The following is a 139,943-nucleotide window of genomic DNA, read 5'->3' on the forward strand; positions in this document are numbered from 1 at the left end:
ACCAGGGGCCAGTGGAGGGGTTGCAGTGCTGAGGCTCCGACCCGGTGGCGGGTCACCAGCAGTAACCATGGCAGGGGTGGGGTTAGCCGCTGTGTGCCGCCACTCGGTACCGTCTGACCAGCGTGCGAGCCAGGCCAGGTACTCAGCGGCTCTGTGAGGCAGGTCCGCTTCCTGCCCTGCGGGGCCCCAACCCAAGGCCACTCGGCCATCCGAGCCGGTGGTCACTGGCTGTCCCTGCACAGGCGTAACTGCCGTAGCCGCGGCTGCGAGCCTTGCCGGAGAATCGCGTTGGCACACACGGGGTCTGTTTCTGGACCGTCCTCTGTCCCTCTGATCTACTCATCCTCGGACGACGCGGTTGCTGCGTCCTCGTAACAGACGTAATTGGGTCACACGTGTAACACGCACCGTCCGGGTGGTAACGCCCAGTAAAGTGAGTCCTCCTACTCTGGCTGCCTCTTCCTGTCTGAGCTGAGCAGGGCCCAGCAGAAAGGAGAGGAGGCACGAGCGACCTCGGTGTGGGACCGGCAGGTTTCTGTGACTTCCTCTGTTGTCCCCACGCCCGCAGGCAAACAGGGAGCGCCGTGCAGCGGCCCCGGCCGTCCTGAGCCCCGGTGCCGAGTGCAGCGGCCCCGGCCGTCCTGAGCCCCGGTGCCGAGTGCAGCGAACCCCAGTGCCGAGTGCAGCGGCCCCGGCCGTCCTGAGCCCCGGGTGCCGAGCGCAGCGGCCCCGGCCGTCCTGAGCCCCGGGTGCCGAGTGCAGCGGCCCCGGCCGTCCTGAGCCCCGGTGCCGAGTGCAGCGAACCCCAGTGCCGAGTGCAGCGGCCCCGGCCGTCCTGAGCCCCGGTGCCGAGTGCAGCGAACCCCAGTGCCGAGTGCAGCGGCCCCGGCCGTCCTGAGCCCCGGTGCCGAGTGCAGCGGCCCCGGCCGTCCTGAACCCCGGTGCTGAGCGCAGAGGCCTCGGCCGTCCTGAACCCCGGTGCCGAGTGCAGCGGCCCCGGCCGTCCTGAGCCCCGGTGCTGAGCGCAGAGGCCTCAGCCGTCCTGAACCCCGGTGCCGAGTGCAGCGAACCCCAGTGCCGAGTGCAGCGGCCCCGGCCGTCCTGAGCCCCGGTGCCGAGTGCAGCGGCCTCGGCCGTCCTGAACCCCGGTGCCGAGCGCAGAGGCCTCGGCCGTCCTGAACCCCGGTGCCGAGTGCAGCGGCCCCGGCCGTCCTGAGCCCCGGTGCTGAGTGCAGCGGCCCCGGCCGTCCTGAACCCCGGTGCCGAGCGCAGAGGCCTCGGCCGTCCTGAACCCCGGTGCCGAGTGCAGCGGCCCCGGCCGTCCTGAACCCCAGTGCCGAGAGCAGCGGCCCTGGGCCTCCTGAACCCTGGTGCCCAGAGCAGCGGCCCCGGCCGTCCTGAACCCCGGTGCCCAGAGCACCGGCACGCCCACCGTTTCCTCTGTGGAGTCTGAACTGTGTAATAATAGCAGCAGCCGGCAGCACTGAACGTGTGTGTGCACTTGGCCCGTTACCCACACCAGCTCCCTGAAGCCTTCTGACAACCGCTGTGGTTTCGTCGGTTTCCTGAGCCGGCCGTAACCAAAGACCACAGTCTGGCGGCTCAAACACAGGAATTGATCCTCTGTCGGTCGGGAGGCTGGAGTCGGGAATCAGTGCGATGTTAAAATGCTCCTTCCGCGGGTGCTCGGGGTGGGTCCCTCCTGCCTCTCGCAGCTCCTGGGGGCTCCGGGTGTTTCTGGGTCTGTGGTGACATCACTCCAGTCTCTGCCTCTGTCCTCCTCCGTGTGTCTGTCTCTCATCTCGTGAGGACACCAGCCACTGGATGTGGGGCCCCCCCAGTCCATCCAGTAGGGCCTCATCTTAAGTAAAATGACACGTATTTCAAGTGAGGTCACATTCATCAGCAGGGAGAGTTTGGGCTTGGTCCCACCTTTTTGAGGGACACAATCCAACCCACTGTGGTGCTCTCTCTATTCTTATTCTATAGGTAGGTAAACTGAGGCACAGAAAGGTGAATCCGTTCGTCTGAGGTCACACAGGCCCAGGACGCCCAGCTCAACCATGTGTGATTGCACCGTCCTCAGGGGCTGGGCTCGGGTGGGGGAGGGATGAGCACCACGGGGCGGCACCGGAGCATCTGGGGAGTGGAGCGGATTTATTCTGCACTGGATTGTTGTAGTTACTCTGTGCCTAAGTATTTTGTCAAAACTCATAAGCCCTGGCCAGTTGGCTCAGTGGATAGAGTGGTCATCCTGGGTTCAATTCCCAATCAAGGCACACATCAGAAATGACCATCTGCTTTTTTACCCCTCCCCCCTCCCCATTTTCTCTCTCTTCTCCTCCCGCAGCCAGTGGCTCAATTGGTTCAGACGTCAGTCAGCCCCAGGTGCTAAGAATAGCTCAGTTGATTGGAGCATTGGCCCCAGACAGGGTTTGCCGGGTGGATCCCAATCGGGGTGCAGTGTAGCAGTCTGTCTCACTATCTCCCCTCCTCTCACTTAAAAAAAGAACAGCTCATAAGATTATAAACCAAAAGGCACATGCCATGTGCTTCCACTTGTACAGTGTTTTCCGATGGACAAATCTACAGTGACTGATCTCTGGTGAGAAAAATCAGAGCAGTGGTTGCCTTTGTTAGTGGGGTCCGAGACCGGCTGGAAAGTGGCCCTGGGGAACTCTGGGGGGAAAGAACATAAATTAACCGTCAGGAAATTGTCTTAAAAACCCCACAGGACACCGAAAGAAATATTGAGCCCCAATTAATGAGGCACACCGAGGTGTCAGGGGTCTGCTAATGTCTGTGACCTTGGGGGGGGAGGGTCTCTGAGATGCGAGGCGTGAGGGAAGGACGCTGTGGGTTGATACTGACTCTTCCATGTGTCTGAGCATGTTCGTGTCCAGTGTTGAAGTGGACACGCCCCCGGCAGGCTCTACTTGGGTGTGTCTGCTCGAGTCAAGCCTGCCAGCCCACAGAGGCACTCCCCTCCCTGAGTGCTGGGAACCACAGTGAGGCCACAAAGCAGGTGGGAGGGAGTTCCTCACGAGCCAGGGAAAGCAGGCTGGAGTGGGGAGGGGACCCCTGAGCCACCAGCAATGTGGAGCGCATGCTCAGGGGCTCCACGGGGCATCACCAGGTACCCTCACCTTCTCCCCTGGCACCTTCAGCCTGGGCCGTCACCTCCTCTGTGTCCTCAGCCTCCTGGTGGCTCTGAGGCCCGTTCATGCCCAAATCCTCCCTCTCTTTTTTTTTTTTTTTTACAAACAGAGAGAGAGAGAGGAATAGATAGGGATAGACAGACAGGAACGGAGAGAGATGAGAAGCATCAATCATTAGTTTTTCGTTGCAACACCTTAGTTCATTGATTGCTTTCTCATATGTGCCTTGATCATGGGCCTTCAGCAGACCGAGTAACCCCTTGCTCGAGCCAGTGACCTTGGGTCCAAGCTGGTGAGCTTTGCTCAAACCAGATGAGTCCGCACTCAAGCTGGGGACCTCGGGGTCTCGAACCTGGGTCCTCCGCATCCCAGTCCGATGCTCTATCCACTGCGCCAGCGCCTGGTCAGGCCTCCCTCTCTTGATGGGTCAATTCTTCCTCTTCTTGGCCCTGCCCAGCGAGGGTCATGCCCTGCACTCCCCTTGCGCTCACCTGGACAGGTCCAGAGGACGTGGTCCCATCCTGCGCTCTCCTCCTGAGCACAGTGACCAGGGTCTGCACAGCAGAAGGGCACCGGCCACGGGAGTCAGAATGCAGCGGAAGGAGGGGGTACACATGGGGGGGGCACGGAGAGGGAGAGGGGCGTAGAAAAGTCATCCTCAGCTGAGCTTGCAGCCTGGGATGACCCTCGGGTGCCGTGCTTGGGGAGTTGTGTCATCAGGGTCAGGGGGCGCCAGCTCCTGACGTCCTGGGCGGCATTCAGGAAGGAGCCTCTGCGCGTGGGGGTCCTGGGCTGTCTCTCCTGACGGCTAATGGTGAGAGAGGAGCGGTAAACCCTGGCTGGACGGTGAGAGCCCCGCACGGCGCCACGCTCAGACCCCGAAGGAGTCTTGGAACTAAACCCGTGTGAGGCCCAAAGGGGCAGAGCTCTCACCCCTGGGAATCCAAGTGGATGCGAAACTGGACTTGTCCTTGCACGCTGCCGGCCGCGCCGGGGGCAGGATGGGGGCCTAGCAGCTGGCGGGCGTTTCTGCCCCTCCCGACCTCTGCTTTCCGCTCCCAGTGCACCAGACGTCCACGCAGCGCCCTGCTCCAGACGTCCACGCAGCGTCCTGCTCCAGACGTCCACACAGCGCCCGTCCACACAGCGCCCTGCTCCAGACGTCCACACAGCGCCCTGCTCCAGACGTCCACGCAGCGCCCTGCTCCAGACGTCCACGCAGCGCCCTGCTCCAGACGTCCACGCAGCGTCCTGCTCCAGACGTCCACACAGCGCCCGTCCACACAGCGCCCTGCTCCAGACGTCCACACAGCGCCCTGCTCCAGACGTCCACACAGCGCCCTGCTCCAGACGGCAGCGCAGCGTCCTGCTCCAGACGTCCACACAGCGCCCGTCCACACAGCGCCCTGCTCCAGACGTCCACACAGCGCCCTGCTCCAGACGTCCGCGCAGCGTCCTGCTCCAGACGACCGCGCAGCGTCCTGCTCCAGACGTCCACGCAGCGCCCTGCTCCAGACGTCCGCGCAGCGCCCTGCTCCAGACGACCGCGCAGCGCCCTGCTCCAGACGTCCGCGCAGCGCCCTGCTCCAGACGTCCGCGCAGCGTCCTGCTCCAGCCGACCGCGCAGCGCCCTGCTCCAGACGTCCACACAGCGCCCGTCCACACAGCGCCCTGCTCCAGACGTCCACGCAGCGTCCTGCTCCAGACGTCCACACAGCGCCCTGCTCCAGACGTCCGCGCAGCGCCCTGCTCCAGACGTCCACACAGCGCCCGTCCACACAGCGCCCTGCTCCAGACGTCCACGCAGCGTCCTGCTCCAGACGTCCACACAGCGCCCTGCTCCAGACGTCCGCGCAGCGCCCTGCTCCAGACGACCGCGCAGCGTCCTGCTCCAGACGACCGCGCAGCGCCCTGCTCCAGACGTCCACGCAGCGTCCTGCTCCAGACGACCGCGCAGCGCCCTGCTCCAGACGTCCACACAGCGCCCGTCCACACAGCGCCCTGCTCCAGACGACCGCGCAGCGCCCTGCTCCAGACGTCCGCGCAGCGCCCTGCTCCAGACGTCCGCGCAGCGCCCTGCTCCAGACGACCGCGCAGCGCCCTGCTCCAGACGTCCACACAGCGCCCGTCCACACAGCGCCCTGTTCCAGACGTCCACGCAGCGCCCTGCTCCAGACGACCGCGCAGCGCCCTGCTCCGCGCATGACACCATCTCTGCACGTTCCTGGCGCTCCTCGAGTACCACAGCTCTCTTCAACCCCCTTAGAAGCTGAGGACAAGCCAACAATGATCGAGAGAGGCCGTGGGGACTCTGTGAGCCTCTTCTGGGAAGGTCAGACCCCTATTCCTGCCAAAAATGAGTGGAAGCCGTTTAGTTCACGATCACTTGCCCAGTCTCGGCACCATGTCAAGTTCACGGTCGGCCCAGGAAATGGAGCAGTTCACAGACTGGCTCTTTCCCACACGCTCAACCCGACCACTGCCACCCTTGCACTCGGGAGCCGCACTCCTCTCGGATGTGAAAGGTCTCATCCCTGTCAGAGCTAGGCAACCGAAACACTGCTCTAAATGCCATTACCTGGACCACACCTTCCCATCTGTGAGGAGGAAGAACCGGAGGCCAGGACGCTGACCCCTAAACCTGCGGAGGGGATGGTGCCAGCCCCGTGACCACGGGTCGTCATATTAACGTGACAGCAGTGATGCTTATAATAAATCATGTGAACTATTAATATCAGATTATCATAATAAGTCACTGTTATAAACTGACTTTTATATGATTATACAATTCAAAAACAATTATATTAAAACTAATATAAGATTATGATCAATAGTCTATGATCGTAAACTATTAGTAATATATTTCAATAACATTTTTAGAAATTTTTAAAATATTTTAAACAATTATAAATTACAAGAATTATGATATTTAAAATGTTAATTATGATAATATTGTAAGATTGATATTAATCAATATAGGTAATAAAGCAGCCACACCCAGAGGGTCTCAGACGTTATCCTGGGAGCCTTTCTAGCCTCTGCTTACTCCTTTTTTTTTCCATGTGAACCTGGCCCCAGGAATGGAAGCAAAGTTCCCTCACCTCCTCGGACAGGGTCCTGGCCCCTGGGTTCTCATGAGCACCTCTCACTGGTAGGGCAGTGCTGCGCCTCCAGCCCCCCAAAACCCCTCTCTACCCGTCATCCCCAGAACCAGCCCTGCGTGCTCACCTCCAGGAATCCCGCACACCAGGGCCAGCTCCCTGGACGCTAAAACCCGAAAGAACCAGCCTTCCTCCGGGCCCACCGACGGGGACTGTACATCACGAAGGTCACCTCCTAATCTGCGCTCATGTGCTGAGAGGGGTTTGGAGGGTCCCAGCCCCCGGTGGAAGATTGAACAGTGGACCTCAGAAAACATGTTCATGTCCAAAGCCCTGGACCTGTAACTGTGTCCTTATTTGGAAAAAAAAATTATACCCTTGCAGATATAATTAAGGATCTCGAGATAAGATTATCATTCATTATCTGGGAGGGCCCGAAACCCAGTGACAAGTGTCCTTCTAAGAGAGAAGAGACAGACACAGGACAGAAAGCCATGTGGAGACAGAGGCAGGGATGGGAGCTCTAGCCCAGATGATCTGAAGATGGCCGGAACCACCAGAGCTGGGAGAAGCAAGCACACCCCCTCCACGAGGGACTCTGGGGGTGCGCAGCCCTGCCAGCACCTCGACGTTGGACTTCCAGCCTCCAGCCTGGGAGGGGACCCGTTCCTGCGGCTGTGGACGCCTGGTCTGCGGCACACCCCACTCAGGCTCCCCCTGTGGCGTCCTGCTTCCTCTTCGTGCCTCTGGCCCCTTGGAGTTCCCCAAACATCACAGGAAACACAGCCTGCCTGCCGCTTAAAAGGATATTTGTGGCTTTTTATGAAGAATTTCCCAAAGATTGTTCAAAACATATCTGGCCCACCAGGCTATTTCCAGAAGTGAAAACCCACCCCGGAATTTTCGGGAGACTCCAACCAACTGTCAGCATCAAGTGCCCACGTCTCCAGTGACAGATTCTCTCCTGAGGTTGGCGGCAGTTTGTGCCTTACGTGTTGTGAGGAGCGGATGGGCTGTGGGGACCACCGGCCAGAAGCACACGTCCCCCCAAGGTCTCTGAGTCCTCATCCATCCCGTCTGAGAGCCACCCCTCCCCTGATTCCATGGGATGCTCTGGAGGGTGAGGGCAGAGGAGGGAGACGAAACTGACGTCCACTACGCCCATCGTCTGCATTTCCCATCGTCGAGTCCAAAGGGAGAACTGGGTCCTCAAAACCCAGAAAAGGGACCCTGGCCAGTTGGCTCAGTGGTAGAGTGTTGGCCTGGTGTGCAGAAGTCCCGGGTTCGATTCCCGGCCAGGGCACACAGGAGAAGCGCCCATCTGCTTCTCCACCCCTCCCCCTCTCCTTCCTCTGTGTCTCTCTCTTCCCCTCCCGAGCCAAGGCTCCATTGGAGCAAAGTTGGCCCGGGCACTGAGGATGGCTCCATGGCCTCCACCTCAGGTGCTAGAATGGCTCCAGCCACAACAGAGCAACGCCCCAGATGGGAAGAGCATCGCCCCCCTGGTGGGCATGCCGGGTGGATCCTGGTCGGGCGCATGCAGAAGTCTGACTGCCTACCCTCTTCTAACTTCAGAAAAATACAAAAAAAAACAAACAAACAAACCCAGAAAAGGTTTGCTGAGCTCCTAGATGCATTGCCGGGAGCCCCTGGCCCAGAAAAGTGGCATCTGGGTGGAGGGTGCCCAACCTGGGTTCCTCCCAAAACCAAATCCTAAAACAAGGATGTGGGTAGAAGGGTATATTGGGAGGGTGGTCCTTTGGGGGGTGGTCCTGGAAAGCAGGGCGAGAGCCTGGGGAGGATGAAACACTCAGGCCAGCCCAAGAGAGCGTCACGGGGCTGTGGGCAGCTGGGGTGGACCCCACCAGCACCTTCCGAGGACTACAGAGAGCCGCTCGGGTCTGTCTGCCCGAGCACTGACAGACGGAAGTCCTCGTCCCTGACTCCAGCCCCCCAGCGCTGGGGGTGCCCCGGGGTGTGGTAAGCCCGCCTTCGTACCAGGCCGCCCAGGTGTGCCATGCCGGTTCTGCCCTGCTGCTCACCTCCCGGTGTCAGAGCAGCCGCGGGGCAGACATCCAGGGGTGTGAGGCCGTCCCGTCCCACACAGAGTGACAAAACCTGCCGCCCCCAGCATCAGCCCTGAAGACAGGAGGTGGAGTAGAGAGGAGCCGGGGATAGTCCGCCCCCCCTGCTCAGCCCACTTGTATCCTGGGGGACATCCCGCCCGAGACTGAGCCTTCGTGGTACCAGCCGGCTGGCCGCCCCACAAGACGTAATTCGCAGGGACAGTGCCGCTCCCCACGGCCACGGCCGATGCTCGTCCTGTCCTCGGCCGCCACTCACTCTAGGTCTCCCCGGCCCTCCATCCAGCGGGTGGCCCAGACCTTCATCCTGGACGACTCTGAGCCCTCTTGGGCCACGGTGGCCGCAGCTGACCACTCACTGTCCTCCACCCTGGTCCTTGCAGGAGCCCGGCCACCAGTCCCATGGTCCTGTCGTTGGGGCCACCCTTGGTCTGGCCGTGGTGTGGCAGCAGCTGGCTTTATGCTGGACCAATGGATCCGCCTACCCATGAACAAAACCCGTCCACCCGCCTGTCTGCATCTCTGCCCCTAACAGTGGCTTAAAGTAGAGGCTTTGGTGGCGTGAAGGTCTGAGCCACCTTCTCCTAAAACGAATTCGACCCTGTGGACCCACTCAGGCCCCATCCCAGATGCTCCGTGTCCACTGTGGGTAGATTGCTCTTGTGCGGACAGACGGACGGACACTATGGCCTGGAGGGGCCAACACCCCTCGGCTCCGGGTGGGCAGGCAGCTGACACACCTGGGGTCAGTCCCATGGTCTCTACGAGGTCCTGGAGCACCGCCCCAAAGCCTCAGGGCTCTGCCCCGAATTTCCTGCCCAGCCTCGGCCCGATTCAACAGGGAAACGGGAAATTGCTGAGGCCAGACCCCTGGCTGTCCTTGTTTAGCTGTCCTGAGTGGCCAATGCGCCCATGAGCGTGCGTGTCCTATCTCCTCTCCCTCCCAGTACAGAAGGTTCCTGTCCTCACACCTCCCCTGCTGCCTGGACCTGACGTCTTGTTTCCAAAACGCATGCGGTGCCATGGTGGGTCACTGGGGTGGTAACTGGCGGTCACCAGGCCGCCGGGGACGCTGGGAACCTCTTTACACCCACTGACTGTTTGGTTTCCTTTTCCACGGATGCCTCGCGTATCTTGGCCCTTTTTCCCATTGAACGGCCTTTTTCCTTATGGATCCATAGGACTGCTTATCATCCTTTGATTTTAAGATATTACTTACTGATTTTTATGGGAGGGTTAGGGCGTGTGGGACAAGAAGTAGTTGCTTCACTCTAGCTCAGGGGTCGGGATCCTATGGCTCGCGAGCCAAATGTGGCTCTTTTGATGGCTGTATCTGGCTCGCAGACAAATCTTTAATAAAAAATAATAATAACGTTAAAAATATAAAACATTCTCATGTATTACAATCCATTCATCTCCTACCGCTCATGTTCATGGTTGCGGGTGGCTGGAGCCAATCACAGCTGTCCTCCAGGACAACACCACATTTTTATTGGATAATGCATAAGGTACACGGGTCGTTGTATGGCTCTCACGGAATTACATTTTAAAATATGTGGCATCCATGGCTCTCTCAGCCAAAAAGTTTCCTGACTCCTGCTCTAGCTGTTCACTGGTTGCTTGCCGTGCGTGCCTTGACCAGGCAAGCCCCGGGTCTCGAACCTGCTACCTCAGTGTTCCAGGTCGATGCTTTCTCCCCTGTGCCACCACAGCCTGGGCTATCATCCTCTGTTAATTATTTTATTAGACGTCTCTTCTCCCAGTCAGCAGCTTAACTTACTGTTTTTTTTAATAGTGGCTTTGGATACATAGAAGTGTTTTTTAATGTGGTTTGTGTTATTCATCATTTCCTATATTTTGCTATTTTTGTGGCTTGCCTGATCTCTTTCATATTGTGAGGCTACAAGGATAGTCTCCTTTATCTTCTAAAATATTTTAAGTTTTGCTCTTCACACCCGGGTCTGTGTGTAGCCAGCGTGTGAGCAGAGTGAGGTCCAGATCGAGGAGCTGGCCCAAGCAGGTCGCCAGGAGTCCCGCCACCGACCACTGAACCGGCCTTCCTCTGTGCCCCGATGGGCGGCAGCGCTATCCACATTTCTTTAGGTGAGGTTCTGCCCGCAGCCGTGCTGGCCACAAGCGTCGAGGGTCCGAAGGTTCTGGCCCTGCAGGTTAAGATGAGGTACCAGTGAAGGTACCAGATTAGGACAAGGACGTAATACCACAGCTGAGGCCTAGAATACACCCAAAAATGTCCCCACCTGTCACGCCCACAGCCACACCCAGGGGCACGGGGGGGGGGGGGGCTGGGCAAGAGTCACGTCCTGCCCTCCGTTCCTGTGTCCTGCTGCGCTGTGACAGCTGCCCCCCAGAAATGAGCGTCCTTCTCTGCTCATCAGTTCTGTCGTTTAGAGACAGAGCCCTGGAGCTGGACTGTCCCTGATTCAGGGCGTCTGGGGCCAGTTGGAAGGACTCCAGGCCTCAACGCTGACCCCACCGTGCAGAGAGGATGCTCAGCCACGGCTGAGAGAAGCGACCCTAGCTGGGGCTGGGGTCCCCTGGAAGCCCCCGTGCTCGCTCACCGGCTGCTGGGCTGGGACCGTCCCCCTGTGTGCCTGCAAGTGGCCCCTGCAGGTGGCGTGGGCTTCTGTGCAGCGTGGGGGCTCAGGGCAGCTGGACTGCCTGTGCAGGGGCCCAGGCTGCAGGGGCCAGCATCACAGAAAACAAGGAGGGATGCGGCCTTCTGTCACAGCCTCGTGGGTCCCAAGGCATCACAATGGCCATCTCTAGGGGTCAAAGCCTCCTGGATGCAGAGGGAGCCGGTCTCAGCCCGCCTCTTGGCAGGAGAGGAGTCAGAACCTTGCAGCGTGTTTTAAAACCACGTCGCCTCCACAGGGGCTCTTTGTCTGGGCGAACAGCGGACATTTGCAATGATTGGTGAACAGCAGACATTTGCAATGATTGAGGAAGGCTGTTTCTCTCAGGAAGCAGCCAGGCGACCACAGAGCGCCAGGGGGGTGGAGCCGGCTGCTCCTGGTCCCAGCAGAGAGCAGCTGCCTTCGCACCCCCCCCACCCCCATCCCCACTCCCCCCCTTGATGAACGGATAGAAGAGAGAGAGAAATGGAGGATGGCAGCCTGTTGTCCCTCGGGCTTCCAAGAAAATGGAGCCAGTGAATCAGACTTTTAGAGAGAAACTCTTCTTTTGCTATAAAGCAGACCTAACCGCGAGGAGCTCCCACACCTTGTGGTTCCGTGACCACAGAAGGGGAAGTGATGAGCCTCCTGTCTACTTCCGTGTGAGGTGACAGCACAGGGTGGCCCAGCTGAGAGGGCCGCGGGGCACGGGGCACGGGCGGGCGGGAGGCAGAACAGTGCCACACGCAGGGGAGTGACCACCACTGATGGGAGGGGGTCTCCCTGCCCCCACCACTGCCTCAAGCAATCCCGGCTCTCCCTGGAGGCCAGGGCGCCCCTGGGGAAGGGCCACTCCTTGCGCTCAGGGAGGTGACTGTAATTGTGACAGGCCCAGCCGTGGAGCCAGGAGAGCCAGGTGGTCCGCGCCAGGGAGCCCACGGCTCTGTTGACAGTCGTGGTGTCTGGTTCTCAGGTGTCACCCTCAGGACCGGTCGTGGGAAGATTCCAAGTGGGAGGGCCCTGGCCGGGTGGCTCGTTGGATAAAGCGTCACCCCAGCACACCAAGGTAGCCCGTTCCATCCCCGGTCAGGGCACATACGAGAAGCAATCAATGAGAGCATGACTAAATGGAACAGCTACATGAAGGAGCTGATGCTTCTCTCTCTCTGTCCCCCTTCCTCTCTCTCTCTCTCTCTCTCTTTCTCTCTCTCCCTCATCTTTCCCCCCACTCACTCTACCTTCCCCCCTCTCTCTCAAATCAATGGAAAAATTTACCAAAACAGAACCCAAGTGGGCACCCACATTGCTGGCGTCGCAGTAACCGAGTCTCCCGGCGATACGCTGCCCTAAGTCTGGTCGGTGAGGACGGGCGCGAGGTGGCCATGCAGCCCGGCCGCGTGGGAAAGAGGCCAGGCCCGTGGATGCACCGGTGACTGAGTTGTCCAGTAAGCAGCTGCTGTGGATGCATTCTCAAGACGACTTTTGGTTCAGCGTCCCAGGGAGCATTTGCAAAGTCGTGGAGCTGGGAGACGCTCTCAGAAGGTTCGATGGCTCTGTGTCCCTCGTCCTTTACAACGCAATGAAAAGAGGCCTGTGTCTACCGTGGGAGGCTGTGGGGTCTGGGGCCGCCTCTCACAGGTGGTGTCACCCACCAGCTGGCCGAGCACCGGCCTCTCGGGCCCGTCCCATCACCCATAACACAGGCAGGGGTCCCCAAACTTTTTACACAGAGGGCCAGTTCACTGTCCCTCAGACCGTTGGAGGGCCGCCACATACAGTGCTCCTCTCACTGACCACCAATGAAAGAGGTGGCCCTTCCGGAAGTGCGGTGGGGGGCCGGATAAATGGCCTCAGGGGGCTGCATGCGGCCCACGGGCCGTAGTTTGGGGACGCCTGACAGGGAATGGGTCCCACGCTGCCCTCCGTATGGCCGGCCATGTGAAACGCGGGCGTGACACTCACTCAAGGAGGTCGCCAAGATGTCCACTGCTTCCACTTTTACTCTGGACAAGTAACAGGCAGCATTGCTCCCTGAGTTCGGGTGGATTTTCCCTGGCTTTCCTGCAGCCGTGGCCAAGGCAGCGACGGTAAGTTAAGGGTCCCCAGGACCTTCTCTCCTGACTAGTTATTCTGAAAGTTTTCAAACCCACAGGAAAATTAAAAGAAGAGCACAGAGAACACCTGAACAGATCCTGTTCTAGGTGTGCTCATGGTTAGTTTTCTCTTCTCCCCCCTCCCCATTTTGTGGTAATTTGCACACATGGTGACGCTTCTCACAAACGCAAACACTTCCACGCAGGTCTCCTAACAACAAAAACGTCCTCCGCCACCCGCAGTGGATACGGTGCCCTCCTCCGGGCAGCTTTGCCTTGACCACGTTGTTTTACATTTCCCAGTGCTGGTTATATAATAAAACTCTGACTCACACCGAAGGCCACACAGAGCCATAGGTCAGGTGTGAAGAGCGGCGCAGTGGACGCCCACGCCCCTCCGCCCTCCCAGGGGAAGGGCCGTCGTCGCTAGCGTGAGGTCCTCCGGGCACAGGAGGGCCGGACCCTGGGTCAAGCTGCCCTGACTTCACAGCTGTGCTCTGGACTCCGCCTCTAAACGTGCATTATGCGGCTGGCCTTGGGTTCACATTCTGCCTAAATTGTGGCGTAACTGAACATTCGTATTCCTCCGAGGCTTGTCTTCTCTTTCGCTCGGTAGAGTGTTTCTGAAGTCCATCCTGCCGGCCCAGCCCAGCCACTCACCTCACTGCTGTCGGCTGCTCCGCTAAACGGTCTACCACAGCGCAAGACCCCAGCCCTGCCGTTAGCACTGAGACTTTTCAGATAGGGTTAATTTTTTTTTTCATTTTTTTGGTACTTTGTAAAATTTATTTTATTTATAAGTGATTCCCTGTTGCTTTTTATGATGACATATTTCAAGCACACAGAAAACCGTGTTTTCATGGATATCCATGTCCCCTTCCTCCCCTGGCTGAGTCCGACCTGCAATTTTTAAATAAATACCTGCTTCACACCCTTTTTTCCCAAGAAGTGCCGCCTTCCAGGCACCTGCGAGGTCCCCGCCCCGCGGTCCGGCAAGCCGCGTCCCACTGTGGTGTCTCATCATGAAACCCAATAAAGCACAAAAAAATAAAATCTCCCAGGAGAGGACGGGGAAGTCACTGAGGGTTCCATCACACAGGCGCGTTCTGTACTGCAGCGAAGACGGCTCTACCGCGGACGCACGCACCAGTGAAAAGGACGGAAAGCCTCCGGTTCGGCAGCGTGGCACTGAGCGGGGCCATCTTCACGCCTCCCTTACTGCGCACGCACGGGACATCGGCTCCGCCTAGGGGACGGGCTGGGAGGCTTGCAAAGGTGGTGGGCGGGGACCACAAGGCCTGTACCCGTCTGCTGGGGCGGCCGGACCTGGCCGCTCTTCTAGACATAAGAGATGAGCTGTGTGGTCAGCGAGGTGGCCGGGGACAGGGGGTCCCGGGACTGAGCAGACTGCATGTGCAGGAAGAGGGCTTTGTGCTATGGTCAGAACAGAAATGAGCACGCACACCTCCCCCCACGGAGGAGACGGAGGCCATGCTGAGCTCTGCCCAGGGAAGGGGCCCAGAGGAGCGGGCGCTGTCGTCACCCACCCAGGCTGGCTCTGGTCACCCTCCACCATAGTCCCCCCCCTGGGGGGGTCATGATAAGGAGCTATGAACATTGTTAAGTGATTGAACAAAATCTAGCTCCGTGCATGAAAATCACCTTTTGATTGATGCTTTTTTTTTTTTTTTTTTTTTACAGAGACAGAGAGAGAGTCAGAGAGAGGGATAGATTGGGACAGACAGACAAGAATGGAGAGAGATGAGAACCATCAATCATCAATTTTTTGTTGCGACACTTTAGCTGTTCACTGATTGATTTCTCATATGTGCCTTGACTGGGGGGGCTACAGCAGTCCGAATAACCCCTTGCTCTAGCCAGAGACCTTGGGTCCAAGCTGGTGAGCTTTACTCAAACCAGATGAGCCCGCGCTCAAGCTGGCGACCTCGGGGTCTGGAACCTGGGTCCTCCGCATCCCAGTCCGACACTTTATCCACTGCACCACCACCTGGTCAGGCACCTTTTGATGCTTTTTAAAAAATATCTGCAACCCCAGCCCCGGGGCTCATGGCGGACCAGGTCAGGAGGGGCTCCCGGGATCCCACGTTCTCAGAGGAGCCAGCCTGCAGGGAAGGGGTGGGCAGGGCACCGAGCTGTCCCCTGCCCCTGCGACACTCGCTGCCATTGGCTGCAGGAGGCGACACGGAGAAGCCTGGAGTAGTTCAGTCGGCCAACAAGCTCTTTCCTACAAACCCCTGGCCTCCGACCCGGGTCTGCCCCGGGGGGGGGGGGCATGGTCCGAGGGGTCACTCCTAGGCTGCTCCTCGCTCTCTCTGCACCGTCTTCCTTAAACCCCCCCCTCCAAGCTGCGTACATCTCCAGTGAGGGGTGGGCCCTTCGCCCCCTCCCTGCCCCCCCCCCCCCAGCCCGAACCCAGCCTCTCCTACCTGCATCCCTCCCAGCGTGCAGTCTGAATCTCCCCTCATTCTGCACGAGCTCACAGTGTCACCAGCCCCGGGGAACTGGCCCCTGCGTCCAGGGCAGAGCTGAGCACTGGCCTTTAACTGCAGAGGACTCAAGGACCAGAGCTGGCTGTTGTCCAGGCCTGAGCCCCGAACTGGCCAGGCAGCTGAGCGTCCAGGCTCCACCACCCAGGGACACCTCCCCGCCTGCCTGCAGCCTTCTGACCTCACGTGGCTGCAGCCCTCTGACCCCAGGAAAAGCCAGACCTCAACCCTGCTCCTGAGTCAGGGCGGCAGGGGAGGCAGCTCGGTGCAAGGAGGCCGCCCGGGACCAGAGCCAGTGCTCTCCCGAACCCCCTCCAGGACCCCAGGACCCCCTGGAGCTGTCCCTGCCAGGACAGCATTCCCGGGAACAGGACTGGCCTTGCCTGGGCTGCCAGGCTTCCCAGGAAGGGTGTGGGACCCCACCCCCGCCCGCTCCTGGGGGACCAGCAGGGAAGGCTGCTTGCTTGGGCCGCAGGCCTGTGTGTTTAGGGACGCCAGGCAGCCCAGCGTCGCGTGGTCCAGGGGCCGAGGGAGACGCCCTCCCTCCCCCGCTGACTTTTGGCTGCAAGTTTAAATGGCCATCTGTTCTCGCTGGGTGAGGCCAAGCTCGCTGCTCTGCTATGTACCTCAGAAGCTGGAAAAACACAACAAGAATATTCAGCCTGACACAGGACAACGTCTTCCGTGCCATGGCGTGGACTCAGGCCTGTCACTTCACCCCGGTCAAACATGGACATCTGAAACCGAGAGTCCGAGCAGAGAGAGAGAAGGCCAGGCACCGGGACCTTCACCAGCTCCTGCTCGTGGCTAGAACTTCCTGCCCCTGAAGGAAGCGAAACGGAAGCTACGAGCTCCACCTGGAGGTGTCAATACACCAACACCAGCCATGGGGGTCTCTGCCCAGCCCTGGCCTCCCGCCCCCCTCACGCCACAGCCCCCAGCCCCTCCTGGAGCCCGTGGGAGGAAGGGAGGGAGCCAGCATCAGGCCCACCCCAAACCAGTGTCTGAGAAGAAGCCAGGCCCCACCCCATCTCCCCAAGGCCGTGACCTGGGGGGAGGGGGCTGCCGCCTCCAGGCGGTGCCGGGTTCAGAGGGTGGTCTTCTCGCTCCTGTGGGGGCCTTTCTTTTCCTTTTTTTTTTAAATTGTTTTTATTATTTAAAATATTTCTATTGATTTTAGAGAGAGAGAGGGAGAGAGAGAAATAGCAATTTGTTCTACTTATTCATGCATTCACTGGTTGATTTTTTTTTTTTTTTTTTACAGAGACAGAGAGAGAGGCAAAGAGAGGGATAGACAGGGACAGACAGGAACTGAGAGATGAGAAGCATCAATCATCAGTTTTTCTTTGGGACTCCTTAGTTGTTCATTGATTGCTTTCTCATATGTGCCTTGACCGTGGGCCTTCAGCAGACCCAGTAACCCCTTGCTTGAGCCAGCGACCTTGGGTCCAAGCTGGTGAGCTTTGCTCAAACCAGATGAGCCCGTGATCAAGCTGGCAACCTCGGGGTCTTGAACCTGGGTCCTCCGCTTCTCAGTCCGACACTCTATCCACTGCGCCATCGCCTGGTCAGGCCTCCTGTGGGGACCTTGAGCAGATCTGGCCCCGGGTCTGAGGGCTGTGTTCCCAGCCACCTGGCAGAAGGAAGCGTGGTACAGACAGCACGTGATGGGGGAGGGGCCCGGCTTCGAGAACCACAGTCATCAGGCCACCGTGGGGGTGAGCGCAGCGATGGCCCCAGCATCCCCTCTGCCTGCAGGCCAGCGCCATCGTGGCTCTGCCCTGCCCTGCCGAGATCAGGGAGACTCTGCCCAGAGCTGGACGCCCCATGAGCTGTCCAGGTGCCGGCAGCCTCCTTGCCCTGGGCTAATTCCGTGGCCATCGGGAGTTTCAGGCAGGAGAGATGGTGATGCCACAGACCCAATCATCCTATCTCAGGACGAGACTGTGCTTGATCCAAAACGGGCGCCCCTTTGATATTTCCCCCATTTGATCATTTCTTTGTAGAGGACGAAACACAGGCAGAATTGGGGGCTCAGGCATGTGCTTCCGGAAGCCAGTGGGGCTGTTGGTATAGCTGGCCCAAGGCTGTGAGATCCCCCTCCCAGTGCCCCGCTCCTGCTCCAGGCTTCCCCGGGACCCCCGACCCCCTCCCCCTCCCCCAGGCCTGGTGACAGGCACTTTGCTCAGAGCTGCAGAAGTTCCGGCCTCCGCTAGTGCCCCCGCAGTAGAGGGCAGAGCACCCTGGGTGGGCAGAAAGGTCACAGGGGTGAGAGGGGGTTTACAGGGTTACAGTCCCGCCCACCCCTACAGCAGTGCCCCCTCCCCACGCGCAGCCTGGTCTCCGGGTCAGGCCCGCCCTGCAGGACCTGGACAGCACCCACAGCAGGTGACGGCCCTCCTGTAGCAGCCACGGAGGTGACTCTGCTGACCCCCGGTGACAAGGGCATCCGCTCATAGACGCAGATGGTCAGGAGCCCGGGTTGTGACCACTGCGGTCCCTGCAGCAAGCTGCTCGGCCGTCTCTGCGCGTCCTCCTCCCCAGCTGTCCAGCATGACAGCCAAAGGGGCACTGCGGGAAATGCTCTGAATCATGTCCCGCTCCTCGGAAACCAGCCCCACCAACACCCACGCCCGCCGGACGAGACGCCCACGGACCCAGTCTCAGAGAGGGACCGTTCCCTCCGACTTCTGCAGGGAAGGTAGTTCTGACTCATTGCCTCGGAGAAGGAGGGACATCCAGTCCCCACCGTGGTTGGACTTGTCCCCTCCGAGTCTGGCCCAGGCGGTGGGCCCTAAATCCATAGGCACCGCCATCCAGCCATCACCCCCCGGGGGCTGCGCCTGCACCCCCAGCATCGCGGCAGGTCTGGGTGAGGGACCCTGGGCGGCGGGAGCCCCGGGCCGCTCCACCTCTGCAGGGCACCTCAGAGCCCCGCCCGGGGACTCCCCTGCCCTCCAGGACATGACCGTCAACCTCAATTACTCAGTTTGGGGAAACAAGACTCGGAAGGGGAAGCGGCCTTGCAGCCCCCGGATATAAACTTCCTCCCAAACAAGGACGAACCCAGCAGAGAAACACAGGATTAATCACTCGGCCATCGCCCTCACCACGTGTATTCCTTCTGGAAATCCTTTCAGCAATGGGGGCGGGGACCCCACCTCACAGCTGAGAGACACTGAGGCTCGGAGGGTCCAGTGACCACTCAAGACCACCAGACAGGCCTTGGCCGGTTGGCTCAGCAGTAGAGCGTCGGCCTGGCGTGCGGGGGACCCGGGTTCGATTCCCGGCCAGGGCACATAGGAGAAGCGCTCATTTGCTTCTCCACCCCCACCCCTCCTTCCTCTCTGTCTCTCTCTTCCCCTCCCGCAGCCAAGGCTCCATTGGAGCAAAGATGGCCCGGGCGCTGGGGATGGCTCCTTGGCCTCTGCCCCAGGCGCTAGAGTGGCTCTGGTTGCGGCAGAGCAACGCCCCGGAGGAGCAGAGCATCGCCCCCTGGTGGGCAGAGCGTCGCCCCTGGTGGGCGTGCCGGGTGGATCCCGGTCGGGCGCATGCGGGAGTCTGTCTGACTGTCTCTCCCCGTTTCCAGCTTCAGAAAATAAATAAATTAAAAAAAAAAAAAAGACCGCCAGACAGCGGCACAGCCAAGGCCTGGACCCTCAGACCACGTTCCCTCCACATCCTTTTCAGGGAGTCCAGCCTCAGTGTCCTTGGGTTTGGGGAAGGGTCTCTCATTTCCCCCTAATCAGCCCCGTGGAGCAGGGCACCTTCTGTGAGCCCCAGAAACGCAGACCCCTGTAGGGCCGCCATGGAGACTGGGCCCAGCCCCACCCCTGGTCATGGCTGAGACAGCAAGTGTGTGGCTGGATGGGGGTGGGGTGCTCTCTGCCGGGATCCACCTGCTTACCGTCCCCTCCTGTGGCCCCAGACACCTCAGGACATTGCAGCTAAGGAGGATCGCCCCCAGCTGGACCCCAGGCCTGGGCCCCAGCGGCCAGCAGAGCCTGCAGACTCCGCCAGGCAAGCACAGTGTTGACCTCTCACCTCCCTGTGGGCTGGCACCCCTGACCTCACGTGGCTGCACCTCTTGTCTGTCCCCAGACAGGCATGAGGGACCCACCATGAACCCCTGGCCAGCTCCAGTCCCCAAAAAGTCACCCTGCATGGCTGAGGCCACACTGCTTCAAGGCAGCCCCTTCCTGGGACCTCACCGGGTCAGGGTGGGAAGGGAGGCAGCCCAGAGCCCAAGGGGGCCACCCCAGGACCAGAGCCAGTGGCCCCCCGAAACCCCTCCCAGGATGGCCCGGGGCCGAGTCGGGCCAGGGGAGTTCCCAGGAAACAGCTCCATCACTGCCTGGACAGCCGGGGTTCCCAGGAAGGGTGTGGGACCCCGCCAGGGGCCTACGGGGACAGCTGCTTGGGCCCCAGGCCTGTGTATCTTTAAGCACACAAGGCAGCCCCGTCGTGTGGTCCAGGAGTCAAGGGAGAGACCTACCTTCCCCCACGGATTTTGACTGGAATTTGTGAATTATGGTTTGTTTTTGTTGAATGAGGCTAAGCTCACTCCTCGGCTATTTAATTATCTCAGAAGTTGGAAAAAACACACTAAAAACGTTCCACCTAAAACATAATATCTGCTTGAATGTTATCTTCTTTTCATGACATGGTCCAGTATCTTCCCGGACACGGTCCTGGGGTGGGCGGGGCTGGCTGGGTGGGCGGGGCTTGTCCCCACGGTGACGGGCGGTGGGGTCCCCTCAAGCCGCCTGCTTCCCCACCATCCGCCACGTGTGCTGCTCGCCATGGGCTGAGCCGGCTCGCTTTCAGAAAGGTGCATTTACAGAAAATCCTAATTCTTCAGAACTCTTGACAGCCATTGGCATACAACAAAAGGAATAAAAGCCAACATAGGCCAAGTTTTGCTCCGCGTCGGGCCGGGATCAAACACCTTAACATGCACGACATCCCTCCGGTGAACCTCACAAGTGGGGAACAGGCTTGGGGAGAACCGGCCCCTAGCCCAGGACCCTCTGCCCTGCCGGTAACAGGCGGTGGCAGGCAGCCCCTGGGGAGGACAGCGCACGACCCCAACCTGGAATGAGGAGTGAGGGGGGCGGAGAGGCCAGCCTCAGTCCCGGTGCGCCCCCCCCCCCCCCCCCGCTGTCCACATCCTAGAGATGCAAGACCACTTTCAAACACAGGGCGACCCCTGCAGAGCCCCACCCCTCTGACTCCCTTATTGACCTTCTCTTCAGACGCAAGACCAAGACCGCTGTCTCTGCCCCAGACAACCAGGGACAGCCCGCCCCCCCACAGAGCCCCTGAAACTGCTCAAACCAGCCAACTGTACACCTGCTCACTGGCCTCACCCCTCCTTCCTTCCCTCGGAAACCGCAGGACGGGCCCCTGCCTCTGTCTCCGTCCCTGCCCGGGCTTCCCCTGCGGTGGTCCCCATGGCGTGCCGCTCCTCTGTCTGCCCTGTGGCAGTTGTCCTCGGATGTGTTGTTTGCCCATTTCTGATAATAGGAGAACATTAAAACACTCTCCAGGCCCTGGCCGGTCGGCTCAGTGGTAAAGTGTTGGCCCAGCATGTGGAAGTCCTGGGTTCGATTCAGGGCCAGGGCACACAGAAGCGCCCATCTACTTCTCCACCCCTCCCCCTCTCCTTCCTCTCTGTCTCTCTCTTCCCCTCCCGCAGCCGAGACTCCACTGGAGCAAAGATGGCCCGGGCGCTGGGGATGGCTCCTTGGCCTCTGCCCCAGGCCCTAGAGTGGCTCTGGTTGCAACAGAGCGACGCCCTGGAGGGGCAGAGCATCACCCCCTGGTGGGCAGAGCATCACCCCCTGGTGGGCAGAGCATCACCCCCTGGTGGGCGTGCCGGGTGGATCCCGGTCAGGCGCATGCGGGAGTCTGTCTGACTGTCTCTCCCTGTTTCCGGCTTCAGAAAAATACAGGAAAAAATAAATAAATAAATAAAAAACACACACTCTCCAATGAGCCCTCCATAGGCAGGCCAGCAGCAGGGGCGTGGCACTGGGACACCCCGCTGCTGGGAAGTGGGGCCACCCTCCGCTAGTCCCCACTCCTCATCTGCCCCTAGGGGGCCTGGGTAACTTCCTGTCCCCAGTTTGGGTCTCACAGTCCGGTCGATTTTGTCCTGAGGTTCGGATGGGACGATAGCGGGGGCGGAGCGGGGGGACCATGTGAACAGAAGGGATTCGTGACAGGCCCTCCTGCCTCCACTGTCCCACTCACATGTGCTCAGTTCCCCTCTCCGTGTGCGTGCTCCTCACTGAGTCCCCACACACACCCAATGTGTGACAAACTGCCGCCCAGGCCTGCAGGGCCCGAGAGGCACACGGACCTTCCCGAGGCCACAGAGCGGGGTTTGGGTTGAACTGGGTGAAACTGCCCGTCCGTAGGTCAAACGTGGCAGGATGCCAACCACTTCCTGTAGTGGGGCTTCCCTGTGACAGGCTGGGACACTGTCACCCAGCTCCCCAGGGCAGCTCGGACACCCAGCAGAGAAGGGAGCCCAGGAAGGATGCTCTGAACAGATGGCCAGGCCTGACCGGTCATCTCCCGCTGAGCTCTGCACAACCCGGCACAGGCCGGTCACTCTCCTGCACCTCAGTGTCCCCCTCGGCGAGCTCAGAGAGAGGGACATGCCCACGATGGCGCTGTGTCCGTGTCCTGGGGCGGCCGGCCGTAACAAAGGCCCACAGCCGCGGTGGCTCAGGACATGGACGTTTGTCCTCCCCCAGTGCTGGAGGCCACAGTCTGGAATCCGGGCATCACGGGGCTGTGCTCCCTGAGAGAGCTCCGGAGAGGGTCCTCCCTGCATCCTCCAGCCCCTGGGGCTCCCGGCGCCCTGGGCTTGTGGCCCTGTCACTCCAGCCTGTGCTTCCGCCCCCGTCATGTGGCCTCTCCCCGGTGACTCTCTCCTCTGCTTTCTCTGATGAGGACGCTGGTCACTGGATTTAGAGTCCACCTGGAAATCCCAGGGGCCTCATCTCAGAACCCTCCCTTCTCCCTGCAAAGACCCTCTCTCCCCATAGTGCCATACCCCAGTTCCAGGGCCTGGCCACGTGTGTGTCTTTGGGGCCCCGTTCAGCCCACGAGTCACATCACAGAGGGGTGTGCGGCGGTGGCTGTCACACCCTAGGGCAGGTGCTTCTCTCCGGGTTGCGCGCCGGACTCCCGAGCACGAGGCCCCGCCCACAGCGGGGAGGGGACAGAAAATGGGGGGCATGGAGGCCGGGCGGGTGCGGGGACGAGATCCGGAGGCGGTGGGGCCGGCGGGGTGACCCCTGGAGGAAAGGGGGTGTCCCCAGCACGCTGAGCGAAGGCCCCAGGACAGGGGGGCAGGGGGAGCGGCAGGCGGGGGCTGGGCCCTGCAGGACGAAGCGCTCACGGGGCCGCGCAGGATGCACAAACTGGGAGCCCCCTTAACCTAAGCGCGGAAATACCTGCGGCCTCAGCCTGGACCCTCGGGCTGCGCCCAAGGACACTCGCTTTATGCTGGTCACTTGTGTGAAATGACTTTTAAGCCCAGCTTGTCACCCAGTTCAAGGAGGACAAGCAAACCTCCTTCGGATATTTCTCCCGTGTCGCACTGAGCTCTGGGGGCCCCAGGAACCGCAGAACACACCCCCGGCCACGGGGTTCGTCGGCAGGGACGTCTCAGGGTATGTCGCTCTTCGGAACAACACTCAGAAAAGGGCTTCAACTCCAAAAGAGCCCTGGACAGTGGGACCCCAGGCCTGTGAGGCAGGTTGGCAGGTTGACGGTAAGGGCGGAGGAGTTCTCGAGAAGGGCGGGTGGACCTCTGCAGACCACCCACAGCAGCTCGGACCAGTGACCCATCATGAGAGCCAATCCCAGACCAGGCGTTGAGCTGTCTGTGAATGGTCAGTCCAAGGAGAAGGGGAAACTGAGGCCCAGAGGGGTCAGGGCTTGCTCTGGAGGCCACACAGCCAGAAAGGGTCGGGCTGTGCATACCCACATCCCCCAGCTCACAGGTACCTCCAGGACAAACCCAAGGGCCAGGAGCAGGGGCCACCACAGCAGGGCCACCTGGAAGGTGTGGCTCTGCCCCATGGACTGGGGGAGGGGGCAGTCCAGAGGGGAGGGCAGAGGAGAAAGGCAGGGACTGGCCCACACCGGGGACAGCTCCCTCTGAGCTCATTCCAAGAACAGGGAGCTCCCTCCGCCCACTTCCAGGGAACTGGTCCGGTGCCCACGGTCCAGTCAGCCGGGCCCCAGGGGACACGAGAGGATTTAGGGCCTGGTGGTGAGCGTTGCCTCCCCAGCTGGTCTGAGAGAAGAACCGGACAGCAGGCGAGAAGGCTCTGAGCCCCTCTGCCAGGCCCACCTGCTCCCAGGTCGGCTCTGGGAACCCCCGAGGTCAGTCTGGCTTCCGTGAGGAGGGACACTGCGGAGTGGGGAGGGAGTCGGGGGCGGCTGACTGAGGAGCAGGCTTTAGAGCCAGGGCTCTGGGGCCTCCTTTGGGTATAGGGGCTGATGCACCCATCTGAGAGCTCTGATGAGCACCCAGCCCACCCACCCCTCCCTCACCTTCTTCCAGGAGCGGAAGCTCCCTCCTCACCCTCCCCAGAACAACCCAGCAGTCTGCTCAGTTCCCTCCGTATACGAGGGAAACTGAGGCCCAGAGAGAGGAGGGTCAGCACAGTCACCCCATTGCACCAGAGGCCAACCTGGCTCACTGGACCTCCAAGAGAGGACTGCTATGGGCCCTGGCCGGTTGGCTCAGTGGTAGAGTTTCAGCCTGGCATGTGGAAGTCCTGGGTTCGATTCCCATCCAGGACACAGGAGAAGCGCCCATCTGCTTCTCCACCATTTCCACTCTCCTTCCTCTCTGTCTCTCTCTTCCCCTCCTGCAGCCAAGGCTCCATTGGAGCAAAGTAGGCCTGGGCGCTGAGGATGGCTCCACGGCCTCTGCCTCAGGTGCTAGAATGGCTCCAGTTGCAACAGAGCAATGCCCCAGATGGGCAGAGCATCACCCCCTGCTGGGCATGCCGGGTGGATCCCGGTCAGGTGCATGCGGGACTCTGTCTGACTGCCTCCCCGCTTCTAACTTAGGAAAAATACAAAAGAAAAAAAAATAGAGGACGGCTACGTGCCAGTCACAGGGCAAGGCCCAAAGTGGGAGGCAAAGGTGACACCCCCCCTGGGGACAAGGCCAGCCACAGAGACAGGAGCCAGTTGTTGAGGACACTTGGGGTGCGGGTGAGGCAGGGGTCTCAGAGCCGGATTGTGGAGGTTTCAGGGCCTCATGGGGGGGGGACCCAGGTAAGTGGGGAGGGGACAAGGGTGCTCGGTGGGGGGACAGCCCAGCAGAGGCGGCCAGCAGAGACCCAGGTGTGTATCAGGTGGGCTGTGTCTCTGTGTCTGCTCCTCCTGCTGTCTCTCCTCCATCTCTCCCTCTGTCTGTCTCTGTCTCTCTGCCTCGCTGTCTCTCCCCCCATGCCTCCCCCACCCCCACCCCCTCACCTCCGTGACCTCTGCAGCGGAGAACAAGGATCAGGATGGATTCTGGGAGAGGAGGGGGCACAGGAGAGGCAGGAGGCTGCCCTGAGCTGCCCCTACCTGACCTCCCCACAACCAGTGCTTTCTCACCTTGGGGAACGGGGCATCCCAGAGTGAGCCCGCCAGCCTGGACCAGAACAGGACTCTTGTCCCCTTGCTCCTGGAAACGGGCCAATAGCAACACTTGTGTTAGCTTTTCCTCCAGAGGACCCGGGGCCCTGTGACCTGTCACCAAAGTCCCTACACCCACAGGGTCCCTGATGTGGAGGAGGGAGGAGACCCCTACACGTGTGGTCCCCACGGGTGTCCCCTTGCCTGCCGAGACCTGTCCACCCATCGGCGACCTTTGCCTGCCGTTTTTCATTAACTGTGCGGCGCCCTGTGAATCTCTGGCTGGCTGTTGGGGGGGTGGGGGTGGAAGAGAGGGCCTGCCTCCCCAGTTACGGTCATCATCTATGCTGCATTAGGCACGGCTTACAGAATCCTCCCCTTACACGGGGGTCAGGGAGGCCGGAAGGCTGAGAATTCCCGGGGAAGGGTGGACCCGGAGCTGCAGCCATATCCCTCCGGCGGCACCCAGAGCGCGCCCTGTAGATCGGGGCGCCGGCCCCGCCTTCCCGGGCAGTGGAGGAATGATACTAGCAGCGGGGTGTGCCACCTCCTTCCAGGGTCCCGCGGGACGGCCACCCCGCCAGCCAGCATGTTCGGGCTCTGGAGGACCTTCACCAGCGTGGTGTTCTACCTGACCCTGGCCGTCGGCCTCGGGGGGCTGCTGGGGAACGGGCTGGTGCTCTGGCACCTGGGCCTCCGCATCAAGAAGGGCCCCTTCTCCGTCTACGTCCTGCACCTGGCCGCGGCCGACTCCCTGTTCCTCGGCTGCCAGGTGGTCTTCTCCATCGTCCAGACCGCCCTGGGCTCCGAGGACAGCCTCTACCTCGTGGTCACCTTCCTGGGCTTCGCCACGGGGCTGTGGCTGCTGGCGGCCTTCAGCCTGGAGCGCTGCGTGTCCGAGATCTTCCCCGACTGCTACGCGAGCTGCCGGCCCCGACACGCGTCCGGCGTGGTGTGCGGGCTGCTCTGGGCGCTGACCCTGCCGGCGGTGCTGCTGCCGGCCCACGCCTGCGGCCAGCTGCGGGCCCGCGCGCGCCCCCTGGCCTGCCTGCGCTTCCACGCGGCCAGCGTCGCCTGGCTGCTGGCGCTGGCCTGCGTGGCCGGCGTGGCCGCGCTCGTCCTCTTCCTCTGGGTGGCCTGCTGCTCGCGGCGCCCGCGGCCCAGGTTCTACGGCGCCGTGCTGGGCTCGGGGCTGCTGCTGCTCTTCTGCGGCCTGCCCTACCTCTTCTACTGGAGCCTGCGGCCGCTGCTGCACTTCCTGCTGCCCGTGTTCCCGCCGCTGGCCACCCTCCTGGCCTGCGTCCACGCCGCCTCCAAGCCGCTCATCTACTTCACGGCCGGCCGGCAGCCCGGCAAGCGCGAGCCTCTGCGGGCCGTCCTCCAGAGGGCCCTGGGGGACGGGGCCCAGCTGGGGGCCGCGGGGCTGTCCCTGCCCATGAGCCCCCTCTAGGGGGACGGGGCCCCGCCCAGCCCACCCCCACCTCGTCGCCAAGCCCTTCCAGGACCACGTGGGACCCCCCGCCTCTTCCCTGCTTACTTGCTCTGGGACCCCAGGGCTGAGAACAAGAGTGACAGCTGTGGTCCTGACCCACCCCCACCCCCCACGAAGGATGGGGGAGGATGAGAAGAGAGGTGACCCCACGGCACACGTGGGGAGGGGAGGTTTCCTTGAGGACTGTCCTTACATGGCACGCACTAAGATCATGCTGTAGATTCTTCCCCTTCTCTGCCTGGGGGCAGGTCCCAGAAACCCCCAGGTGGCCGCCCCCAGGGCCTGCCCAGCAGTCTTCTCCGTGGCCACCAGGTGGCGCTGCTTCCCTACAAAATACATCGCCAAGTCGTTTCACTGCAGAAGGGAGGGCGCGCCCCTTCCAGCCCCGCGATGGAAGGACGCCACGTGTCCTGGACACTCCGCTGCCTGGGGGGGTGCTCTCGCCCTAACGCCCACCTCCACCTTGCCCTTCTCTCCAGAATCCTTTGCTCACCCCTCCCCCCACCACTGCCCGCCCCTGCAGACCCTGCCCAGCCAGCGTTTGCCCTGGGGTTTTCCTTATGGAGACAGACAGCAAGAGATGTCTTTGCTTTCAAAGTGCAAATCATTTTATGTGGTTTCTGAAATTTCCTTTTTAAAAGAGTTCACGGTGCCCATCAAGACATCCAAGCCCTACGGATAACACTGAAACGCGAAATCAGCAAAACTCTTTGGACCCAGGAGGGGGAGACATTTTGAGAGGTAGCAGCTTCCTGACTTGTTTATATTTTTAACAGAGACCCACAGAAATTCCTACTTTTTACCCAAATGAAGACATTCTATACGTGCTACGTGACCAGAAAGCATTTTACACTCACAGGATAATTGTTTTATAAAGTTGTCTCTTTTCTTTTTTTTTTTTTTTCATTTAAAATGTAATGTGTTGCTTGACCAGGCGGTGGCGCAGTGGATAGAGCATCGGACTGGGATGCAGAGGACGCAGGTTCAAGATCCCAAGGTCGCCAGCTTGAGCGCGGGCTCATCTGGTTTGAGCAAAGCTCACCAGCTTGGACCCAAGGTCGCTGGCTCCAGCAAGGGGTTACTCAGTCTGCTGAAGGCCCGTGGTCAAGGCACATATGAGAAAGCAATTAATAAACAACTAAGGTGTAGCAAAGAAAAACTGATGATTGATGCTTCTCATCTCTCTTTGTTCCTGTCTGTCTGTCCCTGTCTATCCCTCTCTCTGACTCTTTCTCTGTCTCTGTTAAAAAAAAAAAAAAGCAATGTGTTGTTTTATGATGGGAATTTGGGGGCAGGGAGTGGACACTAAGAAGCAGGAAGAAACCCTGGCCGGGCAGCTCAGCTGGTTAGAACATCGTGCAGATACACCAAGGTCATGGGTTCGACCCTGAGTCAGGGCACAGGGCACAGACAAAAATCCACCAGTGAGTGCATCAATAAGTGGAACAACCAACTGATGTTTCTCTCTCTTTCTCTCCCTTACTCCTTCTTTCTAAAATCAGTAAATTTTAAAAATATATATTTTTAAAGTTTTTTTTAAAGAAAGAGTAAGAAGAAGATAAACTTCAGCCCAGAGACTCGCCCCCTTGCAGACTCTCTCCCTCTGTGGGGAGAGCCCGGTTCTGGCCACATCGAGTCCCCTGCCCCGCCTCCCGCTTGGTGCCCTTAGGACTGGGTGATTCCAGCAGAGGGAGGCCAGGGAATGGGGGACGGACCTGCCCCCACCGTACGTAGGGGAGGGGAGGGAGCCAGAGGGGCCTTCCGTTCCTGTCATGCTTTCTGCCGGACCTCGAGGTCAGAATGGGACAGTTTCCGAGGAGAGGAGCCCAGGGGTCAGCCCCATCCTCCCTGTCCCAGGAAATAGCTGCAGTGGCCCCTGTGGAGCCGGCAGAGACAGGTGGGCAGGCGGGCAGCTGACAGCATCTGGGCCGCGTGATAAACGGGACCCATCTGGACAGATGGGGAGTTTGGGGACCTCTGGCCTCACAACCCGCGGCTGGGGTGTAGGGATGCCGGTCTGAGCCCAAAGGAGCTGGCAGGTGTCCCTGGTCCCGGAGAAGTGCACGGTCAACTGGAGAGACAGGCTGGCCCGGGGCGGGGCTCCCATCCTGCCGGCCCCTTCTAGCTGGGCAGCCTCCAGCAGGTTTGCCGAAGGAGGTGAGCAGCGTGGCCTTCCCGGGTCTGGGAGGGACCGCGGGCAACCCGGCACTGTGGGTCAGTCCTGACCGGCAAGGCTGACAGTGACACCTCTCCAGGCTCGGGGCAGAGCTCCCTACGTCTGGCCGGCCCTGACTCGGCACGCCCAGGGAGCTGCCTGCTGGGGTCCTTCTCCTGACACCCCCTGCCCAGCCACCGGGTCTGTCCTTGTATCTGTCTGTCTGTCCCGTGCCGCCAGGGGCTTCCCGGTGGAGGGTGGGGGTGGGGGACATGGTCTCGACAACTCTGGTATACCATGATGTGGCCGGAATCGAACGCCACTGAAGGGAGTCTGACCAGGATGGTCCCGGACTCCGGAAGCTCCGTGGCCCGCCCAAGCCCTGACCACTGACCTGAAGCCTCAGCGGGAGGTCAGTAGGGGAGGACCCAGGGGGCTCACTGCACAGTGCAGCCACCCGGGGACCCACAGCTCCCTTGACCACACTCTCCCCTTCCGGCCAATAAACAGTGTGAGCGCCAAACCGTGCAGGGCAGACACTGGGCAGGAGATCAAGGAATGGACGCACCACGGGGTAGCCCTGTCCCCAAGGAGTCTGGACCTCGTGACCTCATCGCCCCCCAAAGGTCCCAGCTCCTAATGCCATCACACGGCGAGGTCAGGGCTTCCACACACGACTCCAGTCCATGCAGCTGGTTATGGCCAGGATAAAAGGGAGGCGATTGGGTCCCAGGACTTAGGGAAACCCGCTGGACTTGGCCATGGACTAAGCGTGGCTGTAGAGTCGGTCTCCTCGTCCCAAGGGCGCCTCAGATGAGCGCTCTCCATGTAGGAGAGGGGCCCCCGGACTGTCATCACCCCTCGGGCACCTGCCTCTGCCCCTGTGGGAGCTGACCCCACTGCACTCAGCTTTGGGCGTGGGCTGGCCCTGGATAAGGGCCGAGGGGTCCAAAGTGCACAGATGGACCTGGAACCCGGAGGAAAACTGCTCTGAGGTCCCAGGACGCCCCGTTCCTGTGTGTGATCGCCCTGTGGCAGCCCCGGGCGCCAGGGCGGGGGCTTTGAGAACAAACCCAGACCCTCCAGATGCCGCTTAGGGCCGTTAACAAACACGCTTCAGACTCTGGAGACCGCCCGGTATCTCTAGGGGGCAGCAGAGACCCTGTGTGGCCCGAGAGCCCACCGGGCAGCACCGGCCAGGCCCTTGGGGGGTCACCTCCTGGGCCAGAGGTCAGCACCTGGTTACTTGCAGCCTGCAGGTGGGGACCTTTCTGACGGCCACAGTAATTAACCCTTTTTCATTAGTTACCAGCACTTAATGACTGGGAGGTTTCACATCAAAACCCAGACTTCCGGCCCCTCCTGACTGTCAGATGCCCACAAGACTCACCACACGGTCACTTGGCCATGGGGGTGCGGGGGCGGGAGCGGGGGGCTGGGAAGTGAATAGGTCCTTTTACTCCCCCTTTTTCAGGGTGAAAAGCAGGGAAAAACAGACCCCGGGAGTCCCATGTTTCAAGAAAAATGGGAGAGCTCATTTCTCAGTGGACATGACGAGTGTTCCTTCACATTTCATGTGGCACTGATTAATTCCCCCACGAGAATTGATACTCACCCCGCCCTGACTGGGCCCCTTCATTCTGCAGGTGGAGAAACTGAGGCCCGGGCAGGGTGGGGGCTGCCCTCTCTGAGGGACGTGTGAGCACATCTGAAGTGCAGGCGGGGGTCACAGGCCCTGGGGCTTCCAGCGAGCAGGCCCCTGTCTCAGCCCGGACCCCCCACCTCCACGGCTGCTCCCAGACAAGCTGGCCCTCCTGGACAGCTTTCGGTGGGGGAGCCAGGCCCTGTCTGGCCAGAGAGCCCAGGGACCCGGCAGCAGACAGACAGACAGCCGGACAGGGCCCCCTGCCAAGGCTTCCTCCTCGTTAGCCTCTCGTTAGGAGGCTGCCGGGCATCTGCTGGTGGGCCGCGGGCCAACCCCTCCCCAGGCAGCCTTTGTGGGGGGCACTGAGGACTGGGTGACTGCCCGCTCAGAGTAACTCCTCCGATGCCCCCACAGGGACTCAAAGTCTTCACTAGCATCACACTGGGGGGGGGCACAGTCTCACTCACTAAACCAGAGCGGTAAGTGTGGCCTAGTGGGCATCAGTCCCCAGGCCTGGCTGCCAGAAGCCACGGCGTGGGGAGAGCAGCACTTCACGGTTAAACGCGGCCCTGGCTGCCACACAGCAGCAAGAGAGTGGGGGGGGGGCCCTGGGGGCGCTGGGAGAGCCCTGGTCGGCCATGCCTCCCATCTGCTGTGACATCAGGCACGGCACCCATCTCTGCTGTTCTGCTGTTCACACCATCATGACCATCACTGTCATCTCCCTCATCACCATTCCTCCTCCTTCCCAAAGTGTTCCCAGTGTCTAGCTGAAGATGGAGGAGGGAGGGAGGGAGGGTGGAAGGGAGCCACCTCACGCCCCCTCCACCTCCGTGGGCCTCAGTTCTTCTCCCCCCAGCTCCACAGTCCACGGATTTGACCCCAGCTGTGTCTGAGTCCCCGCCCAGCCTCCTGGGCAGGTCCGGGCACCTGTCTGCAGGCTCAGGGGAGCAGGGGGGTGGGGATCCGTGTTGCTAACCCAGCACTCCCCGTGCTGGGCCCAGGACTGTTAGGTGCTCAGTGAGGGCTGATTAGGGGAGATCGGGGCCCCATCTGCATGAGGGCATGAGGTCAGGTAAACTGAGGCACAGAGAGGCTGAGGGGCAGGGCCCAGGCTGTGGACCTGCAAGGTTTTCCACCTCCACCTCGATGATGTGATAAGTTGGGGCAAGGGAATAGCCAGAGGGTCAGGCTGGCAGGAAGAGCGCTCAGGGCCACCCAGGCCGCCCCTCTGGGCGCCCCCAGCCCTGAAGGCTGCAGTCTGGGGGCCCCTCCTGGCCAGTGGTGCATGGGAGCTCCTCTGGAAGAGGCAGAGGCGCCCCACCCCCCACACTGAGGCCGGAGCAGGTGGAGGCGAGCAGGGCTGGGCTGAGATGCTGGCTGGGCAGGGGAGGGTGGGCAGAGCAGGGGTGGGTAGGCCGGGAGGGAGCCGGGTCCCCAAGGCAGTGGGGAGTGACCCGGAAATAGAGGGGAGACCGGTTGAATCCGTGCGCCCCTGACTTGCGCTGTGATCTGTTGCCCACCCTCACTGAGCCAACTCCCCCCTGGAGAAAGGAAGAGGCCACGGGAGGTCAAGGGGGTGCCCGGCTGGGGGGGGGTCTTCCTGGTGTTTATTTCTCACTGTGACCCCCTAAGCCGACCTGTCAGAGGGAGGCGGGCGTCCGGGGGCAGTTAGGTAACAGCGCACGCGGCAGAGCGGCAGACCGCGGCTGCGGCTGGACCAGATCCGTCCGCTGCGCCCGGCAGGGAGGCGGCTGCAGCGCTGGTCCCGCCGGTGGCGGCTGGAGAGGATACTGCAGGCGCCGGTGGAGCGCACGGGTGGGGGCAGTTGTGAGTCCAGCTGGGATCCTGGTCTCCCTGACACCCCCGGGAACCGCCGCCCCTGCACCATCGCCCACTGCACCGCCCCGCAGCACTGGCGCGTGTCCCCGCCCCCTTGCGCCCCTCGGACACGCCCCTCGAACTTCCGCCAGCTCCGGAGCTTCAGGGTCGCTGCCAAGAATTGACTGGGCTCGGCCCTGGCTGCCCGGTCGGTGGCGTTGGCTGAGCAGAGACTCGGAGACTCGACTCGAGGAGGACCAGCCCGCCCGGAGGAGGGAGACAAGCCCGCACCCTCATGCCTTGCTGCACGGTGAGTGCCACCCGCCTGGGGAGGGGACTTCGCGCAGCCCTGGGAGGAAGGGCCACACTGCGGTCATGGTGGTGGGCGCAGTGATCGCTGGATTTGGACGTCTGGAAACTTGGTGGCAGGTGGCAGGTTGCAGGAGTCGGGTTTCTCACTGACTCCTCCCCGGGTCCCCAAAGGGTGGCTGAGTCTGCCCCCTGGGCCCCAACAGCGCCCGGCTGCAGAGTTGAGTGGGCAGCGGGCCCCCAGGGCAGCGCACAGAGCCCACAGGGGCCCGTGCTGCATTGCACCCACAGCCGGGCCAGCGCCACCCTTAGGGGACCAGCGAGCCCCCTCCCGGTGGGGAAGCCGGACAGGGCAGGAGCTCTCAGGGTCGGAGGCCCCTTCTCACCCTCGCCAGTGCCTGGACATCTGCATTCTTTGGCCTGCAACACTTTTCTTTAAAAAAAAACAGACTTGAGAGGGAATATTTATAATTTTGGACCTCATGGCCTTGGCAGAATGGAGGACAGAGCTGAGAGGTACTCTGGGCAGTGATTGGTGTACTCCAGAGCTCTGGGTGCAGACCAGCATCCCCAGCCCCAGAGGGCAGCCCCCCAGGCCTGAAATCTTGGGGGATCTGACCTTCGGCCTGGGGTCTGGGTTCCTGGAATCACTTGGGGCGGAGGGGGGGAGGCAGTGACAGTTAAATCATGGAATCATGGAGCCAGCCTGTGTTCACCAGGTGCTCCAGAAGGTCTGTGCCTTTGCCCTGAGGGAACCGCCCTCAGTTACACGCTCGCCACTGATGTTTATGTAACAAACTGGTTCAGGCACATGGTGAGGGAGGCTTTCATGGGGCAGCAGGGGCCAGCCCTGGACCCTTCATGGACCTGTGGGTCAGACAGGGCTAGCTGACCACGCCTGGGGCCTGCTCGGAGGTGGGTAACGGGACTAGGGTTATGTCAGGGGCCTGGACACGCATCCCTGTTCCTACCCTGGTGCGTGTTCTGGGCGAGTGCCGGCATTGTCTCCCTGCCTCACTTTCCCCATCCGTGAAATGGGACAATGGTATCGATCGTCGTGCTCACCCCGCCGTTTCTGTGAGAATTCTATGCGCTCCTGTGTGTGGGGTGTCCTGCAGGTGGGGGCACAACACTGTGTGTGTGTGTGTGTGTGTGTGTGTGTGTGTGTGTTGGCTGTTGTCAGCAGATATTTAATGGGACGTTCATTAATTTGATGTTGTGTTTTCCACTCATCTTCAAGAACTAACATATTGAAAGTCTCAGCTAAGCAGGGAGCTCTGAAAAGGCTGGCTGGCACAAGACACGGTGCCCACGGGCGAGGTGGGGAAGAGTCCCCGGGTTTGGGGCGTGAGGCCCCACAGTGCACAGTCAAGGGCTCTGCCGAGGCCGATGGCTTGGTGGGTGCCTGGCGTCTGTCTGGGCTCTGCCCCCGGGGCGGCTGTCCACATGGGCGGGCACCGCCAGACTCAGTAGCCACCAACCCTGGGTCCCAGCCTCTCACCCAGCAGGGAGGACGCTACCCTCCCAGGCCAGCAGGGGGCGCACCCAGACCTTTCCAGAGGAGCCCAGCCAAGGCAAAGGGACGTCAGATCTGCTGGGCACCCTGGTGCCCCTGTAGGAGCCCTGGGTTGGCCCACACCCTCCCTGAAGATGATGTCTTCCTCTGGTCCGGAGGCTGGACCCCAGCCGCTGCCCCACAGGGGACCCAGCTCCGTCCGGTTCCTCGACAGCCCGCAGCCGCTGGCCGGCTCCTCGGCTTGGCTGGCCGGTGGAGGTGAAGAGAGAAATACTAACTGGGCCAAGAGGGATGGCATCGGATTCGCAGGCTCTACTCCCGCAGCCAGGAAAGGAGGGGCAAGCAGCAGAGGGGGAAAGGCCCGGGGTCCCTCGGGGCTCCACCCAGCAGCCCCCAGGTGCTGGACCTCTCCCTGCAGGAGGACCCACAGAGGTCCGTGGGACAGGTCCTTCCAGAGCTTGGGTGCAAGCCTCTGTCTGGGGAGGGTTAGCTAGACTCGCTTCTCCTAAAGAGCAACCGTGGAGAGGGGGTGGGCACAGGGGCCTGGGAGCCAGCAGGACCCGGAGGGGGGGCGGGGGGAGCTGTGAGCCTGTATTAGATTCTTTGGGGTGCAGCAGGGCAGGTGGGGAGCCGGACTGATGTGTAGGCAGGATGAGGGGAGCTAGGCAGGCTCCTGGCTGAGGTCCTGTCTTCTTTCCCAAGGAGCCCCCACAGCCCCCTGCCCCCGGGCCCTGCGCCTGGACACCTGCCTGCCAAGTTCTAAGTCACTTCCCTTCCCTCAGCCCCCCGTCCCCTGCTCCCCCAGACCCTGTGGTCTCCCTTCCCTCAGCCCCCCGTCCCCTGCTCCCCCAGACCCTGTGGTCTCCCTCCCCTCAGCCCCCCGTCCCCTGCTCCCCCAGACCCTGTGGTCTCCCTCCCCTCAGCCCCCCGTCCCCTGCTCCCCCAGACCCTGCGGTCCCCCTCCCCTCAGCCCCCCATCCACTGCTCCCCCAGACCCTGTGGTCTCCCTCCCCTCAGCCCCCCGTCCCCTGCTCCCCCAGACCCTGTGGTCTCCCTCCCCTCAGCCCCCCGTCCCCTGCTCCCCCAGACCCTGTGGTCTCCCTCCCCTCAGCCCCCCCGTCCCCTGCTCCCCCAGACCCTGCGGTCCCCCTCCCCTCAGCCCCCCATCCCCTGCTCCCCCAGACCCTGTGGTCTCCCTTCCCTCAGCCCCCCGTCCCCTGCTCCCCCAGACCCTGTGGTCTCCCTCCCCTCAGCCCCCCGTCCCCTGCTCCCCCAGACCCTGGGTCCCCTTTCCCTCAGCCCCCCGTCCCCTGCTCCCCCAGACCCTGTGGTCTCCCTCCCCTCAGCCCCCCGTCCTCTGCTCCCCCAGACCCTGTGGTCTCCCTCTCCTCAGCCCCCCGTCCCCTGCTCCCCCAGACCCTGTGGTCTCCCTTCCCTCAGCCCCCCATCCCCTGCTCCCCCAGACCCTGCGGTCCCCCTTCCCTCAGCCCCCCTGTCCCCTGCTCCCCCAGACCCTGCGGTCCCCCTTCCCTCAGCCACCCATCCCCTGCTCCCCCAGACCCTGTGGTCCCCCTTCCCTCAGCCCCCCGTCCCCTGTCCCCTGCTCCCCCAGACCCTGTGGTCCCCCTTCCCTCAGCCCCCACCGTCCCCTGCTCCCCCAGACCCTGTGGTCCCCCTTCCCTCAGCCCCCCCGTCCCCTGCTCCCCCAGACCCTGTGGTCTCCCTCTCCTCAGCCCCCCGTCCCCTGCTCCCCCAGACCCTGCGGTCCCCCTTCCCTCAGCCCCCTGTCCCCTGCTCCCCCAGACCCTGCGGTCCCCCTTCCCTCAGCCCCCCATCCCCTGCTCCCCCAGACCCTGTGGTCCCCCTTCCCTCAGCCCCCCGTCCTCTGTCCCCTGCTCCCCCAGACCCTGCGGTCCCCCTTCCCTCAGCCCCCCCGTCCCCTGCTCCCCCAGACCCAGCGGTCCCCCTTCCCTCAGCCCCCCGTCCCCTGTCCCCTGCTCCCCCAGACCCTGTGGTCCCCCTTCCCTCAGCCCCCCATCCCCTGCTCCCCCAGACCCTGTGGTCCCCCTTCCCTCAGCCCCCCCGTCCCCTGCTCCCCCAGACCCTGTGGTCTCCCTCCCCTCAGCCCCCCGTCCCCTGCTCCCCCAGACCCTGTGGTCTCCCTTCCCTCAGCCCCCCGTCCCCTGCCCCCCCAGACCCTGTGCTCCCCCTTCCCTCAGCCCCCCGTCCACTGCTCCCCCAGACCCTGCGGTCTCCCTTCCCTCAGCCCCCCGTCCCCTGCTCCCCCAGACCCTGCGGTCCCCCTTCCCTCAGCCCCCCGTCCCCTGCTCCCCCAGACCCTGCGGTCCCCCTCCCCTCAGCCCCCCCGTCCCCTGCTCCCCCAGACCCTGCGGTCTCCCTCCCCTCAGCCCCCCGTCCCCTGCTCCCCCAGACCCTGCGGTCCCCCTTCCCTCAGCCCCCCCGTCCCCTGCTCCCCCAGACCCTGCGGTCTCCCTTCCCTCAGCCCCCCGTCCCCTGCTCCCCCAGACCCTGCGGTCCCCCTTCCCTCAGCCCCCCCCCGTCCCCTGCTCCCCCAGACCCTGCGGTCCCCCTTCCCTCAGCCCCCCATCCCCTGATCCCCCAGACCCTGTGGTCTCCCTTCCCTCAGCCCCCCGTCCCCTGCTCCCCCAGACCCTGCGGTCCCCCTTCCTTCAGCCCCCTGTCCCCTGCTCCCCCAGACCCTGCGGTCCCCCTTCCCTCAGCCCCCCATCCCCTGCTCCCCCAGACCCTGTGGTCCCCCTTCCCTCAGCCCCCCGTCCTCTGTCCCCTGCTCCCCCAGACCCTGCGGTCCCCCTTCCCTCAGCCCCCCTGTCCCCTGCTCCCCCAGACCCAGCGGTCCCCCTTCCCTCAGCCCCCCGTCCCCTGTCCCCTGCTCCCCCAGACCCTGTGGTCCCCCTTCCCTCAGCCCCCACCGTCCCCTGCTCCCCCAGACCCTGTGGTCCCCCTTCCCTCAGCCCCCCCGTCCCCTGCTCCCCCAGACCCTGTGGTCTCCCTCCCCTCAGCCCCCCGTCCCCTGCTCCCCCAGACCCTGTGGTCTCCCTTCCCTCAGCCCCCCGTCCCCTGCTCCCCCAGACCCTGTGGTCTCCCTTCCCTCAGCCCCCGTCCCCTGCTCCCCCAGACCCTGTGGTCTCCCTCCCCTCAGCCCCCCCCGTCCCCTGCTCCTCCAGACCCTGCGGTCCCCCTTCCCTCAGCCCCCCGTCCCCTGCTCCCCCAGACCCTGTGGTCCCCCTTCCCTCAGACCCCCCCCCGTCCCCTGCTCCCCCAGACCCTGTGGTCTCCCTTCCCTCAGCCCCCCGTCCCCTGCCCCCCCAGACCCTGTGCTCCCCCTTCCCTCAGCCCCCCGTCCCCTGCTCCCCCAGACCCTGTGGTCTCCCTCCCCTCAGCCCCCCGTCCCCTGCTCCCCCAGACCCTGTGGTCTCCCTCCCCTCAGCCCCCCGTCCCCTGCTCCCCCAGACCCTGCGGTCTCCCTCCCCTCAGCCCCCCGTCCCCTGCTCCCCCAGACCCTGCGGTCCCCCTTCCCTCAGCCCCCCGTCCCCTGCTCCCCCAGACCCTGCGGTCTCCCTTCCCTCAGCCCCCCGTCCCCTGCTCCCCCAGACCCTGCGGTCTCCCTTCCCTCAGCCCCCCGTCCCCTGCTCCCCCAGACCCTGCGGTCCCCCTTCCCTCAGCCCCCCGTCCCCTGCTCCCCCAGACCCTGCGGTCTCCCTCCCCTCAGCCCCCCGTCCCCTGCTCCCCCAGACCCTGCGGTCCCCCTTCCCTCAGCCCCCCGTCCCCTGCTCCCCCAGACCCTGCGGTCTCCCTCCCCTCAGCCCCCCGTCCCCTGCTCCCCCAGACCCTGCGGTCCCCCTTCCCTCAGCCCCCCGTCCCCTGCTCCCCCAGACCCTGCGGTCTCCCTTCCCTCAGCCCCCCGTCCCCTGCTCCCCCAGACCCTGCGGTCCCCCTTCCCTCAGCCCCCCGTCCCCTGCTCCCCCAGACCCTGTGGTCCCCCTCCCCTCAACTCTCCCCCCCCCCCCCCCCCCCCCCGTCTCCTGCTCCCCCAGACCCTGCTGCCTCCTGCCTCACCTGGTCCCCAAACCTGCCAGGGCTCACACGAGGCTCCCCCCTGCCCCCTGCCTCCTCACACTTTGGGGGGGGGCAGGGCCAAAGACGCCCCAATGCTGCCAGCCAGAGAAGCCTGCTCGTTGCCCAGCACCAGGGTGACCCAGGAAGTGTCCTGAGGCTCTTCTGAGCATTCACAGCTCCGCTAGCTGAGTCGTGAGCCAGCATGTTCCGGGTGGCAGTCCCTGGCTGGCACATAATTCACCCTTGTCACACCCATGTTGGTCTTCCAGACCCCTGGCCATCCCTGAGCCCATGGACCACAAGGGACTTCCTCCTCACATGCATATCCAGGACAACACATGGCTTCCCAGACAAGGGGCTGCTGGGAGACCCCGCTTCCTGGTCCTGGGTCCCCAGGGATCCAGGGAGCCATCAGCCGCTCCTGCTGCCCAGGTTTGGAGCTAGCAGGGAGGGGCTGCTCCGTTCCCTCTCGGGGTTGGCCTGCCCTTGAACGGCCCCGACTAGGGGGCCTGAGCCCCAGCAGCCCCCAACCCTGGCCAGGGAGGCCATGGCCACAGAGCTCAGAGCCTCCTGTCCGGGCCTGGGGCCACCCCATCTCTGTCGCTAGCCCCTGCTGCCCGCTGTAGCCACAGGCCTGGTCTTGGCGTCCTTGTCAGGTGTGTGAAGGAGAAAGCCAGGTTGCTCAGGCTCCTGGCACAGATGGGGCCTGTCAGCTGCTTTAAGTTGCAGCTGGCCTCCTCGTCGCAGGCGGGCTAGGCCTGTCTCTGTCTCCTCTGCCCAGACGCTCTCCCTGCCCTGCAGGTTGTCCGCAACGTCCAGAGGGCACAGGACAGGAGGGGCGGCTCCCATCAGAGAAAGTCCCCCCTCCTCTGAAGGCCCCGCCCCTGACTGAGCCTGCGGGCAAGTGTTGTGCCCAGAGCTACAGCAAGGAGGCCCAAGTGCCCAAACATCCAGGGAGCACTGGACACAGGCCGGGGTGGTGCCCGAGGGGCTCACGGCCCAGCCAGAACACCAGCACTGGACACAGGCCGGGGCCAGAACACCAGCACTGGACACAGGCCGGGGCGGTGCCCGAGGGACTCACGGTCCAGCCAGAACACCAGCACTGGACACAGGCCGGGGCCAGAACACCAGCACTGGACACAGGCCAGGGCGGTGCCCGAGGGGCTCACGGTCCAGCCAGAACACCAGCACTGGACACAGGCCGGGGCGGTGCCCGAGGGGCTCACGGTCCAGCCAGAACGCCAGCACTGGACACAGGCCGGGGCGGTGCCCGAGGGGCTCACGGCCCAGCCAGAACACCAGCACTGGACACAGGCCGGGGCGGTGCCCGAGGGGCTCACGGCCCAGCCAGAACACCAGCACTGGACACAGGCCGGGGCGGTGCCCGAGGGGCTCACGGCCCAGCCAGAACACCAGCACTGGACACAGGCCGGGGCGGTGCCCGAGGGGCTCACGGTCCAACCAGAACACCAGCACTGGACACAGGCCGGGGCGGTGCCCGAGGGGCTCACGGCCCAGCCAGAACACCAGCACTGGACACAGGCCGGGGCGGTGCCCGAGGGGCTCACGGTCCAGCCAGAACACCAGCACTGGACACAGGCCGGGGCGGTGCCCGAGGGACTCACGGTCCAGCCAGAACACCAGCACTGGACACAGGCCGGGGCCAGAACACCAGCACTGGACACAGGCCGGGGCAGTGCCCGAGGGACTCACGGTCCAGCCAGAACATCAGCACTGGACACAGGCCGGGGCCAGAACACCAGCACTGGACACAGGCCGGGGCGGTGCCCGAGGGGCTCACAGTCCAGCCAGAACACCAGCACTGGACAGAGGCCGGAGCGGTGCCCGAGGGGCTCACGGCCCAGCCAGAACACCAGCACTGGACACAGGCCGGGGCGGTGCCCGAGGGGCTCACGGCCCAGCCAGAACACCAGCACAGAGAGCTGGGTGAATGGGAAGCAGGGGCCAGACAGGAAGCTTCCAGGAGGCCTCCCTGGAGGAGGGGGAGAGACCCCGGGTCCCCAAGGCCAGGCTGGATCCCCAGCAGGTGAGCCCCCCACCCCTCCAGCCCCCTTTCTTTCCTGCACCCGAGACACCTTTCCCTGCCCCCGAGATGGAGAAGGGCCTCCTTTGGTTCGGGGAGTCACTGCCCAGCTTCAGTGCCCTGCAGATGCCTGCCCTCTGCCAGTCACCACCCAGGAGCCCACCTGAGACCCCCATCAGAGCCCTGGGGGGCCTCAGTCTCCCCACCTGCACAGGGGGTGTATCTGAGTTTCCTGGGGTGGCTGGAACCGAGCCCCACAGATGGGGGGAGGGGAGGCTTAAACAGCAGGCGTTGACTCTCTCACAGTCCGGAGGCTGGAAGTCTGAGACCAAGGTGTGGGCAGGGCTGGCTCCTCCTGAGGCCAGGAGGGAGGGAGAACAGAGTCTAGGCCCCTGTCCCAGCTTGCAGCGGGGTGCTGGCCATCTTTGCCATTCCTTGGCTTGTAGGGGCATCCCGGTAGCTCCAGCCAGCCGGACAGGTTCCAGCGAGGCTGCACTAGCCCCCAGAGGTCAGGAAACCTCCCTGCTTCCCCATTTCTGCCAGCGCAACTTCCTCTCTCGCCAGCAGGGGTCGCTGTGGGGTAAGGGTTTGCGGAAGGGCCCCTGGAGGATTTTGCCTGAACCCCATCCTTTTACGGACCCAGCAGGGAACAGGTGGGGTGGAGATGGGGAGCTGAGACCAGAGCCATGCCCAGCTGGGCCGCCGGAGCCAGAGGCTACCCATGTCCACAGTGTGCCCACCCATGGACAGGGAGCTGGGCAACTCTATGAGTTAACGAATTCTTGTGGATGGCTGAGAAGGACCAGGGCCACTCCCAGCAGTGGACCGCACCCACCCTGACCCCTGGGTGTCGGTGGAGCGCCCCCCTGAGCCAGGTACAGACGCTGCCGTGCGCAGGCCCTCTATCATTCCATCCTAAAGACCTGGGCAAGATGGTGTTATTAAAATCACTTCCCAGATGGGAGGCTGAGGTTCAGAAAGGTCACGCAGCCTGCCCTGCCGTGTGTTACTAGACGGGAGTCCCAGATATTTGGGTGACTCATGCCTACCTTTCTCCACCCCCTCCTCCCTCAACAGTTATCTTTGAGAGAGGACAGGATTACCATACGTTCTTGTATCATCAAGATGACTGCGGCTTTGTTTCCCGGTAACAGCACAAAGCTTCTTAATGGACGGCTCAAGGTGAACTACCGGCAACCACTCACACCCTAGCATAAATTAGCAGGGAGCACTGGTGTAACCTGTTCGCAGCAGAACAGGATGCGGAGCAGTGCGTATCCAGAGGCCACTGAGCACAGCAGCGACCTTCACCCTGGATTTGGGCCTCCAACAGATACCAAGGCACTCGGGGTCAGCTGTTGGAGGCGGGGCGACGATTCTGTTGGACGGAGCTGAGGGGCCTGTGGACGCGGGTGGTGCTCAGGCAGGACCTTCTCGGGAGTCCACCTCCCGCCCCAAGTGGGGCAAGGCAGAGACGGGAGCTGCGGGCCCAGCCTGGCCGTGCGTGCAGCCACGGTGGGAGGCCCAGCCCAGCTCTCCCCTCCCGAAAGCCGTTCTCAATACTCTGTGGGTCAAATAAGTTTGCAAATATGATGTATATGTTTGCTCGCTGATAGTTTGCATTGGGTGTGGGGGACGGGCTGTAAGCAGGCAGGGTTAGTTATATATATTATAGCCTAAAGCTTAAGACTAAGCCTTTCCCACCCTTTTAATACTTAGGGTCTTTTCAAAACTAAGCTTTTCCCCACACCCTGGACTGTTGCATGGTAGAGGGTGGTGCACTCTTATGAGGAATCCCATTTATGCTTCAGATAAATGACTTTGTATCAGAGACTCCCTGGTTTGTATATTGAATTAAAGGTTTTGATTGTTACACTATAAAATGGGGGCAGACCAGGAACCCGCTCTCTGGGTTCCTGAAAATAGCATTGAAGCAGGGCAGAAAAAGGCCACGTGGAGGAGAGGAGAGGCAGCCAAGATGGTGGAGTGCTGAAGGAGAAGCCAGTTTGTGCAGAGAGAAGGAGATGGGGGACAGAGGTGAATAAGGCTGGTGAGCTAGAAACCTTTGATTCTAGGAAACTCGGATGAGTCAGTGGCTTTGGGAGCCCTGAATGGAAAGGGAAGTAGTGTTTCACCACTGTGTGTATTTCTCACTTGCCGAGTGCAAGCTAGGATTAAAGCTAATGGCCCACCAGTTCTTGGCTCCATTGTTTCATTACCAACTGTCCAAATCAAATTCGAACCTGCATGGCTGGGCGGCTGTGATGGTGGCTGTGGCTACTGGCTTTACACCCTCTTTGTTTCTCTGCCTTTGGTGAATGGATGAGGGAGGACCCCCTTCCTTTCCCCCTGGACCCCCCCATGTCCACCACATGCCCCTTTTCTGTCGGGGCGGCAGTATGAGGGGTGAGCTGCAGCCTGCTGGCCTGTCCCAGGACACCCCGGGTCCCTGACAGCTCGAGAGAGCCATACCTGGGCTCAGCCGGACCCCAGGCTTCTGGCTGCGTGCACCTACAGCTTCGATGAGGTGCCGGCCCCCCAGACAGGAGCCGCCTGGTGGGGAGGAGGGGCTGGCCTGCCCTGTGCTCACTGCCTCACTCCTGCGGGCAGGGCCAGACCAAGGACTGCTTGGCACCCATGGAGATGAACACGTGGCATGTCTGCGTTGATCTGTTGCTATGGGCGACCACATGGTCTGGTTTTTTCAAATGCTGGACCAGCCTTGCATTCCTGTGATGAGCCCCCGCCTGGTCATGGCCTATGATCCCATGGACGTAGCGCTGGGTTTGGTCTGCTAATAGTTTGTTGAGGACCACTGCACCGATGTTTGTGACAGTGCGTGGTCTCCCAGAATGCGCATGTTGACATCGTAACCCCGGATGTGACGGTTTCCGAGGTGATCAGGTCGTGAGGCTGCAGCCCCCGAGGATGGGGTTAGTGCCCTTCCTTGTCAGAGGGACCCAGAGTGCTTGCCCGTCTTTCCACCATGTGAGGACACCACGAGCAGACGGCAGGGTTCCTGGGAAGAAGGCCCTCGCCTGAACCCCACCACGCCGGCACCCTGATCGGCCTGACTTCCCCGCCTGCAACACACCGGGGAACAAAAGTCTCTTGTTGATGAGCCACAGAGTCCGTGGGACTTTGTCACAGCAGTGCCCACGGACTAGGACAGCTTCCCTCCCCGTCCCAAAGGCCATAGCTTGAGTGGATATGTCAGCTCCGGTCACTTCCTAAATATGCCTGAGTATGGCCATTTCCCGACCTGCCTTTCTACCATCCTGAAACAAGCCTGGACAACCGTACCTAGTCCTCCGGCACGGGGCCTCACCCCACTGATAGCCAGAGAAATGTTTCTTTGTTTAAAAATACAAAAGCCCTGGCTGGTTTGCTCAGTGGTAGAGCGTCAGTTTGGCGTGCAGGAGTCCCAGGTTCGATTCCCAGCCAGGGCACACAGAAGAAGCGCCCATCTGCTTCTCCACCCCTCCCCCTCTCCTTCCTCTCTGTCTCTCTCTTCCCCTCCGCAGCCAAGGCTCCATTGGAGCAAAGATGGCCCGGGCGCTGGGGATGGCTCCTTGGCCTCTGCCCCAGGCGTTAGAATGGCTCTGGTCGCAACAGAGTGATGCCCCAGATGGGCAGAGCATCGCCCCCTGGTGGGCGTGCCAGGTGGGTCCCGGTTGGGCGCATGCTGGAGTCTGACTGTCTCCCCGTTTCCAACTTCAGAAAAATAAAATAAATAAATAAGACCATGATATTCACGTCTCAGACGCCTCCCCACACATACACACTTCAAGTGGCTTCATCCCCATCAAAATACAATCACACCCCTCACGCGTCCCAGGAAGCGCGCAGGAAGGGGCCCCTGCCAGGCTCCCCGGCTTTGCAGGTGCCCACCCCCTCACTCTGCCCCGCCATGCTGGCCTCCTGGCGTGACGTGAACACACCAGCCAGTCCCTCTGCCTGGAACGCGCACAGCCCCGAGATGCCAGGGTCTCCTTCACGTCACCCGGGTCCCCGCTCAGAGATCACAGTGCACAGTGGAGTTTTCCGGAGGCTGCGGGCATGGCACGGGGCAGCGGACCGAACACGGATGCCCGTGTGAGAACCAGGTGGCTTCCGTGGAGCCAGACGTGAAGAAGACTCTCAAAAAAAAAAAAAAAAAAATCCGACGATGCCACTCTTTCCACTGAGTGTCGTTGACTTTGGAAACCCTGGTTAGCTTTCAGAACCAGGTTCATGTAACAGGTTGGTCCCGTTGCTCCTGGCTGCCCAACGCCAAACCGGGAGGGCATCCCAGCAAAGGCCCCGTCGCCCACCATGCCCCTGAGGAAACCCTCACCACCCGCCCCAACCTCCAAAACGGAGGGCAGAGGGACAGGAGGGGGCAGAGCCCAGATCAGCTCTAGACTGTGGCTTTCAGGACCCTGAGGCCGTGTCCTCAAATGAAGACCCAGGACCCAAGCATTTAAAACGGGAAGTTCAACTTGCGAGGGCCTGGCTCTGACTCGGTGCTGCCAGCACCGCGGGTGTTCAAACGGGAAGCGAATGCATGAACCCCCAAGGTCACCCACTGTCCTGGGGAAGTGTGCCCACCTCCAAAGCCTCAGCACCTGTCCATGGGACCTTATTTGGACATAAGGTCTTCGCAAATGTAATTAAGTGAAGGCGTTCCAAATGAGATCATTCTGGATGCGTCCTTATACTACGAGAAAGGGAAGGGAGATTCAAGACACGGACACACGGAGGGGACAGGCCCAAGGGACAACGGAGGCAGCCACTGAAGGGACGTGTCCATGAGCCAAGAAACACCAAGGACGGCCGTCACCTCCTCCGGCTGAATCCCAGCTTCTGAGTCTGATGCTGCGGTGGCTGAGAAGAGGCAGCGGGTGGTCCAGCTAAGCTCCAGGTGGTCCCGCCGGAGCCGGGAGAAAGCGGCAGCTTCCTGACGAGCGACCCACCTGCTCCTCCAGGGAGTGGCCAGCGCATGGGACCTCCGGGCGCTTCTCCGTGACCGTGAAGGGTTTCCCAGGCACGCCGTGGCCCGCCCCGGCCCTGCTCCCTCCTCAGTGCCAAGTGCCGTGGGCACCCACCCCTGCCCAGGAGGGCCGGAGGCTGACCCCGATCTCAGCTCCGAGAACTGACCCTGTCACCGCACGCGCCGTCCGAGCCCAGCGCAGCGTGCGTCCAGGGGGACTCAGTACCACACGCTCCCCGGGGGCCAACACGCCCTGTCCACCTCCCGTAGGGTCCCACCATCCTGTCCCTCCAGGCCGGAGAGCAGGGACAGTCACTGAGAGAGGGGGGACGACCCACTTCATTATGTCGCTGGCACATCAGGAGTTAGCCCGAGTCAGGGGCGGAGACGTTAGTCTGTGCGTGTGGGAGAGCGAGACACAGACAGAGGGACAGAGACAGAGGGACAGCAAGACGGACAGAGCCAACGGGCGGGCAGCAGTCCTGCTCAGGAAGCCCGGGCACGGTGCCAGTGCCACCCAGAGGCCCCAAGGGAGATTCAGCAGCTGAGTTTCACAGGTTCCCCTGAGATCAGAACACGGCCATGACTCAGTGCTCACACCTGACTCGGTGACTCAGTCCATGAAGACATCGCCACACAGTGTCTCCCTGGGGGGAGGAGGGGGAGGTACATGTCGGGAGACACATCTGAGGACATGGTGCCTCTCTGCTCATCCCCACAGCCTTCGGCCTCTGCCCCATTGAGGGGGGGGGGGTTGAGGCCGTGGGGACCAGGCTGGAGGGCAGGGGCGTCCTGTCACGCCCAGCCCCCTCCTGCACCCGGGATACAGCCCCAGCTTGCAAGCTGGGCAGGCCTGGTGTTCGGTCCTGCCTGGCCTGGAGCTGGTCACTCAGCCTTGAGGGGGTGGGGAGAAGGGTGACCCGCCTCCACCATCCGTCATGCGTGGAAACTGGGGGACATGGTGCCGGGCACGTACCAGGCGATCGATAAATGCCAGAGCCATTCTCATGATTAGCCGCTGTTTTCCGTAGACCGTGTCCGGGCGTCCTGGGGGACAGCTCAGCCTCACAGCGCAGGTCCGGGGACTGGGATCAGCGAGGACATTTCCAGAGCTGCCCCGGAGTGTCCGGCAAATTCCACAGGCCTCACTGTCCCTGGGCTGAGTTTGCCCTTAGGGTGGCAGGGAGGGGAGTGGGGACCAGGCCCCCCACCCTAGCCATACCCCCGGGTCACCCCGCTGCTGCCCAGAGTAACCAGGCCAGTGTCCAGCTAGGAGTCAGGGGTCCAGCCTACGCTCAGCTGAACCCCTTACTACATACTTGGGCCTCAGTTCCCTAACCTGGGAAGTGGGGAGAAATAGTTATTGCTGCCTCCACTGGCTTGGAGAGGACCGAGGAGAGAACAGGTGTGAGAACACTGGCCACCACTCTTGGCTCAGGTCGTCATCGTCCCCTGCCCGCCCACCCCCCATGGCCCAAGCCCCCAGCAGGCATCCCTGGAGGTGCCTTCCCTGAAAGGGGCCCAGGTGTGTTCCCACCTGTCCTGGCTGCCCCAGCCTGTCCCGGGGAGGCAGGTGTAGTGGAAGGGGCGGGGCTTACAAGGTTCTATTCTGAACCCGAGCCTCATCGTTAATTAGACGGCAGAGCATGGAGAGATGCTCTCCTGGATGGTGAACCCTCACTGGCGGTGAGAGCCTGGTGGCTTCTTCCCTGCTCCGTGCCTCAGTTTCCCCACCTGTTAAATGGAGCCTAGTGTGACCTGCCTCAGAGGTTGTTGGGTACATTAACGGACTCGGTGTGTCTAGCGCCCCTCAGCGTGGCACCGGGGGGTCAGGCGGGGGATCCCACAATCCCCGCGGACCAACCACCCGGAACTATGAGGTGTGATCCTCAACGGTTGAGCATGTATTTCTCCTGGAGCGGGGTTCTCAGCCTCGGCAGTACTGACATCTGGGCCGGGTCATTCCTTCCCTTCCCCTTGTGCAAAAGGGCTGGGCTGTCCCGAGTGTTGATGGGGGTCTAGTGGCATCTCTGGTCTCTGCCCACCAGATGCCAGTAGCCCCCAACCCCCAGTCGTGACAACCAAGGGTGTCTCCAGACATCGTCCTCTGTCACCTCGAGAGGCGAGGTGACATCATCCTTAACTAAGAACTCCATTCTCTGGACATGAATGGAAGCCGTCCCGACTTTAAACGGGATGATGCTTGCTCAAGGGTCGGGTCCTCCATATGTGCAAAAGTGTGGTTTTTAAAAAAATTTCACGTCTCCTGGGCAGATCTGTCTGAGTTATCGGAAACTGGGAGCTGAGTAAGGCCATCTGGTGACCCAGCCCAGGGAGTGGGTGAAGCCTCACCCAGACTCCACCTCCCACCCAGCCTCTGCCATCCTCTGGGTCCTTCCTGCCCCCACACGACAGCAGGCCAGGTGCCCCCTTGACCTCTGCCCTCAGCAGTGCCATTTCACCAAACTAAGCTGGCCCCCAACAGCCTGCTCCATCTGTAACTGGAAACTCACTAGGCAGCCCGACAGCTCCGCCCAGGGGACAGGGGGCAGGGGCTGTTTATCCCCTCTGGACTGGCCCCCGCGGCCAGCCCTGGGCCAGGGTCCCACACAGGCAGCCCGAGAGCTCTGCCCAGGGGACAGGGGCTGCTTATCCCCTCTGGACTGGCCCCCGCGGCCAGCCCTGGGCCAGGGTCCCACGCAGGCAGCCACAGCCTAGCCTTGTGCCAGGCTCCATAGAGCCACACAGCCAGCCGGTCAGCGGTCAGCGTTGGCCCCACACTGCCCAGACCCCCTCCTGAGAGTGTGGAGGCCACTGCCCCAGGGCCCCACCCTGACCCCGGGCATCCTTTCTGAGCACTTCTGCATCCAGAGGCCTCAAGGTGACCATGGGGAGGGGGGACCCGGCTGTCCTGGTGGTGGTGGGAGCTCAGAACAGGCCGCAGCAGCACACCCACCTCCTTATGCCTTGCCCGCTGATGCACACCAGGGGCTGGTGCCCCCTGCCTGTGGGAGACCCAGCACCCGGCTTAACGCGTGTGTGGGTGGCGCTCAGGCTGGGGGCAGCAGCCGGAAGGAAGGCACAGGCAGGAGCCAGAGCAGGAGCTGGGCTGGCTGTTTGGGGCAGAGCTAAGGGAGGCACGCCTGCCCTGCTCTCCTCCAAGAAGCAGGGGCACCCCACCACTCCCGGGGCTGGGCTCTCCCAGGCTCCAGCCCCCACAGCCCTCCCTGCAGGTGTTAGGGACTGCCCTCTCAGCCCAACATAAAGCGAAAACATGGAAAGGCACCTGACCTCTGGCAGCTTCAGATGGTGGGAAGGACCTGTCTCCTGCCTTGAAAGGGGACAGAGGGGACAGACGGAAAGGTTGTCTGGAAAAAGCTCCCGCCTTCCTCCCTCAGCCCTGGGCATCCTACTTTATCTGCAGTGCCTGGACTTGCCGGGCTCCAGCTGGTCTGGCCTCTGGGGACAGATGCTGGGACAAGGCCCCGCAGGCTCTGAAGACCAGGCTGAGGTTCCGCACACAGCCAGGGAGGCTGGCGGTCACGATGCATCACCGGGGAGGGGAAGACCTCTCACCTGGCTTCTGTCTGGGGTTGTTCGGTCAAATTAGAGTGTCTCTTCTACACAGGAGGACTTCTGGGGTCTAGAAAGGTCTCTGGAGGCAGAAGGGGTGAGGGGGGACACACAGCAGGAAGTCACAGGGGGTGAGCTTTACACCAGAAAGTCCTGAGAAAAAGGTACAGTTAGAAACGTGCAGTGTGACTACGGGCCTTGAGCCCACATGTTGTAGGACAAGGGCCAGCTTTCCGGTCTCCCTCTTGTGTTCTGCTGGCTCCCGTGACTGGGGGGCCAATGCTGACAGTTTTCTTGAGCTCAGAAGGAGAGAGGGAAGCACCCCACACTCTGGCGAGCATGGGCAGCGCACACATCCCTGACCTTGGCACTCTCCCGCACCCCTAAGTGCAACGAACCCCTAAGGCTGACCCCCCTGGCCACCCCACCCGCCCCCTCCCATCCTCCTGCCCCTTTTCAGGGGAGTGTGCCCACCGACCTGTGGCCACCGCCTCCGAAGGCCCTGCCCAGTGAGCGTGCGCCCCGGCGTGGGCGCGCCCCAGGGAGAGGGAGGCGGGGGCGTGGCCAGGCCTGAGCGCGGCCAAGACTGGGGTCTCTAGCGCGCCCGCTCCGGCGTGGCCAATCCCGCCCGGGTTTTGCAGCTGCCGCGCCCTCTTCCCTCCTCTCCCCTCCCTCTCTCTCCTCCTCCTCCCGCCGGCCTGCTCCCTCCCTCCGCGAACGCGCTTGGATCAGTCTTCTGGCATTTCCTGCAGCCGGGCCGCGCTGCCAGCTGAGACCCCGCGCGCCCGGCCCCGCGCCCCGAGCTCTCCGCACGGTAGGAGCGGGCTGGGGAGGGGGCCGGGAGGGAACCAGGAAGGATCCCGGGGAAGGGTCCGGGGAGGCCGAGGAGCGGAGGGCCCGGAGCGTCCAGCGGGCCGCCAGCGTTCAGCTTCGGGGGTCTGGGGAACCTCGCGCCGCAGCGCTCCCAGACCGTGGGAAATGGGGCTCAGCCCCCTGAACCCCGACAGTGGCCGGCGCTGCGGAGACCCGCCCCGGCCCGTGGCGCTGGAGCTTGCTGGAGTGGCGCGGGGACAGGCGCGGGCGGGTTGGGACGCGGGTGGGGCCAGGGTGTGGGAGCGCGGCGCGAGGACCGGGAGGGAGGGAGGGAGGGGGCTGTGTCTGCCTGCCTCGAGTAGAGTAGCCCGGTCTGTGTCCTCAACTGAGTGACCCTGGGGTCCAAAAGGAGCGGTGTGTTCGGGGTGGGGTGTTGGGGGTTAAGGGGGGCGGGGACGCTGCGTCTGGCACCCCAGCTCTGGGCCCGGTTCCCAGGGCGGCTCTGTCTGGGTCCACAGGGTGAGGAGGTGAGCGGTCCAGGCATAGCCTCCACCTCTAGGCCACTGGCCCCTGAAGATACAGAGCTTCAGGAATTGCTGGGGCACAAGGAGGGTCCTGGGTATTAGGGGAGGGTGGGACATGGTGCTGGGGGCTGTCAGCAGCCCCCCCCACCGCTCACCCGCTGGGGCTCCTGGGGCAGTGCCCCCTCGGCTGGCTCCCCACCATCTGGCTGGCTGCTATCAGCAGCTGGCTGGAGTTAGGGTTTGAGTGGCTCCTGGGGGTGTGGACAGGTCCTTCCAGGAAGGAGCTGGGCTTCTCTGCCCCTTTGGCCAGGCCCTTCTTGGGCTGGACCATGCCATAGCCACTGGTTGGCATTCTGCTCCTTGTCATCTGGGGGTTTTACTCACTTGCTACTCAGTCTACCCAAGGAATAGTTTACATGTGTGTTGTCCATCTGCCTGAGACCCTCCAAGGTGCCTTTGGCTGGCGGACCTCAGTGATGGTCATCCCCCTGGGTATAACCACCAGGCCAGGGACCGGCCCAGGGTGTCACAGCCAGGGGTGTGGGCACAGCCCTCCCGGGAGTATACACCCTTGGATCTGTGTACACAGGGTGGGCCCCGCTCCCAGATGGCAGAAGCCTTGTCCTCACCAGAGGGCCGTGGGCGGTGGCTTCCTCTTTACCCCTGTGCCGCCGTAGCTGTGCAAGGCCTGGTGGCTCCCTGAACTTGGCAGGCCTCGCAGGGACGGGGGTGTCGTGCTCCCCTCCCAGCTTCCATCTCCAGATCGCCCGATCCTAGATCCTATTGTCTGCCTGCACGTGTGCGGGGCAGGGCCAGGATGCCAGGGAGGCAGGCACCGAGGGTCTGTCTGATCTGCCTCGCCAGGCTGTGCCTAGAAAAGGTGACAAAGGAGGTGGACCGGGCAAGGACCTTGTCACCTCACGGGGACACCACTGTGCAGGCGTTGAGCCCCTGGGCAGGGCCTCCTGGATGCCCAAGGGAGGCCCCTCCCTCCTGGGCCCTGAACGGGTCAGGTCCTTGCGTGCGTGTGTGCAGAAGGCCGGATGCAGCAACGCCCCCCCCCCCAGGTGGTGTGTGTCCCCTGAGCTGGGCGGTGCCGGACCAGTTTCTCTCCCCGAAACCTCTCTTCCTGGAAGCTTGCTCCCTAGCAGAGATAGTAATCCGACATGCTACGCTCGGGGAGGGAAGAAAAACTCCGTGACCAGACAGTGGTTTGAGGACCATTGTGTGTCCTTGTCAGCTGTTTGAGGGACTTGTGCTCTGCGTCCGCTCTGCGGTTCAGCCGGCGTGGGCGCACACGGGTGGGCACACGGACACACGCGGTGTGCAGGGGGCGGAGAGCCCACCCAAGGTGACAGGAGATTGCCCCACCCTATCCCCCTCATTGTTCAAGGGACGGGTGTCCTGGCCACAGCAGAGGACCCGTTCAGACCCAGCCTGACACTCTTGAAGTTGCCACTGGGGGGCTGGGGGCTGCAGAGAACCGAGGCACGGGGGTGCACCGTGTGCGCCGAGGGGCCCCGGTCATTCTGACATGAAGCAACTGTCAGGTGCTGCACAGGGACCACCTGTGGTCTCGTCGGGTGGATGTGACCGCCTGTGTCCACAGGGGTGGCGGGGGAGCCCGGTGGGCACCGTTGTGTGTTGGGGGCTGGGCATCAGGTGGTACAGGCCAGGCTGTGACCTCTCGAAGGCCAGCAGGTGTGCTGCCCCGGGAGGTTCCTATGCCACTCGCGGCCATCACAGGGGAACAGCTCTGGTGCCCGACTGCCCTGGGACCTGCGGGACCTCAGGTGGAGGACCCAGACCTTATGGGGGCGCACAGCCTTTGCGGCCAGCCTCGCCCCTCATGGCCTTCACCTGGCTGGCGGCTCACGGGGAGCTGTGTGAGCAGGCAGGGGTCCTTCTGCAGGGGACGGTGGTGTGGTCGGGGACAAAGAGCTCGGACTTTGGACCATGGTGTCCCCTTAGCATCACGGTTGTTCCGAGCAGCGCCCTTGGTAGTGTGCGCACAGGGTGTGACGTTGGCTTGTGCCTCTGCCTGTGCCAAGGGGAGCGATCCCCAGCTGTGTGCTCAGGACCCGCTTGATTGAAAAGCAAGGCTGGGGGGGAGGGGGGGAGCAGACACAGCAAGGGCTCCCCTAGCTTAGAGCCCTTGTCCAGCCAAGTGGCGGGGGATAAGCCATCCACGATAAGGAATGTTGCAGGACTAAGGTGGAGGGGGCAACCTGGAAAGGCTTTAGGGACCCCCAAGGAGGGATCTTCTGTAACCAGGATCACCGACCTGCGGGATGCGAGGAGGGGGTGGTCTCGGAACTGTCAGGCCAGACCGCTGGAGGGATGTGGGGTGGTCAGAGAAGTGCCAGGGTTATCTGGGTCATCGAGCTGGCGAGGGACAGTCCCCATTGCTCAGGGCACGAGCCTGGTTGGCCAGTTCCGACAGGGCGTGGAGTACCCCCAGGGCCTCTTGAAAATCTCAGAGCCAAGCCTCCTAAGCCCACCTCACCTCACACCCACTCGCCTCCTCCACTGCAGCCAGCATGAGCTTTAAAAACAAAAGCCCACATCACCTAGCTTACCTGCTCAGAGTCCTTCGGGATGCCACCGGGCTCAGTAATTCTAGACTGCTGTCCCTGCCCACCTCTGTCCCCGCTTTTCCTACCCCAGGGCCTTTACACTGGATGTATACCCTCTGCCCAGGGCGCTAATTCGGATCCTAACTCAGGTGTCACTTCCCCGAGAGACCCCTGTCCCCAACGAAAGCGCCTATTCTCAGGTGTGTTTTCCTAGCAGCATGGATACGTGTCTGAAACTACCCCCCCATCTGTGTCTGTGTAATGAAGTGACTCACAGTGGAGACAGCAACTGGACCAGAGCCGGGCCCACAGTGTTGGCTGTTAGCCCCTGTGGTCAGTCGCTGCCCACTTGTCGTCTGTCTGCTCAGGGCTCTCTTCCTGGGGCCTGGCACGTAGTAGGCGCTCTGTGCTCAGGGGAAGCAGAAGAACTGTCTTTGCCCCGGGGAGTCGGTGGCTGGGACCCTACAGATGCCCCTCCGTGTCTCCGCCCCAGTCTCTGCCTCCCCAGCTCCCCCCCCACCCAGCCTGCCTCCCTTCCCGGGGCCCCTCCTGTCCTTCCTGAATTAGGGCTGTGTGGAGTGGCTAGCCGGGGAAGAGGGCCTGACCTCTTTTATCTGGCAAATGGAGGTGGACTAAACTGCCCGGGGCCCTCTGACCCGAAAGGAATGAAGGGCCAAAGGGGAAACTGAGGCACCAGAGCTGAACAGCGTCCTGCCCGTCCGTGCAGATTTTTAGAACAAGGCGTAATGAGAACATGGGGACACCCCATCCCTACAGGCCACCGGCCAGGCTGCCCCTTGTGACCAGCACGGGGTGGAGGTGGGGGTCACTTTCCCTTGTCAAAAGCAAGGGGAGTTCAGAAACTGAGTGGAGGCCGTGCTCGGTGACAGGCAGGTCCCCAGGAAGGCAGAGGGAGGAGATGGGCCAGGCCCAGCGCCAGGAGGGAGTGAGGTTTCCCAGTCCTCCGCCCAGGGGGCAGGGGTGACGCCCTCGTCCCTTCCCTGGCCCACTGGGACAGCAGTCAGGAGCTGAATCTCAGCTGCTTCCATGCTGTGGCTCTGGGGAAGGATGGTCCCCACCGAGGGGGGGTGCCCACTTATTGGGGTGAATACGGCCCCCTGGAGAGGAGGAGGGAGGGGTGGGCAGCAGGGCAGGATTTCTTATGCCTGCCTATTGGGGTGAATATGTCCGAGGGGCCCTTCAACAAGCCCTGGCTCCTGTCCTGTTGCCTGTGTTGCAGCCGCAGCCGCAGCAGCGTGGGGATTGGCATGCTCATCTATTGGGATGAACACAGGGGATGGTCACTTAAAGGACCGAGGTCTTCTCCGCACTAGGGCTCCGTCTGGGGCTGCAGGGGCCGCTCTGGTGGCTGTGCGGTGTGCCTCCCCTCGTCATCATAGTGGGGGAGCCCCTTCCCCGGGAGGCCAGAGGAGGGAGGGAGGCAGGCCCCGGGGGTGAGCAGTGGGCGTCTGAGCAGCAGGGACAGCGAGGCCGGTCCCCGCCCACGCCCAGTCTGGAGCCCAGGCAGGCGCAGGCCGGAGAGGGGCTGAGGTCCACAGGCCCGCAGGACTTGACCCATCACCAAGGGAACCGGCGGGAGGCCGGTCCCCGCCCACGCCCAGTCTGGAGCCCAGGCGGGTGCAGGCCGGAGAGGGGCTGAGGTCCACAGGCCCGCGGGACTTGACCCATCACCAAGGGAACCGGCGGGACTTTCCGGGTTAGAGAGCGGGGGGAGAGGCCCTCGGGGGTTATTTGTTGCTGTGTCTGTGGAATGCTGCTCAGAGAAGGGAGAGAGCGAGCTTTGGCTCTCATTGGACTTGGCGGGATGGGGGTGGGGGGCACAGTGTCATGTTTTCTCGTTTGCCACCAGTTCTTAGTCACTCTTGGGGTGACGGCCAGGGGCCTGGGGGCCCTGGGCAGCCTGGTCCTCCCCTGGACCACGGTGTTGTGGGCTCTCCACCCCAACCCTGGGAGACAGGGCTAGGGGGAGCCCCACCCTCCCTGTTGGAGCCTAAAGGCCAGTGTGGCCAACCGTGGTGCAGGGCACTGAGGACAGGGCCAGGGAGGGCCATGGACAGAGCCCTCGTGCACTCAGAGGGCCTGTTTCCTCTTCCCTGCGATGTCCCTTGAACGAGGCCCTCCCAGAAGTCTCTCTCTCGCACTCGGCTGTCCCCTGAAGGAGCAGGACAGGCCCTCCTGCATAGCCCTGTCCCTGGAGGAGAGCCCTGGGCCCTGGCCAGCGGGGTCTGGGTGGAGCTGGGCAGTAAGGGGGCTGACCCAGGCCCCCAGTGCCCTGCACAGGCCTGGAGCTGTGGCACAGGGTGGGGGCGGTGGGTGGTGTCAGGGGTCCCGGTGGATCTGGAGGCCTGACCGAGGAAGACGGCTCAGGGACCCTTAACCCCGGGTGCCGGGGCCAGCAGTCTCTTTCCCTCCGAACTCTCCGGGTCCCTGTCTGCAGGTCCGCCCACAGCAGTCCCAGGGGAAGTCAGGGCCCTGTCTCACACGTATGCATTGGTGAGCACCAGCCATATGCTGGTGACCCGGGCATAGCTCCTCGTGGAGCTACCATACCTCCTTGCTTAGCCCAAGGCCGGGCACACAGTAGGGCCTCAGGGACGCTGGGAAGGGGAGGGGGAGCTGAGATTTTGCACTAAAGCCCCAATAGGAGCCACAAGTATAGAGAGGACCCCCTGCCCAGCCACGGCTCCCGGCTGACCCCGACACGCTGCCCAAGGCTGGGGTTCTGCAGAGCCCTCAGGTGCCCAGCGCCTGAAGATGCATGTCACGTTTTATATAGAAAGAAGGTTTCCACTGATTTTAAAAAGTTTGAAAGTGATTGGACACCTGGGCCCCCCTCCTCCCTCCCTCCATGTCTCAGGCTCCCACACGTGACCCTGACTGGTCTCCTTACGGTCACTGAAGCGACCTCCTCTGCCCGCCTGGCGTCCCACACGGGTGCAGCCGGAGAGAGCACCCCGTCCCCTCGCCCGCCTTCCTGTGGTCCCCAAGCGGGATGGGGAGGGGGTGCTCCGGACCCCAAAGGCAGGCCGCCCGCCTGCGCCAGTGCCTCGTCAACTGCATGCTGCCCCTCAGCGTCCTCCACCCCCTCGTCCTCGAGCCCTCTCAGGGCCCTGGCCACACTGGGTCTCTACTCCGGGCTCCTGCAAGGGAACGCAGGTAGCCCTGCCCCAGGGCCTTTGGGCAAAGAGCCCGTGTGCCAGGCCCTGACCACACTGGGTCTCTACTCCGGGCTCCTGCAAGGGAACGCAGGTAGCCCTGCCCCAGGGCCTTTGAGCAAGGAGCCCGTGTGCCAGGCCCTGGCCACACTGGGTCTCTACTCCGGGCTCCTGCAAGGGAACGCAGGTAGCCCTGCCCCAGGGCCTTTGAGCAAAGAGCCCGTGTGCCAGGCCCTGACCACACTGGGTCTCTACTCCGGGCTCCTGCAAGGGAACGCAGGTAGCCCTGCCCCAGGGCCTTTGGGCAAAGAGCCCGTGTGCCAGGCCTGAGGCCGGGCAGCCGCTGGGATCCCCAGAGCCTCCCTGCCAGAGGGTGCCCGACAGCACAGCCAGTGCCCGTCCTGCAGGAGAGCCTTCCAGCTGCCACTGGGCCTGCAGGTGACCAGAGCAGAGTGAGTCCCTCCATCCTGGCACACCCTCTGCTCTGCTCTGCCCTCCCCTGCCAGGTTGGGGGTGACCAGAGCAGAGTGAGTCCCTCCATCCTGGCACACCCTCCGCTCTGCTCTGCCCTCCCCTGCCAGGTTGGGGGTGACCAGAGCAGAGTGAGTCCCTCCATCCTGGCACACCCTCCTCTCTGCTCTGCTCTGCCCTCCCCTGCCAGGTTGGGGGTGACCAGAGCAGAGTGAGTCCCTCCATCCTGGCACACCCTCCGCTCTGCTCTGCCCTCCCCTGCCAGGTTGGGGGTGACCAGAGCAGAGTGAGTCCCTCCATCCTGGGACACCCTCCGCTCTGCTCTGCTCTGCCCTCCCCTGCCAGTTTGCGGGTGGCTCCCTCTGATAGGACCCTCAGGGTAGAAAGGGTAGGAGCCACCTTGGCGAGGCCGGCACCTGTCTGTCTGCCTTAGCATATGCTGTTCCATTGCCTGGAAGGCCCTGCCTCTGGGTCTGTCGGGTGCGCTGAGTCAGCGCCCATGGCAGGGGCGGCACGTAGTGGGTGTGCAAGGCGCCCGGGCCCTGGCTCCCCTCCGTCTCTGTGGACCTCGCACAAGCCCCCCTCGCCCTGCCCTCCCCTTCCCTTTCCCTTGTTCTGACGGGTGGGGTCTCCTGCTGCGGGCCCCAGCCCCTCTGATCTACATGTGGCTGAGCCCTGACCTCCCTGTCTGCTGGCTGGGGAAACATCACTTGTTTGTCCTGGCGGGCCAGTGTGCTGCTGCTCCTGTTTGTTTGGTTTGGGTGTTTTGTCTAGACAGAGGCAGGCGCTCATGAAGCCCGATGTCCTGGTCTGGACACAGGGCCCCCTGTCAGAGGGGCTCCTGACTTCCGTGGGGTTCCACACAGTGAGAGTCTGACCCCAAGGACATTGAGCGGTGGTGAGAACATGGGCCCAGCAGTCTGCAGACCACACAGGAGTCCCCCCAACTCAGACACTAGCCATTGGACCCTGGGCGCGTCCCTGACGCTTCTGGGCCTCGGTTTTCTCACCTGTGAAATGGACCCTGGCAGAGCCAGCCCTCGGGGAAGGCGGGATCCCAGGGGCCGGGGGCGGTCTGGTTCAGACTCTGCCAAGACACTTAGCTCTGAGAGCAGAGCGGGACCATGTCTTTATCACTAATTTAAAGTTTGATGAATAATTAATAACCGTGAAAGATCAAAATAAACACAGGAACCCCACGGAGGGACACAGCCCAGCCTGCTCTCTCCAAGTCCACACCTCCAGCTGTGCTGGCAAAAGTTCCGGCCCAGCGCACGCACCCCCCCCCCCCTGCAGCGCGCTCCTCCCCTCCGCCTCCTCGCCTCCCTTCCCCCTTGGAGCTCCGGCCAGCGTTCCCAGGCGTGTTTTTGTGGTTTTACTATATATGGATGAAGCCACAAACAAACACAGGCTCCCTGGCTTCGTGGCGGACGTGACGTGACTGCTGATGGCCCTCTGTGTGCCTTCGGATGCCTCATCGTCGCCCGAGGTGCAGAGAAGCTCAAAACCACTTGAACTTCTCTGAGCCGCGCGGGAGCGGTGCTGAGTTAATTGCCTGTTCCTCATTCATTTCTCTCGCTTTACGTAAATAACTCCCAGTTTGTGCCCGGACTCCCCGTAAGCACGTGCGGGGGCGTTCCCATTTGATCCCTGGAGCGCGTCTTTGTTCCGGAGCTCTTCTGGGGTGTCGGCCCAGAGTGGGGTCCCAGGGTGCACAACTGGATGTGGCCAGTGACTGCCGGTGACGCCCCAACACACGGGAGGGGCTGTCAAGAGTCGGGCTTTCCTCGAGCAGATGGGGGAGACACACAGTGAATTTGGAGCCTAAGTAACAAAGCTTCATCATGCACGGGGGTGGGGGGTGGGTGGGAGGGGTGGTGGTGGGAGTAGGGGGAGGGGGTGTGTGTGTGTGTTCTTCCTGGGACCCAAATCCAGGGTGGGTGGGCAGGGACTGAATCTCCCGGTCAAGGCAAGGGTCCTGGGCTCAAGGTGATGATGTCTGGGGGCAAAACACGAACTTTCTTAGCAAGTCTGTTGACGGTCCTGGCCTTGGGGGCCCCCTGCGGTGTCTGCCTGGTGGAAAGGTCACAGACTTCGCCTTCCCTGGAGGGAGAAATCTCTCATCTCAGGGCTGTGGTTGGAAGAGGGGCCCCCGAGGGGCCTCTTAGTGACGGGCACATTTTGTTAATTATAAACAGAGCGTAGCCCTGGCCTGGCGGCTCCGTGGATGGAGCGTTGTCCTGGTGCGCTGAGGCCGCGGGTTTGATCCCCGGTCAGGGAACCTGCAAAAGGCAACCAGCGAGTGCACAGCTAGACGGAGCAGCTGGGTGGGACAGCTGGTTGATGCTTCTCTCTCTTCCTTCTCCTCTTTCTCTCTAATCAATAGAAATTTTTTTAAAAGAGCACAGTGATCTCCTCTTCTTATAAGGACACCAGTCACATTGGCTGAAGACCCACCCTCGTGACCTCATTTTGCCTTAATTACCTCTGTAAGGACCCCCATCTCCAAATGCGGTCACATTCTGAGGTCTTAGGGTCAGTATATGAGTTTGGAGGACACAGTTCAGCCATCACAGTGGCTAAGGGAGTGGCCAGAGTAACGACAGGCCTCTTCCCGACAGGACGCTCCTCGGTGGAGTCCCGAACTGGGAATCCGTGAGGACAGACGTTCGCAGGACGTGAGATCTTGATGCGTTCAGAGCCTTGCGCACCCGTGAACGTGTGGAGATGTTTTCAGAATCCACTCCCTTGAACCTTGACCGTTTTACGCCTGCCCCGTTGCTCGTCTCAGCCAGTGTTTCCTACACCGAGGCCTTGGATGGAGCCCAGGGGCCCGACCCGGCGAGGCTCACACGGAACCACCGCAGGGCTGGTCCGGGTCTGAGCCCTTCCACCTGCGGGTGGAAAGTCAGTCCGACACGTATCCTTCCGCAGTTGCGTCCAGCGGCTCACCGCCGTCTCTCCGGCAGGGCTGTCATCTCTCAGTCCGGAGTCCCAGGCCCAGACCCGCTCCCGCATCAGCATTGCGCTCTGGCCCAGGCCAGCTAGCGCTCCCTCCGCGGAGGCTCTGGGGAACCTTTCAGGCTGGTGGACAGAGAGGACGCTGCCCGGTGGGCCGTTTGTTCAGTGCTCACAATGCCTTCTGTGCCAACAGCCATGTGCGAGTCCTCCCGCCCTCCCTGATTCTGGAATACCAGTGTGTGTGTGTGTGTGTGTGTGCGCGCGCGCACACACACACGGGGGTGGGGGGTGGGGGTGGGGTTTTCCCCAGGTGTCCCCAGACCCTCCCTGTTACCAGATCTGAGGCCGCCACTGTGGGCCGTCCTTGGCCAGGCAGTATGGGGCTCATGGAGACCTCCTTCTCGGGTCCTGTCCCCGGAGGAGGAGGAGGGCAGGGAGCAGGAAGAGACAGATCTGTTTTGGCTATAGGAAGAGAGGGACCTCAGGGTACTAGGCAGGCTGATGTTCTGTGGGTTCATACGTGGAGCCTCCACTATCCCCGGCACCCCGAGAACTCCAAGTGCAGCAAAAATGGTAGGAGGGGGATTTAGTCCATGCAGGGTGGACACCCGCCCCGCCCTCCTGGTGTGGCCTCAGGAGCGTCCCCTACGCGGGCCACCGCGGCCCTGCCGGGAGTCCCTGCCTGCTCCATGCTGCCGTCATCCGCTGGGTTTTAAGCCGCGGTTCCACAGAGGACGGGATGAGGACACACAGGCAAAGGACTGTCCTCCTGCCCAGCTCACTATTTTTAAACGGTGCCTGCTTTTCAGTTTGTTTTTAAATGACGAGAGCACAGGGAACACACTGTTTATCCGGGCGTGCCTGGTCTTCCCAGCGCAGCCATTCGTCACCTCCTGGCGGAGCCTGGACCCTCAAGCCACTGGCCTGTTCCCCTTCATAGAGCACGTGGCCCTGGGGGGGGCACTCTCTCAGGCCGCAGGGGGCTGTCCCACCAGGGCCACTTCCCCCGTGAAGCGCCAGGCCTCTGAGAACGTGACCAGGTTCGGTGAAATCTTTCTAAAACGCATTACCTACGACGCTGTCCCTGGCGGCCTTCAAGTATCAGCGATGAATAATTTAATACCCTTTTTCCTGGTGACTTGGGTCATTACAATTAATTTTAATAGCGACTAACGTTTTAGTAAGGCTTATATAAAATGATTTGTCTCCTCTAATCCTTGAAATATCCTTATATGGTAAGTTCTGTTATCACCTCCATTGCAGACAAGGTCCCTGAGCCTCAGGGAGGTGAAGAAACCGTGCCCGAGGTCACCCACCAGCATGTCACAGGGCTCATCACGAGGTCTCCGACTGATGACAACGCTGTGACACCTGGTGCCCTGAGGGGACGCTGCCCTCCGCTGAACTGTTTGTCCCTGTACTAAAACCGCTTTGCTTAAACTTCTTGCTGGACGGGTTTTTAGTTACTTCACTTCTTAAAAGACAAATGTGTTTCTGGGCCTTGGCCGGGGAGCTCAGTGGGTTAGAGTGTTGTTCCCAACATGCCGAGGTTGTGAGTTCCAGTCCCGGTCAGGGCACATACAAGAACCAACCAATGATGGCGTGAATGGGTGGGAATACAAATCGATGTTTCTCTCTCTGTCTCTCTCTCCCTTCCTCTCTCTCTAAAAGTCAATTTTTTAAAAAATGGTGTTTCTGGTCCTGGCCAGTTGGCTCAGTGGTAGAGTGACGGCCCAGCCTTTGGATATCTTGGGGTCGATTCCCAGTCAGGGCTCACAGGAGAAGCGACCATCTCTTCCTACCCCTCCCCCCCCCCTTCCTCTCCTGCAGCCATGACTCAAATTTTTTGAGCAAGTTGGCCCCGGGCGCTAAGGATGGCTCCATGACCTCTGCCTCAGGCTCTGAAATAGCTCGGTTGCCGAGCAATGGAACAACAGCTCCAGATGGGCAGAACATCACCCTGTAGGGGGCTTGCCAGGTGGTTCCAGGTCAAGGCGCATGTGGGAGTCTGTCTCTCTGCCTCCCAGCCTCCCCGCCTCTCACTTAATAAAGAAATAAAATGAAATGGTGTTTCTACTCTGGTCCACTTCTGTCTAGGAAACCAGGGGAGTGAGAGGGTTAGAAATGTGTACAAACCGAGAGTGAGCAGGTGCTGGAGCAGGACCCGCGACTTGTCAGGGAGCTGAGCAGAGCGCTGGTAGAGGTATCGTGTGATGGAGAATCTGACGGCACAGGGGCTCCGTTCTTCCTGTTTCTAACCGCGTTCTGCGCTCTCATGAGGAATCCAGGAGAAGTCCTCATGGATTCCTTAGCTGTTGCCCCCGGGTATCCAGGGCACAATTGAACCCAGACCCTTGTGTAAGGGTGTCTGCTCCACGCAAGCTCAGGACCAGCGGTGGGGCACCTGGTAGCGCGATTCTCGGGAGTGGAACAGGGCTCGGGGACAGGCCGGGCATTGCCCCCCCAGAACCCCCCCTCCACCCCACCGCTCATCCCAAAGCCCCTCCCAGGGATAGTCTGCCTGGAAATGGAAGGGACGCAGGGGCACACGTTTCCTGGTGGGTGGGACTCAGGCAGGGCCCTGGGATACAGCGTGGATGCAGAACCCACAGAGGAGGAGGAGGAGGAGGTGTGAGGATCAGGAACGGGGGTCAGGGGTCCGTCAGGGCCTGGGACGCACACCCAAGGGACCGCTGGGGTGGCTGGGCAGCTCCGGTTTCTGACCCGGGTGGTGGTCACAGAGTGTTTCTCTGGAAAGGCTCATGAGGCCGGAGGTCTGTGTGGTCTTCTGCAGTCCCATTTTCTTTTATAATAAAAGGAGTCTTTTAAAAGGAGCTGCTCGGAGTGGGACCTCGGCAGTGGGAACCCGTGACTGCCAAGGCCAGTCTCCTCTCTCAGGGTTGGGGAGCACAGGGCCTCCCGGCCAGGACAGGGCCACCTTAGGGCGCTCACAGACCATCTGTGCAGTCTTACTCCGCCCCACACCACCTATCTCTTCTGTTACTTTTACTGCAGTAAATTTGCTTCTGAGAGAAACTATACATTGTTGCTACAGTCAGAAAAGCACCACCACTTGTAACAAGTAGCAGGTAACTATAATAACATGCGCAGCTAGCAGGAAACGCCAGGGACTCAGTTGTAGCAAGGGGACTTTTGTCTGCGAAACCTCCGGGAAATAGTAACAATGGGGCTCAGAGGAGGACGACGCCCCAGCCTCTCCCTCCTTCACAGTCGGGAGGCTGGGACGAGAAATTAAAAGGGAGGCCGAGGGTGGTTCATGCTGCCCCGCGTCACCCAGTGGCGTCAGTCTGTGCCCGGGTGTCGGGAGACATGGGTGACCTGCGTAGTCGCAGCATGGCTCTGGAGGAAGGGGCTTCAGTGGCCGACTCCAGGGGCTTGGAGGGTGGCCCCTCTCCAGAAGCAGGCGGAATGGGACAGAGAACTGGTCTCACAGAGACAGGGAGGTGACCACAAAGATGCGGCCACCGGGGTGCCCGGGCAGTGTTGCTGCGTTGCCTGGAGACCCCTCCCCAGGGGACGAGCCAGCATGTGCTGAGCTCTGGGCCGTTCTCCGAGGAGTGGCCGTTTTCTCTGTTGGTTTGTGCTGGGATGTGTGCTCAGCTGCCCCCGGCCCCACACTCTGCCCCCGGACTTCCCGTAGGGGACAGGGCAGGGGACTGGGCAGGGGACAGGGCAGGGGACTGGGCAGGGGGCTGGGCAGGGGACAGGGCAGGGGACTGGGCAGGGGGCTGGGCAGGGGACAGGGCAGGGGACTGGGCAGGGGAATGGGCAGGGGACTGGGCAGGGGACTGGGCAGGAAGCTGGGCAGGGGACAGGGCAGGGGACTGGGCAGGGGACAGGGCAGGGGACTGGGCAGGGACTGGGCAGGGGACAGGGCAGGGGACAGGGCAGGGGACAGGGCAGGGGACTGGTTTGGATGCGCCCTCCTCCCAGCAGGGTCATTGCTGCGCCCTCGGCCCTGGTTCCTCGCTGGGCTGCGGGGCCCTGCCTGCCCTCCGTCCCCCGGGGAGGGACCTAGGCGGACAACATCTACGATTGCATCATGTGTGTTTACCTGGGAACCAGAAACATTCTTTAAAAAGAGCGCCTGAGGGAAGGAAAGAGGAAAAGGCTTCGTCTCTCTCCGGGCCGTGGGACTCGGGCTCCGGAGAGCACCTCGCCGCTGCCCGTCTGCTGGGAGCTGCCCGTCTGCTGGGAGCTGCCCGTCTGCTGGGAGCTGCCCTGGGTGCCCCTCCGCCGTCCCGAGGCCTCTCTCTGCCCAGACTCGGCACGGCTTGTGCCAGCACCTGGCACTCAGGGCACACTGGGTGTGCCCGTGCCCATTGACCAGGCTGGCCCTGTGCCCCAAGCGCCGAGCGCCCGGCCAGGGCAGTGACCGCCGGTGGACTCGTCAGCAGGAGGTGGGTTGTTCTGACGATCGAGGGGAAGGGAGGAGGGGGCAGCGGCCGTCCTCGCCTCGAGGGGCACCAGCGGGCGCTGAGCAGGGGCGTGGGGTTCCAGTGACCCGCTGGTGCTCACCGTCCTGGTGATGGGGCTGCCTCCTGGGAGGTCAGAGGATGGAAACTCGGAGCCTGGGCGAGGCTACCGGGCACCCCCACAAACATGGGTCAAAATGCCTGCTGCTGTTTGACCGTCGACTGTCCCCAAGGCCTGCAAGGGTGCGAGCTCGGGGACCGGCCGTGCTGCGGTCCGACGGGCGTGGAGGGCCCAGGAGCGAGTGCTGGCAGCGACCGTGACAGCGGGGGGGGGGGGGGGGGGGGGGGAGGGAGAGAATGAGGGGCCACACCTGCGCCAAGCACCCCTCTGTGCCCTCTTCCCAGGTGCCCGGCCCGGTAGGAACCTGGAAAAGGTGGTCTCCGAGAGGGTGACCCACAGCCCGCGCGCCTGTGGGAGCCGAAGGCAGCACCTGGGCAGCCCTGGCTCCACCCTGTGCCACATCCAGGCGTGGGCGCCTCTGGCAGGCAGGCACGGGGGACCTGCAGGGGCTGTCCTGAGTTGCATACGCCCTGGACAGCCGGGAGAGCCGCGTCGTAGGCTGAAAGACGCAGAGCTGGAGGGGCCCACGTGTGGCCCTGCAGCGACCAGGCCCAGCTGGGCGCCCGGCGGGGGGGGGGGGGTCTAGCTCGTGGGAGGCTGCAGCCCGCCCACCAAGGGGCCCGCCACGGGGACCCTTTGCTCCTCTGCCTCTTTCCCAGCGAGCCCGGGGTCTGGACCACCTTCCGTCTCCAGCCACCCCCGTCTCATGCGGTCTTCTGGCTTCTTGCTGCCTGAGATCGCGCTGGCGGCCACCTGGCCAGTGTCCTTGAGGACGCCTGGCTTCTCCTCAGCCTTTTAAACTCTGAGCCTTCGGGCATGAGGGGGACGGTGGTTTCTGCTGCTTTCATTTACGGTTTCTGTGCAGTTCTCAGGCCCTCAGGAGGGAGCGTTAGCCTCTCTTCTCTCTGTGTGTGTCATGGAAAATGTCAAACGTACACAAGCGCAGAGAGGACGTGGAACGGGGGCGCCGCAGCTCCCCGCTGTCGTCCGCGCCAAACCGCCAGCACGGCTGCCTCTCATCTCCTCGGCGCTGGTTTAAAGTAGACCCTCCTGCTCCCCTCTGTCCCCCCCGTTTCTTCCTCCTTCTGTTTGTCACTGCCGGCGGGGAGGCTTCCGGAGGTGAGAGCAGGGTCACATGACCGTCCACAGCCCTGGCCAGCGTGCCAGCCCTGGAGAGCAGAAGGCAGGGAGTGGAGAAGGTTCCGGAAGGTCGAACCCCAGCTGACACCCCTGTGGCCCTGAGGAGCTCCTGGTGGGGTGGAGCCCACTTTCCCAGGGACTCCAGGCGCTGTCTCCCCCCTGCCTGGCGTCCCGGCACCTGTGCCTGCCCACCAGGCGGCTGTGAGGGTCAGTCAGAGGGCGGGCGCGCCCTCCGTCAGCGCTGGCTGGTCACTGAGCACCTGCTGCATACACATCCCGGCAGTCTGTCGGACCCTCCAGGAGCGTTCATTGGCACCTACTGTTTGCTGAGTGCTGGCTGGGCACTGCATTGGCACCTACTGTTTGCTGGGTGCTGGCTGGGCACTGTATTGGCACCTACTGTTTGCTGGGTGCTGGCTGGGCACTGCATTGGCACCTACTGTTTGCTGGGTGCTGGCTGGGCACTGTATTGGCACCTACTGTTTGCTGGGTGCTGGCTGGGCACTGCATTGGCACCTACTGTTTGCTGGGTGCTGGCTGGGCACTGCGGGGGACAGGTTCTCTCCCTGCTCCCCCAGCCCCCGGGGCCACCTGCCCCTTGGAAGTCCATCTTGTCCCACCTTCCTGGGCTCGGGCAAGAGCTCCTCTGTCCCCCGCAGGGTACGGCACCCCTCACTCTTTACGACTTTCAGCACAGCGGTGCCTCTGGGGGTGCGTTTCCCAACAGTCAGAGGAGCGCATGGTCACGGTGGAGACCCAGGACCCACCAAGAAGGCCCCTGGCCGCGCACACAGCTCACACGCAGATGTTGACAGTGCTCATCAAGGTCGCTCTGTGCCGCGGCGGCACTTGGCCTTCGGCACCGCCAAGCGCCCTCGCCCTTTGCCAGGGCATGGCCAGCATGCCACTCCCACCCACCCATCGATGGGACTTTCCTGTGGGAAAACCACAGGGCGCATCCTCCCCCCCGGGGGGTCTCCACACACCTGTGGATTCAACGGCATTTTATTCCCGGGGAGTCAATTTCCAGAAGTCAGGTCATTGGCTTAAAGGACGCGTGTCCTGGGTGATGTGTTCACGTTCACGCACTGCCCCCTCCCCTCGTCCCTCCACGGGACCTGACTCCCAGCGGGGCCAGGGCAGGGCCGAGTGTTGACAGGAAGTCCGCCAGGCTGACCGGACAGCTCCAGGGAGCAGCCAGAGAGCAGGGCGTCCCCCTGACCGGCAGGCCTCCGGCTGTGTCTGCTCTGCCCGGCCAGCAGACAGGAGCTGGCTGTGTCCAGCCCCGCGCCAGGCCCCTTGGGGACGCAGAGTGTAAGACACATCCAACCTGAATGTCTTCTCCTCCCAGGGCCTCTGCCGGGCTCACCTGGGCCCCTCAGGACCCTCTGCAGTCCCAGCCCCAGGCAGGCTGCCCAAGGCTCAGCAGCCACAATGACACCCATGCCCGGTCCCCTTGGGACTGGGTGAGTCACACAGCTGGTCACATGTGCCCTTCGGCAGTGGCGCAAAAGTCTCCTTCTTCCCCGGGGCCTTCGGGTCTTCCTTCCGCTTTGGAGCTGGTAGGAAGAACTGAGCTCGGCAGGTCCGTCTCCCTGGTTTTGCCTTCGTTGGCTCTGTTGCTTTCAGGGAGGACAGCCTGGAGGAGGTGGTCATGTGGACTCAGGACACGGGACCCTCCTACACACCAGATGATCCAGGAGTCTGGCCCCATGTGGGACCCAGGAGCTCCCTTACCCTGGAGCTATTTCCCTGAAACAGAGGGGGGCATTTCAAGGCTGATAAGGTACCCAGGGGTGAACACTTGTGGGCAGGCCGGGTTTCCTGGAGGAGTTCCCAAAGGCGGGCACAGACAGAGGGGTGTCGGGGCCGCTGCTCAGAGCACACCTTGTGCCCCAGGGCCAGCCTCTCGTGGTGGCCACGTCTCTCGGTGACCCCATTGCCTTCGGTGTTGTTCGCCGTCACCTGCTGCTCACGAAGATGCCTGGGAACTTTTCATTTCGTAGCGTGACCAGTGTGTCGGGGAACAGACCCAAATTCAGGTCTTGGAGCTTTGACAGTGAGCCCTGTCCTCTGCCCTCTTCCTGGGCAGCCATCAGCCTGGCGGCTCCGGGGGGGGGGGGACCCTGGAGGTCTCCAGATTCTTGTCCATGTCTTTATTTTTTTTATTTTTCCAAAATGAGAAGCAGGGAGGCAGTCAGACAGACTCCCGCATGCACCCTACCAGGATTGACCCGGCATGCCCACCAGGGGGCGATGTTCTGCCCATCTGGGGTGTTGCTCTGTTGCAACCAGAGCCATTCTAGCACCTGAGGTGGAGGCCATGGAGCCGTCCTCAGTGCCTGGGCCAACTTTGCTCCAATGGAGCCTTGGCTGCGGGAGGGGAAGAGAGAGACAGAGAGGAAGGAGAGGGGGAGGGGTGGAGAAGCAGATGGATGCTTCTCCTGTGTGCCCTGGCCGGGAATCGAACCCGGGACTTCCACACGCCAGGCTGATGCTCTACCGCTGAGCCAACCAGCCAGGGCCTGATTCTCATTTCTTATTGGTCTCTTTGGGGACCCTCCTGTGTTCTGGGCGCAGCTGATGTCACACTGACTCTGTCTCACCAGGAAGCAGGGCATCCTCATATGCGGTTTGCTCGGCGCCAGGACAGTGGGTTCGAGGGTCCGATGAGCAAAGAGGAGCTGGTGGCCGGGCCTGGGGGCCTGCAGGCTTAGTCACCGCATCCTCAGTTCAGGTCACCTCCCTGGACCGTCCCCACCGTGCCAGGACATTGGGGGGGGGTGCTTGGCCCAGGGGCAGGCTGGTCCTGCCCGACTGGCAGGGCCGCTTTCTCCGCCAGACGCATGACTTCTGACAGAACCAGTTTCCCTGTTAAGCCCTAGGGAGGGGCCGGCAGAGGCTGCCGCCTACCGCCGGACAAGGGGTCATAGGGGTGTCTCCATGGCTGCTTGTCCCCGAAGGGTCCTGAAGGCAGGGCTCCTGCTCCTGCCCCAGCAGCTGCCCGCCCAGCTGGTCACTGGGTGAATAAGGCCCGCTGGCCCCACTGGGCCGGGAGCGGTACAGGCGGCCCTCACCTGGTGGGAGAGGACCTGCAGGACCAGGCCGCGGGAGGGGCGGCACACAGCCGTGCTCCGCGGCCGGTTCTAACAGCCCAGGGCTGCCCGACGTACTCCGCACAGGGTCTGGGGCTGGGGGACTGGGTGGCCCGTCCACCCAGAGGGGCCCTCGGCTCTTAGGAACTGGCCGGGCGGGCTGGGGGGTATATCAAGGAGGCAGTGAGCCTTGTGCCGGGGGGACCACAGCCCAGTCGATGTTCCTGTCCTGGCTCTGCAAACAGTCTCGGCAGGTGTGGGCCGCCCCCTCACTGTGGGGTGATGGGAGGGGCGGGGGTGGGGGGCAGGCACTAATCTGGGCCCAGGAGAGCCAGCTCGCTCTCCTGCCTCAGTTACTGCATCTGTAAAACGGAGAGAAGGCAAGGAACAGAGCACTTGAACGCTGGGGGTCTCTTCTGCTTCCAAGGTCTAGGACCTTTCAGCCCTTGACGGGTGGGAGGCGGACAGGAGGGGAGGAGGGGCGTCGCGTGCATGCCCCCCACCCTCCGCTGGCTGGGTCAGCGCCTGGCCGGGCGCTGCTGCTGCTGCTGCGTGAGAGCTGGGACCCCTGGAGCAAAGGGGGGCTCTTCAGTGTATACAAGGACCACCCACTCGCGACATCAGTGAAGCTGGGCCCCCATCCTGACCCCTCCGTGCGACTCAATTGTGATAAAACCCCGAAATCCACTTCCAGAAAGCCAAAATCTATTTCCAGAAAGCCTTGGTGTAAGAAGGAGTGGAAGCCCCGCTCCAAGGGGGACCCAGGGGGCTGGTGGGGCTACACCTCTGTGCCAGAGAGGGAAGGTGTCTGGGGTCCACGTCCTCCCCCCGGGTGGCCACCTAACAGCTGCCTGTCAGGCCTCACCACCAGGGAGGGAAGGTGTGTGTGGGGTCCACGTCCTCCCCCCGGGTGGCTACCTAACTGCTGCCTGTCAGGCCCCACCACCAGGGAGGGGAGGTGTCTGGGGTCCACGTCCTCCCCCCGGGTGGCCACCTAGCTGCTGCCTGTCAGGCCTCACCACCAGGGAGGGAAGGTGTCTGGGGTCCACGTCCTCCCCCCGGGTGGCCACCTAGCTGCTGCCTGTCAGGCCCCACCACCAGGGAGGGAAGGTGTCTGGGGTCCACGTCCTCCCCCCGGGTGGCCACCTAACTGCTGCCTGTCCGGCCCCACCACCAGGGAGGGAAGGTGTCTGGGGTCCACGTCCTCCCCCCGGGTGGCCACCTAACTGCTGCCTGTTAGGCCCCACCACCAGGGAGGGAAGGTGTCTGGGGTCCACGTCCTCCCCCCGGGTGGCCACCTAACTGCTGCCTGTCAGGCCCCACCACCAGGGAGGGGAGGTGTCTGGGGTCCACGTCCTCCCCCCGGGTGGCCACCTAGCTGCTGCCTGTCCAGCCCCACCACCAGGGAGGGGAGGTGTCTGGGGTCCACGTCCTCCCCCCGGGTGGCCACCTAGCTGCTGCCTGTCCGGCCCCACCACCAGGGAGGGAAGGTGTCTGGGGTCCACGTCCTCCCCCCGGGTGGCCACCTAACTGCTGCCTGTCAGGCCTCACCACCAGGGAGGGAAGGTGTCTGGGGTCCACGTCCTCCCCCCGGGTGGCCACCTAGCTGCTGCCTGTCAGGCCCCACCACCAGGGCAGCAGGCGCCAGCGGGGCAGTCTGTCTCCCAGGGTGGCACGTGGGCAGGAGCCCAGCGGGAGGGCTGGTGAGGAGGCGTCCGGGTGGCATTAGCACCCCTGGGAGGGTCCCCCAGCTGTGCCAAGGGCTTCAGAACAGAGGCCAGCCCCTGGCCCGGAGATGACCATCTCTTCTAGATGTGGCCATGAGGCCAGTGCTGCTCTGAGAGCCAGGCAGGGTCCCCGACCTCCTGGCTGGGCTCTTGACCTCGCCTCCCCATTGTCCCCTCCCCGTCCCCTCGTGGTCCTGCTGGGTCACACAGCCCCTGAGAGCAGCACTGCCAGGCTGCAGTTTGCACCCGAACATCAACCTCTCCTTCCCCTGGGGCCGGCCGGACAGCTGGGTGTGGGTGGGGCGCTGTGGGTCAGCGCTCAGCGGGGACCACATCTGACCCAGTCGCCTGGCTGGGGCTTCCTAGAACCGGGAGGGGAATGGTCAGCTGCAGAGGAAGTGGCCAGGGGGTGGTGCCCGGGGCGGCTGACCATGGCCCCGAGCTCGCTGTTGGCTCACGTTGGTCAGGAGGTCAGGTGGGTGGGTGCCAGGGGCGTGCCCGGACCCGCAGCTGCATGACCTGGCTGAGTCAGCCAGAGAACGTCAAGGTGTGGCTGTCACTGTCCCCTGAGCAGGGCAAGCCACTTCCTGCCACTCTCCCCGGGGCTGAGCCACTCAGCTGCCCTATCTGGGGAAATGTTTCTCTGGGGAAGCCCCACACCCCCACACACCCCCTCCCTCTGGGAGCTTGGCCCCCTGACCTTCAGCCATCTCCCCAGGGCAGAAGGCAGCTTGAAGCTGTGTCACCTCCAGAGGACCTGGGCTTGGCTTGAGCCACAAGACCTTAGGCTGGTCTTTTCCCCTCTTGAGTCCTTGCTTTCTGCATCTTTCTCATTTACTGTATATTTTATTGATTGATTTTTTTTTTTTTTTTTTTTTTTCATTTTTCTGAAGCTGGAAACAGGGAGAGCAGTCAGACAGACTCCCGCATGCGCCCGACCGGGATCCACCCGGCACACCCACCAGGGGGCGATGCTCTGCCCATCCTGGGCGTCGCCATGTTGCGACCAGAGCCACTCTAGCGCCTGGGGCAGAGGCCACAGAGCCATCCCCAGCGCCCGGGCCACCTTTGCTCCAATGGAGCCTTGGCTGCGGGAGGGGAAGAGAGAGACAGAGAGGAAAGCGCGGCGGAGGGGTGGAGAAGCAAATGGGCGCTTCTCCTGTGTGCCCTGGCCGGGAATCGAACCCGGGTCCTCCGCACGCTAGGCTGATGCTCTACCGCTGAGCCAACTGGCCAGGGCTGATTGATTTTTAAAGAGAGAGAGAGAAAAGTCGATTCGTTGTCCCACTGATGGACACACTCACTGGTGGAATCTCGTGTGTGCCCTGCCCGGGGGTAGAGCTCACCACCCTGGCCTATAGGTTCGGCGCTCTAACCATCTGGGCCACCCGGCCTGGACAGTTTCTGCATGTTTGAAACGGGGTGATGAGCTCTGCTCCTCCCCCCCTCACCTCTCCGGTGTCGTAGGATCAAATCAGATGGGAAAACTCACTCAAGGGTCTGGGGCACTTTGAGGGTCCATCAGCACGTAGGATGGAAAAAGACACACACCCCCTTGTCCCGCCCTGGGTCCGAAGTCCCGAACACTGGTCTGGACCCATCACGAATACGTCTGCACCCCCAAATGCATGCCGGGGCTCTTGGACGAAGCTGCTGTTTCCACGGGGGCTGCTCACGCCGCCCAGTTTGAGCCCCTATTGGGAGGTCTACGGCTAGTCTGGTGAGGTAGCTGGCGCTGGGCTCAGGTGGCTCTGGGGACTGGGCTGGTGTCTGCTCTCGGGGGCGGGGGCTGCTGGCAGGGGTCTGGATCCTGGGGCTGGTGTCTGCTCTCGGGGGCGGGGGTGGGGGCGGGGGCGGCTGTCGCTGGGCTCAGGTGGCTCTGGGGACCTGGGTGGTTTTCTTTGTCCTCAGGTTGGTCACTAGCACTAGGGTGAGTGTCTGCAGGGCAGGAGAGAGCCGCCAGTCCCTGTGCCCCCAGTGTGGTAGTGAGGCGGGGCTGCTGTCCTTCCCTGGGACCCCCTGATGAGCGCTCCGTGGGGTGTGCGGAGGGCGGAGAGCCGGGCAGGTGGGCTTATGCCACTCCGCCCCGGGCCAACCTGTGATTTTCCTGAATCCTGGTCAGACCCGCCTGATTCAGGCTGACATGTGTGCGTGCGGGCGCCTCTGGTGGTGGAGGCCGGACCGGACTGGACCGTGTGTGCCTGCCTCTGCTCCCACCAGTGGCAGTGACAAAGGCCCACGCCACACGCCCTGCCCGGGAGGAAGCCCTGTCCACTTCCCTGCAGCACAGCCGGGCCACCCCTCGCCCTGGGCGCTTGTGAGAAAGCCAGCCAGGCACCTGCGGGCACTGGGGGTGGTTCCCACATCGTTTGTTTTTTCTCTCTGTCTCTTTGGGGGGGGGGGAGCTTCTTCCAACTCTGCCGCCCCCTCACTTACAACTAGGGTCTCAGAGACGGGCATGGCTAGCTGAGACCACACAGCCATTAAGAGGCAGAGCTGGCCACCGTCCCCAGCTCTGTATGGTCCCCAGATGGGGGTGGCCGGTAGTAATGTGGTCAGCATCGTCCCCCCACCCCTGCAGGTGAGACGTGATTCCGTCTCAGCCCCGGGCCATCCTGTGGAGAGCTGGGACTTGGCGACTTCTGGCTCCGGCTGACGTGTGTCCGCCTGTGCGGCCTTGATAAGGCACAGTGACCTTTCTTTACAAGGATCCCATTATTCCGGCCTGAAGGTGGGCGTCCCGGTGGTGGGGGAGGGGACGGACTCAGAAGGCAGCTTCCTATGGGGGAGGGGCCGGCCCCTTGCCACCTGCCGCGGGACTGGGGTGGGCTTGGCGCCTCCCCTCCAGGCCTGGTTGTGGGCGCTGGACCAGAGAGCTTGTCACCTGCCCAGTGCTTGAACAAGCGCCAGTTCGGGGAATGAGGGTGGGCTGGGCCGGGCCAGAGCCTGCCCCGCACCCCTCTGCTCTGAGCCAGCGCCACGTGGACCCACCTCTCGGTGATGGTGCGCGGCTCACACAGCGTGAGAGGGCCAAGCTGGGGTCCCAGCTGACTCCCTCCTGTGCTCTGCCCTGTCCCCCCAGCCTGACAGGGTCCCAGCTGACTCCCTCCTGTGCTCTGCCCTGTCCCCCCAGCCTGACAGGGTCCCAGCTGACTCCCTCCTGTGCTCTGCCCTGTCCCCCCAGCCTGACAGGGTCTGCTGGCCCTCCTGTGCTCTGCCCCGTCCCCCCAGCCTGACAGGGTCTGCTGGCCCTCCTGTGCTCTGCCCTGTCCCCCCAGCCTGACAGGGTCCCAGCTGACTCCCTCCTGTGCTCTCCCCTGTCCCCCCAGCCTGACAGGGTCCCAGCTGACTCCCTCCTGTGCTCTCCCCTGTCCCCCCAGCCTGACAGGGTCCCAGCTGACTCCCTCCTGTGCTCTGCCCTGTCCCCCCAGCCTGACAGGGTCCCAGCTGACTCCCTCCTGTGCTCTGCCCTGTCCCCCCAGCCTGACAGGGTCTGCTGGCCCTCCTGTGCTCTGCCCTGTCCCCCCAGCCTGACAGGGTCCCAGCTGACTCCCTCCTGTGCTCTCCCCTGTCCCCCCAGCCTGACAGGGTCCCAGCTGACTCCCTCCTGTGCTCTGCCCCGTCCCCCCCAGCCTGACAGGGTCCCAGCTGACTCCCTCCTGTGCTCTGCCCTGTCCCCCCAGCCTGACAGGGTCCCAGCTGACTCCCTCCTGTGCTCTGCCCTGTCCCCCCAGCCTGACAGGGTCCCAGCTGACTCCCTCCTGTGCTCTGCCCTGTCCCCCCAGCCTGACAGGGTCCCAGCTGACTCCCTCCTGTGCTCTCCCCAGTCCCCCCAGCCTGACAGGGTCCCAGCTGACTCCCTCCTGTGCTCTGCCCTGTCCCCCCAGCCTGACAGGGTCCCAGCTGACTCCCTCCTGTGCTCTGCCCTGTCCCCCCAGCCTGACAGGGTCCCAGCTGACTCCCTCCTGTGCTCTGCCTCGTCCCCCCCAGCCCGACAGGGTCTGCTGGCCCTCTGGGTGCCAGACCTCCCACCTCTTGCCCGGGCCCCGAGGCCAGGGCCACATTCCACGGCTGCGCTGCCTGCACAGGGCCCTCCAATCTCTACGACAGCTAGCGTGGGGGTGCCAGGTGGCCAGACAGTGACCTCACCGGGGGCATGGGGGAAATCAGCCCCAAACTGACCCTGGCCACCTCTCGGAGGACCCTTCCTGACCCGCAGACAAGGAGGAAGGAAGCTCAGGTCTCCGCTCTGACACCCGCATGCACCCCGGGGCCCCTGGGGTTACGGAGCCATGCAGCCTGCTGATGCACGTCCCCTGCTCCCTGTGCCGGGGGGACGCAGTGGACAGACAGACAGACAGACACACAGGACATGCCCCCCCCCCCAGGGAGAACTTGCATCCTGTGGGGGAAGAGCTTACAGAACTAATGAACGTCAAGGGGAAGGCCGCAGGAATTTGCCGAGTTGTGGGGAATTCACATCGGGTGAGAGATCGGGAGGGGCCGCCCTCTGGGAAGTGACATTTAAGCTCAGTGTGGAATTCGAGAAGGACCCAGCCCCTGGAGATGTGGGCGAGGGCGTCCGTCCGGGGCGGGTACGGGCGGGGAGGGGGGGGCAGGGGCCCCTGCGGGTGGTGACCTTGGCATTGTCAGGGGACATGCAGGACCTCCAGTGTGCCCGGGCAGCAGGGGTGGTGGAGCCCAGAATACCGCAGGAGACTGAGGCCGGGCTGTGCTCTCCTGCAGCGAGGAGCACTGGGTGACGCTACCTGGATTTACCTCTGCAGTAAACAGGAGATCCCCCGCTTTGACCCCACCGAGATAACCCGTCCGGTGAGCGGGAGACGGCCCTCCACGGCAGCCAGCAGGGGTGGGCACTGGGGGCACCAGGGACGGGTGCCTTCAGGAGACCTGTGCAGACCCTGGGGCCACCCAGTAAGAGATGCCACCTTCCTGGTCTGAGCCGATGGCTTGCAGGGGCCCTGGTCTGGGGGCTGAGGGGGAGCCAGTGACAGGATGCAAAGGGGACACGCACTGTACACACAGCTCGTATTGCATTTGCATTGGTGGGTGTCAGTTCCATGCCACAGCTCAGTCATTTGAACATCACTTCTGATGTGTCTGATTATTGGGCAAATGGAAAGGAACCGGAACCGGGGGGGCGGGGGGGGTCGGAATCAGGTTTCTCCGGCAACTGGCTAGAAAGAGTCATGGAAGGAGGGAGGGCACAGAGGTTGGATGGGTAGATGGTGGATAGATGGAAGATAGCTGGATGGGCAGATACATTGCTGCTTGGATGCATGGATGGTGGACGCATGGATGGTGGACGCATGGGTGGTGGACGCATGGATGGATGGGTGGATTGATGGATGGATGGAAGGTAGATGGGTAAATGGATGGGTGGATGAGTGGATGGATGGATGGATGGATGGATGGAAAGTGGGTGGATGAGTGGATGGGTGGGTGGATAGACGATGGGTGGGTGAATGGGTGGTGGGTGGATGGGTGGATGGGTGGACAGATGAGTTCTGAGCAGGTGAATGGATGGGTAGAGAGATGAGTGGACTGCCTGGAGGTTGGGTAGGTGGATAGAAAGGCAAGCAGGGAGGTGGGTGATGAGTGGATCATGGATGGGTCCAGGGATGAGTAGATGGATGGTTTTGTCATCAGCCCAGCGTGGCTCGAGCCATAGGCATTGTCAGTTAGCTGTGTGACCTTGGGCCCAAATTCCAACCTCTTAGAAACCAGTTCTCCCACCTGTAAAATGGCAAAGGTGACCATCTCAGCCAGGTGACTAGGAAGAGAGGCCTGGCGGGGCTGGCCTGGCCCCCTGCGGCCTTGGAGCCCTCACTCTGCCCACTGGGCAGTGCGCACAAAGGAGGTTTGGGGCTGCTCACTCCCGAAGCCCCTCCCAGCTCACCAGCAGGAAAGGGTCGGTCTGTCCTCTCCCTGCCCAGGAAGGCCCAGGGCCATGGGAGAAAATGGAGCCATTGTCCTGAACTTGGCAAGAAGCCACTGGCCCACCCAGGGCGGCGGCAGGCGGCAGCCCTGGGCCTGGAGGAGAGGTCAGTCCTTGGACTTTCTGGAGCAGGGCCCTGGGAGGGGACAGACCACAGGATTAGGCGCCGAGTTCTGATCTTCCAACCCCCCTACCAGCCGGCGACCACAGGGCAAGGCCTTCAGCTCCTGGAGCCATGATTTTGCCATCTGTAAACTGGGCTGACGTCGGAAGGGACCGTGCCATCACCTGTCAGGTGCTGGCCCCAGCCTTACTGGGGGCGGGACTCTGAGGGGGACAGTGGAGGGAGGTGACTGCTCTTTCCTCAGTCCAGTCAGGGAGGAGGCACAGACCGGCCCCTGGGCCGCGGGCGTGGCCCGGGTGGGCTGCAGGGCCCCCTCGCGGCTGTTCCTGCTGTCGGGGCGGGAAGTGGGTGCCGGGAGGCAGGGAGGAATTTCATCTGGGAGCGGGGGGCCTCAAACTGAGGGGGGTTCCGGTGCACCTCGATTAAAGCACGCCTGTGCTTTCTCTGCGTGTGAGGACATTTGGGACACGCGCAAGCCGGCGGCAGGGAGGGCTGATCGTAGCCGTGCGGGTGGGCGGGCAGGGTCTCACGTAGGGGTCAGCCTCCTGCCAGCCACACCCTGGCGCTCTGGGTCGCTGGACGGTCCCGCCTGCCTGCGTCCCCTCTCTCTGGGCGGCTCCAGGCTGCCTCCCCCGCGTGTGACAGCGGCTGCCCCTCCCCCACAGTGACGCTCCATCACTGGGGAAGGAAAGTCTGACAGCCTGAGTCTCAGGGCCACGCTGCTGGGGCCAGGGTCCCCTCGAGCCCATTTGGTGCTGGGTTCTGGGGGCAGCTGGTTCTCAGGAGAAAGCCATCTGCCACGCTCGTGACAGGCTCTGCTTCTGACACGGCTGGGCTGTCACGGGCTCCCGCAGACCTGCCAGTCCCCGGGGCCCTGCTCTGCCTCTCGGAGACGTCCCCTGAGCGGGGTCCCGGGGGCAGGATGGGGCGGCCCCCGCCGCTCAGCCTGACTGTCTCTGGTGTCCCCGGTCCCCTCCCCGGGGTGGGTGGGAGGATGCCACCTCCGGCCCCAGCCTGCGGCCCCCGCGCTGCCCCTGGTCTGGTGCTGGGGTGTGACCCTCTGCTCTCCCCTCTTTCCTCCCAGAAACCGCCCAGCGCCCCCGCCATGAAGGAGGAGGCCTTCCTGCGCCGCCGCCCCTCCCTCGGCCCGCCCGCCTCCACCCCGCAGAGAGCTGACCCCCGGAGACTCACCGGGAGCCCGCTTTTCAGCAGAGAGAATGAGCTGGACCCCCTCAGCCCAGGTGAGTGCCCACGGCGTCCCGGCGAGCTGGGGCGCAGGGGGTGGGGGCCTCAGGCAGGTCCCTTCCTCTCGCTGTGCTGTCTGGGTCGGGGGCCTCAGGCAGGTCCCTTCCCCTCGCTGTGCTGTCTGGGTCGGGGGCCTCAGGCAGGTCCCTTCCCCTCGCTGTGCTGTCTGGGGCGGGGGCCTCAGGCAGGTCCCTTCCCCTCGCTGTGCTGTCTGGGGCGGGAGCCTCAGGCAGGTCCCTTCCCCTCGCTGTGCTGTCTGGGGCGGGGGCCTCAGGCAGGTCCCTTCCCCTCGCTGTGCTGTCTGGGGCGGGGGCCTCAGGCAGGTCCCTTCCCCTCGCTGTGCTGTCTGGGTCGGGGGGCCTCAGGCAGGTCCCTTCCCCTCGCTGTGCTGTCTGGGTCGGGGGCCTCAGGCAGGTCCCTTCCCCTGGCTGTGCTGTCTGGGGCGGGGGCCTCAGGCAGGTCCCTTCCCCTCGCTGTGCTGTCTGGGTCGGGGGGGCCTCAGGCAGGTCCCTTCCCCTCGCTGTGCTGTCTGGGTCGGGGGGGGCCTCAGGCAGGTCCCTTCCCCTCGCTGTGCTGTCTGGGTCGGTGAGGGCCGCAGCCCTGCTCGGCCCCTGCCCCCCACGCTGGGTGCCGTGTGGGATTCGGGGACAGAGGGTTTGCTGGGCAGTAAAGTGCCACGGTCCACGGGCCAGGGGACGCCCAGGTGGCCTTGGCAGTCGAGCAGGGGGCTCCCCAGTTCAGGCTCTGGGGATCAGTCAGCTTGTCATCCTGAGAGGCAGTGTGGTGCAGTGGTTCCACCCACGGCTCCAGGGACAGGTGAGTCCCAGCCCCAGCTCTCCTGGCGGGGGGGATGCGGGGCCTGCGGCAGGAGCTGTCTGGCCTCGGTTTCCTCCTCTGTAACACGGAGACAACACTGGTCCCTACTCCGCCTGACCAGTGGTAACGCGGCAGGTAGAGCATCCCAAGTTTAAAACCCTGAGGTCGCTGGCCTGAGCAAGGGGTCACTGGCTCGGCTGGAGCCCCTCCCCACGCCCGTCCAGGCACATATGAGAATCAATCAATGAACAACTAAAGCGCCGCACCTACGAGTTGATGCTTCTCATCTCTCTGTTCTTGTCCCTCTCTCTCAAAAAACAAACAAACAAACAAACAAACGTGGTGCCCAGTCCTAGCCACAAAGGGGCCCTGAGCTCCAGGAGGGGACAGTTCAGACCAGGCTGCGGTCCTGCAGCTTGCGGGGAAAGCACTGGTCCCACGGAACACAGGGCCACCTGTCTGTCCTGCTGATGTGGCCCCCTCACTGCATCCTCTGAAGCCCCACACAGCAGGGGGAGCAGGGACGGTGTGCCGGGGGAGCCCAGCCCTTGCTTCCCGGTGCCCCCTGTGGGGGCAGGAGCTGGGGCCCTGCCAGCCCTGGGAGCCCTTCCGCGGCCCGCTCCAGTGCCCCGGCCTAGCCTCCTCCTCCAGGCTGCCCACCCGCCCTGCCGCTTGCTTCGGGGCTGAGGCGGGAGGAGCTCCTTCCTAGCCACATTGGCCGCCCTGCCTCCGGGGGAAGACAGGGAACATCAAGCCCACCAGCTCTCGAGACTTGAGGAGCTTCTGGGGCCCATCCCAACCAGAGTCTCGCCAAGCATGCGGGGAAACTGAGGCCATGGGGAAGTCACACAGTGGGCTGGGGGTGCAGGACGCCTGGGCAGGTAAATCCAACATCACCCTCTGCTGCCTGCAGGAGGTGGGGGGAGGGGACGGGCCCCAGTTCCAGAGGGCTCTGGTCCCCACGCTGCTAGAGAGCTGGCACGCCTGCTTGGAGGGCCCCCACTCTTCCCAGCCCAGCGGCAGCACCACATGGGGGGGCCGCCGCATGCAAGGGCCCCTAGAAGTGGAGAGAGCCCGTGCGTACGCCCAGCAAGGGCTCTGGGTGGAGAGGTGGGATGTGACCACATTCCAGGGCCCTTCCTTCCCCCAGGAGGGGGCCACAGGTCCCCATCTGGCTTCTCTGCTCCCGGCCCCACCCCCAGGCCTCAGAGCAGTGGGTCTGCAGACCCCGCCCCGGCTGGTTCTGTGGTGTCCACCCGGATGGCTCCACCCCCCAGGGCTCCCACCTCCGCGTGTGTCTCCACTCGGGGACGGCGGGATAAACCGCCAGCCGCAGGAAGCGGGCAGGGGTGGCCGTCGGGCACCTCAGGCTCTGAGACCGTCCCCCTCTTCCTCCTGCCCGAAAGCCTTTGCTCTAGGAACCTGCTTTATAGCACATGAGACTGGGAAAGGGCAGTGGACACGTCATGTCCCCTCCTCAACCCAGCTGGAGAGGGACAGGGCACCTGCCAGGGTGTGTGGGGGAGGCCAGGGGCGGTCCGGGCCCCCTGGACCCGCCCATGCCGCCCAGCCTGGACGCTGCAGTCTCCGTCTTTACAGAGACGCACAAAGGGCACGCCACAGTGCCCACAGCGTCGGGCTCCTCCCTGCAGGAGCTCCCGGCCCCGCCCAGCACTGACACTCCCTCCCAGCGTTAACGGCGATGCCAACGGGTGATTAGATCTCTTGGGCAGCGTGCTACAGCCGCCAGGGCCTCAGACTGGCTTCCTGCCCCGCCCAGGCCGCCTGCCACACGAGGGCGGCCGGCCTGAGGGCTGCGAGCCATGCGTCTCACCTCAGTGCTCTCTTGCAGGGAACGACATGGAGCCCAACGGCCTGCTGCTGCCAAGGGATGAAGGGCCTCCGACCCCTGGTTCCACCACCAAGGTGCCACCGGTAAGAGCCTGCCTGGGGGGACAACAGGAAGCGGCCTGAGGAAGGGAGGAAGGGGGCAGCAGGGGCACCGGCCAGCCGTCATTGCCCGCCCAATGCGGGGACTCGCTCTGAGCCCCAGGCTGCGAGCCCAGGGGAGGCTGCTGCAGGGGGGGCAGGGGGTCACAGACACAGCGTGTTAGTCCTGTTCTGACAGCCACCTTCCTGGTGTAGCCCGGGCTGGCCGGTGGGCGGGGAGCCGGGGAAGGTGTGGGCTGCGAGGTGGCATTCAGGGACAGGAAGTCATGCTAGAAGGAGCCCTTTTGTCGTAGGGAAACCCTCTGAAGTATGAGCCTCTCCGCCCTCGACCTTTGCCATTTTCTCCGCCAGGTACCCCCTCTCTGGGGGATGCCGAGTTCTGGGAAAGTGTGCACACACATTCACACACAATCACACACACATACACACTCAATCACACACACAGTCACCCACAGCCACACACAGTCATGCACAATCATGCACACACACAGTTACAAATATACACCATCACACACACACTCACACAATCACACAGTCACACACACTAACACAATCACACACACTCAGTCACACTCATACAGCCATATATACAAAGTCACACACATAGTCACAGTCACACACAGTCATGCACAATCATGCACACAGTTATACATATACACCATCACACACACACACACACAATCACACAGTCACACACAACCACACACAGTCACACAAACACAATCACACATACAGTCACACACTCATACAGCCACATACACACAGTCACACACACAGTCACACACAGTCACACAATCACAGTCACACATGCACACAGGCCAGCCCTCTCAGCTCAGGCCCAGCTGTGGCTCTCCAGGCAGAACCTTCAGAGCGGGGAGGGTGACGAGGCCCAGACACCACCCTTCCTCCCCCCCAAACCCCCACACCCGGGGTCTCAGGCCGGGGGCGGGGGAGCCGGGTCCTCACACAGACACAGGGTGTGGTGGCTCTGGGTTCTGGCAATGGGGTGGGGGAACTCTCCCCCTGCCCCGGCCACCTGCAGCCCCCTGTGACCTAGAGAGATGGCCTTGCTGGTCTGGGACCCCGTGTCCTGGCCTGCAAACGCCAGGGAGCAGGCGGGGGGAGGTGGCCAGTGGTGGTTGCGATGGGCTGTCCCTGTCTCCGCCTCAGGAGAAGAGAAGCAGCAGCCAGACCTTTGGTGGGTACCCCCACCCAGCCTGTGTCCCCCACTTGCAGGCCCCAGGGCTCTGAGGTGCTGAGAGAGAACCTGCACTTACGTGTGTGTGCGTGTGCGTGTGTATGTGTGTGTGTAAGAGAGTGTGCATGTGTATGTGTGGGACTGTGTGTCTGCATGCATGCATGAGTATTGTGGGATGTTAATAAGTTTTTTAGAATTTTTCATTGCAGTCAACCAGAGATGACACAGTATTCTGCACCTTAACTGTCTTAAGTGTAGAGCCCGGCTGCATGAGGTCCATTCACAGTGACGTGCACCTGTCGGTCACCACTGTCCTCTCCAGGACTTGGCCATCTCCCCAAACTGACACTCGGTCCCCATTACACACTGACTCCCACCCCCTCCCCAGCCCTGGGCCCCCACCCTCCGACTTCCTGTCTGTGAGGCTGACTGCTTGGGGACCACCTGTGAGCGAGGTCCCACGGGATTTGTCTTTCTGTGTGTGACTTATTTCACTCGGCCGCCTGTCCTCCGGGCTCATGCGGCCCCCCGGTCCGAGTGCCCTTCTCTTCGAAGGCTGAGTAATATCCCAGAGTGTGGTGGACCAGATGGGCGTGTCCATTCAGTGGGTGGCCGTCTGGGCTGCCTCCGCTTGCCCGCGGTTGTGAATGATGCTGCCACAAACACGCGTGTGTACCTGTATTTGTTCGAGTCCCCGCGTCCGGCTCCTTGAACATGCTGGCGAAAGGGGACACGCATGGGTCTGAGCTCCTGGCTCCTGTCCCCCCCCAGCCCTCTGCAGCCCCCACCAACACCCCTTCTCCCCCCTCCCTGGGTCTCTCTTGCAGGCAGAGTACAGGCTGTGCAATGGGTCCGACAAGGAATGTGTGTCCCCGACGGCCAAGGTCACCAAGAAGGAAACTCTCAAGGTGGGCACCGGCCAGGGGAGGGGTCCAGGTGTGTCATTTGTTGGCCGCCACCCGCCAGCTTGCCGGAGGGAGGGGGACAGAGTGCGCCCCGGGCACCTCCATGCCCTCCCCTTCCTCTCCTCTCCCTGTCTTGGTCACCGCCCCCTCGCTGGACGCAGAGACCGCGGTGGGCGAGAGGAGCCCGGGTGGCAGCCGGGGGCCGGCCCCCTTGGTTCCCGCCCCTGGTGACCCGCCCACTGGGCGCCCCGCGCAGGCGCAGAAGGAGAACTACCGGCAGGAGAAGAAACGCGCCACGAAGCAGCTGCTCAGCGCCCTGACGGACCCCCGCGTGGTCATCATGGCCGACAGCCTGAAGGTGGGTGCCAGGGGCACGCGTGTTGTCCCCGTGCCAGCCCCGGCTCTCTCGGGGGGAGGGCGGCTCCCCCAGGGACGGTCAGTGCGGGGTCGCCCGCCGCTCAGGAGACCGTTGGGCGTATTTGCTCCTGAAAATCTGTGTCCGCGTCCTGGGGCTGCCCTAACAAATGACCACAGGCAGGTGGCTTCAGACAAGAGAGATGGATTCTCTCCCAGGTCCGGAGGCCACAGTCCAAAACGAAGGTGCTGGCAGGCGGTGTGCCCCCCCCCCCACACACACACACACAGGACTCCAGGGGAGGACCTTCCTGCCTCTCCCCGTTTCTGGGCTCCGGGGCCCCTGGGCTTGTGGCCGACCCCTCCAACCTCTGCCTCTGTCTTTCCACGGCCCCGCCCCGTGCCACTCTGTGTCCTGTTCTCGTGTAAGCAGGGGTCACTGGGTCAGAGCCCCCGAGCCTCCATACATCGGGGGTGGTGGGGGGAGGGTGCTTCCGTCAAGACCAGCCAGACAGGTATACCATATACCAGAGCCTGGTCGTCCGCAGAGCCCTGGGCCTGTGTGGCCTCCTTGTATGTGTTTGCACAAAACTAGCAGTAAAGGATTCCGTGCAAAAGTGAACACGTATGTAGAGCGAGAAAACAAATGACAAATATCAAACTTCACAAAGCGGACAGTTACAACAGTCACAGCTCACTGCTAGCTGCTCCCGGGACCCTGGGGGGTGGGGGCTGGTACCTGACTCTGAGCTTGAACTTGACTAACCTGAGCTTTGTGAACTCCCCAGTAAACCCGCCCCTGGTGCCGTGTGTGCCTGTGGGTTCACTATAATGTATAAGCTCCATTTTTTTTTTTTTTTGTATTTTTACGAAGCTAGAAGCCAGGAGGCAGTCAGACTCCCTCATGTGCCCGACCAGGATCTGCCCGGCACACCCACCAGGGGGCGACGCTCTGCCCAAATGGGGTGTTGGGCCAGAGCCATCCTAACGCCTGAGGCGGAGGCCATGGAGCCGTCCTCAGCACCCGGGCCAACTTTGCTCCTATGGAGCCTTGGCTGCAGGAGGGGAAGAGAGAGACAGAGAGGAAGGAGAGGGGGAGGGGTGGAGAAGCAGATGGGCGCTTCTCCTGTGTGCCCTGACCGGGAATTGAACCCAGGACTTCCACACACTGGGCTGGTGCTCTACCATTGAACCAACCGGCCAGGACATATAAGCTCCTTTTAAAAAGAGAGACCTCTGGCCTGACCAGGTGGTGGCGCAGTGGATAGATCATCAGACTGGATGCAGAGGACCCAGGTTCGAGACCCCGAGATCGCCAGCTTGAGCGTGGGCTCATCTGGTTTGAGCAAAGCTCACCAGCTTGGACCCAAGGTCACTGGCTCGAGCAAGGGGTTACTCAGTCTGCTGTAGCCCGACGGTCAAGGCACATATGAGAAAGCAACCAATGAACAACTAAGGAGTCACAACAAAAAACTAATAATTGATACTTCTCATCTCTCTCCGTTCCTGTCCCTATCTATCCCTCTCTCTGACTCTCTGTCTCTGTAAATAAAAAAGAAAGAGAGAGAGAGACCTCTGTCTGCGGCCCAGAGCCCCTCTCTGCTCTGCCCCGCCCCCGCCCCCAACAAGCCACCCAGATGCCCCTGGGGCATTGGTCTTCCAGGCACTGAGGCCACTGTCCCTCCCTGCAGATCCGAGGGACCCTGAAGAGCTGGACCAAACTGTGGTGTGTGCTGAAGCCGGGGGTCTTGCTCATCTACAAGACGCCCAAGGTGGGCCAGTGGGTGGGCACCGTCCTCCTGCACTGCTGTGAGCTCATCGAACGGCCCTCTAAGAAGGACGGCTTCTGCTTCAAGCTCTTCCACCCGCTGGACCAGTCTGTCTGGGCTGTGAAGGTGCCGTGGGGAGAGCCCAGGGCTCGGGGGGTGAGAAGGGCAGCCCTGGGACCTATGGGGAGCCGTGAAGAAGGGCACTGCTGGGTGGCCAGGAGGCTTGTCCCGGGGCCCGAGCTGCAGGGCGTCTAGGAGAGGGCTGTCTGCTCCACATGAACCTGGCACTTCCCTCAATGACTGGGTGATCAGCTGTGGTCCCTGACCCTCCGTGGGGAGCACACAGTGCGGCTCAAGGCCTAGTGACACCATGCGGTTGCGATCACACCTGTCCAGATGTGGGGGAACGAGGCTACATGAGTCCTCCCCCCTCCTCGGTGGGGCTGCCCAGCCCAGCACCTGCTGGGGTCAGGTTGCCAGGTCAACTCCAATATGCCCAGTGAAAGTTGAGTTTCAAGAGAGACAGCAAATAGATTTTTTAGAATAAGTATATCCCAAATGTGCATGGACTGCCTTGACACCTTAAAAAGGGAAAAGAATTTATTCTCTCCCCGAGGTTCTAATTTAACTGGGCAGCCTGGGTTGGCACATCCTGATTCTGGCCACCCTACGTGGGGAAGCTCAGAGCCGGATGCCACCGACAGACCACTGGCCATGAAAGGGGACAGAGAGCCCTTCCTCCGCCCGGGCTCCTCTCTTGCTGCTCACCGTGTGTGTGTGTGGCCGGATGCCTGACCCCACGTGGAGCTCCGGAGGCCCCCGAGGCGCCCGTGTGGGTCTGAGGGACGGCACCACCCGTGTTTCCACCTGTCCCCGGGTGTCCTTGGGGGCTGACCTTGCGTCTCTGTCCCTCCAGGGCCCCAAAGGCGAGAGTGTGGGCTCCATCACGCAGCCCCTGCCTAGCAGCTACCTGATCTTCAGGGCCGCCTCGGAGTCAGACGGTGAGCCCCCACCTGCTCTGCAGGTCTCCCCAGCGACCCCCACCCCCCAAAGCTGATCCCTGTTCAGGTGGTCTGTAGGCTGGGGACCCGGGGACCCGGGGCAGGCTTTGTCACCACCACCCCTCAAGAAGGAGGCAGCTTGCTCTTCACGGGACAAGCCTGGTGCAGGCAGGCCTGCCCCTTCCTGTACCTCTCTGAGCCTCAGTTTCCCCTTGGGCAGACTGTGAATAATAAAGAGCTCCTGTCTCTCAGGTGTTAGGATCATTTGATAACCTCAGTTATGAAGCAGCCAGGTTAATTCCCGAGCACCAATGACTCTATAGATTGTACTGTATCACCCACATTTGACACATGAGGAACAGGGGAAAATCCCAGCGGGAAGGTTTTGGGGTCCAGATAAGAGCCCGGCACGGTGTTGGAGCTCCCTCCAGTGGCTGCTTTGAGTAAAGCGGCGGTGTCCCCCACCCTCCAGTTCACCATGCTGAGCCCTAAGGGCGGGCACCTCCCGGCGGGTCGCGCAGTGAAGGCCTCCCATCCCACCAGCAGGTCAGGGCGGGAAGAGCCCTGCCCAAGGCAGCCTGGCCAGATCTGACCTGACCACTGGGGGGGTCTGGCCATCCGGCTGGGAGCCTTAGTACCAGCGAAGTACCTGCTGGTGTCACGGCGCCCCCTGGTGGTCAGATGCCGCATCCACAGTCCTTCCTGAGAATTCCACTCTGGTTTCCCAGGCCCCCTGTGTCCCGGGCCACGTGTGTCCCTGGGATGCACAAGGAAGCCCGTGCAGACTGAAGGCCTGGAGGGAGGAGGGGCATGCAGGTCTCAGGGACTGGGAGGGAGCAGGTGGAGAGCAGAGAGCAGAGCTGTGGGCGGCTCACACCCCCTGCCCCGCCCCACCCAGGCCGCTGCTGGCTGGACGCCCTGGAGCTGGCCCTGCGCTGCTCCAGCCTCCTGCGTCTCAGCACATGCCGGCAGGGTGGCGACCGGGAGCCCGGGTCCTCGCCTGACGCGTCGCCCTCCTCACTCTGTGGGCTGCCCCCCTCGGCCGCCATCCACGACCAGGACCTGTTCCCGTGAGTGGGGTCACAGCAAGGGGGGCTGTCCCCTCTCGGGAGACCCGGGCTCCTGCCTGCTGGGGACCCCTGGGGCCCTGGCTCTCACTGGCACTACCACCCGGGTGTCCTTGTACGGGGCGGGAGGTAAAGGCCACGAAGGCGAGCCGCCAGGCACCCAAACCTCCTCCGCTCCACCATGAACCTGGGCACCTGTTTCTTCAGCACTAGGCTGAGTGTCAAATGCTGGTTGCACAGGCAGTTAAACCCAGCGAGGGGTGCCTGGGGGGGGTGCCCCGGTGGGGGGTACCTGGGGGGGGTGCCCCGGTGGGGGGGGCAGGTGCCCAGAGGTCGCAGTGCCCCGGTGGGGGGGCAGGTGCCCAGAGGTCGCAGTGCCCCGGTGGGGGGGGGGCAGGTGCCCAGAGGTCGCAGTGCCCCGGTGGGGGGGGGGCAGGTGCCCAGAGGTCGCAGTGCCCCGGTGGGGGGGCAGGTGCCCAGAGGTCGCAGTGTCCCGGTGGGGGGGCAGGTGCCCAGAGGTCACAGTGTCCCGGTGGGGGGGCAGGTGCCCAGAGGTCGCAATGCCCCGGTGGGGGGGGGCAGGTGCCCAGAGGTCGCAGTGCCCCGGTGGGGGGGGGCAGGTGCCCAGAGGTCGCAGTGCCCCGGTGGGGGGGCAGGTGCCCAGAGGTCGCAGTGCCCCGGTGGGGGGGGGGGCAGGTGCCCAGAGGTCGCAGTGCCCCGGTGGGGGGGGGCAGGTGCCCAGAGGTCGCAGTGCCCCGGTAAGGGAGGGCAGGTGCCCTGAGGTCGCAGTGCCCCGGTGGGGGGGGGCAGGTGCCCAGAGGTCGCAGTGCCCCGGTAAGGGGGGGCAGGTGCCCAGAGGTCGCAGTGCCCCGGTGGGGGGGCAGGTGCCCAGAGGTCGCAGTGCCCGGCCTCCCCTGTGACCAGGGGCCTGCGGTGCCTTCCAGACTGAACGGGTCCTCCTTGGAAAACGACGCTTTCTCAGACAAGTCGGAGAGAGAGGTCGCCGAGGAGTCGGACAGCGAGACCCCAGACCACAGCCGGAAGACCAATGAGAGCGGGAGTGACCAGTCAGAGGCCCCCGGGGGGCCGGCACCGCGGGGGACCACATACGTGGAGCAGGCCCATGAGGAGGAGTTGGGGGAGGTGAGAGCCCGCGTCACCCTGTCCGCTGTCCCTGTCCCTAAACAGCCATGGCGTCTGGTGTCCCTGTGGGGAGAGCTCACAGGGTCTGCCGCGTCCCAGGAGCTAGGAGGACAGGCGGGTCGGGACAGCCAAGGGCCACGAGGGCTCCCCCGATGGTGGGTTCTGGCTGGGGACCCGCCGGGGTCCAGGTGAGGCTTTCGGGGGACCTCGCGGAAGAGGTAGACCCGGGGACCCCTAGGGAGGAGCTCTTGTCAGGAAGAAACCCTGGCACTTCGGAGCTGGTAGCGATAGGAAGGGAGAAGTGGGGGTTCAGGACACAACCGGAGGGTCCCAGGCGGACTCTGAGGAGGGCGCTCTGGGAGGAGCCGGGGGCTGGGGGTGGGGACAGGACTGTCCCGAGTGTGGACTGCCGGGGAAGATGCTATTGCACATGAGGGTCTGGGGCTCGGAGCACGGGCTGGACGTGAGGGCGGGGAGCGGGCAGCCCGAGGGGCCTGGGGCCGAGGCACCCCAGTCTCCAGAGGGTGAGCACAGAGGAGAAACCCAGGGAGGGGGGAGGGGGACCTGGAGAGGGAGAAACGTGCAGGGGTCGCAGGGACGGCTGTGCTGAGGGCTGGGGCAGGAGGGGGGTGACTGCACAGGGTAGAGGTGAGCCCCGGGGTGTCCTCGGTGGTGTGGAGGGGGCAGGGCTAACGCGAGTGGGTGGAGTGGAGGGGTGCAGGGTCTCAGCTGTGGCTGCCGCCACGTGAACCCTGAGGGGTCTGGAAATGGAGATCAGGGAGCTCCGCTCATGGGGGTCATGCGTGGCCCCCTCGTCCAGGGCCTCCCTGTCTCCTAGGTGCCCAGGTGTGCTGTGTTCAGATGAGTGCCCCTGGGCCTCAGGCACAACTGTGCAGGCACAGAGAGGCACAGCCGTTTGTCTGAGGCAGCCCAGCAAGGCAGTGACAGACCCCAGAGCAGGGCTGGCAGCTGGTACCTTGTTCTGCTGCTCCCCTGGGGGAGGGGGGGGATGGCTACCATCTGGGACAAAAACACAGGTGGCCCTGCGTCTGATCCCCTTGGGCAAGGCACCTGTCCCCTCGGTAAAGAGGGGTGAGCAGGGTTGTGCTTCGGGCTGCAGGGAGGAGGTGGAGGAAGAAGGAAGGGAGCCCCGCAGCCTGGGGCCTCCTGCCTCCCTGGAATCCTGCGCAGGCCCCCTGGGGGCTCAGGCCGGGGTCTCCTGCCTCCCTGGAATCCTGCGCAGGCCCCTTGGGGGCTCAGGCGGGGCCTCCTGCCTCCTCCCTGGAATCCTGCGCAGGCCCCCTGGGGGCTCGGGCCGGGGTCTCCTGCCTCCCTGGAATCCTGCGCAGGCCCCCTGGGGGCTCGGGCCAGGCTGTGGGCTGAGGGGAGCCTGGCTGAGGGCAGCAGTCCCAGGCTGTTGCTTGGAGCCTCACAGGCTCCCAGCAGGGGTGCCAGGAAGACTGAGACTCCCAGGAAGTGACATGGGTGTGGCATTGGCAGTTGGCTGTGATTTTCTCTCCTGGGAGCACCCCTGGCGAGGGCCCGCCTCAGGGACTCTTTCTGAGGTCGCCGGCCCCAAAGCAGCAAACAAGCAAGCCTGTGGCTTGCTGGCTGGGGTGTGGGGTCTGGGATGGGAGGCAGGGTCAGAGACAGCGTCTCAGGAAAGGTGGGTAAGGTTCAGGACAGCCCCGACCCCAAGCCATGTGACCCTGGACACGTGAGGGCCCCTTTCCAAAGAAGTGCAGGCCAGAGGCACCCCTGTCGCTCACGTCACCTGAGTCACCTGGGCTTCAGGACTCAGAGAATGGGGGGGGGGGGGGGCAGGTGGGCCAGGCTGGAGGGGGCAGGGCCCGGGGAGGCTGTGGGGGAGTGGACCTGGGCCAGCAGGGTGGAGACACTGCTGGGAAGGGCAGTGGTCAGGGCCAGGCGGGGCCAGGCCAGGGGGTACAGCCCCCCCTCCGGGCAGCCCTGGCTCCTGTGCGGTCCCACCAGGCCCTCCCCTGCCCAGCCCCACGGGCGGGCTGACCCGGGCCCTCTGCCGGCAGCTGGGCGAGGCGTCCCAGGTGGAGACGGTGTCCGAGGAGAACCGCAGCCTGATGTGGCTGCTGCTGAAGCAGTTGCGGCCGGGCATGGACCTGTCCCGCGTGGTGCTGCCCACCTTCGTCCTGGAGCCGCGCTCCTTCCTCGGCAAGCTCTCCGACTACTACTGCCACGCCGACCTGCTCTCCAGGTGGGCGGGGGGGCGCCGCACGGCCCGTGCGCCCTCTCCGGCCCCTCAGCCCTGCCCGCCCCTCCCAGGTGTCCAGAAGGGGCCCCGGGCTCGGGGCTGAGCCTCGTCCTCCGTCCCTGCGGGCTCAGCCTCCGGGGGACCCAGTCTCCCAGGACCCAGTCCCCAGGAGGAGCTGGTGGAGCGGGAGGGTGGGCAGCTCCTTCAGGGCCAGAGCCAGGAGCCGGCAAGGGAGAGCGTGGAGGAGGGCTCAGCGCCAAGCACCCTCTGTGCACCCCGAGACATGCAGGCTGCAGGGGTGCAAAGGGCCACGGGGGCTAGGAAACCCCAGCAGAGGGAGCTGGTGAGGGCGGGAGCACCCCCCGGTCTGGAGTGAGGGAGCTTCCCGCGGGTCTGTCCGTCCAGGGCCGCGCTGGAGGAGGACGCCTACAGCCGCATGAAGCTCGTCCTGCGCTGGTACCTGTCCGGCTTCTACAAGAAGCCCAAGGTGAGGAATGGGGGGGAGACAGTGGCCCAGCAAGGGGTCCACCCAGCCCGGTCCCCTGGCGCCCACCCCACGTCCCTGGGCCGTCCCGTACCCCACACGGCCCTGAAGGATCCCGATCACCCCCACAGTGGCCCCCGGCACTCAGAGATGGGGTGCAGGCCCTGGCTTGCTGCCGAGGGGCCCCCTGGCCTGGTCAGGACCCCGAGGAAACAGCTGCCGCACACAGTGGGGCAGCAAAGGGGCTTTCGATCCTGCACCTCAGGGTGCCCTTGGGACCCATGGCTCTTAGTCGTGGGACCCCGTTGACAGCCCCAAGCTGCAGCTCAGATGAGCACAGGGGGGCTCTGGTTGTAGTGACAGGAGGGGCCTGCGTCCCTGCCCGGGACCCCAACCCCACCGCAGAGCCCTGGGGTTCTCTGGTTTGAAAGCACAATTCTGGCTTCACACAATTCACTGTGCGGGTGGGGAAACTGAGGCTCCGGGAGGCAGAGGACAGTCCCAGAGTGACACAGCAGGCTGGGGGTGGAGACCGGTCTCCTGGCAATGCCTGGGGGCCCTTGGTGTGACACACCCTTAGCAGCACCGAGCACAGGGCAGAGGGGGCACTCCAGGAGGACTGCTCAGAGGAGGAGGCTCCATCCGTAAGGCTGTCTGAGACAGGACGGGGGTCAAAGCAGGGTCCGTTCAGAGGTGGACCTGTGAAGTGGCAGAAGAGGAGCTGGCAGGAGGCCGCAGGCGGGACCCGAAGGACATTCCACGGACAGTTGTCACTCCCGGATCCCCAGTCTGCAGGGTCTCCCGGCAGTGGGGCTGGACGTGGCCTGTTCGGGGCGGAGAAGGGTGACCAGGCTGGCTGAAGCAGAGGGAGGGGGTGGGGAGTGGTGGGCAGGGCCAGAGTCCTGGGAAAGGATGACCTGGCCAGGGTCTCAGTCCCCCCTGAGAACGAGAGGTGGACAGGCCACCTCGTAGACTGTCTGCCCAGAACATAAATAAACCATGGGCACAGCACAGTGTCCCCAGACGGCGAGCCAGGCCGTCCCTTCTGGAGCCCTCCGCAGGGCACAGGCCTCTGAGCCGTGAGCAGCCACGTGTGCCCCGGGTCCACTCCCACCCGGCCTGGCCGCTTCCCCGGTTCCTCACACGGGCTGTCCGCCTGTCGCCCACAGGGGATCAAGAAGCCCTACAACCCCATTCTGGGGGAGACCTTCCGCTGCAGCTGGCCCCACCCCCAGACCAGCAGCCTCACCTTCTACATCGCAGAGCAGGTAGGGTCCCCAGGCAGTGCTGGGCTCTGTGGGGGCCGGAGTGGACAGGGGCTCGGACCCCAGTGCAGGCTGCCCGGTGGCCCCATCTCCGCCCGCTGGGGGTGCTCCGGATCCTCCCAGGAGGTGCCTGTGGCAGCAGGGTGAGGGGGACCGGGCACCCCCTCCCCCTGGGGCGATCTGGGTGAGGGGGGCTGGGCACTCCCTTGGGGACCGGGCACCCCCTTCCCCCGGGGCCATCTGGGTGAGGGGGACCAGGCACCCCCTTCCCCTGGGGCGATCTGGCCGGTCAGGGGGTTGCAGTCTGCTCTGGGCCCCAGGACTCAGGCCTGGCTTCCCTGGCCGTCTGGAGTGTGGGGGCATGGGATGGAAGGGGGCAGGGAAGCGGGGTATTGCCTCCCTGAGGCTGCCTGCTGCTGGGGCCATTCCAGAAGCCACCTCTGTGCCCACAGGTGTCCCACCACCCGCCCGTGTCCGCCTTCCACGTCAGCAACCGGAAGGACGGCTTCTGTATAAACGGCAGCATCACAGCCAAGTCCCGGTTTTACGGTGAGGGGCCCCTGGGCTCGGCTGGCCCCGGGGCCTGAGGAAATGGGGCTGGGCTCCCGAATTCCGTGGTCACCATGTTCTCACATGGCGGTGGCCGCGTGCATGTCCCTCCTGCCTCCACGACTCAGGGGCCACGAGAGCGGGAAAGTGCTCAGTCAGGCAGGGTCTGAGTCTGAGTCCAGTTGGGTTCCGCTGGCCGCACGTGCTATTTAAATTGAGCAAATCAGCCTCACCCGGAGGTGGCATAGTGGATAGAGCGTCGGACTGGGATGCGGAGGACCCAGGTTCGAGACCCCGAGGTCGCCAGCTTGAGCGCGGGCTCATCTGGTTTGAGCAAAGCTCACCAGCTTGGACCCAAGGTCGCTGGCTCGAGCAAGGGGTGACTCGGTCTGCTGAAGGCCCGCGGTCAAGGCACATATGAGACAGCAATCAGTGAACAACTAAGGTGTCGCAACAAAAACTGATGATCGATGCTTCTCATCTCTCTCTGTTCCTGTCTGTCTCTCTCTGACTCTCTCTCTGTCTCTTATCTCTGTAATAAATAAATAAATAAAGCAAAATCAAACAAAATATACAGTGCAGCTGCTCACTTGTGACAGCCACGTGACTAGGGCTCAGACTCCATGTGGCCCGTGACCACCGTGTCCGACGGCACAGGTAGAAAATTATTGCCGTCACAGAAAGTTCTGGCAGGCACTGTCTCTCCAGAGCCTGGCACCGTGGGTGGTCAGAAACGTTCAATTTTGTTTTTCAATGTACTAATTTTTTTTAACCGTTTTCTTGGCGGGCAGGTGTGCTCAGCACCTCCTGGTGCCCAGCAGTTAGCAGAAGACACACCTGCACTGCCACCTCCCCATCCCTGCACGCCCGCCCGCCACTGACTGTGGCTGCGACCTCAGCCCAGAGTCCCACCCCTCCACTGAGAGGGGGGCTGAAATAGCAGGGGCGCAGGCTAGTTAGAAAGGTTCCCAGCCTCCACCCTGAGGCTCTCCACTTCCATGATGGAAATAGACATTGTTAACACGTGGCAAGTTAGCTGACTGCTCAGGACCCGTGATATGTGTGACCTGGGTGGGGCTTTCTCAGATTCCGAGGTTCAGAGAGGTTAAGTGACCCACCTGCAGCGACACAGCAGGGGACTGTGGGAAGGGAGCTCAGACCCTGTGATTTCAGGGGTGGGGCCCTGGGTTCAGAGGGAGGGTCCGTCTCCACTCACCGCCCCCCCCCCCCCCCCGCCCCATCTCTGTAGGGAACTCACTGTCAGCTCTGCTGGACGGCAAGGCCACGCTCACCTTCCTGAACCGGGCAGAGGACTACACCCTCACCATGCCCTACGCCCACTGCAAAGGTGAGAGTCCTCACGGTCCCCATCCCGGAGGGCAGAGCCCAGGCTGCCCCCGCAGGGAGGGCGTCTGGGCACTGAACACTCTGGCCCTGGTATGTCTGACAGTGTCTTACTTCATCCTGACCCCTCAGTGACTAATTGCGGGCAGATGGTCACCCTTCCCTCTTCTCCGGGCGCCCTTGCTCTGTGGCCTCCTGGCCTCCACTGTGGTGGATAGCAACAGGCTCCGCCCATGTGGATAGCAACAGGCTCCGCCCACGTGGTCACGACGTGCTCCTCCTCTAGAGCTGCTGGGAAGGTCTGTCCTCTTCCGTGCTTCTGCAGTCTCACTGCAGCCTGTCAGAGTCTGGACTTCTTCCTTTTTATTTTTTAAATAATGGACTTTATTTTTTCATAATCGCTTCATTTGTTTATTTATTTACTTATTTTATTTGGTGAGAGGAAGGGAGGCTGACAGACTCCCACATGCACCCGACCAGGATCCACCCGGCATGCCCACCAGGGGGCGATGCTCTGTTGCAACAGGAGTCATTCTAGCGCCTGAGGCAGAGGCCACTGAGCCATCCCCAGCGCCCAGGCCAACTTTGCTCCAATGGAGCCTCTGCTGCAGGAGGGAAAGAGAGAGACAGAGAGGAAGGAGAGGGGGAGGGTGGAGAAGCAGATGGGCGCCTTCTCCTGTGTGCCCTGGCCGGGAATTGAACCCAAGACATCCACATGCTGGGCCAACACTCTACCACTGAGCCAACAGGCCAGGGCTGGAATTGCTTTTTGAATTTTTTTTTACAGTTATGTAAATGAAAAATACCTCATTCCAAAGCCTAAACTGTAAGACTAGGCATAGTTTAGGTATAGTCAAAGAAATCTAGGGTCTCTCTCAGACCACCCGGCCCACCGCTGCCCTCACTCTCGCTCAGTGGACGCTAGAGACCCCCAGGCAGCAGGAAAGCCCCTCACGGGTGGTTCCGTTCTGGGCACAGAGAGACGTGGGGGGTCTTTCCAGCCCTTTGCTGTTTCAGTTTGTTTTTCTCTTCTGTGAAAGAGACACATTGTAACCACATTCCCGCTTGTCTCAGGGAGGCTCTGTCCCTTCTCTTTTAATCACAGTAGGTGCTCTGGGTGCCCGGGAATGGAAGGTGTATCCTCTCCTTCTTAATTAAATGATACGTGTGTCAGTTAAAGCAATGGTCTCCAACCCCCGGGCCGCAGACCAGTACTGGTCCGTGGGCCATTTGGTATCGGTCCGCAGAGAAAGAATAAATAACTTACATTATTTCCATTTTATTTATATTTAAGTCTGAACGATGTTTTATTTTTAAAAAATGACCAGATTCCCTCCGTTACATCCGTCTAAAACTCACTCTTGACGCTTGTCTCGGTCAAGTGATACATTTATCCATCCCACCCTAAAGGCCGGTCTGTGAAAATATTTTCTGACATTAAACCGGTCTGTGGCCCAAAAAAGGTTGGGGACCACTGAGTTAAAGAGTAACAAGCTGGGCTCATCCCGGGTGCAGCAGTGAGCGGGAGACGTCTGCGTCTGCCCGGAGGAGCCCAGGCTGGGCAGGACCCACAGTGCCCAGCGAAGGTGGCCCAGGAAAGGGCGTGAGGCGGGGTCGGGGCCTCTCCTGGGCAGAGCACCGAGTGGCGGAGACCCTGTTCCCCGGGGATAAGGACACTGAGGGGCCGGGCTCTGCCCCAGCCGCTCCTGTCCTCTGCCCCCCACTTCTTGCCCTCCGGAGTCATGCGGCCTCCCGCGGTCAGCGTCGTCGCTGGGTCAGGACGCTGCAGGGCCCTGGACGCTGACCCCCGACCCCGGCTGCGTTGCAGGAATCCTGTACGGCACCATGACCATGGAGCTGGGCGGCAGGGTGAACATCGAGTGCAAGAAGAACAACCTCCAAGCAGAGCTGGAGTTCAAGCTCAAGGTAGCGCTGGCCGCCGGGGCACCCGCCAGCCCACTCAGGGCCCCGGGGGACCGTGGGGGCCGTGGGGACCGTGGGGCCGGGGCTGCAGAGGGGTGAGGCCCAGAGGTGGTTTCCTGAGCCAGTGCACATGGGGCAGCACTCTTGGGATCCCCCATGGTACAGCCGGGGTCCAGAGAGGGGAAGGCACTGCCCATAGGCCACACAGCGGAGCCACGGCTGGCCCACAGCAGGGGCTTGTAGGCCGGGCCGGACCCCTGAATCCTGGAGCTCAGACCGAGTCATTGGCTGAGTGTGGCTGCCTCTAGCTTGGGCCCCTTCCCAGCTGGACTCCCGTGCCCTGGGGGTGACAGCCTGCACCCCTGTGAGGGTTCCCACTCATATCCCACAAGGACGCGCCCCGGGCAGGGGCCTCCTCCGCCCAGCCCCCCGAGGGGTGCAAGGGTCTGCGGAGAGGCCGCCCCTCACCTGCCTCCGTCTGGGGCCTGTCCCCTCAGCCTTTCTTTGGGGGCAGCACGAGCATCAACCAGATCTCGGGGAAGATCGCGTCGGGGGAGGAGGTCCTGGCGCACCTCTCTGGACACTGGGTGAGGGGCCGCCCTCGGGCCGCTGGGCATGGGGGCGGCCGTGGGGGGGAGGGGGCTGCACTCTGACCCCCGCCGGGCCGCCTGCGCAGGACAGGGAGGTGTTCATCCAGGAGGAGGGGCGCGGCGGCCCCGAGCTCTTCTGGAACCCGAGCGGGGAGGTGCGCGGGCGGAGGCTGAAGAGGCGCACGGTGCTTTTTGAGGAGCAGACGGAGCTGGAGTCGGAGAGGTGAGGCCGCCGGGCGCCCGAGAGAGCCCGCTGCCCTCAGCCTGGCACAGCCGGGCGGGCGGGCCGCTGCCCTCCGAGTGGGCAGGGCCTCGGGACTAGGAGCAAGTTCACAGGATGTTCCCAGCAGGGAGGATGGACCCCTTGCAGGACAGGGGAGGGGTGCAGCTGGAGGGACAAGGAGTGAGGCCGGGGGCAGCACCGGCTCTGGGGCCAGCACTGTCAGCAGTGACCAGCAGCCCCACAGGAAGGGCCCCCACTGGCAGGAAGTGTGAGCTCGGCCTAGGAAAGAACCCTCTGTGGCGATTAAACTGTCCCAGGAGACACGGTGCCCTGAGAGTGAGTGAGCTCCCTGTCACTGGGGGCAACCAAGTGGAGGTGGTTCTAAGCCTCCCCTGCAGTGCAGAGGGCGTGGCTGCCACGCCCCCCGGCTCAGCGGGTGCCGCCCGCAGGCTCTGGCAGCACGTCAGCAGGGCCATCCGGGAGGGTGACCAGCACAAGGCCACGCAGGAGAAGTTCTCCCTGGAGGAGGCGCAGCGGCAGCGGGCCCGGGAGCGCCAGCAGAGCCTCACGCCCTGGACGCCCCGGCTGTTCCACCTGGACCCCACGACCCAGGAGTGGCGCTACCGGTTCGAGGAGTGAGTGCGGGCAGGTGGCGGCCCAGGGGGCCCTGCGGTGGACTGGACCGGCCAGCTGCCCCCACCCCGTCCAGACCCCAGGCCCGAGAAACAGGAGGGGCTTCTGCTCCCCTTGAGGGGCGAGTGATGGAGTGGGGGTCACACAGGGGCTCCCCTGGCTGTGTGACCCCTGCACACAGGTGGCCCCTGCACACAGGTGTAGGCAGCAGTCACTGTGGGGAGAGCTGTGGCTGGGATGGAGTCCCTTCCCCCAAGGGTCACTGCCCCTGCCCACAGACACCCTCTTGCACCCCCAGCCGCAGCCCGTGGGACCCCCTGAAGGACGTTGCCCAGTATGAGCAGGATGGGGTCCTACACACCCTGCAGCGGGAGAGCCCGACCCACCAGACCCGCTCAGCAGGCGGCCCGGGGCCCCGGCACCAGGTCAGCACCCAGGGCCCCCGCCGGGGCGTCCTCAGTCATGGGAGGGACAGACAGGCTGCAGGTGTGGCCGCCACCACCAGCCTTGCTCCCACCTGCCTGGCCCTCCTTCCTCTCTGCTCCCTGCCCGCCACACTCTCAGGCCCCCCAGCAGGGCCCCCGGTGGCCCTCACCAGCACGGCTCCTGAGACCCCTGGAGTTGCTGGACAGTCCGTGTGCGGGGCACCGTGCAGGTGGGCTGGTCCTCGCCCGCTGCTCCCAGAGCCAGCCCGTGGTATTCGCACAGGATCCCATTCCACAGAGGCAGAGACTGAGGTTTAGGGCAGCGGGGACGTGCCTGGGCAGGAGGAGGCGGAGCCAGTGTCCAGGGGGGACAGGAGGCTCCTTCTGGGGGAAGCCAGGGGTGCCGTCCACGGTGCCCCTGTGCAGTGGCCAGTCCACCTGCCACAGCTTCCGCGTGCTGAGCGGCACAGGGACAGGCACAGGCTTGCTGCCCCACACCCCCTCTGTTGTGCGCAATGACCAGCGAGGGCGCTGAGGCCAGCAGGGGTGGGGCAGCGCCTGTGGCACCCCACACCCCCCTGTGCACCAGAGCCCCGCGGCCCACACCCCTCTGTGCGCCAGAGCCCCGCGGCCCACGCCCCCCTGTGCACCAGAGCCCCGCGGCCCACACCCCCCTGTGCGCCAGAGCCCCGCGGCCCACGCCCCCCTGTGCACCAGAGCCCCGCGGCCCACACCCCCCTGTGCGCCAGAGCCCCGCGGCCCACGCCCCCCTGTGCGCCAGAGCCCCGCGGCCCACGCCCCCCCCTGCGCGCCAGAGCCCCGCGGCCCACACACCCCTCTGTGCGCCAGAGCCCCGCGGCCCACACCCCCCCCTGTGCGCCAGAGCCCCGCGGCCCACACCCCCCCCCCCGTGCGCCAGAGCCCCGCGGCCCACACCCCCCCCCCGTGCGCCAGGGCCCCGCGGCCCACACACCCCTCTGTGCGCCAGAGCCCCGAGGCCCACGCCCCCCCCCGCGCGCCAGAGCCCCGCGGCCCACGCCCCCCTGTGCGCCAGGGCCCCGAGGCCCACGCCCCCCTGCGCGCCAGGGCCCCGAGGCCCACGCCCCCCCCCTGCGCGCCAGAGCCCCGCGGCCCACACCCCCCTGCGCGCCAGGGCCCCGCGGACCACGCCCCCCTGCGCGCCAGGGCCCCGCGGCCCACACCCCCCTGTGCACCAGAGCCCAGTAGCCCTCCTTTGCAAGCCGCCTCTTCTAGAGCTGTCCTGGGCAGCGACACCCATGTGTGGGCTCCCAGCCCAGCATCTCTGTCTCTCCACAGGGGCCTGGCCCAGACTGGCGGCTTCGCAAGGCCAGCGACCAGCCCTCCGGCCACAGCCAGGTCACCGAGAGCAGCGGCTCCACGCCCGAGTCCTGCCCTGAGCTCTCGGATGAAGATGGTGATGGAGACTTTGTCCCCGGTGAGCCCTCAGGCCCTCCTGCAGGGTGGGAAGGCCAGAGAAACACCCCCCCCACCCCGTGTCCAGGAGGAAGCTCCTCCCCTTCCTTGAGAGTCCTCCCAGGGGTCTTCCTCGGGGTCAGACTGGGCATGTGGGGAGGTGGTCGGGACTCCTCATCCCTGTGCTCAAAGGTGAAGGCTCCTCCCTTGGCTGGTGAGTGGTCTGAGGGTCAGGGCTGTGCAGTGTCCATCTGCTGTGACCCCTGCCTCTCGCCACCACTGCCCTCACAGGTGGGAGGGCCTTTGTCTCCCAGCTCTGTCCCCGCCTCTGCAGTGGACGAGCCACAGGTGGCTCCCTCTGTCTCCCAGGGCTTGTTAGGAACCAGCTCAGCTGGTTAGAGCACCATCCCAATACACCCAGGTTGTGGGTTCGATCCTCAGTCAGGGCACGCACGAGGCCAGCTGAGCCCAGGGTCCCTCTGAAATGTCCCTCGGTCCTTTCCCTGTCTCTTGGTATCATTAGCTCCCATAAGACAGGGCAGAAAATTGATCTGGGCTCACCCAGGGACCCCACGTACTGGCCCCCGACATCCCAGTTCATGCTCTGTTCTCCCCTGCCCTCCTGTGCCCCCTGGTCCCCTGGTCCTGCCACTGGCCGCCGGCCGTCCAGGCTGCGGGAGCCCCTGCCCACGGTGCGGGAAGGAAGCCAGGCGGCTGCAGGCGCTGCACGAGGCCATCCTCTCCATCCGGGAGGCCCAGCAGGAGCTCCACAGGTATCCTCTCTGGGGCCGCGGGGCTGGGGTCAGAGGGCACAGGACCAGACGGCCAGCGTGCTGTGGGGCGGGGCCCAGGGAGCTGCAGCCGTCCTGCTGACAGCCTGGGGTTCGGCCTGAGCTGCTGGGCAGCGAGCTGGGCAGGGCAAGGAGGTCAGAGGAGCATGCGGGTGGCCGTGGGCTTGGAAGAGCCTGGGGAATTGGAGCGTGCGCCCGGGTCAGTGGTAGCGTGGAGCCGGGCAGGCGCTGGGACGGGCTGCCCCTGGGCATCGCCGGATTCACAGCTGTGTTTTCTACACCCTTCGCAGTGCATCCTTGGCAGGGGAGTGAGTGTGTGTGAACAGGGAAAGCCTGTGAGGCAGGCTCTGGCCCCGGCCTGTCCGGTCATCCTGGCCACGTGGGCCCTTCCATGAGCAGACACACCAGGGGCGGGGCAGAGCCGCAATTCCCTGCTCTGCTCCAAAGCTGGGCTCCTGGCTCAGTCCAGGGCCGCAGGACTCCCTAGCTGTGGGACCTTAAGCTGTCTGTGCCTCAGTTTCCCTCTCTGTAAAATGGGTTGTTTGGTAGCGCTGTCCCTGGGCGGAATGAAGGTGGTGCAGGGGGCTGAGCTCAGCCCAGCATGTAGCTACCACTCGGTAGCTGTTAGCTCCGGGCTGTTCAGGACGTAGGATTGAGCAGGATTGAGGCGTTTAGGAATTGAGGGACTCAAAGTCTAGCTCTCCCCTGTGACTTTCCCTTACTCAGAATATCACTGTAACAATAGACTGCTCTGTTTTGACGCTGTGGGAGGCACCAAGAGAAAGGGAGGCCAAGTCCCTTGAAAGAATGGGAAAGGAATGCCACCTGTGTGGTCAGGGAGGGCTTCCTGGGAGAGGATGCAGGTGGGCGTGGAGGGAGCTGGAAGAGGGAAAACAGAAGTCAGTACTGAGAGTGGTGCTGAGAAGGGGTGAGCCCATGAGTCAGGGCAGGGTGAGAGTGTCCTATGGCCATGTAACGAAGTCCCACAAGTGGCAGCTTAAACTGCAGACACTTACTGTCCCCGTCCTGGAGGCTGCTGGTCAGAGACCCTGGTGTCAGCGGGGCTGGTTCCTCCTGAGGCCTCTGTCCTGGGCGTGTAGACGGCCGTCCTCACTCTGTGTCCCCACACGGTCTTCCCTGTGTGTGTCCGTGTCCTGGTCCCCTCTTCTTACGAGGACACCAGTCACACTGGACTAAGACCACACCAAGGACATCACTTTGCCTTCATCACCACGTTAAAGGCCCTGTCTCCAAATCCTGTCACATTCTGAGGTCCTGGGGGGTCAGGGCTGCAACATGAGTTTGGGGGTGGGGCACAGCTCAACCTCAGAGCAGGGGTGAGAGCTGTTAGGTTGGGGTCCAGGGTTCCTTTAAACTCAAAGTCCCTTTAAAACTCAAACTCGCCTCACCCAGCCTCCCACTAGAACTGCTTCTCCACTAAGCACCCCCCTCCCCCAACCTCCCCATCCCCTTACACAACTCCCCCCACCCCGGAAGGTTCCGGAAGTGTCCTTGGGACAGGGCCATCGGGAGGAGGCTGAGGGGTTGGGAAAGGGAGACAGTCTGTGACCAAGGCCACAAACCTGGATGCTGATCTGAGCATGTCCAGGTGCACCAACCCCGTGCCAGCAAATGCTTGCAGCAACCCCCCATCAGACACCCCCTCCTGCAGCTCTGAGCTGACGTTACAGGGTGTCAGCCCCTCTGTTTCACAGATGCAAGAACAAACTTCTTATAAAATGCATCAGACCTGTGAGTCCTCCCTCAGCCGGCCTAACAGGAGCGAGTCCAGCTTCCCAGCCCTGACCCCTCCCCCTGGACTGTGTGCCCCGGAAGCCAGTGCAGCCGCTGTGCCCTGGGGTGCCCTCCCCCAGTCACCTCCCTCCCTGCCCCTGCGTCCCTGGAGGATGGGATGTGCCATCCTGTCTGGCTGAGCTGCTGCCCCTGTCCTCACAGGTGTTAGTCGCAATTTAACAAGATGAGAAGACAAAACACCTCAGCCACGCAATCTTAATAACTTCTGCAGAAGGGCAAGTGGCCCCTAGTGAAACCCGGCCAGCAGCCCTGGCCAGTTGGCTCAGCGGTAGATCGTCGGCCGGCATGTGGAAGTCCCGGGTTTGGTTCCCGGCCAGGGCACACAGGAGAAGCACCCATCTGCTTCTCCACCCCTCCCCCTCTCCTTCCTCTCTGTCTCTTCCCCTCCCACAGCCAAGGCTCCATTGGAGCAGAGTTGGCCCGGGCGCTGAGGATGGCTCCATGGCCTCTGCCTCAGGTGCTAGAATGGCTCTGGCTGCAACGGAGCAATGCCCCAGATGGGCAGAGCATCACCCCCTGGTGGGCATGCCAGGTGGATCCCGGTCAGGCGCATGCGGGAGTCTGTCTCTCTGCCTCCCTGCTTCTCACTTCACAAAAATACAAAAAAATTTAAAAAAAAAATAGAAAGCCAGCCAGCAAGCTCGGGGGCAGGGGGTGGGTTCAGTGTTTGTCTCTGACGCAGGCCCTAAGCTAGGTGTTGCCTCATTGGCCGGGATGGTGACCGGACCACCGGGAGGAAGAGGTGGGGAAGGGTTAACTTCATGGAACTGGACAAACAGGGTTGGGGACTCGGGGAGTCGTGGCCTGAAACCAGATGAAGGGTGTTGGGGAAATTCCTGCTGAAGGAACGAACTTGAGGGAAATGAATCCTTTTTCCTTCTCAGGCACCTCTCGGCCATGCTGAGCTCCACAGCGCGGGCCCGGCAGGCGGCGGCCCCCGGCCTCCTGCAGAGCCCCCGGGCCTGGTGCCTGCTCTGCGTGTTCCTGGCCTGTCAGCTGCTCATCAACCACATCCTCACCTAAGAGTCCTCGGGGTGCCGTGGCCGTGGCTGCAGAACTGGCCCCCCTCACCCTCCCTGCAGCACCCAGCACTTTAAACCAGCCCCGGGGAGGCGGAGAGACTACGAGCTCGGCCACTCTGGACAGAGGGACCGGGCGGCAGAAGGATGGCAGGAAGGACCTGGGGCCGCCCGGCTCCTCTAGGGGAGGCGGAGAGATGCTACGAGCTCGGCCACCCTGGGCAGAGGGACCGGGCGGCAGAAGGACAGCGGGAAGGACCTGGGGCCGCCCGGCTCTTCTAGGGGAGGCAGAGAGACTACGGGCTCGGCCACCCTGGGCAGAGGGACCGGGCGGCAGAAGGACGGCAGGAAGGACCTGGGGCTGCCCGGCTCCTCTAGGGGAGGCGGAGAGACTACGAGCTCGGCCACCCTGGGCAGAGGGACCGGGCGGCAGAAGGACGGCAGGAAGGACCTGGGGCCGCCTGGCTCCTCTAGGGGAGGCGGAGAGACTACGAGCTCGGCCACCCTGGGCAGAGGGACCGGGCGGCAGAAGGACGGCAGGAAGGACCTGGGTGCCGCCCGGCTCTTCTAGGGGAGGCGCTGGCCTCTCTGAAGGGTCCTGGCCCAGCACTGGCCTTGACGCTCAAGCCAAATGCCACTTTCATCATGTGCTGCGCTCCCTGCAGCTGCCACGTGCCACGCGGGGTGTGGACTTGATGGGGGCGGGGAGGAGGAGGCCCCAGGGTTGGACAGTCCCTGCCCAGCAGGGGTGCAAGAAGAAGCCGGGGGTCCTAAGGGCCTCCGTGGTCCTGATGCACCTGCTGTCCCTCCTGACACCCTTCCTGTGTCGCCTCGGGCGGGACCCTGGGAGCCCTGAGAGGGGTCCTGGGGTTTTATTCTGCCTTCCTGTTGTGTGGACAGAAGCCCAGTTAGAAGTGAAGAACCCACCACACCTCGACATGCAAGTGGGGTGGGCAGCTGTGAGCGGAGGTGTGACTCAGCTGGCCCCACAGCCCTGGGCCGGGGAGGGCCACCTGTTTCCAACGTGGCTCCGACTGATGCGTGGTCTTCCCATCCTACACTTTTTTTTTTTTTTTTGTATTTTTCCAAAGTTGAAAACGGGGAGGCAGGCAGACAGACTCCCGCATGCGCCTGACCGGGATCCACCCGGCATGCCCACCAGGGGGCGATGCTCTGCCCCTCTGGGGCGTTGCTCTGTCGCATCCAGAGCCATTCTAGCACCTGAGGCAGAGGCCATGGAGCTATCCTCAGTGCCCCGGCCATCTTTGCTCCAATGGAGCTTTGGCTGCGGGAGGAGAAGAGAGAGAGAGAGAGGAAGGAGAGGGGGAGGGGTGGAGAAGCAGATGGGCGCTTCTTCTGTGTGTCCTGGCCGGGAATCGAACCCAGGACTCCTGCACGCCAGGCCAACGCTCTACCACTGAGCCAACCGGCCAGGGCCCCATCCTACACTTTTTAAATAAACACAGTTGCAATATTTTAGGCAGTGAGCGGCATCTGGCCTCTGTCCCTGTGTCCAGTGCCACACGGGTATGTGCGTGTGTGAGCACCTGCCCGTGTAGGTCCACGGAGCCTTAAACTATGCTGTGGGCATGCCCTCTGAGCTCATTGCCTCGTTTCCCCGTTTTCTGTATCCACGTTCTTGTCCTGCCCCGGCCCCCCGTGTGGGGACGGGTCTGTGCTCCATTCCTTGAAATAAAGGAACATGTATGTTACGTATTGTTTTCTTAGGGGGAGTTCTGGACACAAGGGAGGGGAGGGTCCTCCTGGGAAACAGCTCCATGCTAGCAGGGTGTTGCCTGGGGCTGGGAGGGCCAGGGGAGGGGTCCAAGGCCTTAAAGAGGGAGGGGGCCCAGGAGAGGATGGGGAGGAGGAGCTTGCAGGGAGCAGTGAGAAGCGGGCTCACTCTTCCTGGGACACACAGGCAGGCGTGAGGGGCCCATCAACTGTCCAGTGAGCCAGCTGAGAACACGGGAGCGGCACTGCCCACCAGGACCTACTCCAGGGAGTGCTGGGGTTGTGGGAGGCTCCGAGGCCCATCTGACCTGCCTCTTCCCACCCCACCCCCAACACTGCCTTCCCTCTTCCCTGCCCTGCTCGCCCCCAGCCGGGCCCTTGCTTCGGTTCTACGGTGGCCACTGTTCCCGGTACTCAAATCACCCATACCGGGGCCACAGTGGGCCTGCCTGTGCTGGGACCCCCCAGGAGGCCAGTGGAGAAGGTGTAGGAGCAGCTGACCAGAGAGCTACAGACCACACAGCAAAGGCAGACGGGCCCAGTCCTTACGGCACATGAAGGACGAGAGACCAGAGGGAACCGGGGCGAATGGCACAGGAAGGAGCCTTCGGGCACCTGCAGCGCCAGGGCTCGACCAGACCCCCCCAAGGCCCCAGGACAGGGCGGGGCAGGGACTGGGCCCAGGAGGGGCAGACTGGACTGCACCCCGGAGAGCAGAGCCGGAGAAGGGGGCCCTCCAGGTGGGAGTCTGCATGGGGATACCTGAGCAGGCTGCTCTGCACAGCACGCCTGAGGCCCTTTCAGACTGGCGTGGTCCATGCCCCCCACCAATGCAGGCTGGCCCAGGAGCCACCCCACCCCAGAGCCTGCAACCCTCTCCAGAACGCTCACATCCTTCGTACGGGTTTGGTTTGTGGAGAGACATCACGGAGAGCTAGGGGAGGTAAAACAAGGGGCTTGATTAACACGTCTGGGTACAAATGGCCTGAGAGCCGAAAAAGTGTCCACCCCATCGGAGGGTGTAAGGCCCGCAGCCACCACCGGCACGGCCAGGCAGGTTTCCACTGGATCCGGGCAGATGGTAAAGGAACAGCGGGGCCAGAACATGGCGGGACGTCCCGTTTATTAAAGTCTTGTACCGGCGGACGAGCAAACAGGCGGGGAAGCCTGCTTCCCTCTCGCTCAGAGCTCTCAGAGCCCTGACGCATCCTCCGGCTCCTCCTGGAATCGGAGGCCCCCCGCAGCCTCAGCGGAGCTCCCCAGGCCCCTCAGCTCCAGTTCCACCTCTGCACTCCTTCTGCCAAATGGGCTGGGGCCAAAAACCCCTTCTCCAGCCAGCGTTAGCAAAGCAACGGCCCCTCCCAAGCAGGAAGGTAACCTCAGTCTGCAATCCCCCGTCCTGAGGGCACGCAGCCTTGCAGAGATGCAGCACACATGGGGAATGCAGCCCAGGCCAGTGCAAAATATAACCAAGCAAACCTGAAAAACCTTTGTTAAAACTTATTTGCCCAACAGAGGGAGTCCGAGGATTTGACAGGCTTTGCAAGTTTCTGCTGAGCTTGCCTGTTGCTAGGAAACTGGGAAAACTTCATCTGCTCCTGGGAATTCCGGTGGGCCAGTCTGCACTTGGTCACTTCCTGGTCACTTCCTGGACCCCGGGGCTGGTGGTGACAGAAAGTTTTAGGTCTCTCGACCCTGTTCATGCCTCTTAAGATGACCCAACATTTCTACAACGAAAAGGAGGACAAAAATAAATTGAAGAAAACAATATAAAGGAAACATTTTTTATTCATTGCCACAATAATACACTATTAATTTTTAATGATCATTGTAAGAAAAAAGTCCTCATTTCGATGCAAATACGTCACATCGCAAGCAATGGATCAACTAACTCTGCTTGGATGGAATACGGACATTTACAGACGAGTCTTCCAATATTAAAAAGGAGGACGTGTAGGAGGACACTTTTCAAGGGAGGACGGAACTTACAATAGAAGGACTGTCCACCTTAAAGAAGTGTGGACAAGACTTTAAAAAATAAAAGAGTGTGGACAAGGCCCACCGGGGGTGAGGACAACGGAGACGCAGAGACCCGACCCCAGGGCCCAGGTTCAGTGACGCAGACCCACTTCACTCAGGAAGTAAGCTAGCTTATACACACAGGTTCAGCCTGTAGTGTGTTACAGCGTGTTCTTCAGAGCCAATGGCTGAGAAGGTCAGGGAGCTGCCTGGTTAGCGCCGAGTCACTTCCTTACTCAAAGTGGGCGAGCTCCCTTCTGGGTGTGGCTGGGAGGGTTTCAGGTGCTGGAGTGTTCTCACAGCATCGCATCAGCCACAGCTGCTAGAAGTGCGCTCTGCGCTCCTCCCACAGAGGAGGACGATGGGTCACCTCAATGACTCTTGACTCTTGAAAATATAAATAACCCATTTCAGCAAAAACAGTCAAAAAACTGGAATGCCCCCCCCCCCCCGAGGAACAACAAGGGCGGCAAATACAAGCAATGACAAAGAGATTAGCAGAACAATTATACACAAACCAGGAGATAACAGACCTTATGTTACCCTTGAAGTAAAATTCCCAAATAGTGGTAAAAAATTTCAAACACAATTCCTCAGAGATACAGGTTCTCCAGTCTCCTTATTCAGGGGAATATATAATTCAAAAAGATTAATTGGAATTGAAGGAATAACAGGAAATTCATAAATAGCAACAGCAAGAGATGGAATTATATATTAAAGAGAATTAACAAAGGAAGTAACCTTTTATGTAAACCCAAATTTTCAAAATATTATACGAATGGATATATTACCATATTTATTTGAGCTAAAAATATATACACCAAGATTACATAAATTTCAAACAAATTTAGCACAGTTGCAAATAAAACCCATATTTTTTACCAGAAGCTTTAAAAGTCTCATTTACCCAGCAATGCCCACTAAAAGGTGGACATCAAGAGGTGACAGAGGCCATAAATAAATTAATAGATGAAGACATAGCTGAGTCAGGAAGATCACATATAATATATAGAATAGTCCAGTGTGGCCAGTAGAAAAGCCAATGGAACCTATAGAATTACCATAGACTCTAGAAACATCCACACAAATTCCCCTGGTATAGATGGAACCTTACCTGATGCACAAGAAGTAATTAACATCTTACCAAAAAAAATCCAAAATGTATGGCAGCAATTGATCTCTCGGATATGTTCTTTGCAAAACCCATTCATGCCTGACCAAGCAGTGGCACAGTGGATAGAGCGTTGAACTGGGATGCAGAGGATCCAGGTTCGAGACCCTGAGGTCGCCAGCTTGAACGCGGGCTCATCTAGTTTGAGCAAAGCTCACCAGCTTGGACCCAAGGTCCCTGGCTCGAGCAAGGGGTTATTCAGTCTGCTGAAGGCCCACGGTCAAGGCACATATGAGAAAGCAATCAATGAACAAATAAGGTGCCACAACGAAAAACTAGTGATTGATGCTTCTCATCTCTCTCTGTTCCTGTCTGTCTGTCCCTATCTATCCCTCTCTCTGACTCTCTCTCTGTCCCTGTAAAACAAAACAAAACAAAACAAAAAAAACCAACAAAACAAAACAAAAAAAATCCATTCATGAGGATTCCAGACCAATTACAACCTTCACGTGAAAGGGAAAGCAGTATCAATTTAAAAGGCTGCCACAGGGAAACAAAAATTCACCAGCAATTGCACATAATTTATTAGCATCCAGCATAAATCCAAAGGATTACCAATCCAAAATTACTACATATATGGACGATGTAATAATATACAGTGAGAACAAAGAAAACCTCCAGAAAGACTTAAACAAACTGGTAGAACAATTGAAAGGAGCAGGATGGACAATAAATCCGGAAAAAATACAACCCCCAGGCACAGAAGTAAAATTTTCAGGACTTCGATGGAGCTCAGATGGTAGGAAAATACCGGAAAAGTAGTAAACAAAATACTTAGCATTAAAGCCCCCAGCAATAAAAAGGAAGCCTGCCAGGGTCCAGCCCCGGGGGGGATCCAGGGGTCCCACAGGAGGAGACGGCGTCAGCGAAAATCGAGTGAGAGAGCCGAATTCTTTTTTTTCTCTTTATTCTCTAGTTAGCATCTACTGTCAGGCATCTCTCCCAAATGCTAGTACAGCTCCTTTTTTATACACACACACCAAGTTACAATTACATGGTATTAATCATTGCTTCTGTTTCACTATGTTTACATGTATCCAGATAACAGTTAATTTATATTTATAAACTACAAATCAGGTGGCAAATCATTCAAAGTACAATTAAAAAATAACTTGAATAGCGATAACATTGGTAAAAGCTTTTAAAGGATTAGTACTAACTAATAACTCAACTTTACTGTTGTGTGAGTCAAGGGGCAGAGAGAGATTAACAGACAAAATCATTAGGGAGTAGCAAAGGACCACCGCTTGCTCAGGCAAATGGCCTTGAGTTTATGCAGTGTCCTAACTTTTCTCACAAGACTTCAAAAGGCTTGCTTATTAAGAAATTGTCATAACATCAAGAGTAACTTTTACTTAAAGATATATAGAGTGCACCTGCAAGATAGCTAGTAGCAACATAATTTCAGAAGACATTAATTGCTATTGCTGCTATGAATGCCCTTCCATACCTCTCATTATCTGAAGAAAGAAATTTTTGGGGAGGTATACAAACCTCATGAGAGTGTCTCACTGAGAAAGCCCAGCAACTGCCTTCAGTCATAAAACAATTCTCTTAGCAAAACATTCTTTTCTTGCTGACTGCGTTTCCATCCCAGGCCACGCAACGGACCATTCCATAACACCTTACCTAAGATTCTATGTCTAGTTAAACTTTATTTATTTACTATATTCACACACTAGTTAAGTTTTAACTATATTCTTCTTAGAGTGTTCCACTATTTGCAGATTAAATAAGCAAAAAGAAAGGAAAGTTTCGCTACTCTATCACATGAAAAGGCTAGGGAGGAAAAATGATGAATTAAGTGAAGGCCGAAAGGTGCTTTGTGCACAGCCACTGCCTTCTACCCATCCACAAGTCACAATCTATTCTTTCTAACATGATTAAGAAGAAATTCTCCTACAAACTTAACCCTTTACGAGGGATATCATAGCCAGCCTCTTATATCTATGAGCCCAGTTCAAGGGGCTTACAGGCTTTTCTGTGGAACTTACACCTTCTGTCTCATTTCCAAAGAAATTATTACAAATCTACAGGGAAAGCATGGTACTATTATTCCTGTGCCATAAATAATAGCACACACCCAGAAAAGGGGGGAATATAAGGCCAGATTAATTCAAAAGATTAAAGGGGGAAGTATCGTTGTGCCTTTCCTTGCGGTGACTTTGTCAACCCGCAGCTGTTGGTCTTTACTGCGGTGACTCTATCTTCTTTTGCTGTGACTTTGTCAACCAGCAGTTGTGGATCTTCTCCTGCTGTGACCTAGTTAGCCAGCATTAGTGGATCGGCTCCCGACATCTCCCCCTTTTTTATTATTTAAATAAAGCTTTTGTATTTTCACCGTTGTTTTTCTGTGATTGTTGTTTAAGAGTCGGAACATGACTGGAAGGACAAGAAGAGTGATAATTGCCACAGCTATTATTATGCCTATATCAGTAGCCAGAGAGGTCAGGCTATGCATAGAAAACATACTTTTAATGTTTTCAACAAGTTGATCAGCTACTTCTGAGGCAGAGACTAAAGAGCCTGAATGTCCTAAGTTTTGTATCTGCTGATGTAATTTTCTCAAATCTAAACTAATATCACTATTATTCCATACACCTAACAAATGATTCTGTACATTATTCCATGCTATGATAGACTGATTGTATTCTAAAGGAGTCACACATATCCACTTGAATCCTGCATGGCATTTAAGAGTCATTCTAGCTTTCATAGCTAACAGCTCATTACATATGTGAATAAAAGCCTCCTCTAAAGCATTCACTTTCATTTCTAACTTCCTATTTATAGTCTCCTGTATTGCTAACGCAAGAGATATATTACGAGATAAACTATTCACATGATTTGCAGTGTGAACTGATTGAGCTAAAGCAGTGGTGGAAGCAGTTACAGATTCTATAATAGCAATAAGAGCAGTAATTTCCAAAATTAATTCGGCAACAAATCGCTTTCCTCGATGGGGAGCAAGCGCTTCAGAAGCAGCCTGTAGTGTATGTAACCCTGGGTCATCATACCAAGGCTGAGACAGACTAACAGGTAACATCACATAAGGTGGCTGCCGCAAAATAAACATAACTTGAGCTTTGGTGTCAATAGATTGACAGTTTGTTAAAACACAGCGAGAGCAGGAAATGCTAAACATAGAATTATAAGTATTAACAGAAAGATTACTGTCCATTGTAGCAATCAAGAGTATATAAGGAACCTGTATGCAAGCCTGAACAAAAATATTCTGAACAGGATAAGGTTAAGGCCTAACCAAATATGCCGGTGCAGCAGCTGCAATTAGCTGCCAAAGCTTTGTTTGATACCTGGTGGTTAATTCATCCTGATAAGTCAGCTGTGCAGGTATCCATCCAGCAGACTGCCAACGTGTGATGATTTTATTTAAAGAATTATATTTATTTGACTAACTGTAATCGTCTCTCATTTCCTGCATTAATTTTCTATAATCATATTCAAAATAAGGTCTAGACCAATCTTGTATAGTGAAATTAACAGCATATGCAGTATAATTCATATAATTGTAATATGTACATTCTTGCCATGGGGGAAAACCAAATCTATTCTCCACAGACCACCAGTAAGGCTCTTGAGTTGCCTTTTTTGGAGGATAAAGTTTACATGGGTGAAATCCCTTAGGAGGCAATGTAACAGGATTATACTCATGGGTGTCAGGGCCTCCAGGCATTAAAATTGTGAGAGACCATAAGTCTCTTGTAATGTGTCCAGGTTTATTACTTTTAGGAGAGTCAGTCAAAATAGTCTTAAGTGTAGTAGAAAAACATTCAGAAATTTTGTGAGTATTATTAAACATAAAACATATAGGTATCTTATCCGTTTTTCCACGAAATGAGAAATTTGAATCAGTTTTATGTATAATAAAAGAACTACATGATTCTCCCAAAAACTTAGTATGATTATTAAACACAGGTCTATCATCTCCTCCCCAAGTAACAGGCTTAACTAATGGTGGATTTGGAATATAAGCCCAATAAGATTTGTTTTGTCCAGTAGCCTCAACATTAAGTACCTGAATTGAAAGTATAGCAAGCATAGCAATAAACATATTAACAGGGTTACGATGTATGTTTTGTCGATGACAAATTAAATTAGCCCTCTTAGTCAATGCCTTCAACTGGTCCCAGGTTGGTGGGTTGACAATCCGAGTAGAGTGAATCATTCGTTGACTATGATAGGGAGGTCGTCTAGCTTCCTGTAGTGACAATTGTTGCATTTCTCGAGTAACAGGATTATATAGAGAGTTCCTTGATGACTTTTGCTGGAAAGTCACTGGTGATGCGGGTGGCACAGAAGTCTCCTTCTGTCTGGGATCGGGTAGCAGATTTCTAGAAGTCTTAGTGGGATAAATTACTGATTGTCTTTTTAGAAATTGCAGCAGTGGGTGAGCAGGAAGATGAAATAAAACCTGCCCTGTAAAATTACTAAAAGCAATTTGCCATATTCGCCTATATAAATCACTTCCGTATATTTGGAGCTATTTGGAAAAAGACAAAACAGCGTTATTAGTTGGATTAAACAAAAGAGAGTAAAAGTTTGCAGGAGAAACAGGTTCAGTTTTTCCTGTAGGATTCCAGCGTCTCTCAGCTGTTGAATAATCCTGTATATCAGCATTTAAAAGAAATTTTTTAAAGTAAGAAGCATGATAAAGAAGATTTGCAGGAGTTTCAGTATATGAGTTTTCTATATTCATAAAAATATTTCTACTCCATTAATTAACAAGCAAATTAAAGAACACATTAAAGCTGGAAAATTCTAGTGTGACTTTTATTTATTTTTCTATATTAAAAAAAATCTACACCTTTGTTAGGCAAACCTACTCTGCTTCATGCTCTGCAGTGGCAGCAAGCAGCCTGAAGCTTGAAGCAGTTTAGTTAAAATCAACAAGTCTTTAGGATTCATATTTCATTCTATTTAAATTTAAGTGAGCACGCTTTACTTGTTTCAATTAAAATTATAAATTTGTAGGGATGGTATTTTTATAATAGTAGAGCCGGCATATTCAATTTTTGCATGCAAGAACTTAAAAAATCACATTTAGACAACATTAAACAAAGACCAAACACAAACAAGAATCAGACAAAGTAGACAAATCAGACAAATTAGAGAGAAACCCGGGATTTTAGAGATTAGAATATGGCCTGCTTGATTTTTACACAGGGCTATTTTGATTGGAACATATTGGATAGAAACTAAACAGAACTCTCTCTTGAAAAGTTTCAAGAATGGCCGTTTATGAGATTCTGTTTAGCCATATCCAAACAGGTGCTCCCTTTACCCTCTTTTCAGGCATAGAACAGGAAAGAAATAAAATGAGTTGAGAGAAAGAAGAGAATAAAAAAAAAACTGTAATTTTTCCAAACTCTTAAGTCCTTCTATTTACTAAAGAAAATCAGATAATAACACAATTTTAAAACTCATCTCAGTTTTCTAATCATTCTTGACTTCTAATAGCTGCTACAACCTGCAGCCGAAATTCCTCCATTTCAACCCCCACAAGAGGCTTGCTTCCCATATTTTGCATGGAGGCATGGGTGGTTCAGTGGTAGAATTCTCGCCTGCCACGTGGGAGGCCCGGGTGAGGTCTGAGACAGACCGGAGTTGACAAATGGATTCAGGCTGGCCCCAATTGTTATTGGGGCCTGAGGCTGGCCCCCTTGCCAGTTTCCCTGATTGCTACTTTGATTACTTGTCAGATTTGGATTATGTGGGGGCTGCCATTCTATTCCTAACTTTGGTCCTAATGGCTGTCCGTTTTTGTGAAATTTAGAACGGCACTGCTTTGCCCAATGATATCCTTTTTGACAGCGTGGACACAAAGTCTTAGGCAATGGGACATTATTATTAGCATTATTAATTATGGGAGCTGTCCCTTGCACTCCTGGGCCTGCTTGCCCACTCTTGTTAGGGCATTGTCGGCTAAAGTGGCCCATTTTATTACAAGTAAAGCAAGTAAGACTTCCCTTAGAGGAAGCTTCATTGACAGAAGGCTTTTTTCCATGATACATGGTCTTAATAAATTGAGGATATGTTTCTCCTTTTAAAGCTGCAGCAATAGTTACTCCCTGAACAAAAGCAGGATTTACATCCTGACAGGCTTTGATGAAATCCCCTATCGTTCCTTCTCTCCTCACTGACCGCAACATGGCCTGGCAAGTGGAATTAGCATTTTCATAAGCCAACTGTTTAATTATAATATCTCCTGCCGCCTCATTTGAAATAACTCTTCTTAATGCTTGAATCAACCGAGCAACAAACTCCTCATAAGGTTCATCACCTTTCTGTTTTACTCCTACCACAGTAACATCTCCACCAGACGAAGCCGGCAACTTTCTCCAAGCTGATATAGCACAACCATTCACTTGTATCAAAGCTGGTTTAGAAAGTTTTAACTGTTCACTAACATCAGCAAATTCTCCTTCTCCCGTAATCATTTCTCTAATCACAGGATTATGAATCCTCCTATTCCTAACTGCCTGTTGTTTAGCTTGCTCCTCATATTCAGCTCTCCAAAGGAGATAATTTTCTCCAGATAAACAAGCTTTAGCTACTTGTTTCCAATCATAAGGAGTCATCCAATTATGAGAAACTGTTTCTATCAAAGACATAGTATAAGGAGAGGTGGGTCCATATTGACTGCAAGCCATTTTCAACTCTTTCAATAATTTATAAGGAAGCGGCTCCCATGTAGGATTCTCCTCATCATCAAATTCACCAGCCACAGCCACAGGAAAACATAATGCCAAATCAGTTTCCCCTTGGTCGCAAGAAGCTTGAATTGCCTTCTGCAACCCTGTTAATTTTGATGATTTTTTCTTTTCATTAACATCTGGTGATTGTACTGGTAGAGGCAAAGACATTTTAACAGCCTTATTTTCATCCTTTTTGTCAGTCTTGGAGGAATATAATATGGGCAAGACTGTTTTTGACTTCCAATCCTCATTATCCCTATTATTTTTAGCTGCCTCATCTTCTAATTCAGCCTCATCTGTTGGAGATAAATGATTTTCACTATCATCCTGATGTTTACTTAATTTTAAAGAGGCCATAGCATGATTTGTATTATCTTGAGACTGCCTTCTATTTCTAATTAACGGAGTCTCTTCTTTTGGAGGAGCAGTTGCCTTAGAAAGTTTATGCATCTCATGTTCTGGATTTAAGGCATCTTTAATCAAGCTCCATAAAGCAAATGTATCAACTGGGACCTTTTCTGGTCCATGTAGCTCATAATAAAGTTTTAAATCTTCTCCAACTTTAACCCATTTCTCGAAACTAAGTGTTCCCTCATCTGGAAACCATGGAGAACATTTTTGTACGAATTTCATAAAACGAGCTACTTGTTTAGAGGAGACCTTAACTCCTTTTTGGGAAAGTGTATACTTAATGACTTTTATAAAGAGTCTTCTTTCTTTAGACTCAGTATGGCCCATGACTTCTCAAAATCTTAAGTTCTGAAATTCTCCACCTATCCTCACCCTGTCTTTCTTACAGGGGGGTCTGCAGCATCCTGAGTGGAGTCCTAGCCGTCCCGAGACAACGAGGGGGGATTACCTGTGAGTCCCTGTTCGGGCGCCAAATGCCGGGGTCCAGCCCCGGGGGGGATCCAGGGGTCCCACAGGAGGAGACGGCGTCAGCGAAAATCGAGTGAGAGAGCCGAATTCTTTTTTTTCTCTTTATTCTCTAGTTAGCATCTACTGCCAGGCATCTCTCCCAAATGCTAGTACAGCTCCTTTTTTATACACACACACCAAGTTACAATTACATGGTATTAATCATTGCTTCTGTTTCACTATGTTTACATGTATCCAGATAACAGTTAATTTATATTTATAAACTACAAATCAGGTGGCAAATCATTCAAAGTACAATTAAAAAATAACTTGAATAGCGATAACATTGGTAAAAGCTTTTAAAGGATTAATACTAACTAATAACTCAACTTTACTGTTGTGTGAGTCAAGGGGCAGAGAGAGATTAACAGACAAAATCATTAGGGAGTAGCAAAGGACCATCGCTTGCTCAGGCAAATGGCCTTGAGTTTATGCAGTGTCCTAACTTTTCTCACAAGACTTCAAAAGGCTTGCTTATTAAGAAATTGTCATAACATCAAGAGTAACTTTTACTTAAAGATATATAGAGTGCACCTGCAAGATAGCTAGTAGCAACATAATTTCAGAAGACATTAATTGCTATTGCTTCTATGAATGCCCTTCCATACCTCTCATTATCTGAAGAAAAAAATTTTTGAGGAGGTATACAAACCTCATGAGAGTGTCTCACTGAGAAAGCCCAGCAACTGCCTTCAGTCATAAAACAATTCTCTTAGCAAAACATTCTTTTCTTGCTGACTGCGTTTCCATCCCAGGCCACGCAACGGACCATTCCATAACACCTTACCTAAGATTCTATGTCTAGTTAAACTTTATTTATTTACTATATTCACACACTAGTTAAGTTTTAACTATATTCTTCTTAGAGTGTTCCACTATTTGCAGATTAAATAAGCAAAAAGAAAGGAAAGTTTCGCTACTCTATCACATGAAAAGGCTAGGGAGGAAAAATGATGAATTAAGTGAAGGCCGAAAGGTGCTTTGCACACAGCCACTGCCTTCTACCCATTCACAAGTCACAATCTATTCTTTCTAACATGATTAAGAAGAAATTCTCCTACAAACTTAACCCTTTACGAGGGATATCATAGCCAGCCTCTTATGTTTATGAGCCCAGTTCAAGAGGCTTACAGGCTTTTCTGTGGAACTTACACCTTCTGTCTCATTTCCAAAGAAATTACTACAAATCTACAGGGAAAGCATGGTACTATTATTCCTGTGCCATAAATAATAGCACACACCCAGAAAAGGGGGGAATATAAGGCCAGATTAATTCAAAAAATTAAAGGGGAAAGTATCGTTGTGCCTTTCCTTGCGGTGACTTTGTCAACCCGCAGCTGTTGGTCTTTACTGCGGTGACTCTATCTTCTTTTGCTGTGACTTTGTCAACCAGCAGTTGTGAATCTTCTCCTGCTGTGACCTAGTTAGCCAGCATTAGTGAATTGGCTCCTGACAGAAGCCCAAGAGTTAATGGGATTATTTGCATACTGGAGAAATCACATCCCATTCTTATCAGTATTAGCAGAGCCAATATACAAAGTAACTAGGAAGGCAATAGATGTTACATGGGGGAAGAGCAACAAGAAGCCTTGGAACAATTAAAAGAATATTTAGAGCACCATCAAAAATTAGCAGCAACAAAACCAGGAGACACATTCACATTAGATATAACATTCACTGGAACTCACGATGTTGGGACCTATATAAAAAACAAACAAACCAAGTGATAAATAGGGAATACCAGGAGGTTTTTGGTCCCAAAGATTCCCATACTGCCACAATAAATGTTCACCCTATGAGAAACATATATGGGTACTATATGCAGCGCTTCTCCATACAGAGCCACTAACAGGACAAAAACCAGTAATAGTCAGATCCTTACTACCCCTCAAAACATGGCTTAAAATGTTGGCCAAAGAATTGGCAGGTATGCAAATTGAGGAGAAAGTGCTGGCATGGAAATGGCACATAAACTCCAGAGAAATAACAAGCACTGGCTAACCAGCCCTTCTCACAGAGGAGGTCTCCAAACTGGAGACAGACCCCCCCCAAGACAGATTGTCGAGAACTGAAGGGTTCCCGAGAATCTAGGGGTGGTGGGGCCTAAATATAGACCTCACTGAAAAATGCCTGGTTTACAGACAGATCAGCCTCCGTAGCCGGTGACTCGACCAAATGGAGAGCAGCAGCTTTCAATCCGGTGACAAACACAGCCCTCACGAGGGAAGGAAAGACTGACTCGGCTCAACGTGCAGAGCCAATAGGAGTCCTTCTGGCGGTGGGATAGCTATGGAGAGGGGACTGCCCAAAGTATGTGTTTTTACTGATTCAACAGCAGTATATAAGGCAATAACAGAATGGTCAGGAAAATGGAAACAAAATAATTAACAAATTAATGGAAGAGACCTCTGGTCCAGAGAACACTGGGAGAAACTAGATGAATTACCATCACACATAAAGCTCTATGTAACCCATATATCAGCTCATGCCACAGATAATTCTCCAACCACACTAGGGAATCAAATAGCAGATAAGCTAGCAAGAGGGATAAGGTAGGTAAAGAAATTAATAGTAGGGATACAACAAAAACGTATGGGATAAAGTTAAGGTTAGGAAAAGATGAAGATACAGGAGAATATCAAATACCCCCAATACCTACAATCAAGTTAAAAAGGGAAGGGGATAAATATAAAAAACAAGAGGAATACTTAGATTTCCCGCCAGGGTTTATAAAAGGAAATTCATATCCAATTAGGACATCCAGGACAAACAGCAATGATAGGATGGTTTAGAACCAGAAATTTAAAGGCAAAAATAGAAGACATAAAGAGAGGCATTAATAGATGTACAGCCTGTAAAAATGTATATCCATTCCAGACAACAGAGCCACCAGGGTTAGATAGACCCCAAATACTAAATTTTCAAGCCCAAGTTGACTTTATTGGACCCTTGCCATGGCCTTTCCAACAAAAGTGTGCGGTACGATGGTTGATGTATGTACAGGAATAATGTTCGCCTTGGCAGCAAAACACCCATCAGCTGCCACTGCAATTAAGGCATTAAAGATGGGAAAATGTTCTTCAGAACTCCTATTATCATAGATTCAGATCAAGGAACCCATTTTGCAGCCAGCTGAATACAATCTTCTGCTGCTATAAATAATATAGATTGGAATTCTCATACGCCATATAACCCAACAGCATCAAGAATAATAGAGAGCCTGACCAGGCGGTGGCGCAGTGGATAGAGCATTGGACTGGGATGCAGAGGACCCAGGTTTGAGACCCTGAGGTCGCCAGCTTGAGCAAGGGCTCATTTGGTTTGAGCAAGACTCACCAGCTTGAGCCCAAGGTCGCTGGCTCAAGCAAGAGGTCACTCAGTGTGCTGTAGCCCCCCCTCCCCACTGTCAAGGCATATGTGAGAAAGCAATCAATGAACAACTAAAGTCCCACACAAAAAACTGATGATTGATGCTTCTTATCTCTCTCCGTTCCTGTCTGTCTGTCCCTATCTATCCCTTTCTCTCTGATTCTCGCTCTGTCTCTTTTAAAAAAAAAAAAAAAAAAAAAAAAAAACAGAAGAAGAAGAAGAATAGGGAGACATAATGGGCTATTAAAAGCCAAATGTCGTGCTCGCTTCGGCAGCACATATACTAAAAGCCAAATGTCATACATTATTAATAGATAGAAAATTTAACAATTTACAAACACTTCTTAACGAAGCATGCTTTGCCCTAAATCAGTGGTTCTTAATGTGTGCACCCTAGAAGATTTCCAGGTGCACCCTATGGTATTCCAGAGAAATAGGTGCCTGTTGGGGACCAAAAAACCAACAGGGTTTTTGGAGTTTAGATTTTTGGGGAACAGAGGTGTGGGGAATTGGCTGTAAGCTGATAGTCTGCCCAGCCCTCCACCTAACTTGCCTGACTAGGTTGCAAAAGGTGGTTAAGCTGTGGTGCTGAATTGTTTACACTAACCTACATGTTTCCGGAAAGACTGAAGGCAAGTTTCTTCTATCCTTTGTTTGATGTAAAGTTAAGATGATATGTATGGTGGGGGCTTTCTGCACTCAACACAATTAAGAGTAAAAAGAGAGGAATTCTTCAATGTATTGACGAGGAAATGAGAGTTTGCCTTTCAAATATCTGCCCAAACATTGAAGAAATCACTAGGACACATCAGGCTCATGTTTCTCATAAACACAAGAATGAAAAAATTTAACACATTCGCGAAGGGAGCTGCTGAATTTATTAAATCTTACTAAGAATGTATCTATATATATAAAAAGAAAACTTTTTTGTCATTTTTAAATTATTAACCCTTATCTTTTACAAATTCTAAAAAACCCAAAAAAATTTAACATAAAAATGTTTTTTAATGTCAGAATAAATTTAATTTTGTTATATTTATTTCATTTAATTACCATAAAAGCACGCTTGGACTTTATATTTTTTTCTTTAATATTTGACTTAATTATTATAACATATTTCTCAAAAATGTGTATATCGTGTGCCTACAATAGGATTTTAAATGTGCCCTGACTTCAAAAAATTTGAGAACCACTGCCCTAAATACTAGACCAAGAGTAAAGAGAAGTTCTCCCCTGGAAGAACTGGTTAAACCCCATTTAGGACAAGCAGAAATTAAAATGGGAAGTGTACCTAAAAGTTAGAAAATCCACCCTATAAAATAATAGTAAAATCCCCTAAGGATGCATCTCTCTCTCTCCCAACAGGAAATAATCTGCAATGCAGGATACAACACCGTGTGGACAGTAAATAAACAGGGATTTTTATACATACAGTACTACCTGGGTTTAGCTAAAACAGCCATTTATAACCCACATAGACAGCCAAATTACAGAGATTTAGAAAATCCACCCAAGGAATTCCCCAGATACCTTAGCATTTTTAAACTCTGAGGATTAACACAGTTACAAACAAGAGCCTTGGGAAAGCATGACTCCATGTAATACAGAGGAAGCGGCTTCGGAGCCAGAGGAAAGGGAAATACTAGAACACCTGTATAGATTGCCCCGGAGATAACACAGGAACTGGCCGAACCACAGTGAAATCATCCAATATGATAACGAGGTGGTTCATCCTGCTTGTCAATGGAATATTAAGGTGTAATGCTAATAATTCTATCAATTATAACAATGTTATTACTGCTACTGCTATTGTGACTACCTTTAAATTTCCTAATGTACTACCCACACAGCAGTTAGTCATAAAGTTAATTTTTTTTTTATTTTGGCTGACATTGATAAAACTGTCTTCCGTCACCTTCTAACTGGTTCTCTTTGTGCTCCTCCCCTCCACCAGCCCCCTCTTTCTCCCCCCCCCCACCCTGTAACCCCAACACTGTTGTCCATGTCTCTGAGTCTCATTTTTATGTCCCACCTATGTATGGAATCATATAGTTCTTAGTTTTTTCTGATTTACTTATTTTGCTCAGTATAATGTTATCAAGGTCCATCCATGTTGTTGTAAAAGATCCTATATCATCATTTCTTATGGCTGAGTAGTATTCCATAGTATGTATGTACCAAAGCTTTTTAATCCACTCATCCTCTGACAGACACTTGGGCTTGTTTCCAGATCTTCACTATTGTGAACAATACTGCCATAAACATGGGGGTGCATTTCTTCTTTTCAAACAGTGCTATGGTGTTCTTGGGGTATATTCCTAACACTGGTATAGCTGGGTCAAAAGGCAGTTCGATTTTTAATTTCTTGAGGAGTCTCCATACTGTTTTCCACAGTGGCTGCACCAGTCTGCATTCCCACCAGCAGTGCAGGAGGATTCCCTTTTCTCCACATCCTTGCCAGCACTTATTCTGTGTTGTTTTATTGATGAGCGCCATTCTGACTGGTGTGAGGTGATATCTCATTGTGGTTTTAATTAGCATTTCTCTAACGATTAGTGATGTTGAGCATTTTTTTCATATGCCTATTGGCCATCTGTGTGTCTTCTTTGGAGAAGTGTCTATTCATTTCTTTTGCCCATTTTTGGATTGGATTGTTTGTCTTCCTGGTATTAAGTTTTACAAGTTCTTTATAAATTTTGGTTATTAACCCCTTATCAGACACATTGTCAAATATATTCTCCCATTGTGTAGTTTGTCTTTTTATTCTGTTCTTATTGTCTTTAGCTGTGCAGAAGCTTTTTAGTTTGATAAAGTCCCATTTGTTTACCCTATCTTTTATTTCACTTGCCTGTGGAGACAAATCAGCAAATATATAGCTGCGAGAGATGTCAGAGAGCTTACTGCCTATGTTTTCTTCTAAGATGCTTATGGTTTTACGGCTTACATTTAAGTCTTTTATCCATTTTGAGTTTATTTTTGTGAATGGTGTAAGTTGGTGGTCTAGTTTCATTTTTTTGCAGGTAGCTGTCCAATTTTCCCAACACCATTTGTTGAAGAGCCTGTCTTTACTCCAATGTATGCTCTTACCTCCTTTGTCAAATATCAGTTGTCCATAATAGCGTGGGTTTATTTCTGGGTTCTCAGTTGTGTTCCATTGATCTATGTGCCTGTTCTTATGCCAGTACCAGGCTGTTTTGAGTACAATGGCCTTGTAATATAACTTGATATCCGGAAGTATGATACCTCCCACTTTATTCTTCCTTTTCAAGATTGCTGAGGCTATTTGTGTTCTCTTTTGATTCCATATAAATTTTTGGAATATGTGTTCTATATCTTTGAAGTAAGTCATTGGTATTTTAATTGGTATTGCATTGAATTTATAAATTGCTTTGGGTAATATAGACATTTTAATGATGTTTATTCTTCCTAACCATGAGCACAGTATATGCTTCCACTTGTTTGTATCTTCCCTGATTTCTTTTATCAATGTTTTATAATTTTCCTAGTACAAGTCTTTAATCTCCCTGGTTAAATTCATTCCTAGGTACTTTATTTTTTTGGTTGCAATGGTAAAGGAGATTGATTCCTTAATTTCTCTGACAGTTCATTGTTAGTGTATAAAAATGCCTCTGATTTCTGAGTATTAATTTTATATCCTGCCACCTTGCTGAATTCATTTATCAGGTCTAGTAGTTTTTTGACTGCGACTTTAGAAGTTAATTTTTTAAGATTTTATTTATTCATGGTTTTTTTTTTTGTTTTTGTTTTTGTTTTAGAGAGGAGAGAGAGAGAGAAAAAAAAAAGGAAGGAAGAGCAGGAAGCATTAACTTCCACATGTGCCTTGACCGGGCAAGCCCGGGGTTTCGATCTGGTGACCTCAGCGTTCCAGGTCCACGCCTTATCCACTGCACCACCACAGGTCAGGTTAGACATATACTTTTTTAACCTACCCGTGGTGGAAACCACCCCGAGGGAAGCATTTTATAATTTAGGAAATTTCGCCTTCGTACACGGCAACACCAACCTGACCTTCTGGGACCACACTGTGAACTCAGGGAATTGGACAACGGATAACGTCACAGACAACTCAATGGACACCTGCAAACTAATCACCGACTCCATGAACGTGAAGATCAACGGGAAAACTGTATACTCATCATATGCAATTCACGCACTTTGAAACATTTACCAATGACCACATTCAGTGAACTGCAGGAAGAAGATATGAACAGGCCCTGGCCGGTTGGCTCAGTGGTAGACCGTCAGCCCAGCATGTGGAAGTCCCAGGTTTGATTCCCGCTCAGGGCACACAGGAGAAGTGTCCATCTGCTTCTCTACCCTTCCCCCTCTCCTTTCTCTCTATCTCTCTCTTCCCCTCCTGCAGCCAAGGCTCATTGGAGCAAAGTTGGCCCGGGCACTGAGGATGGCTCTGTGGCCTCCGCCTCAGGCACTAGAATGGCTCTGGTTGCAACAGAGCAGAGGCCCAGATGGGCAGAGCATCGCCCCCTGGTGGGCATGCTGGGTGGATCCTGGTCCGGCATATGCGGGAGTCTGTCTCTCTGCCTCCCTGCTTCTCACTTCAGAAAAATACAAAAAGAAAAAAAGAACATATGAACAAGGAAAAGGATTATGGAGAAACCTTTGAAAAACTTGAAGTACTCCATAGAGAGACTAAAAAACTTATCTCAAAAGCTGGACAAGAACAGAACATTATAAAGGAACTGAGATTAACACCTAACGGTGTGCGCATCATCTTAGACCATGATGCAGAAGGACTTGGTAAACCATGTAACTTTACAGAGACCACAGGTTCTATATTTCCAACACTGAGTTGTAAACCAACATGGAACTTATTAAATCCAGTATATTATAGTGAACAAGGTATTCATACCTTTACATCAATATGGACTGGAATTAAGGAAATAATAATACTTATATGCCTGTTTGTTTTGATTATATTAGGATTAAAGGTGTGTAATCCAGCCCTGGCCGGTTGGCTCAGTGGTAGAGCATTGGCCTGGCGTGCAGGAGTCCCGGGTTTGATTCCTGGCCAGGGCACACAGGAGAGGCACCCATCTGCTTCTCCACCCCATCCCCTCTTCTTCCTTTCTGTCTCTCTCTTCCCCTCCCACAGCCAACGCTCCATTGGAGCAAAGTTGGCCCGGGCGCTGAGGATGGCTCTGTGGCCTCTGCTTCAGGCGCTGGAATGGCTCTGGTTGCAACAGAGCAATGCCCCAGATGGGCAGAGCATCACCCCCTGGTGGGCATGCCGGGTGGATCCTGGTCGGGCACATGCAGGAGTCTGTCTGACTGCCTCCCCATTTCCAACTTCAGAAAAATACAAAAATAAAAAATAAAATAAAATAAAGGTATGTAATCCCATTTGCAATATATGCTTAAAAAGGAATAAAAAAAATAGTTTTGTAATGATCCTTGCAAGCATCTGACTTGCTGGGATCAAGGGGTGGAATGTGGCAATGATATAAAATTATAGTAATTAAATATATAGAAATACAGAAAAACATGGAAGATATATAAAATAATTAGGCTATGATATTAAAAGCAATTCAGGAAATCAAATAAAGTTATGCCGTCTGGATAGGAATTCATATAGTGTGTACAGATGTGATCAACAGACTCTGCCTTTCCGCAGGGCCCAGTTAGTGTGTGTGTGAAGTTATACATCGATAAGAAGGGGCTTGATGTCATAACTGTAAACCAACATAAACAAGAAGCTTCCCTAGGAACATCCATAAGAGTGGCTTGATGTGACATTTCAGTAGATTAATATAAAAAGAGCTCCCTGCCAGGAACTACCCAAAGAGTGGTTTGAGATAATAATCCTGTACATTGACACCTGTTAGAAGGTGTAGGAGAGAAAAGGTAATAAAGTTAAGGGACCCCCTGCTGTGGTAGTCACGCAGACTCCAACTTGAACATGAACGTGGACTGTCTCCAGGCCACTCTGACCAAAGACAGCAGAGAGGAGCACGCAGAGGGGCCCTCTTAAGCTGTGCCCAGGCAGGCACGCCAGAGGATCTGTGAGTAATAAACTGCCTGTGTGATTCTTGCAACTAACTGAGTGCCGGTCGTGTCTTTCCTCTGGTGGCAGGTGGTGTCGGCACTGATAAGTAGAATCCTCATAACCGCCCCAAGAGTAGCCTCAAAGAGGCTGCCAGCCCTGCTCATAAGCAGGAGTGTCCCACTGTGCGGGGAAGTTGAATCAGGGATGCCTGATCGGCTTCAAGCTTGGGCTCTAATGGGACAAGCTCCTTTTTTGTCCACATAGGCAAGAATACCTTAATTAAAATGCTGTAGGCAACGCCCCACAAAGAGAGATAATGACAAAGGTGACAATGGAAGTCAAGAACAGTCCAGGGCGGGGTAGTGAGAGGGTGCAGCGGGCTGGCAGGTCTCCAGGAAATACCTTTTAAAGGGGAGGGCCAGAAACAACTTGCTGTTGAAAAGCAGGGCCCCAGCTGCGGGTCCAGGCCCTGGGACCCCGGGCAGCGCAGAGCTAGGAGTTGGCCCAGCACCGGCCCCCGGCGTAGCCATGCGCTATGGCCGGGACATACCCTCGCCTGCTGCTGCTTCTGCTGCTGCTGCTGCTGCTCAACTTCCCGCAGGTGAGTGCGCGGCGAGCGGTTCCGGGAAGGAAGGCTTCGGCGGTACCGGCCGAGCCCGGGGAGGGACAGAAGTCTCAAAGTCTGACTTCTGGAGCCGGGAGAGAACCCTGCAGCGGCTCGCACCGCCGGCATCCCGAGCACCGGGATCTGGAGCCGTTCAGGGCGGGGACCGCACCCGCCCAGGTCCCGGGGAGCGCAGGTGCGCGCGCCCAGACTCCCCCAGAGAATGACTCGCAGAACAACGGCCGGCCAGCGGGTCCCTGCGGCCACCCCTGTCCCTGCGGGGGAGGGGGTCCCCGGTTAGGCCCCATGGTGACCGCTTGGGACTGGGCAGAGTGGGCAGCCCCGCAGCAGAGGGCCAGAGCCGTTCATCCTCTCAAGTTGGACCTGATGTTCCACTGTGGTCCATGCCAGCTGCTCACTGAGAGGCCGTGTTAACTATTTATTGTTATAATAAACATAGAAAAGTAAGTTGTAGAAATATGAATAAGAAAACGTGTAAATGGTTGAAATGAATGCAGAGTGAAACTAAAAATAGTTATGCCCTGGGGGAACAACCATGCAGGGAGTGCAGAGTGATGAGTCAATCCTGACCAGAGCAGGCAGTGGCACAGTGATTAGAGCAGGGATCCCCAAACTTTTTACACAGGGGGCCAGTTCACTGTCCCTCAGACCGTTGGAGGACTGGACTATAAAAAAAACTATGAACAAATCCCTATGCACACTGCACATATCTTATTTTAAAGTAAAAAAACAAAACAGGAACAAATACAATATTTAAAATAAAGAACAAGTAAATTTAAATCAACAAACTGACCAGTATTTCAGTGGGAACTTTGGGCCTGCTTTTGGCTAATGGGATGGTCAATGTGCTCCTCTCACTGACCACCAATGAAAGAGGTGCCCCTTCTGGAAGTGTGGTGGGGGCCGGATAAATGGCCGCAGGGGGCCACATGCGGCCCGCGGGCCGTAGTTTGGGGACCCCTGGATTAGAGCCTGGGACTGGGACAAAGAGGAGGCACATTTGAAACTGTGAGGTCGCTGGCTTGAGCTTGGGATCAGGACCCCAAATAAGCTCATGGTCACAAGGTTGAGCCCAAAAGTCTCTGGCTTGAGTGCAAGGTCCCTGGCTTGAGCCCAAAGTCACTGACCTAAGCAAGGGGTCACTGGCTCAGCTGGAGCCGCCGCAAGGCACATATGAGAAAGGAACCAATGAACAACTAAGGTACCTCAAAGTAGAATGGATGCTTCTCATCTCTCTCCCTGTCTGTCCCTCTCTGTCCCTCTCTCTGTATCTGTCACACACACACAAAAGATTGAATCCTGACAATAGCCAGAATGTTATGTGGTTTGTGATCACCATATGGCAAGAGGTGCTGCATGTGAAGTGTTACAGTAATATAATGTTATAGTAATTAAATATATAGAAAAACATATTTAATTAAATTTATTTAAAATATAGAAATTTAGTAATTAAAAATATAGAAAAATATAGAAGATATATAGATATATAGAAATAAGTTAGGATATAATATTAAAAGCCATTAAGGCAAGTGAATAAGGCTGTGCCCTCTGGGTGGGAGCTAATCTAGTGTGTAGGGATATGATAGACAAGACCTTGTCCTTAGCTCAGGGCCCAGTCAGTGTGCGTGTGAAATTATATAGATAAAAAGAGCTCCCTGCGAGGAACTCCCCAAAAGTGGCTTGATGTGATAATCCTGTAGAGTAACACCTGTTACAAGGCGTATGCAGAAAGGGAACCAAAGCTGAGGGGTCCACACCGCTCTGACCAAGGACAGCTGAGAGGAGCACACTGATGGGGCCCCTTAAGCTGTACCCAGGCAGCCGTAGGATCTGTGAGTAATAAACTGCCTGTGTGATTCCTGCAACTAACTTGTGTGCTGGTCATGTCTTTCCCCCGGTGGCAGTTGGTCTTGGCACTGATAAGTAGAATCCTCACAGCCTCCTCAAGAGTAGTCTCAAAGAGGCTGCCAGCCCTGCTAATAAGCAGGAGTGTCCCACTGCATGGGGACATCAAATTGGGGACGCCTGATCGACGTAGAGCTCAGACTCTACTGGGACAACTGGTATAGTTGGCTCTCAGCCTTAAAGACACCATTTCAGTTGGAAATTTCTGACTTAAAACCAGATGGCAGAAGTGAAGGGAAATTCGTAAACTCCATATGGTTTAGTGGCCGTCCGCCGAAAGCTGGGAGAAACCTCTTCCATCTTCGGGTCTGACCTGGTCAGGGTGTATACTGACCGGCCTATGCTAAGGAGAGAGAATGTCCCAAGGTGGACTCAGCAGATGGCTGTCACTCTTGAAAGGCAACTCTGAGAAAACTGTTCTGAAGCCCACAAACTATAAAAAATATTATAAAGAGGATCTACAAAATAAGCTTCAGAGCAAATTCATGAAAACATTACATTGCTTAAAGCTAAAACTAACTAAAGGCCTAAGAGAGTGCGGGAGGAAGTACAGAGTAGAAACTAGTTCAGATCCACATACTAACCCAAAATGGTTTTACCCATTCGGGAGACACAAAGTAGGAATTAGTACTAAGAAGGGAAATGAAGCCTGACCTGTGGTGGCGCAGTGGATAAAGCATGGACCTGGAAGTGCTGAGATCACCGGTTCGAAACCCTGGGCTTGCCTGGTCAAGGCACATATGGGAGTTGATGCTTCCTGCTCCTCCCCCCTTCTCAATCTCTGTCTCTCTCTCTCTCCTTTCTAAAATGAATAAATAAAATAAAAATAAAATCCAAGTCTTAAACTCTTAAAAGAAAAAAAAAAAAAGAAGGGAAATGAAAAAGATTAGAACTTTCTTTTTCTTTTTTAGACAGAGACAGAGAGTCAGATAGAGGGACAGACAGGGACAAACAGGAAGGGAGAGAGATGAGAAGCATCAATTCTTTGTTGTGGCACCTTAGTTGTTCATTGATGGCTTTCTCTTATGTGTTTTAACCAGGGGAGTGACCCCTTGCTGAATTCAGCCACTGACCTTGGTCTCAAGCCAGTAACTCTGAGGTCATATCTATGATCCCACACTCAAACCAACAACCTTGGGGTTTCAAACCTGGGTCCTCAGCATCCCCGGTCCATGGTCTATCCACTGTGCCACCGCCTGGTCAGGCTCGAGCTAAATTATTTTTTAATGTCAAGCTAAAATTTTAAGTCTTGAGTTCCCCCCATCTGATAGAGCATCTATGTGAAATGCTGAGGTCACAGGTCAAAACCCCAAGCTTGCCCGATCAAGTCACATATGAGAAGGAGTTAATGAGCCAGTAAGGTGAAACAACTATGATTTCGCTCCCTTTCTCTCTCAAGTCAGTAAGTAAATTCTTTTTTAAAAATTCACCTTGAGGCCCTGGCTGGTTGGCTCAGCGGTAAAGCGTCAGCTCAGCATGTGGAAGTCCCGGGTTGGATTACCGGTCAGGGCACACAGGAAAAGTGCCCATCTGCTTCTCTACCCCTCCCCCTCTCCTTCCTCTCTATTTCTCTCTTCCCCTCCCACAGCCAAGGCTCCATTGGAGCAAAGCTGGTCCAGGCACTGAGGATGGCTCCATGGTCTCTGCCTCAAGCACTCGAATGGCTCCGGTTGCAATGGAGCAACGCCCCTGATGGGCAGAGCATCGCCCCCTGGTAGGCATGCCGGGTGGATCCCAGTCAGGCGCATGCAGGAGTCTGTCTCTCTGACTCCCTGCTTCTCCCTTCATAAAAATACAAAAAAATAAACAATAAAAAAAATAATAAAACAATAAAAAACCTAGACCCTGCAAACATACAAAGACGTAAGGGGTTACATGATATTGATGGTGGTAGTTCAGGGAGGCGGAGAGGGCAAAGCAGGGAGATCGCCGGGATTCTGTAAGAAGTGAAGTGTGTACGCTGACACGTCTTTACAGAGGCGGGAACAGGACAGGTGACAGTCAGTGGTTCACAGAACAGTGACAAGGGGGGGGGGTGTTGGCTCCTGCTCCGGTGGGATGTCTGGCCTGATGGAAAATGAAAAGATGGCCTTACATTGCAGAGGCACAGTAGCAGGTACATTATCACAGACGCATTGACCTTTGTTGAGAGAGACCCTTCCTAGGACATGACCACCCTCCCTAAACTGCTTTTAGCTAGAAAGGTTTAAGTCAGACCACCCTGCGTGTTTACTTTGGGTCTCTGAGTTTGCAAGGCCATTGTGCGGGGCTCATCTGAGTTTGCCAGGTTTAGTTTGTGGTTCCGTCTTATTTGTTTTGGCCACACATTAAAAAATTGTTTTAGGCCTGCCCTGTGGTGGACCAGTGGACAGAGCACCAACCTGGGAAGCTGAGGTCGCTGGTTCAAAGCCCTGGGCTTGCCGGGTCAAGGCACAGATGACAAGCGACTAAGGAACGGCTAGAGTGAAGCAACTACTTCTCATATTACAACCCTATAAAATCAATAAATATGAGAGAGACAAGATGGCGCTGGAGTAGGCAGACATACCAACACTCACCTCCCAGAACCAAAGTGGATTACAAACTAATTTTAAGAACTATCATCTGGAAAAACCAACATTGGACTAAACTAAGAGGACTCTTCAACCAAGGAACACTGAAGAAGCTACACCAAGACTGGTAGGAAAAGCAGAAACACGGAGAGGGCTGCCCAGCTCCCCGGAGCGAACGGCAGCAGGGAGAGACTCACGTGGCAAGAAGTGAGTTTAGCAGAGAGGGGAGGGTCCTGAGCCCCAGGAACAAAGCCCCAGCCTGCAGCTCCGGAACCCAGAAGAGGCATAAGGACAGTATTTAGCTGGAAACAAATCAGGATACTGTTTGTGAGAAAGAGTCTGATTTCTCAGATCCAGGATTCTTCTTAAAGGAACCATGCAGAAAACCTCTTTCACAACCACTCACCTGGGGCTCTGGGGGATAGGGGGAAAGAGGAGAATGCCAGAGTCACAGGAAGAGAGTGTAATCTAGGAGGCACAGGGAGAAACATTTTGGGAGATAGCCACCCTAACCCCTGGGACGAGTCACTCCCCAAATCTGAAGTGAATATTTCCCCCGGAAACAGCAATACCAGCAAAGGGAAGCAAGACACCAGCCAAACAAGCTCTCCTGTGGAACTCAGAGCAGAGTCTCTCAGAAGGAGGGAGCTTTCTGGTCTACAGTAGTGAGTGTTAGGGTCTGAGCTGTAGCGCCTGCACCCCACACGGCTGAGGGCACGTCGGAGGGTGGGCAACAGCAGGACGGGGAGGTGCGGTTCTGTCAGCAGGAGTGGAAGCCGGCTGGCCAACACTGGGCCCAGGTGTGAGCTCAGTCTTGCCCAGCTGGGGAAGAGTGGGCTTGCAAAAGCAGTCAAGCCCAGCTGCCGGCAGCCTGTAATCCAACCTGCAGGAGAAGGGTGGGAACTCTGGAAGGAGTGGAGACCAGCCATTGAGCAAGGGCACAAGAGCACAGCCTTGCCCCCAGGCTTGTGGCCTGACTTGAGAGCTGGCTCCTCCCACGGGGGTGGAACCAAAAACCCAGAACAGGCAGAGTTCCGCTACTGAGCTAAGCGTGGGTAGAGCCAAGGGTAGCAGCTGTTCCACGAGTGGGCTCCTCCTGCAAGGACAGGGTGAAAGCCTGGAAACAGGCAGAGACCCGCAGCTGAGCAAAGGTGCTTGCCACTGCCCTCAGGGCCGAGCATAATGCCACCCACGGGGGCAGGACAAAAGCCAAGGCCACCAAGGCTTGTGCACTGGAGCACGTGATCACAGCCACTCTTGTGAAGGAGGAGTGGAAACCACAGCAACAGCCCCAGTGGGCAGGCACCAGCAATGCCCAAACCCAAAAGCCCTAGGCAGCAACAGAAGAAAGGGTGGTGGGCCTGCAGACAGACCATACCTAGGGAACAGAGGCCATACCCAGTGGATTCCAGAGGCCAAAACCTTCCTTTACACAGAGAAAATGTGAAGGCAAAGAAATGCAACAAAAATGAACCAAGAGAAATCCCCAGAAAAGGACCTAAATGAATCAGATATAACCAAATTACAAGATGCAGAGTTTAAAATAATGATCGTTAGGATGCTCAAAGATATTAGAACAACAATAGATGGTCATTACAAACTCCTAAATAAATAGATAGCAAATGTAAAAAAGGACATTGAAATAATGAAAAAGAATCAGTCAGAAATGACAAATACAGTATCTGAAATAAAGAACACAATGGAAGGAATTAAAAGCAGGATGGATGAAGCAGAGAATTGAATCAGCGAGTTAGAGGACACGATAAATAAAGGCATGGAAGCAGAGAATAAAAAGAAAAGAGACTCAAAAAGTCTGAGGAAATTCTAAGAGAGCTCTGTGACAACATGAAAAGAAATAACATCCGCATCATAGGGGTTCCTGAAGAATAAGAGAAAGAACAAGGGATAGACACTTTGTTCAAACATCATAGCTGAAAAACTTCTGTCAATTAGGGCAGGAAAACATCTCATGTTCAGGAAGCACAGAGAACTCCATTAAGGAGAAACCCAAAGAAATCAACACCAAAACACATCATAATTAAAATACCAAAGCTAAGTGATAAAGAGAAAATATTAAAAGCTGCTAGAGAAAAAAAGACTATCACCTACAAAAGAGCCCCCATAAGGAAGACTTCTGATTTCTCAACAGAAACACTTGAGGCCAGAATGGAATGGCAAGAAATATTCAAAGTAATGCAGAACAAGAGCCTACAACCAAGACTACTTTATCCAGCAAGGCAACATTTAAAATTGAAGGAGAAATAAAAAGTTTTCCAGACAAAAAAAACCTCAAGGAATTCACTGCAACCACACCAAGGCTGCAAGAAATGCTAAGGGACCTGTTGTAAACAGATCAAAGGAGAAAAAGAATATAGCAAAAGAGAAATACAGTTTTAAAGAATAAAATGGCGGCCTGACCAGGCAGTGGCGCAGTGGATAGAGCGTTGGACTGGGATGCAGAGGACCCAGGTTCAAGACCCCGAGGTCGCCAGCTTGAGCGCGGGCTCATCTGGCTTGAGCAAAAGCTCACCAGCTTGGACCCAAGGTTGCTGGCTCGGCAAGGGTTACTGGTCTGCTGAAGGCCCGGTCAAGGACATATGAGAAATCAATCAATGAACAACTATGGTGTCACAATGAAAAACTGATGATTGATGCTTCTCATCTCTCTCCATTCCTGTCTGTCTGTCCCTGTCTATCCCTCTCTCTGCTCTCTCTCTCTGTAAAAAAAAAAAAAAAAAAATATAAACAATTACATATCAATAATAACCTTAAATGTAAATGGATTAAATGATCCAATCAAAAGACATAGGTAGCTGCATGGATAAGAAACAGGACCCATACATATGCTGTCTACAAGAGACACCTTAAAACAAAAGATGCACATAGACTGAAGATAAAAGGATGGAAAAAAATATTTCACGCAAATGGAAATGAAAAAAAAAGCTGGGGTAGCAATACTTATATCAGACAAAATGGACTTTAAAACAAAGACTATAGTAGAATAAAAGGTCACTACATAATGATAAAGGGAGCAATCCAACAGAAAGATATAACCATTATAAATATCTACGCACCTAATATAGGAGCACCTAAATATATAAAGCAGACTTTGATGGATTTAAAGGGTGAGATCAACAGCAGTACTATAATAGTAGGGGATTTTAATACTCCATTAACATCATTAGATAGATCCTCAAGAAAGAAAATTAACAAAGAAACAGCAGACTTAAAGGACACACTAGATCAACTCGATTTAATAGATATCTTCAGAACCTTTCACCCTAAACAGCAGAATATACATTCTTTTCAAGTGCTCATGGTACATTCTCTAGATAGACCACATGTTAGGGCACAAAAGTGTCTCAACAAATTTAAGAAGATTGAAATCATATCGAGCACTTTCTCTGATCACAATGGCATAAACTAGAAATCAACCACAACAGAAAAACTGAAAAATACTCAAACACTTGGAAACTAAATAGCTGTTATTAAATAACGAATGGGTAAACAATGAGATCAAAGAAGAAATTAAAAATTCCTAGAAACAAACGATAATGAGCATACATCAACTCAAAATTTATGGGACACAGCAAAAGCAGTCCTGAGAGGGAAGTTTATAGCATTACAGGCATACCTCAAGAAGCTAGAAAAAGCTCAAATAAACAACTTGACCCTACATCTAAAAGAACTAGAAAAAGAACAGCAAGTAAAGCCCAGAGCTAGTAGAAGGAAGGAAATAATAAAGATCAGAGCAGAAATAGGCCCTGGCCGGTTGGCTCAGTGGTAGAGCGTCGGCCTGGCATGCAGAGTCCAGGGTTCGATTCCCGGCCAGGCCACACAGGAGAAGCGACCATCTGCTTCTCCACCCCTCCCCCTCCTTCCTCTCTGTCTCTCTCTTCCCCTCGCAGCCAAGGCTCCATTGGAGCAAAGATGGCCCGGGCGCTGGGGATGGCTCCTTGGCCTCTGCCCCAGGTGCTAGAGTGGCTCTGGTCACGACAGACGACGCCCACCAGGGGCAGAGCATCGCCCCCTGGTGGGCAGAGCGTCGCCCCTGGTGGGCGTGCCGGGTGGATCCCGGTCGGGCACATGTGGGAGTCTGTCTGACTGTCTCTCTCCGTTTCCAGCTTCAGAAAAAAATGCAAAACAAACAAACAAACAAAAAGAAATAAATGACATAGAGGCTAAAGAAACAATACAGAGGATCAAGGAAACCAGGAGCTGGTTCTTTGAAAAGGTAAACAAGATCGATGAACCTTTAACCAGACTCACCAAGAAAAAAAAGAGAGAGGACTCAAATAAATAAAATTAGAAACTGAGAGTGGAGAAATAACAACTGACACAAAAAAAAAAAAAACAGAAATACAAAATATTGTAAGAAAATATTATGAAGAACTGTATACCAAAAAACTAGACAACCTAGATGAAATGGGACAAATTCCTTGAAAACAGAAATAATCTTCCAAAAAATTAATCTGGAAAAATCGAGAACCTAAACAGACTAATTACAACAAGTGAGATTGAAAACAGTTATCAGAAAAGTCCTGGACTCTGATGGCTTCCCAAGTGAAAATTCTACCAAATATTCAAAGAAGAACTAACTCCTATCTTTCTCAAGCTATTTCAAAAAATTAAAGAGGAATGAAGACTTCCAAGCTCCTTTTATGAGGCGAGTATAATTCTGATTCCAAAACCAGACAAAGACAACATAAAAAAAAGAAAATTATAGGCCAATATCTCTGATGAATTTAGATGCTAAAATCCTCAACAAAATATTAGCAAACTGGATCCAGCAATATATGGAAAAAATCATACACCATGATCAAGTGGTTTATTCTTGGGCGGCAAGGCTGGTCCAATATTCAGCAAATCAATCAATGTGATTCATCACATACACAAAGAAGGAGAAAACCACATGATAATTTCAATAGATGCAGAAAAAGCATTTGATAAAATTCAGCACCCATTCATGATCAAAACTCTCAGCAAAGTGGGAAATACAGGGAACATACCTCAACATGATAAAGGCCATCTATGAAAACCCACAGCCAATATCATACTCAATGGGCAAAAATTAAAAAGTAATATCCCCTTAAGATCAGGAACAAGGGCAGGGGTGCCCCTTTCACCACTCTTATTCAACATAGTTCTGGAAGTCCTAGCTACAGCATCAGACAAGGAAAAAGGAATAAAAGGCATCCAAATTGGAAAAAGAAGAAGTAAACTATCATTATTTGCAGATGATATGATATGGTATATAGAAAACCCTAAAGTCTCAGTCAAAAAACTACTAGACCTGATAAATGAATTCAGTAAAAGTGGCAGGATATAAAATCAATACTCAGAAATCAGAGGCATTTTTATACACTAACAATGACTGTCAGAAAGAGAAATTAAGGAATCAATCCCCTTTACCATTGCAACCAAAAAAATAAAGTACCTAGGAATAAATCAACCAGGGAGATTAAAGACTTGTACTCAGAAAAGTTATAAAACAATGGATAAAAGAAATCAGGGAAGATACAACAAGCTGATGGCATATACCATGCTCATGGTTAGGAAGAATAAACATCATTAAAATGTCTATATTACCCAAAGCAATTTATAAATTTAATGCAATACCAATTAAAATACTAATGACTTACTTCAAAGATATAGAACACATGTTCCAAAAATTTATATGGAATCAAAAGAGAACACAAATAGCCTCAGCAATCTTGAAAAGGAAGAATAAAGTGGGAGGTATCACACTTCTGGATATCAAGTTATATTATAAGGCCATTGTACTCAAAACAGCTTGGTACTGGCATAAGAACAGGCACATAGATCAGTGGAACAGAACTGAGAACCCAGAAATAAACCCACACTTCTATGGACAACTGATATTTGACAAAGAAGGTAAGAGCATACATTGGAGTAAAGACAGCCTCTTCAACAAATGGTGTTGGGAAAATTGGACAGCTACCTGCAAAAAATGAAACTAGACACCAACTTACAGCATTCACAAAAATAAACTCAAATGGATAAAGACTTAAATGTAAGCCGTAAAACCATAAGCTCTTAGAAGAAACATAGGCAGTAAGCTCTCTGACATCTCTCCAGCAATATATTTGCCAATTTGTCTCCACAGGCAAGTGAAATAAAAGACAGGATAAACAAATGGGACTTTATCAAACTAAAAAGCTTCTGCACAGCTAAAAACAATAAGAACAGAATAAAAAAGACAAACTACACAATGGGAGAATATATTTGACAATGTGTCTGATAAGGGGTTAATAACCAAAATTTATAAAGATCTTGTAAAATTTAATACCAGGAAAACAACCCAATCCAAAAATGGGCAAAAGAAATGAATAGACACTTCTCCAAAGAGGACATACAGATGGCCAATAGACAAATGAAAAAATGCTCAACATCACTAATCATTAGAGAAATGCAAATTAAAACCACAATGAGATACCACCTCACACCAGTCAGAATGGGCGCTCATCAACAAAACAACACAGAATAAATGCTGGCGAGGATGTGGAGAAAAGGGAACCCTCCTGCACTGCTGGTGGGAATGCAGACTGGTGCAGCCACTGTGGAAAACAGTATGGAGATTCCTCAAGAAATTAAAAATCGAACTGCCTTTGACCCAGCCATTCCACTGTTAGGAATATATCCCAAGAACACCATAGCACTGTTTGAAAAGAAGAAATGCACCCCCATGTTTATGGCAGCATTGTTCACAATAGCAAAGATCTGGAAACAGCTCAAGTGTCCGACAGAGGACGAGTGGATTAAAAAGCTTTAATATATATATATATATATATATATATATATATATATATATATATATATATATAATGGAATACCACTCAACCATAAGAAATGATGACATCAGATCTTTTACAACATGGATGGACCTTGATAACATTATACTGAGCGAAATAAGTAAATCAGAAAAAACTAAGAACTATATGATTCCATACATAGGTGGGACATAAAAATGAGACTCAGAGACATGGACAACAGTGTTGGGGTTACAGGGTGGGAGGGGGAGATGTAGGGGGTTGGGGGAGGGGAAGGGCACAAAAAAAACCAGTTAGAAGGTGACGGAAGACAATTTTATCAATGTCACCCCATTAAAATTAATTTAAGGAAAAGAATTCATCTCACAGCTAATTCAGGCAGTTAGAAGAATAGTATAAGGATGCTAATTCTGCTTCTCAGGCCACATCTTGCAAAAGGGGCCCCAAGCAAATTGGTGATTTGGCTCCTCTGATTTTGCCAATTGGATTAAAAAAATATATCAATAGGATAGGAACACCCTGAAATGGAACTAACAATACATGAGTATAAATTTAAAGGACTTTTAGATACTGGAGCTGATGTATCTGTTATTGCTAAGCTACATTGGCCTCCTTCCTGGCCCACTCATGCAGCAGCCACAGAATTACAAGGTATATGGCAGAGTAAATCCCCTCAACAAAGTTCTAGTTTTCTACATTGGGAAGATTAAGAAGGTCATTCTGGATTTTTTTAAGCCTTATGTGCTCCCTGGATGGCCAGTTAATTTGTGGGGTAGAGATGTTTTGAAAAATATGGGAGAGTTGCTTGTCAGTCCTAATGGTTTAGTCAGTACTCAGATGCTTGATTGGGGATTTTTGCCCACCAAGGGACTAGGGAAAGAACAGTGAGAAATTCTCACCGCCATAGAAGTGGCACCCAATACCAGAAAGTGTGGATTAGGATATCAAAATTTAGCATAGAGGCCTTGGTAGTTCCTGCTACCCCAATAATGCATTGTGCAGACCCAATTACTTGTAAATGAGATAATCCTGTATGTGTAGACCAATGGCCCCTTTCTCAGGAGAAACTTAGTGCAGCTGCTCAATTGATACAAGAGCAGCTACAGCTTTGGGCACATTGAACCATCTAATAGCCCATGGAATACACTTCCATATTTTGATCTTGTTGCCTCCTGGATTATCAAGGGTCATAGGTGACCCTTACAGCTTATAGGTTTTGAGCCTCAAAATTATTGTTCCTTTTTCAAAGGATCAACAATGGTTCTGGGAAACTTCCACTAAATGGCAAATCGCTCTTGCAAATCAATGGACAACTTTATACTGAAACTTTCAACTTAAAATCAGCTCAACGGCTAGAATTATATGCCATTATCATGGCTTTTCAGCATTTGCCATATTCCCCCTTTAGTCTATATACAGACAGCAAATATTTACTTATGATGTTTCCACTATAAAGACTGCTGTCTTAGGAACAAATGCTGATGAACTATTTCAGCAATTCCTTTTTCTTCAAAGACTTGTATGTCAACATAGAGCTCCATGTTGTATAGGACATACTCGAGCTCACTCCATGCTCCCAGGAGCTTTAGCACAAGGGAATGCCCTTGTTGATTAAGCTATCCAAAAGAAAATTATTTGGAGCAACCATGACAGATCGAGCAATTCAGTCTCATACTATTCATCACCAGAACGCTGCAGCCCTGTGTAAACAGTTTCAACTTTCTCAGGAAGCAGCATGGCAGATTGGGAAATCCTGTCCAAGGGGTCCTATACTACAATCTGTCCCTTAATTTGGAGTTAACCCTCAAGGACCCCTACCAGGACAACTTTGGCAAATGGATGTTACTCATATACCTTCATTTGGCAAACAGTCCTATGTCCACGTTACAGTGGATACATATTCTGGATTTATAGTAACCTCTGTCAGAACAGGAGAGGCTGCTAAGCATGTTATAGCTCATTGTCTGTATTCATTGGTCTATTATTGGATTTCCTAAACTGGTTAAACTGACAATGCTCCTGCATATGGAGCAAAAGCATTTACTGTATTTTGTCAAACCTTTCAAATTATGTGTATTTCTTACCATCTTTAAAGTCAAGGTATTATTAAAGTGTACCCAGCAAATATTTTAAGGTCAATTTTAAAAAATTTAAAAGGGAGGAGTCATATTCTGGATCTCCTATGGGTCTACCATACCATGCTTTTTACTTTAAAATTTTTTAATTTCTTTTGAATGCTGATGAACAAGAGATGCCAAATCTTTTTCTCCTGCAAACTACTACCTTCTTTATTTGATCCAGCTAATAACACTGTTTTGTCTTTTTCCAAATAGCCCCAAATGTATGGAAAAGATTTATATAGGTGGATGGGGATCCTCAAACCCCTCTGCAAGATCTTCTGAGCATGGCTTTTAAGATACCTAGAGGCAGAAAAGCCCAATAGAGATCAGGGGAACTACCAGCTTTTAGGATACGCCCTTAAAGGCTTCAACACCCCAAAGGGGTCTCATAGGATGCCATCTGGGTCCTGCTTCAATAGTGGAAAGGAAGATCTTTGAGCTAAAGCCTGCCAGACTTACATACCTCTGCTGTGTGGAAACAGGGACACTGGAAGGTAGGCTTCCCCCTCTTTCCTCTAAGGAAGGTTCAGTCTCTTCCAGCCCTGCTCCAGCCACCTATGACCTAACCTTGCCCAGAATGCTGGGGTTTGCCACTGAAGGCTAAAGGTGCCCAGGGCCATCAGTCCCAACTATGACACTGTGGATGAGCCTAGGGTATTTCTTCCAAGAAGCAGGTAAACTGATTTCATTTACACAAGGGCCACTTAACTATGCCTTGCCTGAATAGTCAGGTTTTTTATTCTTCCCTCGAAGATCTCTATTGTGGGTGTTGATAGTCCTATTTTCTGCTGCTTTGTTCAATATATAGTGTTTCCTTTATTCCTCCTACCTCAATGCTCCACTCATATTTTAGGCTGGGACCTACTTCTAATTTAGAGCTCTCTTTCCCCCTTTTGCCAACTTCTATTATGAATCTACCTTTGCCACCCAGCTTAGTGTATCCCAAGGTTCTCTTTACCACGCCACAGTCGCAGAGCTCAAGGGAAAAGCAACCTGGTCTCATCTCTCCAGGCAGAGGAGAACAGAAGCTCCATCTCCACACATGCTGCAGATGGCTTTTCCAGTCTACCTGAATCATTACCAGCTAGAAGCAGCGGTCTTTGGGACTTGGACGTGAGCTGCAAAGTATAGAATTGTGATAACAATTCCAGTGCCATGTGAACTTTTCCTGGATATGGACTTTTCCTGGACTCCTGCTCCTTGGGACAGCTCCTAACAGACTGAACTGGGGTTAGGTTGCATTTATCAGGGGCTTGGCATGGTGTTGGGGCCAATTTGGACTTGGGGAACTTGTTAAGGACACTACTCTTTTATGGATTCTTGCTGTATTGGCAAAGAGTTTGCTTAAAGGCTTTAATCAATAGAAGACTGGATAAAGAAGATGTGGCACATATACACCGTGGTATACTATTCAGCCATAAGAAATGATGACATCGGATCACTTACAACAAAATGGTGGGATCTTGATAACATTATATGGAGTGCAATAAGTAAATCAGAAAAAAACAAGAACTGCAGGATTCCACATATTGGTGGGACATAAAAATGAGACTAAGAGACTTGGACAAGAGTGTGGTGGTTACGGGGGGCAGGGGGAGGGAAGGAGGGAGAGGGGGCGGGGGAGGGGCACAAAGAAAACTAGATAGAAGGTGATGGAGGACAATCTGACTTTGGGTGATGGGTATGCAACATAATTGAATGACAAGATATGTTTTATTTTAATATATGTATCCTGATTTATTGATGTCACCCCATTAAAATTAATACAAATTTATTTATTAGAAAAAATCAATAAATATAATTCTTTTTGGTTTTATTTTTAAAGATGTTTATTGACTTTA

General features: G+C 57.7%; 2 protein-coding genes across 5 annotated transcripts; both read left to right on the forward strand.

The window, feature by feature from the left end:
• Window positions 1-23,904: 23,904 nt before the first annotated feature.
• Window positions 23,905-27,842, forward strand: MRGPRG (MAS related GPR family member G). 2 transcript variants are annotated; one of them, XR_010728392.1, is made up of 3 exons: window positions 23,905-23,982; window positions 25,794-26,868; window positions 27,370-27,842. XR_010728392.1 is itself a non-coding variant. In XM_066254085.1 (2 exons), the coding sequence occupies exon 2, from the start codon at window positions 25,826-25,828 to the stop codon at window positions 26,684-26,686; it is 861 nt and encodes a 286-aa protein (XP_066110182.1). In that variant the 5' UTR covers window positions 23,905-23,982; window positions 25,794-25,825; the 3' UTR covers window positions 26,687-27,842. The 2 variants fall into 2 exon arrangements, 1 of the variants encoding a protein (XP_066110182.1); XM_066254085.1 differs by having other exon boundaries at window positions 25,794-27,842.
• Window positions 27,843-49,540: 21,698 nt separating this feature from the next.
• Window positions 49,541-103,869, forward strand: OSBPL5 (oxysterol binding protein like 5). Of its 3 annotated transcripts, none has more exons than XM_066252303.1 (22): window positions 49,541-49,678; window positions 77,072-77,228; window positions 79,901-79,983; window positions 82,024-82,104; window positions 82,358-82,459; window positions 84,147-84,350; window positions 85,141-85,225; window positions 86,124-86,295; window positions 87,237-87,435; window positions 89,481-89,665; window positions 90,068-90,149; window positions 91,316-91,414; window positions 91,864-91,960; window positions 93,210-93,308; window positions 95,133-95,230; window positions 95,725-95,814; window positions 95,904-96,040; window positions 96,490-96,675; window positions 96,972-97,098; window positions 98,416-98,554; window positions 99,203-99,305; window positions 102,023-103,869. In XM_066252303.1, the coding sequence occupies exons 2-22, from the start codon at window positions 77,093-77,095 to the stop codon at window positions 102,159-102,161; spliced, it is 2,643 nt and encodes an 880-aa protein (XP_066108400.1). In that variant the 5' UTR covers window positions 49,541-49,678; window positions 77,072-77,092; the 3' UTR covers window positions 102,162-103,869. The 3 variants fall into 3 exon arrangements, with proteins under 3 accessions (XP_066108400.1, XP_066108399.1, XP_066108398.1); XM_066252302.1 differs by lacking the exon at window positions 49,541-49,678 and adding an exon at window positions 63,739-63,806; XM_066252301.1 differs by lacking the exon at window positions 49,541-49,678 and adding an exon at window positions 76,075-76,158.
• Window positions 103,870-139,943: the final 36,074 nt, after the last annotated feature.

The sequence above is a fragment of the Saccopteryx bilineata genome, chromosome 1 (assembly GCF_036850765.1).
Source record: "Saccopteryx bilineata isolate mSacBil1 chromosome 1, mSacBil1_pri_phased_curated, whole genome shotgun sequence".
NCBI lineage: Eukaryota > Metazoa > Chordata > Mammalia > Chiroptera > Emballonuridae > Saccopteryx > Saccopteryx bilineata.

Bases quoted from the DNA above. Each gene is read 5' to 3' on its own strand.
- OSBPL5 (XM_066252301.1), top strand. From the start codon at position 76,099: ATGATTTTGCCATCTGTAAACTGGGCTGACGTCGGAAGGGACCGTGCC. The intron at 93,309-95,132 runs GTGAGAGTCCTC...GCTGCGTTGCAG, and splicing joins GCCCTACGCCCACTGCAAAG to GAATCCTGTACGGCACCATG. The intron at 96,041-96,489 runs GTGAGGCCGCCG...TGCCGCCCGCAG, and splicing joins ACGGAGCTGGAGTCGGAGAG to GCTCTGGCAGCACGTCAGCA.
- MRGPRG (XM_066254085.1), top strand. From the start codon at position 25,826: ATGTTCGGGCTCTGGAGGACCTTCACCAGCGTGGTGTTCTACCTGACC.